Source organism: Bubalus kerabau, chromosome 11, assembly GCF_029407905.1.
Source record: "Bubalus kerabau isolate K-KA32 ecotype Philippines breed swamp buffalo chromosome 11, PCC_UOA_SB_1v2, whole genome shotgun sequence".
NCBI classification, from domain to species: Eukaryota; Metazoa; Chordata; class Mammalia; order Artiodactyla; family Bovidae; genus Bubalus; species Bubalus kerabau.
The window spans coordinates 32,300,475-32,444,125 of record NC_073634.1 but is presented as its reverse complement, the minus strand read 5'-3'; the positions used below and the strand labels follow the sequence as shown (position 1 = coordinate 32,444,125).

General features: G+C 43.4%; 2 protein-coding genes, 3 long non-coding RNA genes and 1 other non-coding gene across 12 annotated transcripts in view; 3 read left to right on the top strand and 3 right to left on the bottom strand.

Annotated features, from left to right (window-relative positions):
* LOC129622394 (uncharacterized) overlaps positions 1-4,286 on the bottom strand; it is a 7,261-nt gene extending 2,975 nt beyond the window's left edge. For 2 of the 3 annotated variants that reach the window (XR_008699956.1, XR_008699954.1), the window contains exons 1-2: positions 3,769-4,286; positions 1,045-1,147 (exon numbers count right to left, since the gene is read on the bottom strand). This is a non-coding gene — a long non-coding RNA (uncharacterized LOC129622394). Of the gene's footprint in view, positions 1-1,044; positions 1,148-3,739 lie in introns of all 3 variants that reach the window. The other variant, XR_008699955.1, reaches the window with a different exon arrangement.
* Positions 4,287-30,609: 26,323 nt separating this feature from the next.
* Positions 30,610-49,627, bottom strand: LOC129622393 (uncharacterized). Its single transcript, XR_008699953.1, has 3 exons — positions 49,536-49,627; positions 32,059-32,191; positions 30,610-30,682 (listed from the first exon to the last, which is right to left on the bottom strand). It is a non-coding gene; the product is annotated as an uncharacterized LOC129622393 (long non-coding RNA).
* An 18,996-nt stretch (positions 49,628-68,623) lies between these two features.
* On the bottom strand, positions 68,624-79,231 carry LOC129623034 (uncharacterized). The gene is made up of 4 exons (XR_008700262.1): positions 79,158-79,231; positions 74,585-74,715; positions 69,958-70,021; positions 68,624-69,128 (listed from the first exon to the last, which is right to left on the bottom strand). It is a non-coding gene; the product is annotated as an uncharacterized LOC129623034 (long non-coding RNA).
* Positions 79,232-79,432: 201 nt separating this feature from the next.
* Positions 79,433-92,403, top strand: CALM2 (calmodulin 2). The gene is made up of 6 exons (XM_055540024.1): positions 79,433-79,559; positions 85,172-85,202; positions 90,361-90,504; positions 90,620-90,726; positions 91,122-91,257; positions 91,740-92,403. Exons 1-6 carry the CDS (start codon positions 79,557-79,559, stop codon positions 91,766-91,768), a joined length of 450 nt encoding a protein of 149 aa, XP_055395999.1. The 5' UTR covers positions 79,433-79,556; the 3' UTR covers positions 91,769-92,403.
* Positions 92,404-92,543: 140 nt separating this feature from the next.
* Positions 92,544-133,156, top strand: STPG4 (sperm-tail PG-rich repeat containing 4). Of its 5 annotated transcripts, none has more exons than XM_055540021.1 (7): positions 92,544-96,436; positions 99,008-99,067; positions 100,166-100,423; positions 112,556-112,620; positions 112,826-112,880; positions 129,480-129,584; positions 132,817-133,156. In XM_055540021.1, exons 1-7 carry the CDS (start codon positions 96,404-96,406, stop codon positions 132,880-132,882), a joined length of 642 nt encoding a protein of 213 aa, XP_055395996.1. In that variant the 5' UTR covers positions 92,544-96,403; the 3' UTR covers positions 132,883-133,156. The 5 variants fall into 5 exon arrangements, 4 of the variants coding, with proteins under 4 accessions (XP_055395996.1, XP_055395995.1, XP_055395998.1 ...); XM_055540020.1 differs by lacking the exon at positions 132,817-133,156 and adding an exon at positions 132,629-132,769; XR_008700261.1 differs by lacking the exons at positions 112,556-112,620; positions 132,817-133,156 and adding an exon at positions 132,629-132,657.
* Positions 133,157-140,408: 7,252 nt separating this feature from the next.
* TRNAE-UUC (transfer RNA glutamic acid (anticodon UUC)) lies at positions 140,409-140,481 on the top strand. Its single transcript has one exon. It is a non-coding gene; the product is annotated as a tRNA-Glu (tRNA).
* Positions 140,482-143,651: the final 3,170 nt, after the last annotated feature.

The following is a 143,651-nucleotide window of genomic DNA, read 5'->3' as shown; positions in this document are numbered from 1 at the left end:
TGCTCTGTTTGCCTCTCAGCTCCAGGTATATGATGGGAAATACTTGCAGACCGAAATACTCACTTCATCTGACTTGACAGGCCTAGTTGGAGTTGTTTTCTTAGAGACTCCCTCCCAATTGTTTCAGTATCAGCCAAACTGGTCTTCTGTACAAACAGGTTAGATTTTGATTCAACCCCTGTCCTCCCAAATGGAGACCCTGGAATTCCACTAAGGAACAATTTTCCTATAAGGGGAATAGATGATTATAATTCATTGGGTTTGAAGTCCTAACATATTAGGATAAATATGTTTTTTTCTGATAAGAGGACCTAAGGGGGTATTAGAAACGGAAGTTTTAGTTGGGGGTAGGTTGAGAGTGAACTCAGGGATAACCCTGGCCCAGCAGGGCCTGAAGACAAATTTCACTTAAGGTGATTTTCTGGAGATTAGAGCATCTTGCTTCTTGGAACTCTGAATCTCTAGATTGACTTTGTGTTTGGGCCCTACAGGTCCCTTGTCCAGCTCCTGCTCCCAGCTAGGGAAGTTAGTTCAGATACTCTTGGAGATGACTTGTGGCCCGACAGCGCCTGCAGATAGGGCCAGTGGAAACGCCACCTTCACACAGCAAGTCTTCACACCTGTTCCCTTTGGGGAGTCCTGGGCCTGATCACAGTCCCCAGGAACAGCCCTGCTGAGCAGCTCATCTCATTAGCCTCTGTAGTGGATAGCAAACTGTGAGAGCCTGAAAGTAATTGGATCCCCTATAGAAATAGGTTTCTTAGATGCCTGGGCCAGATTAAGTTCCTGGCAGCCTGGTTGGGCTTAAAAACTTTCCAAAACCTTTAGTCAATTCAATTAAAATGAGCAAGGATTTACTTAGGAGCTCTGGGTACCAGTATTGATTCTGGAGACTTCATCACCTCCTCCTATTCTAGTCCATTTTCATATCCTGATAGCAACTGAATTTTCTTAAAACCAGCACTGCATAGTGTCCTGAGGCTTCAGGATAAGATAGACTTGGGTTCAAATTCCTCTGCCAGTCAGTAAATGCATGACACTTACCCTAACTGAGCTTCAGTTTCTCCATCTGTAAAACATCAACCTCAGAGGGCTGTATTTGAGAATTAAATGATATTATGCAGGAGCTCAGATCAGGGTCCATCACCTGTAAGGTAGCAATCAGGCCAATAAGCAGATAAAACCATAAAGCCTTCCTGCTCCCATAAAACATATCCTCAGATACCACAGTTCCCCACCACCCCTAGGACAAAGTCCTGCCTTCTTCACCTGGCACTCAAGGGCACACACTTGCGTGTAGGGCCACGTTTCCAATGCTTAACAACCACAGGTGGCTTGTGGCTGCCGTATTGGACAGCACAGATCAGAACATTTCCATCCTTGTAGAAAGTCGGTTGTGCAGCCCTGCTGTAGGTGATACCACAGTTCACTCGCTAACCTGAGCCCCTTTCCTGGGTACAGCTTTCAGTGGACGTATGGGGTAACAATGACCAGCATGAGAGTCTTAGGAGGCAGGGAATAGGTGCCACTAAGCCGGGAAAAGCAGTAAACACAGCTCGAGGAACTGAGGTCAGACCACAGTAGTCATCAATATCCCCACTAGCCATCATTTTTCTTTTTCCCCTCATTTTGGCCTTAGCTTCTCTAGGGGTGCCCTGGGAGGGGAAGGAGATGACCAGCGGGGGTTTGGGGCTTTGTGAGCCTCTGTGATTTACTGTAGGCGACCTTTCTCTTACCACTTTTTCTTTTAGTGTATATGCTGCCGAAGTGAGCACTCTCTCATCACTTAATTATCCCTACTTCTCTAGCTGCTGGGAGGAGTAAATGATTAATACCCTACCCCTGCCCAGGCACACTGGGAGAGTTTACCACATGATAGATCTTTTTCTCACATTTAAATAAGCACTGTACATGAAAATCTGTCTGTCAGAAGGGGCATGCATGCATTTGTTTTTAATAAAAAAAAAAGAAGAAAAATGAACAGATCATTTTTTACAAGACTGCGATACCCTAAAGCGTGTGCTTCTGCCACAGCCCCCACCCCCTGCCTCCCGCCCCCGGCAAAGTTGGGGGAAGGTGGATAAAAGAAAACTAATCGTGAGGTGATCATTTTTGAAGCTGAACTATAATAATATGAAGGTTCATTATTATATTCTCTCTAGTGTGGCTGGAAAACTTTCATAATAAAACAAGTTTAAAAACCAAGAGCCTACTCCCACTAAAACTTAATGTAACCAAGCAGACCACTTGCTCCCAAATGCCTAAGGAGATCTCTCTCTGTAACCAAGGTGCCCCTGTTCCCATGAGCTGGGGCGAGGGGAGCAGGGAGAGTGGTGAGGGGCAGAGAGTGACTGTTCACCCTGGGTGTTTCCATCCCGGTATCTGTTTATTCTACAGGGAACATGAGCCTCTCAGGTGTCTCTAATTCCTGATGAAAGGATCTGTGGGTCCTGGAGTCCTGGCCCTTGGCCAGGTTTTCCAGTTGCTTCTCGGTCTCAACTTCTGGTAGCAGGAGCTGCTTCCTCTTGCTGCAGCCCCCCACCTTTCCCACCCTCCTGCAGCCTGCGGGGACCTCATACCTCACTTTCTTCACCCCTCGGGGCTCCTTTGTTTCCCAAGGCCTTACTTGTCACTTCCTGGGCCACAGAGGATGTTTCACACAGCTGAACAATCAACCCGCTGGGGAATCACTTCCCTGGACCCTTTGCTGAGCCGTATTTTGCCGTTTCAGAAGCTAGTCTGGTATCTCTGGCTACAACCAGTTCCAGGCCTAAGCTCTTTTATCTCCTTTATTTCCCATATCACCTACTATAAGATTGGGTACCCACCGAGGGAAAATGAACTAATGATTGAATGGGTCTAACAGGCAGTGAGCCCTTGCTTTTTCTACCTGCCACCCTCCACCCCCACTAGGGGCTCTGAACCAAAATAAGAACCATGAAGGATGGTCTTCCATTCTCATTCAATGGGGGCCAGTCACGCTGGGTAAGGAGTGAGCCACCATGATGCTGTTATTCTGGCATTGTGTGTGCCCACCCATGCTGGTTGGAGAGGGAATGATTTGAGCCTGGGAAGGGTGGTGGCTACTCTGAGTCTCGCCAGAAGGATACTGAGAGAGAACTAGAAAAGCAGGAGAGAGGAAAGTGGGGGCGAATAGAAATCAGAGAGGAGGGAGTAGGGAGGCTCAGGGAGGAGGTGGGAGAAAGGGAGAAAGGGGCACAAGGAAAGAGAGGGAGAGAACCTAGCCTGGCCCTGCACATCCCCAGCCCTCTGACGTGGCTATGCTGATATCTCCCGCACTAATTGCTTCAATTAATAATACCGCTCTATAAAATTTCAGCAGCTGAGACCGAGGGAAAGGAAGGATGACATAGTGCATTAATAATGCAGGCAGCCGATCGAGTTGGGCTCCTGGGAGCTCCATTAGGGAGCCCGGCTGTCGTCCCCGCAGCAGCTAACACTTGGGCAGGGCGGCCAGCGTCCTTGGGCCACTGCAGACCGCGGGGCTGAGGAGCCGCAGAGGCGGCGCCAGAGGATGGGAGGCTGGGGACGGCTTTAGCTTTCTCCGAAACTCCGGAAAGCACCCCTCCCCCATTCTTTCATCCGAACAACTGATGTTTTCTTTATCTTATGTAAGTGCTGCTCAAGGTTTCAAGATCGCTGCCCTAAATCCTACCCCCCACCCCCTCCCAAACTGCCCCTTCCTAGACCTAGTACTGATTAGCAGCCCCTCCCCCACCTCCACCAGTGAGGGAAGTTCCAAGGCACCTCTCCTGATGGTTTTTGCTTTTGTTTTGCAATCTCTGTCGCATTTTTGATCTTTCATCTCAGTCTTCTCTCTTCTTTGTCCCTGGATTCTTAAGAGCTCTTAGAGCAGTGATCTTCTCTACCAAAACAAAGAACCTGTCATCCAAAACGCATTACAGCTGGTTTCTCTGAAGTCAGCAACAATATCAGCATCACCCAAATCCTCCCTAAGGGTCTGCACGTGCACAGCCCATCCCCCAGACTGTGCCCAGGCCAGTCTGAGCGTGGAGCCAGGAACAAAGGAGCCAGTGGCAGACGTCCCCATCTGAAGCTGCAGGTTCCTATGCGATATTATGCTGGTGCAAAGCCAGTTCTTTTCCCATTTGCTTGCAGAAACCAGGCCTGGACCATCCCAAGCTCACTAATTAGGGCTTCTCATTCTGGGGTCTAAATGTTAGGGGAAACACTGACTGAAACCACCCACCCTGGCCAGGCACTATAGTAACCATTAGGGTGAATTATTTTATGACAGGAGGTGTTGGTAAGGAACATGGGACTAACAAGCTACCACCAACCAGAAGAATTCAAGAAAGGTCAAAAGGAAACACCACGTGTCCTCCCACCTCCCTGAATTCTGCTTGCTGGAATCCATCTTGGCTGAGCAATGCATGCACCACTAGAAAGGACCCTAAGTCTGAATGATTGGCAACAGACAACCCAGAAACTAACCCATCACCATAAAACCTGAGGCTGCGAGCCACATAGCAGAGCAGTCCTCCTGGGTTCCCTTACATTCCTGCTCTCTGGCCAGGTGCCCCTTCCTGGGGCAGTTTCAGCAGAGAGTGACCTTTTTAAAAATGGTGTGAGTAGATATTAGGTATACAAAGGGGTGGGCTGCAGTGGACACTGTTGATTTTTAGCCAGCATTCATCCTCCCATTTATACATGTCTAACAGATCCTAGTTTCTATGGGATATTTTCTCCTCCTTTTAAATTCAGTGAGTGGATTGTGGTTGGTCTATGCCAGTCTCAGAATCCTACTCCTCTCACCAGGAGTCAGCCTGGGATTGGACATGTGGCCCAGTCCTGGCCCGTGAGACAAAGGGAGAAATTGCTAGGAAGCTCCTGGGAAAGAGACATGAGAAGGGACAGTTTGTCCTTTTTCAGTGGGATGTTTCCACATCTGGAATTGCTGTGGGCATCCTGTCAGCCAACCTGAGGATGAAACCCACTCGAAGATGGCAGAGTGGGAGGGAAAGGACTCCTTGAGACACTGTGAGCCTCCCCTTCCTCTGAACATGAGCTAGGAAAGATAATAAATTCCCTGCAGTTGAGGACAGTTTGAGTTGAGGTTTTTTTGTTACTTGCTGACAAAAACATCACAGCTGATACACTCTCCCTACTTTAACATGCAGTATTCACACTGTTTGTCTGACATGTTTCACATATCGCCTTGTCATCTTTATTGTATTGTTGTATTGTTACTTAACTTTTCCTGTGTTTATGTCTCATCTATGAAGTCTACACCAGCTCTTCCAACCCACGTAGATGTTCTCTGAATTCTTATAGAGCTTCCAAATAGCAGTCAAATCTGTCATCCATTCATACCAGAAATATTTACTGAGCCCCTGTTGTATGCCCTGATAGTTCAGTTGGTAAAGAAGCCACCTGCAATGCATCTGGTTCGATTCCTGGGTCAGGAAGTTCCTCTGGAGAAGGAATAGGCTGCTGCTGCTGCTAAGTCACTTCAGTCGTGTCCGACTCTTTGTGACCGCATAAACGGCAGCCCACCAGGCTCCCCCATCCCTGGGATTCTCCAGGCAAGAACACTGGAGTGGGTTGCCATTTCCTTCTCCAATGCATGAAAGTGAAAAGTGAAAGGGAAGTCGCTCAGTCGTGTCTGACTCTTTGCGACCCCATGGACTGCAGCCTACCAGGCTCCTCCATCCATGGGATTTGCCAGGCAAGAGTACTGGAGTGGGGTGCCATCTTCCTACCCACTCCAGTATTCTTTGGCTCCCCTTGTGGCTCATCTGGTAAAGAATCTGCCTGCAATGCAGGAGACCTGGGTTCGATCCCTGGGTTGGGAAGATGCCCTGGAGAAGGGAAAGGCTACCCACTCCAGTATTCTGGCCTGGAGAATTCCATGGATTGTATAGTCCATGGGGTTGCAAAGAGTTGGATACGACTGAGCAACTTTCACTTTCACTGTTATGTGCCACACTCTGGGCAAGGGCTAAGGATACAGCAGCAAGCAAGACAGACGTGGTCCCCATGCCTACAGAGCTTATAGTCTGTTATGAAATGTTTGTGTCTCCCCCAAATTCATATGTTGAAATCCTGACCCCTAATGTGATGGTATTAGAAGGTGGTGACTTTGGGAGGTATTAAGTAGGTCATGAGGGTAGAGCCCTCATGAATGGAATTAGTGCTCTAATAAAGGGACCCCAGAGAGTTCTCTTGCCTTCTTTCTACCATGAGAGTCAACAGTCCTCATAGCACTTAACATAGCTGACCCCTAAATAAGCATTCATATGCATCAAGTAAATGAAGGGACGAATGTGTAAATGGATGGATGGAGTTAAGTAAATGGCTAAACACTTTCATTCTGTCTCTTCAGTTGGGAGATTACAAATGAATCCTTCTGATGCCAGAATCCTCATGGGCAGGTCTTGGGAAGAAAGGCTTCCTTCAAAAATGAATGTCCATGGGGAGTTCCCTGAGTCTCTATCCTCCTGGTGGTACCCTGACTCCTTTATTGCCCAGGTTGGCTTCATCTTCCTGGCTGAAGAGTCTGAAGGAGGCAAGATCCTAGGGTTCCTAGGCACATGTGACCCCAAACTTTCCAGCCTGGATCCCCACCTCTCCAATTGCACTGATTGGTGGCTAAGTAACCCTCGTGGATTATGTCCCAGGAACTCTGGCCTTCTCTTCTCCCACCAAAGTGACTTCCTGGCCAGAGCCCAGGAGACCGGATGTGCTCCTGCTAATTGTCTGAAAGTGCTCTCTGCTGCTGGCCCAGACTCCCGGGAGGTCGTGAGAGAGGCAGAAGTCTGGAGAGATAACACAGACTACTCACTCGCCCCCGGGGTCTAAACTCTGGAAACACTGAGCAGCTCCGTGCTTGAGGCAGTCCAGATGACAGCCAGCAAGGTTCGCTGAGGATAGTCTCAGTGGACTGTTAGAGCCGGACCCTGGGAGGCAGGCAGGGAGGAGGAGCCCAGGAAGGAATCATCAAGTCTGTTGTGAAGTCTCCCTTAAAAATCCATCGTCTGAGCCGATTTGCAGGCAGAAGTGAGGCCTTCCCTGGAGCTGGATACAAAGCCTGCCTGGGGGCCCAGTTTTGCACCTGGACTGGCCAGTACTCAGCCAGTCACCCCCAAGTGCGACCTAAGCTGGTCCTGACAGTTTCTGAGCCTTCAGGTATTGCAGAGGAGCAGGACCAGTTATGTAACTTGCAGGGCCAGGGCAACATGGAAATGTGAGGTCCCTTGTTCAGAATGATTAAGAATTCCAAGAAGATGACAGGGCCTTAAACCAAGCTGAGGGTCCATCAAAGCACCAGGCCCTAGGTGACTACATAGGTCGCCCTTGTGAAGCTGCAGAGGGGTTACTGCAGAGGGGTTACTGGAGAAAAGTGTGAGGTGGGGAGAGTTACCAGCAACGGTTAACCACCAGCCCTGAGTCTTAAAGGAAGGGGCTTTAACTTCCTTAGGTCTCCTTCCGGGACCCAGAGATACCCATCACTGACCGGGTGAAAGTGAGGGGAGTTTTAGTTTTGTTGGCCTTGAAGTAGAGACCAACTTCCTGTGTCCACATGGAGTGGATCCAAAATGAGCGAATCCACGTAGGAGGTCACAGGGCCAAGACATGTTAAGAGGGCCATTTGTCCCAGGGCCTTTTGGTTTAAGTTAAGGCAGCTAGGACGCACCCTTTAGAGTGTAATTCACCTCAGTACCCAGGACGAAATAACACATCACCCCCTGGGTGAGAAAGGGTCTATAGGATCTTTGTCAGTGAGGTTTCAAGGGAGGTAATTCAGAGACAATGTGGCGTTTTAAAAAGTCCTTGGATAGCAAGGCTTTATTTAAATGGAAAAACACACTGTAATTTGAATAGAAAGACTCAGTTTTGTAAAAGTGAAAAAATTTTCCCTAAATGAATCCAATTCCGTCTCATTGCAATCAGTGTTTTAAATTTGGCAAAACTAATATTAAAATTGATTTGGGAAAAATAAACTTGGGAGAACAAGGAAAACAGTTTTTAAATTTTAGTTAGAGGATAGGACTTTAGATATTAAAGTACATTTTCAAGAGCACATAAAGATGCCTCTGGGACCCTCTTCATCTCGAGCAGGTCCAGAGGATGGTCTTCTTTGCCCCTGTAGCCTTGGCTGTTGAGCCCCTGGACCAAGACTTGGAGGTTGTGCTGTTCAAACCCCAGGCTGCTCTGCCCAGGTGCTGCACAGGACATTCTGGGAAGCCAGAGGCATTGCCCACTGCCCTCGGGTTGCTCCCAGAGAAACAGGTGGCTTCAACTCACTGGGGACCTTCTTGCAAAACCTCCTATCCTGCAGGGGAGACTCTTAAGGAAATCTGCACCAGTTCCTGGTGCCTGGCCTCGCCTTCACCCCAGAGGCTAGGAGAGTCATCAGGCCACAGACTCGTCAGGCCAAGGATGGTCTTGAGTAGGAAGGCAGCCTGCTGTGCCAGGCTCCTGTGGGTTACTGAGTGTGGTACACGCATTAGCTATGACCTGGGTCCTCCTGCTTTGTTGTCTTTGAGTGTCTCCACCCAAAATTCAAAGCATTAACATAAAGGATGGGGGAACAGTCACGATTAACATGTGGTTCAGAGGGAAGCTGAGTTGACTGAGATGGATGTGACATTTCTCTGTGTGTTGGGGGCTGATCCTCCCTCAGCCCTCTCCCCCACCCCCAATTTCCGTGGATAACCGAGAGTGAGGACTATTCCAGAAAGTAGTGGGGGTCCAGACACATGGACATCCTTAGTCCCTCCAACAGCGTTCCGGGTAGCCCTGGGCTCCATTCTCACAGAGGTTACTTGCTTCTCTTGCTTCTCTGTGGATTTGCTTTGGGGGAAAATGGTTCGGAGTGAGTATTGGAACCCAAATCTCAACAGCAGCACTTTCTCCCTCTTCCAGAAACCATTCTTTGTTTTTGCCAAATGCTGGGCATTCAAAACAAGTTGCCTTTTATCTCAACGGGGAGTGGGCTTAGGTGGGCCTTGGGTGGATTTCTAATCTTCTTGCCCTGTACCTGCCTCAGGACTGGTGGGCGGAGTCACTGCAGGGGTCTGGGAGAGAAAAAGCAAATTTGTTGGAGAAGTCAGCCCTCCCTCCAGCAGAAGCCTCAGTGGGGTCTGCTGTGCTGACACTCGCTGGCTGAGGCTGAGATCAGCTATCACTGCAGACAGAGTTGTTTCTTATTTTCATCTTGTGGCATAAACGGAGAGGCTCTGAATGCAGCTTCCAACAGGGGCTGCAGCTCAGAGCCCTTAATAGGCCCTTAGAACAGGCCTGCAGAGACTGGCTTCCTGGGAGCCGGAAGAGCCGGGGGCCTCGGGCTCAGCACCACACCCCTCCTCCCAGCCCCCGCCTGCTGCATTGCACCACTGATTCAGTGAAGACAGCATCCTCACCCACTTGAGAGCGGCTCGTTGCTCGGCTCTGACGATTAGACTGAGCTGCTGCAGAGAAGCGCTCACCCTCACCGACATAAGGCTTTTTAAAAGTGATCAATTGCATTAGCAAATTTCTTATTAGCTCTGCTGTCAGGAGGGAGCTCCTGCCATATTAGCTTGCTGAGGCTGATGCAGAATTTCCCAGCCGTTAATTACCATGCCAAGGGCTAAAGGGACTCAGAGGCTGGTAGGTGGATGGGTGGAGGCCCCCATTCTCTTTTCCCTCTCCCGTGGGAGTCAGGGAATCTGGGGCTTGGTGTTGTGCTCCTCAGGTCTGACTCTGCAGTGGGGTAGGGCCCAGGACGCCCACATACCATCTGGGCTGATAGAGGTTGGGTTGTCCAATAGAGCCTCTGGGATTTGGCAGCTTGGAATCTGCCCAGCAGCTCTTTAGGAGCTGCAAGTTCAAGGCAGAGCCTGGACTGCATCCCAGAAAGGTGCTCCGGCCTCTCCTTGGCGGGGTGGAAGGTGGGGGGAGGGTGGGAGGGGGGATTCAAGGCCACTGATCCTCATTTCTCCTCCCCTCCCTCCAGACAGCTTGAGAGTCTCCTCCCTGAAGGTGACATCACATCTCCTGCTTAGATCATCTCTTGGTGACTATCCAAAGAACTGCATATTCAGGATACCCAACCCGATTTCCACCGGCCCAGGCTCAGACAAGGAATTGCTTAAAACTCACATGCATCAGGGAGCAAAATGAGAGAAGGCAGATTTTGATTTCTTGTTGTACCTAGTGCCGCAAACTAAAAAAACCATTCAGAGGGTGTCTGATTCCTTTGAGAATCTGACAGAACAAATAGATCTTCATTCCCAGGAAAAATGAATATAGTCACACGTGTGTCTTCAGTTTGGGAATGCTCTGCAGTCAGTTTATGAATCCCCATTTTATAAGTGCCCTTCCCAAGCCCATGGGAGTAGCTGATCCCTGGGAAGGGCCCAAGCAGCCCCCTGCCACAAGAAGCAAGGTCAGCTCCTAAAACAGCAGCAGAGCCAGCTCCCTGGGGCAACACCAGCCCTGTTTGGGTAAAGGCTGCAAGACACAATTGCATCATTCCTTGGGTTACAGTAGACATGGTAAGACCGAGACATGGGTTCAGGGCAGCACTGACTTTGTGGTCAGGTCTACATTAACTGCTCCTTCTGAGAAACCAGTTCCTGTGGCTAGGAGGCCCCTGGTCCTGGTGTGTTCCTGCTGAGAAAGGAGGTGGGGAGGAGGAGGAGGAGAAAGCAGAGACTGCAGCAGAAAAAAAGAGAAGATTCTGAAATGGATGCGGGGGAGGGTGTGTGTGTGTGTGTGTGTGTGTGAGCGCACGTATGCGCGTGTGGAGAAGAAAAGTGGGTGGGGAAGAGCACCGAATTCCTCATTGTTCGTCTAAAGGATACTTGAGATGAAATCTCAGAAAAATTGTGAGGATGAATTTGCACTCTTTCAGACATACAGCCTCAAATTCTGCCTTATCTTGAGTTTTGATAGGCGGAATGCTCTGCTCTGTGAAATCAAGAAAACACTCTGCTTTCTTGTCGGCTCTCAGAAGGCTGGGCTTTCGAAAATCCCCCAAGGAGAGTGGAAAGGTGGGAAGAGGTCCTCTAGCATGTGAAGTGAAGTGAAGTGAAGTCGCTCAGTCGTGTCTGACTCTTTGCGATCCCATGGACAGTAGCCTACCAGGCTCCGCCGTCCATGGGATTTTCCAGGCAAGAGTACTGGAGTGGGCTGCCATTTCCTTCTCCAGGGGATCTTCCCAACCCAGGGATCGAACCCGGCAGACGCTTTACCATCTGTGAGGGGGCTACTAAATTATTCTCCAGGGCCCCAGTGGTTTCCACAACTCCCTGAGGGGAGCAGGAGGGTAAAACTGCTGCTAAGACCAGACCCAGCGGGATTCTTCTGAGGGATGGAAGACACTGATAACCAACTGGGACTGCCTCCTTCTCTGTATTGAGGAAGAGTATGTTGACTTTAGCCCAGATCCTGATATAGCCTCAGGGCCACAGCCTGTCCAGGGCCCATCCTTACCCCTCCCTCCCTGGTTCCTGCCTCCCTCGGGGTTGAAGAAGTCATGAGCTAAGCTCTTGCTCCAACTCTAGCCTAGTATCTGCCGGGTTTCCCAATCTCCTTCCAGGATGGCCTTACTCGGGATCCAGCCCCACTGGTCAGACCTGCTCGCCATCCCTTTCAGTCATGTAGTCCCGTCCCAGCAGGTCCGCTCCACTTCTGTCACTCATTTCCGTGGGCCACTCCTTGGGCTTTCTAGGTCCACATGGCAGCCCTCCTGGTGTTTTCAGCCCCATGTTCCAGAAACTGTGGCATGACAAACTCCTCTTGCCAGCATCCCACGTGCTCCTCCTTCACTCTCAGGATGAACCGATATCAGTCTTGTTACAGAGCGGGGAGATCAGAGACATTGAAAGGGCTCAGGATTTTGTGAGCTGGGGAAGAGATGACTCAGCCTGATTCAGTTTCTCTGAAGACCATGGGCCTGGGCTTATGTCTGTCTTCTCCCTGCCCGTGGGGAATGGCCAACACTGGGCCCTGAAGCAGAGGGACTGGTTCAGAGGAAGAAGAACCCTGTTGGCCACCAAGAAGATGAAATTCTGCAGCAGCTCATGGGTGACCGGAAAGGAACCCCTCCCTGGAAATGTCCTTCAAACATCTTCCATCTGTCCTGCATGGTCTCTGCATTTTCTTCTTCCCAGCTCTGGGCTTCAGGGACCGCTCCCTCCAGCTGCTTCAGCCTGTGCCTACTCACTGGTTTATAAAGTTAGGAGAGGCAGCATCAGTGTCCCAGGAATGCTGGAAGTATGATTCTCCAAGCACTTAACTTAATTCAGAAAAGAAGTTGAAATGGGGAAAATTGATTTCCCACCCACCCAGTTCCCTGTCCTAATGTTCCTGTTCCCCATATCAACCAGAAGAGGAGGCAACTCCCTGAAGCAGCCTCACCTCCCCGACCCCAACTCTCTCATTTATGTGTTTTGGTTTTGTCACATCACCTATCGTGATCTTTTATTTTTGTGTTTGTTCACTAGGTATTGCCTGTCTCCCTCAACCACCCACTCATCCATTAGGCCCTTGTCTTGTTCATCGCCACATGCCCAGTACCCAGCACAGTGCCTGGTCCCCCGTGGAAGGGTACAGTCAGTATCTGTTAATATGAGGGAAGGTGGTTAGGATTTGGAGAGGAGGCCAGGATCAGGGAGGCCATCAGTGTAGATGGAGTTAGTGGGACATTGGGCACCATCCTTTTCATTACCCTCTTGAGGCTTTCCGCGGCCAAGTGGATAAAGTTCATATTCGTTATCCTGACATGCAAAGCCCCAGTCTGTCTTTCTAGGTTCATTTCTTGTCAATCTCCTTTTAAGACTCCAATGTGTCAGCCTCTCCAAATTGCTAAATGGTCCCCACATTCCCAAGTTCTTCCATGTATGTTCTTATGCATGTTTGCACCTGAAATGCCTTTTGTCTATGCAATTAGGAATTATTGGGTTGGCCAAAAAGTTTGTTTGGGTTTCTCCGTAAGATGGTATGGAAAAACTGGAATGAAGTGTTTGGCGCATCCAATATACTATCTCTTTTTGTGATGACTGAGGATTGAAGGTTGCAGTGTAGAACAAGCTCCTACCTCAGTGCTTTGCCAAAATGAAATCCTCACTAAATGTTGGTTAGCATCCTTTCTCTTCCTCTCTGTCTAGGGCACCTACCAGCACAGGGGGCTGGAACTCTGTGAAGCCTCAGGCCCAGCTGACCACCCCAGGACTCCACAGTGCTTTGTTTTCTTCCCATACTTAGTGACTTGTTTCAGGGTCTGTGTCCCCAAGCTGCCACCTAGGGCAGAGGCATCTGTGTCTCCTTTGTGCTTAACATGGTGCTTGGCACACAGTAGGTGCTGAATAATGCCTGTTGGAAACAAGCATTGGTCTGGAGGGTGTTGGGAAGGAAAGTCAGTATCTGTGCCCTCCTGGGCTGGGGGAAGCTAGAAGGGGAGGAGGAGGGTAGTGCCTCCCTCCTGGGGCCTATCGGTCATCTGGTCATGAAATCAGAATCTGCATCCCAAGCACCACAGCCACATCCAATTTTCCATCAATGAAATATTCAGTGGCTCCACAGCCATGGTCTGCTGCTCTGTATCCAGAAGGGAGGGGCTCCCACCTGCTCAGTGCCTGTCTCCACTCCTCTGCACACACCCGCCCTCAATCTCCAGACCAGCGCCTTTGTTATCTACCTCTGTGCCTTGCTAATGCTCTGTATTCCCAGCATTCCCCCCATGCCCCAAATCAGGACTGCCCTTCTTCTGCTTCCCTGACTATCCAACTCCAACTCAGCCTTCCCTGAGGCCCACCATCTCCACGAAATCTTCATTAGAAGTGATCTTTCCCTTCCCTGGACCCCAAACCTATATTTCACCACCCGAGCCAAGTGGAGTTACTTCTTAACTGGACCCATCCTAGTTCATATGAGATATGAATTTTGGCTCAAAACAATGTTTTACTGCTGCTGTGGCTTTCCCCCTGGAGTTTGGCATTGGGACTGGAGTGCTTAGAAGAAAGTAGGAATGGGAATTTCAGTGAAAAGAACAGGGGATTTTCAGGGACCTCTGCTGGACTTGGAACCCTAAAGCTTCCCCATTTAATCAAGGACAGTTCTCCAGCCTTGCCCCTACTCTAGACAAGTACTCTACACAAGCAGGGCAGGGGGACCCTTGGGGTCAAACTTGTAGCCACAGTGATCTCCAGCCACAATGTGCTGCCTCTGAGCACACAGTGACTGCTGTTCAACATGGTGAGTTTGGGCATGTTGTGAGATTGCCAAGTGACACAGCAATGCGCTGAAGGCTGAACGTGACAGAAGAAAGGGACCCACCAGCGTGGGGCCCCTTGGCCAACTCTGTCCAATCAGAACAGTCAGGCCTGGCTGTATGCATCTTGAAATTAGGTGTGAATTAGGTGTGAAATTAGGTGTGAATCACTATTCATATGATTTTGACCCTATAGTTTCTACATGGCAATGCCAGTGAGCCCATTGCCCAAGGATGGAGTGTGGAGAATGGGTATACAATGTGGATTTGGAGTTGGGGGCTGGGACTTGAGTCTAGACTCTGCCTTTTGCTCAGCTGAGTGACCGCAGGGCAGACCTTGACCTTCCTGAGCATCACTGTGGACATGCATATTGATGTTTAGCTCTATCCACATAACACTTTCATTTTTTTTTTTTTTTGGTGCATTCTTTATGTGCTAAGCCCTGCATCAAACATTTTATTTTTAGTACCATCATTGTCCTCACAACAACTCTGGGAGGAAGATATTATTACTATCCCCATCTTAGAGTTGAGCAAACAGAGAATTAAGAGAGAGGTTAAGTAACTTGCCATAAAAGCCATTAATTAAAGGGCAGGTCTGGGATGCTACGTCAGGGTTCCTGAGCACTGTGAAATTTTGCGTCTCTGTAAGCGGGAGTAAAAATCTCTCCATCAGTGGTGTCTAAAGAGGAAATAGGATAATCTATATCAAGGAATCTTGTAAACTGTAAAGCATTATTTTCCGTAGGAGAAGACTCGGTTCTTGCTCTCAAGCATTTTATAATCTGGCTGAGCTGATCCATAAGATCTGCACAGTGTTTGCTCAGATGAAACCAGGCTGTCAAGTTGTCCAGTGCACACCTTTAAGTGACCCAACTTCTCATCACTAATGGGACAGACAGACATGGTGTGCGTGCCTCCTGACACCTTGGCACGAACGGGAAGGTGTGCCACACCTTTGTAGTATATCCTTGCCCCAAAACATTTAGCTTGGACCAAATTAGAAAAACCCAGATTGCGGGACATTTTAAAGACAGTTTGCTTGGATTCTTCAATGATGCCAGTGTCATGAAACAACAATAACAACAAACAAAGACAGGGAGACTGCTCTAGGTGAAAGGAAACTAAAGAGACGATAATTAAGTATACTGTGTAAATCTCGATTGAATCCTGGGTTTTTTTTTTAAAGGCATAAAGAATATATTGGGTTAATTGAAGAAATTTAAATATGTTCTATAAGCTGATATTACTGTATCAATGTTAAATTTCTTAGGTGTGATGATATTGTGCTTATTTGAGGAATTATTGTTAAGAATGTCCTGGTTCTTAGTGCTTGGGATAAGGTGTCAGGAATATTTGTGATTTTTAAATGCTTTTGCAAGAAGAAAGTGTATATATATGTGCATATATATATATATATATACACACACACAATATATGTATATCTCTTGCACTGCAGGCAAGATTCTTTACCATCTGAGCCACCAGGGATGCCCGCATATATATATTCAGTTTGGTAAATCTGGATGAAAGATTTATAGGTTTTCCTGCACTATCCTTTCATTTTTTCTCTAGGTTTGAAAATTTCCCAGTAAAAATTGAGAAGTTGGGCGAATAGGTTTAATAGTGAGGGCTAGTAACTTGCCATAAAACCTATGAATTAAAGGGCACATCTGGGGCCTAAAGCCTATTACAGTGCCAAGTGGAAATAGCTATTTAAAGAAACCTAGAGCCGAACGCCTTTATCATATAAAGAATATCTCCATCAAGCTTATTTCTTTGTTGGCTCCACATTTTAATCAATGGCGCAGCTTAGGAAGGAGTCCACAGGGCCGCAGGGTCTAAGGCAGCGTCTCCACTCTTCTACAGGGGTAACTCCTCTATTTTGTTGTTCAGCAGGGCTGCTTTTCCTTTGGCCACTATGTAGTCAAAATAGTTTCCTGCCCCAGCCTTCAGGTTCCTAGGAGACAAAGCTCAACACCCTCACAGAACCCGGGAATCCTCTGTAGCCCCGTGGTTTCCAGGGTGCTAACAAAGCCCAGCCTTACCCACAGGAGGGACAAAACAGCCTGAAGAGGACCTTCAGCTACCTCTCCTGGGAGCCGCTATCAGAGTCATCTAGGATATTTGTTTAAAATGCCCCCTACCTGGGACTTCCCTGGCGGTCCAGTGGTTAAGAATCTGTGCTTCTACTGAAGCAGGTACGGGTTTGATCCCTGGTCAGGGAACTAAGATCATGCATTCCACTGTGGCAAAAAACAAACAACCCCCCCAAACAAGCCCCATACCTATAGGACCAGGGCCTGGGAACCCTCAGTTTAACCAGCACCCCAGGTAATACTGTAGCGCACTGAAGTTGGGGATCCAACAGCCTAGACTGAAACCAAAACCTCTAAAGCTAGCATTCAAGACCTAAAAAAGTTTGGCGGCCCTAACTCCCAAGTATTAGCCTCCCTGCCAGCCAGGCTGAAGGGCTGCCTAAACTGCCCTCTAGTCTGGGCCTTGGTGTACCCTCGGTTCCCCGGAATCCTTCTACTCTCCCCTCAATCCAGGTGATGCCGATTCAGAGTCAAGGTCTGCCTATTCCCAGGAGCCTTCCTGATCACCTCAGCCCATGCATGGCCCGAGGGTTGCTTGCTCCCTGTCTCTGATTTCATTCCATGTGAAATTGGTCTAATTTCACATTAATACTGAATCTAATACTTTATGCAACACTCTCTGCTGTGGTTTTGACTTGCTTTGGTTAATGTCATCTCTCTGCCAACCTGTGAAATTCTTGAGGGCAGGGATGTCATCTTCATGTCTTGCATCCTCCTCAGTTCATGGGACAACGTTAAAGTCCCAGGTAGCTCCTTGAACTGGGTTGCTAATAATCAAAGTGAGGGAAATTTGGGAGAAGAATGGTATAAAAGAGAGGCTGTAGGGGAGAGAGAGGAGGGACACGACGGGCTCTGGCCGCAGTAGCTGCTGCGCAGGGCATGGGACACTTCTGTTGAGTCTGGGATTCCAGGCTCTGTGGATAGGTATTGTTAGGGTGACCATCCCTCCCCTCCCCTATAACTATTTGCATTTGGGGCTGGGTTGCTTTGGGGGTCTCTGCCCCCTTGTAACAATTTGCATGCACAAATTTACATAGACGTTAAGTGACAGAGCTTTCTGAGAGGAGGCAAGGCCTGGCCACCTTGCCGTATTCCTCCTTTGTTGTTCAGAGTCACCCGTGGCGGACCCTGGCCTGGAAGTGTAGGCAGTGGAGCCAGGCTGCAGAACAGTATGGCTTGAGTATCTAGCGCCCCTGAGTATCTAGACTTCTCCCCGGGGCCCACAGTAATAGCAGTCCCCTAGCTCCTAGGTGACCTACAGGGGATTCCTCTGCAGACATCTGGCCAGCTCTGCTAGAAGCAATTGAGACGAGCGAGGAGGGCTGTGTGGGCAGGGGTGACCTTGGATACTTTCTGGTAAATGTAAATGGGACTTCCCTTGTTGGCCCAGAAAGGGGAAACCTGCCACATTCGCGCTGTTCCCAGGCCCCCTTACACTGTTCCCTCTGTGTGGACCGCCCTCTCCCCTGGGCCAAGCTTGGTACACTCCCTGGGGAGACCTGGTTGGACTCCCGATGCAGGAGGCCTGGGGGAGACCTACTTGAAGGCCTCTGAGAGCAGCTCTGTCTCCTGAGTAAAATGGTCACCATGACTATCTCCCAGAGTTGTGCAAGAGGAAACCAGAGCATATTCAAGCCAAACAAAGGGCTTGAAATTGCTTCTTTACTTCTGTTTCCCCACATTTCGTTAATAAGGCTGGCAACCCCCAAGCCCCTGTTCTGGGAGCACCTCAACCAGCCATTCCCCTGCTGACGGTGCTGAGCAGATGTAACCCCAGCAGAGGGACGGCTGTATGCCGTTTGGGATGCTCCTCAGCCTCAAGTCCTGGCTCTGACAAAGGATGTACTCAGTCTCGCGGCCAAGGCACCCAAGGCCTGGCGGCCGATGGAAGCAGAGCTGCAAAGATAGCAGTTGTTGGAGGACGGCAAGGTCAGTGACCCTGTGAAATCGAAGTGCGGTTTGGAGGTTTGGATGGAGAGAGCCAGGAAGCGCTGGTAATGGAGGAAAAGTGAAAAGAGAAAAATCAATGGTGCGGGAAGCTTTCCTCACATCTTTCAAAAGGCTGCAGGGGGAAGTGGGGGAGGGCGAGCGGAGCTGGGAATGTATTAGCTGCCAGATCGCATTACCAAGGGAGCTGTGGAGCCCAGGTGCCCTGAGGCCCCTTGGGAGATGGCAGATAATTACGGATGGGTCTCTGGTTTGATACAGCTCCGTCTCCAGGATGGGGATGGAATATATGACCCCCTTCAAGGTCCCCTTATCTGTACCAAAGCAGGTTACTGCAGGACAAAGAGAATTCAGGCGGCTGTCATATAATTAGTCCTGTTGTATGCTTCCTTTGGCTTTTAAGAAAATCTCCCATGAAAGTCCTAAGTGCTCAAAACCACAATGAATTTGGGGATTTCACTACCCTTTCCCCCAGCCATCTTTTATTTAAAATAATAAAAACTCCGAGCTCCTGACATCTTGATGACAGAGGCTTGATGGGCAACAAGAACAGGATCTTTAGTTTTCCTTTGATATGTCTGTTTCTCCTTGGTTAAGGGAGGGTGGGGTATGTTGGAATATTAATGTGGAGCATTTAGATGAGGCTCTTAATTTGAAAGAATGTGAGAATTAATGCTTGAGTTTAATCGGAGCATGAATCATCACAGATAGATTTGTACCCTCTTCTCCTTAATCAGTTTCACCCTAATTAATTCCTTCTGTGGCTCAGTCTTGTTACATTAGATAGTCTGCTGATTATTTCCACAATCAAGAGACTGTGTATTCATGCATTTTTAATAAGGGATGACTGCATCCTTTTTCATAAGTGATCCTGCTGGTTGGCGGTTGCAGCAGCTAAAATAATTATAGAGCAGATTACTTACTTTTAAAGCATTGTTTGCTGTCATATTCATCCTAGGTGACAATTTGGAAGAGCTCTGTAGGCTGCTGTAATCGGGCAGAGGAGCTGGATATTTAATGTGGCAATTTTCAATGTCAAGTGCTGTTTATTCATAGGTCAATGCCTTTAAAAAATAATAAACACAGGGGTAATTTGGTCCTGCTGGCTGACGAAACCATTCTAATTCTGTGCTTAGTTTAAAACCTTGACTCTTAGAAGGACCTTCTTCTGAAGACTACCAGGCACCTTTCACCTTCAACCATGACTGGTCCAAATATGGTAGCTCATGTCTGGTTATGACTTACGTGAAGGGGTACTCTCATTTCAGACCCTGCAATCTAGAAGGCTTGAAGCAGGGAACACCGTAATTTAAAAGCCTTAGGTGTTTTCTATTTAGCAAGAGGACAAAGGGAAATCCACATGAGGGAAAAGACTGCTTTTTATTTTGGAAAAAACACTGAACTTTTTGATCATGCGGAGGAAAGCTTGGTGCTTTTCTAGAGTGGACAGGTTGAGACAAGAGGAGAGCAATGGCTGTGCATACTGATACAGAAAGCTGTCTTCCCAGTGGGCAGGCAGAGCCACCACTCAGGGCAGAATTTATTCCAGGGGTCACGTGGTAGAGGAGAGGCTTCCCTCTTCTTTGAGGGAGAACAGAGTAGGGGCCTGAACTCCAGGCAGAGGGGATCTGGCCAAGGGCCCTCCTGCCTGTGAGAACTGAGTTAACCCTGCAGGTTGATGGTGGCCTAAGGCAGTCGGGGCCGGGGTGGTGGTGGTAAGAGGTGGTGGTGGCGGGTGGGGACATGCAGGGCTCCCCAGGTCATGGGTCAGTGGACTCCAGGAGAGTCTGTAGACAATCTTCAACTTCATTGTTTTTCTTCTGTAATTTTAACTCTCTTTTGTCAACCTCAAGCCTTCAGCAGTTTTCTTTATTTTACAACCTTAAGAAAAATAAGAGAAGAGCCTGTGTCTACATTTGTCACAAAGGTGGGGCAAGAGAATGTGATTTTCCTTTTGATCCCCTCCTTAAAGGCTGTTCAAGAAGGCCTGGTGGTCCCAGAGCCCACATCAGGGGCCTCAGATTGGCCCTGAGAAAGGTGGAGACTCATAGGATCTAGGGGACGATAGAGGCTCAGGTTGAGGCCTTGCTCAGGTGGCAGGTGCAGAAGTGGGAAGGGACAGACCTCCTCCCCGTATCCTGGAGAGAGAGACCTTCAAAAGGAGAAAGTACAGCTTGCAAATTACCCAGCACGGTTGTTGGCTAGCGGCCATCTGGGCTGCCCTTAATATATACTGCAGTTGGCTAGAGTCTCAGAGGTTGTCCTGCCCTCCCTGCTCTCCACACCAGCTGTCCAGGGAAATTGCCAAACTGTAGCAACCTCCAGCTCATTTCCCAGGAACGCCACTGCCAGCTGCTCTGCAGAGCTCAGAGCCAACAACTAGAGGTGTCACTGAACCTTAGGTCATAACTTGCACCCCTACTGCAGATGAGGAAACTGACCAGTTCTGGGGCCATCACTATCTACAGTGAAATGATCAAAAGGGGTGAGCTGCCCCCGCCCCGCATCTCTCACTTCACTGGTAGGGAACCTGGGCTTTGAGGGGTAACATGACTTGTTCAAGGTTACTCTATTGATCAGGGACAGGTTTGTGGTTTGGGTCCCAGGTCCCCCAACCCCTAATTCAATGCTCTTTCTAGATATCTCATGTGAATTTATTTCTCACTGGAGAAAAGCGGGTGGGCTCCAGACATCCAGCCAGCTGGGTCTTTATTGACCAGATCATCAAACACTTGTGCTGTCCTTCCAATCTCCAACTCTCCTTCACGAGTCTTAAGGACACCTCCTTTGATCATTTCGCTATAGATAGTACCGGCATTTTTCAGTTCTCTTACCTATAATATGGAGATAATAAGAAAGTTGATCATTAATTGAGTTAATTTCATGTAAAGAACTCAGAACAGTGTGGGGTACATAATAAGTGCTCAAAAAGAGGGTGTATGTGAGCTCAACTCACTTCATTATGTATGAAAGGCTGTGCCTGAAGGTGGCTGGAATCCAGTGAGAGTCAAATTTGAGTGGGGACAGTGTTCTGAGCCCAGCACTCATCAATCAATCGGTGGTCCTAGAAGCTATTAATAGAAGAGGAACAGCAAGACCCTAATAGTTCCCAGTCATCTGCTCTGGTCAACCAACCCACAGGGAAGCCCAGCCCCCAGGCTGCGGATGCAGGAGGTGAGAGAGAGAGAGCAGTGGGTGATGCAATTAACACTTCCCTATTAAGCCCCCTTGAACTCTAGGCTCACTCACCAGGTTCAGTTCTGTAACTTCTGTCCTGTGTTTCCTAACTGGGGAGCCTTAGTCAGTGTGCAGGACCCCGGAGAGGTAAAGGTTTAGTGTGGAAATGGAAGAGAGCAGAGGACCTCCATTTCCTCAGAGCAGTGGGAAGCTCCAGGCTACATGCCGGGAAGTCATCTTGTTTATTTTTTCCTGTATTCTCTGTTCCCCTTCCTCTCCTTTCCTTCATTCTCTGCCTTCCTCTGATATTAAGTCCCTCACTCCTCTCATCCCAACCGTAGAGCTCACCACAGAAAATGAGTCAGACTGAAGTGAGGGTGCCAGTTGAGGAGATCCCCTCACACCCCGGGGTGGGGGGTCAAACCTGGTTTGATCCCTTCACCAAGGTGAGTAAATCCTTTGGAATTAGTGTGCAAAGTGGACTTGAAAAGAAGGAGATCTGCCAAGGAAGCCTGAAGCCCAGGGCTGTTGGCTGAGCTCTAGAGCTCCTGTAGACAGACCAGAAAGCTAGCTAGGCTAGCTTTTAGCCCCAGCTCTGGTGGTGCTGGAGCATCTGGGAGGCAGGTCTCAACTCCAACCTTTGCTCTAAGCTCTCTCAGAGAACTTAGAGGGTTGCAGGTGCTTTTCAAGGGAGTCCAAAGATCCAGCTTGGCTGTGTGAACTGAGGTGAGCCTTGGCCACTTTGAACTTCAGTGTCCTCATTTGTAAAATGGGGAAAATACCCACCTCCTGGCTCTGGCGGAGATAATGTATGCCAGTGTTTTGCGAACTGTGAAGTTCAATACTGAGGGTAGTTATGAATACTTTCAATGATTAAAAGAAATCATCATTATCTTTTTCAGCCCCTCTTGAGGCACTTCATACAGTGCATAGGTGCTCAATAAGTAACTGTGATGTTGTGATTTATAATAAAAATATAGATTTTGTATTCTTCCTTTTTGGGCTAAGAACTCCTAAAATTCTTGAAATTTCCTAAGTTATTAGCATGATAGAGGTGTCTTTTGTTATTCATAACAAGCCTCTTTCAACCACTTTTGAGTTTATGCTAGTGTGGTGACTTTCAGAAAACTGGTAGGTGACCTAAGGATGGGGACTAATTGCCAGGGGAACCAGTCATGATTAGAAGTCTTTCAGCGCCCCCTCCACCTCTAGGGAAGATTAAAGTCAATAATCACTTATTTAATCAATTGTGCCTGTATAATGAAGACTCTATGAAACCCCAAAATACAGGTTCCAGAGACCTTTCAGGTTGGCGAACACATGAAGATTCAAGAGAATGGCACAGAGGCTCTATACCCCTTCTCTGTATCTTGCCCTGTGTATCTTTTCCATCTGTCTGTTCCTGAGTTACATCCTTTTATGATAAACCAATGATCTAGTAAGTAAAATGTTTCCCTGAGTTCTGTGAGCATCTCTAGCAAATGAATCAAGCCTGAGGATGGGGTTGTGGGAATCCATGATCTCCATAGCTGGTCATTCAGAATCACAGTGACAACCTGGACTTGCAGCTGGTGTCTGAAGAGGGGATGGGGGACAATCTTGTTGGACTGAGCCCTTAACCTTTGGGATCTGATGCTTTGTCCAGGAAAATAGTTTTAGGACATCCACCTGGTGTCACAGAATTGTTTTTTAATCTTATATGTGTATGTGTGTGTGTATATATATATATATATATGTATATTGAAGCATAGTTAATTTATAAAGTTGTGTTAGTTTCAGGTATATGACACAGTAATTCAGTATTTTTTCTGAATTATTCTTTTTTAGATTCTTATTCCTTATAGGAGTATACTTCCCTATGCTATGCAGTAGGTCCTTATTAGTTCTATTTTATATACAGTAGTGTGTATATGTTAATCCTAAACTCATAATTTATCCTTCTCCCCTCCTCCAGAATTGTTTGATGTGTGAAAAATGCACACATCTGGTGTGAGAAGTGTAACGGTGTTGTAGCAGAGTATTGAGAGTGTAAGAGACATGCAGGAGGAATGCATGTTTTATTTTACACTGATGATGTCAGTTTCTTCTATATGAAGCTTGCATTGGTCAGCTTAGACTAAATCATGCTGCATAACAGGCAATCTCAGTCATACAGGGTTATTTCTCACTCATCTTACTTGTTCATTATTCAACTCTGCTCCATGTCCTCTTCATTCTTGGACTTGGGCTGTGGAGGCAAGACCTCTCTGGGGCGTGTTTACCTTCTGGGAGAGGAAAAAAACAGTGAGGAACTCAATGGGTTTCACAGCTTTTGGATATGATGTACATCACTTCTCATTGGGAAATGAAGTCATATTGAGCTCTAACATTGGTGGAGTAGGAAGGATACTCTTCCTATACGGAAGAGCATCAGGGAAGGGCAGTGTAGGAGTGGCAGCAAATATTCTTAACAAATAACAATCTACCTGTGAAGCAGCTTCATATTTTGAATATACTATAGCTTTAAATGGCTTCCCTGATGGCTCAGATGGTAAAGAATCCCAAAGAAAGGCAATGCCAAAGAATGCTCAAACTACTGCACAATTGCACTCATAATTACACGCTGGTAAAGTAATGCTCAAAATTCTCCAAGCCATGCTTCAGCAATACGTGAACCGTGAACTTTCAGATGTTCAAGCTGGTTTTAGAAAAGGCAGAGGAACCAGAGATCAAATTGCCAACATCCGCTGGATCATGGAAAAAGCAAGAGAGTTCCAGAAAAGCATATATTTCTGCTTTATTGACTATGCCAAAGCCTTTGACTGTGTCAGTTCAGTTCAGTTCAGTCGCTCAGTCATGTCCGACTCTTTGCGACCCCGTGAATCGCAGCACGCCAGGCCTCCCTGTCCATCACCAACTCCTGGAGTTCACCCAGACTCACCTCCATCGAGTCAGTGATGCCATCCAGCCATCTCATCTTCTGTCTTCCCCTTCTCCTCTTGCCCCCAATCCCTCCCAGCATCAGAGTCTTTTCCAATGAGTCAACTCTTCGCATGAGGTGGCCAAAGTACTGGAGCTTCAGCTTTAGCATCATTCCTTCCAAAGTAATCCCAGGGCTGATCTCCTTCAGAATGGACTGGTTGGATCTCTTTGCAGTCCAAGGGACTCTCAAGAGTCTTCTCCAACACCACAGTTCAAAAGCATCAATTCTTCGGCGCTCAGCCTTCTTCACAGTCCAACTCTCACATCCATACATGACCACTGGAAAAACCATAGCCTTGACTAGACAGACCTTTGTTGGCAAAGTAATGTCTCTGCTTTTGAATATGCTATCTAGGTTGGTCATAACTTTCCTTCCAAGGAGTAAGTGTCTTTTAATTTCATGGCTGCAGTCACCATCTGCAGTGATTTTGGAGCTCAGAAAAATCAAGTCTGACACTGTTTCCACTGTTTCCCCATCTATTTCCCATGAAGTGATGGGACCAGATGCCATGATCTTCGTTTTCTGAATGTTGAGCTTTAAGCCAACTGTTTCACTCTCCACTTTCACTTTCATCAAGAGGCTTTTGAGTTCCTCTTCACTTTCTGCCATAAGGGTGGTGTCATCTGTATATCTGAGGTTATTGATATTTCTCCTGGCAATCTTGATTCCAGCTTGTGCTTCTTCCAGTCCAGCATTTCTCATGATGTACTCTGCATAGAAGTTAAATAAGCAGGGTGACAATATACAGCCGTGACGTACTCCTTTTCCTATTTGGAACCAGTCTGTTGTTCCATGTCCAGTTCTAACTGTTGCTTCCTGACCTGCATACAGATTTCTGAAGAGGCAGGTCAGGTGGTCTGGTATTCCCATATTTCAGAATTTTCCACAGTTTGTTGTGACCCACACAATCAAAGGCTTTGGCATAGTCAATAAAGCAGAAATAGATGTTTTTCTGGAACTCTATTGCTTTTTCCATGATCCAGCAGATGTTGGCAATTTGATCTCTGGTTCCTCTGCCTTTTCCAAAACCAGCTTGAACATCAGGAAGTTCACGGTTCATGTATTGCTGAAGCCTGGCTTGGAGAATTTTGAGCATTACTTTACTAGCATGTGAGATGAGTACAATTGTGCAGTAGTTTGAGCATTCTTTGGCATTGCCTTTCTTTGGGATTGGAATGAAAATGGACCTTTTCCAGTCCTGTAGCCACTGCTGAGTTTTCCAAATTTGCTGGCATATTGAGTGCAGCACTTTCACAGCATCATCTTTCAGGATTTGAAATAGCTCCACTGGAATTCCATCACCTCCACTAGCTTTGTTCACAGTGATGCTTTCTAAGGCCCACTTGACTTCACATTCCAGGATGTCTGGCTCTAGGTTAGTGATCACACCATTGTGATTATCTGGATCATGAAGATCTTTTTTGTACAGTTCGTCTGTGTATTCTTGCCACCTCTTTTAATATCTTCTGCTTCTGTTAGGTCCATACCATTTCTGTCCTTCATCGAGCCCATCTTTGCATGAAATGTTCCCTTGATATCTCTAATTTTCTTGAAGAGATCTCTAGTCTTTCCCATTCTGTTGTTTTCCTCTATTTCTTTGCATTGATCGCTGAGGAAGGCTTTCTTATCTCTTCTTGTTATTCTTTGGAACTCTGCATTCAGCTGCTTATATCTTTCCTTTTCTCCTTTGCTTTTCGCTTCTCTTCTTTTCATGGATCACAATAAACTGTGGAAAATTCTGAAAGAGATGGGAATACCAGACCACCTGACCTGCCTCTTGAGAAATCTGTATGCAGGTCAGGAAGCAACAGTTAGAACTGGACATGGAACAACAGACTGGTTCCAAATAGGAAAAGGAGTACGTCAAGGCTGTATATTGTCACCCTGCTTATTTAACTTCTATGCAGAGTACATCATGAGAAATGCTGGACTGGAAGAAGCACAAGCTGGAATCAAGATTGCCGGGACAAATATCAATAACCTCAGATATACAGATGACACCACCCTTATGGCAGAAAGTGAAGAGGAACTCAAAAGCCTCTTGATGAAAGTGAAAGTGGAGAGTGAAACAGTTGGCTTAAAGCTCAACATTCAGAAAACGAAGATCATGGCATCTGGTCCCATCACTTCATGGGAAATAGATGGGGAAACAGTGGAAACAGTGTCAGACTTGATTTTTTCGGGCTCCAAAATCACTGCAGATGGTGATTGCAGCCATGAAATTAAAAGATGCTTACTCCTTGGAAGGAAAGTTATGACCAACCTAGATAGCATATTCAAAAGCAGAGACATTACTTTGCCAACAAAGGTCTGTCTAGTCAAGGCTATGGTTTTTCCAGTGGTCATGTAGGAATGTGAGAGTTGGACTATAAAGAAAGCTGAGCACAGAAGAATTGATGCTTTTGAACTATGGTGTTGGAGAAGACTCTTGAGAGTCCCTTGGACTGTAAGGAGATCCAATCAGTCCATCCTAAAGGAGATCAGTCCTAGGTGTTCATTGGAAGGACTGATGTTGAAGTTGCAACTCCAATATTTTGGCCACCTGATGGGAAGAGCTGACTCATTTGAAAAGACCCTGATGCTGGGAAAGATTGGGGGCAGGAGGAGAAGGGGATGACGTAGGATGAGATGGTTGGATGGCATCACCGACTCAATGGACATGACTTTGAGTAAACTCTGGGAGTTGGTGATGGACAGAGAGACCTGGAGTGCTGTAGTTCATGGGGTTGCAAAGAGTCGGACATGACCGAGCGACTGAACTGAACTGAACTGAACTACCTGAATTGCAGGAGAACCAAGTTCAATCCCTGAGTGGGAAGATCACTGGAGAAGGGAATGGCTACCCACCCCAGTATTCTTGCCTGGGAAAATCCTATGGACTGAGGAGCCTGGCAGGTTACAGTCTATGGGTCGCAGAATTGGACATGACTGAGCGACCATTGCACACATAGCTTTACATATACTAATGTTTATGTAATAATAAGCTATGTATTATAGATTTTGCTATACATTAAATCCATATGACTCTCGTCTGTCTACCCACGTTTTGCCTAACCTTCAGTTCCCACATTGTCTCGCCTTCTCCATGCAGCCTTCTTTACTGATCACAGTGTTTACTGCCTCTGCAGTGCACCCTGCCACTCTCGCCAGCCTTTACGGGCGGCTGTTCTATGTCTTATCTCCCGTAGTAGATAGAGAGTCTTGAAAATAGGGATTCCGTTGCACATTCCACTGAGGATCTCAATCTGTTCATGGAAAATAGTAAATTCTTAAGGAATTCCAGTGGAGCTATTTCACATCCTGAAAGACGATGCTCTGAAAGTGCTACACTCAATATGCCAGCAAATTTGGAAAACTCAGCAGCGGCCACAGGACTGGAAAAGGTCCGTTTTCATTCCAATCCCAAAGAAAGGCAATGCCAAAGAATGCTCAAACTACCACACAATTGCACTCATCTCAGATGCTAGTAAAGTAATGCTCAAAATTCTCTAAGCCAGGCTTCAGCAATATGTGAACTGTGAACTTCCTGATGTTCAAGCTGGTTTTGGAAAAGGCAGAGGAACCAGAGATCAAATTGCCAACATCTGCTGGATCATGGAAAAAGCAATAGAGTTCCAGAAAAACATGTAATTCTGCTTTTGACTGTGTGGATCACAATAAACTGTGGAAAATTCTGAAAGTGAAAGGAATACCAGACCACCTGACCTGCCTCTTGAGAAATCTGTATGCAGGTCAGGAAGCAACAGTTAGAACTGGACATGGAACAACAGACTGGTTCCAAATAGGAAAAGGAGTACGTCAAGGCTGTATATTGTCACCCTGCTTATTTAACTTCTATGCAGAGTACATCATGAGAAATGCTGGACTGGAAGAAGCACAAGCTGGAATCAAGATTGCCGGGAGAAATATCAATAACCTCAGATATACAGATGACACCACCCTTATGGCAGAAAGTGAAGAGGAACTCAAAAGCCTCTTGATGAAAGTGAAAGTGGAGAGTGAAACAGTTGGCTTAAAGCTCAACATTCAGAAAACGAAGATCATGGCATCCGGTCCCACCACTTCATGGGAAATAGATGGGGAAACAGTGGAAACAGTGTCAGACTTGATTTTTTGGGGCTCCACAATCACTGCAGATGGTGACTGCAGCCATGAAATTAAAAGACACTTACTCCTTGGAAGGAAAGTTATGACCAACCTAGATAGCATATTCAAAAGCAGAGACATTACTCTGCCAACCAAGGTCCGTCTAGTCAAGGCTATGGTTTTTCCTGTGGTCATGTATGGATGTGAGAGTTGGACTGTGAAGAAGGCTGAGCGCCGAAGAATTGATGCTTTTGAACTGTGGTGTTGGAGAAGACTCTTGAGAGTCCCTTGGACTGCAAGGAGATCCAACCAGTCCATTCTGAAGGAGATCAGCCCTGGGATTTCTTTGGAAGGAATGATGCTAAAGCTGAAGCTCCAGTACTTTGGCCACCTCATGCGAAGAGTTGACTCATTGGAAAAGACTCTGATGCTGGGAGGGATTGGGGGCAAGAGGAGAAGGGGAAGACAGAAGATGAGATGGCTGGATGGCATCACTGACTTCATGGACGTGAGTCTGGGTGAACTCCAGGAGTTGGTGATGGACAGGGAGGCCTAGCGTGCTGCAATTCATGGGGTCGAAAAGAGTCGGACACGACTGAGCGACTGAACTGAACTGAACTGAAGGAGTCAAGTTGAATACTTTAGTATGGAATTTCACTTTTAGGGAGTAGTCTTCTGTGCTAACATGATATGATTCCCATTTTGACAGATGGGATAATTGAGGCTTCAAGAAGTTTAGTACACAGTCACGATCAGGATGGCCTCCCAGACTCCTGAGACCACCCCAGCACTCTTACCACCCACGCTACCTTTCACTGCTCCATGGTATGCATGACTAAAGCATATTTAATCTTTATGAATCATTTCTGAGACCCATGTTCAGGAAGGTCAGTGATCTGTATTGTTGAGGTAAGATAAATTGTATCCACTGGAAGGTCAGCTGCTGAGTATATTGGGTTAAAGGAGCTAAGGAAGTAAATCATTCAGTGAGTGAACTTCGAAAGGCCAAGGTATTAAACTCCAAGTCAACCAGGATTTAATTTATTTGTTACTGAGGCAAATACCATTTTTACTGCATGCTAATAAAAGCCTGAGCTCTGTTGCCAAGATTCAGAAGAAATCTTAGTGGTCATTTTACCCTCCATTGGTAAGAAAATGGAGACTGTCAAATTCAGGAAGGCTAGAAGAAAGAGAATAAAGGGGAGAATGCAGAGCACTTCTCCCCTCCCTTTGTCTGTCATCTCTTTTTTTCTGGACAGATGGAATCACCTCATCTGGATCTTGGTGCTCTGGGAACAGAGATCTCTTCCTGTGGCCAGCATCCCCTTTGGATAGCCAGTTACTTTGGGCTAGAAGGTGGAAAACTCAGCATTTCTGCAGATGTCAAGCTCAACAGAGGAGCTCCTCTGCTCCTCTAGAGCCCTTGATTCCTTACCTTTGCTCATCCCAGGCTTCTCTTGCTTGTTCTCTTTAACTAGCAAGGCCACTGTCAACTACACATATGTCCAGTTCACTTAGACAAGAAGTCACTCAGAAAGCTTCTTCTCCTCCTGGAATTCCCTCTTCAGCTCTCAGAGCCAGGCCATAGTCCATGCTTGCTCCAACATCTCATGTAAAGGCTACTTGTTTCAGGAAGGATGCCAGGCTTGGATTCATCTGGATGCCCTCATTCCAGGGTGCCTCCCCAGTTCAGGACAGTTACAAAGAGCTATGTACGTGGGATCTACTTAACATCAGCATGGCACAGGGAAAGGGCACCAGTTGGAGGAGTCAGTGGACTAGGGATCTAATCTTACTCTTATAGGTGCTGGAAGTGTAGCTTTAGGCCAATCACTTGCCATCACTAGGCTCAGTCTTTCTTATTTACCTTACTCACCTCTTCCAGTAGTTTGTGAGATTCAAGAGGGTTGACATGTTCATTCATTGAATAAATTCTTATTGAGCAGGTTATCATCTGCTAGATCCTATGGGTACAGCTGTGGATAAGAGGAGCTCAGTTCTCTCTCTCTCTCTTTTTTATGTAATTTATTATTTTTGGCTGAGCTGGATCTTCAATGCTGCCTGCAGGCTTTCTCTAGTTGTGGGAAGTGAGGGCTACTCTTAGTTGTGGTGAATGGGGGCTATACTTTGTTGCAGTGCATGGGTTTCTCATTGCGGTGGCTTCTCTTGCTGTGGAATGAGAAGAATGGTGACATCGTGTCACAAGAAGAGCATGGAGGATGGGATGTATTCTTGCAGCCATTTGTTTTGGTTATTTTTTGTTTTATTTGGTCATACCACGCAGCATGTGAGATCTTAATTCCCTGGCCAGGGATTGAACCTGTACCCCATGCAATGTAAGCACAGAGTATTAACCACTGGACCGCCAGGGAAGTCCCATGACAGCCATTTTTGGAAAGTACAACTTGGTCCGATATGATAACATGTACATGCTCAAGTGAGTGCTGGGCAAATGGGAAGTGGTCAGCCAGCGTTAACTGTTTGCTGTTAGATGCTTTGAAGGAAAATCATGTGATTTCTGATGACTCCGAGAAAGTCCAAAACATTATGCAAATGTGAGGGATTTGTCTTTTTATTCAGTATTCCATGGTACCTTTTTTTTCCCTTTAAGGCCATTTTAGCTTCACGTTTCCCAAGAGCAGAGACCACACCTTCTTAACTTTGCTGGATTATTCCACTCTTTGATTTATTACCAGAAAATACGAGCTCCCTTATTAATTGTATGCTGCTGCTGCTGCTGTGTTGCTTCAGTCGCGTCCGACTCTGTGCGACCCCATAGACGGCAGCCCACCAGGCTCCCCCGTCCCTGGGATTCTCCAGGCAAGAACACTGGAGTGGGTTGCCATTTCCTTCTCCAATGCATGAAAGTGAAAAGTGAAAGTGAAGTCGCTCAGTCGTGTCCGACTCTAGCGACCCCATGAACTGCAGCCTACCAGGCTCCTCCGTCCATGGGATTTTCTAGGCAAAAGTACTGGAGTGGGGTGCCATTGCCTTCTCTGTATTAATTGTATAGATGAGATATAAAGGAGACATAAGATTGGCCTGTGAGAATGAAACTAGAAAATCAACACATGATGGATGCAGTTGTGGGTTTGTTTTATGGATTTAGTTATTATGCTTAGTTGCTCAGTCATGTCCAATTCTTTGTGACCCAATGGACTGTAGCCTGCCAGGCTCCTCTGTCCATGGGATTTTCCCAGGCAAGAATACTGGAGTGGGGTGCCATTTCCTTCTCCAGGGGATCTTCCTGACGTGGGGATCGAAACCCTCATCTTTTACTTGGCAGGTGTCTCCTGCTTGGCAGGTGGATTTTTTAACCACTGAGCTATTTTTAGTTATTTATATATGTATACTATACATATATATTATATATAAATATATACATATTGCAAACCACCCCAAACCCAATGGCATAGAAGAATGATCATTTGATTGTTCAGGATTTTAGGCAGGCAGGAATTTGGGCAGGGCTTGGCTGGGACACTCATCTTTGCTTTATCTGCTGTCAGCCACAGCATCTTAAGAATCAAGACGGCCTCACTCACATGTCTGGGTGCTGGCTGTCCACTGGGGCCCCTTGGTTCTTTCCTATGTGCCTTCTTACCCTCCAGGGTCTCTTTCTCTCCGTATGACCTCCCCAACAGGTTTGCTCACATTTCTTTCCATGGAAACTGTTTCCTAGAAGTCAAAAATGGAAGTAAAAAATATGGCATACGACAGCAGTGGGCATCTGGACCCCCATGTTACCAGGCACTGTTCTAACAGCTTTATGTGGATTAACTCATCCCATCTTCACAGCAACTCCGTTAAGTAGGGTCTATCAGTAGCTCCATTATGCAGGTGGGCAAACTGAGGCAGAGAGTGTAAATATTAATAACTTGCCTGGGGTTGTGCAAATGATTCATGTGCCCAGAGCCATGCCTATGGGTCATTCCAGTGCTCTAATGCTATTTTTTTAATTTTTATTTTTTAAAATTTATTTATTTTTTAATTGAAGGATAATTGCTTTACAGGATTTTGTTGTTTTCTACCAAACATCAACAAATGTTTATTTTTTTAAATTATGAAAGTAATTTAAAAATGCTTCTAACACATTTACAGGAGACCTGGAAAATACAGAACAAGATTACATATAGTTTCACTATATACTACAATTATTTTTTAAGTAGATAAATTAATTTTTAGTTGGACCTTCAATATCAAACTCTCAAAAATTAATAGAATAAATATACAGAGATGTAGAAGGATATAGTAGATTTAAAAAGCACTGTGAACCGATTCAATATAATTAAGATTTATATAATTTTCACACAACAGTAGGATACAAATTCTATTCAAGTTCCCGTAGACTGTAAACTAGGAGACACCGGAACATACTCAGGGACATAAAACAAGGTACAAAAATTTCATCAACTAAAGGCATTGAAATCATACAGAATCTGTTCTCTTATCACTGTGGAATTATGTTAGAAATCAATATCTAAAGATATTTGAAAATAACCCACATATTTTAAAATGCAGTGTGACACTTACCAACAGAGATCTTCAACTTAGCCATCGAAAGGCTCAATAAAGTTAGACTGAAGAAAACACAGAGGGTGTTGGCAAAGAAAGCATTTAAATGAGAAATTAGTACCAAAATGAGAAATTAATATTAAAGATACTTTAAACAAAATTTCATGTACTTGGAAGTTAAATGTCCACTTTTAGATAATGAGTGTATCTAAGAAGCCATAACAAGGAAAATTAGAAAATATTTGTAACAGAATAAAAATGAAAAGAGAATTTACCAGAATTATGTTGCACACAGCTGAAGCCGCTCAATGCAGTGAAATACAATATGGAGTCCTGAATAAGGTATGAAAACAAATAATACACTTGCATAACATTTTGTGAAATTTGAATGAAGTCTGCACTTTATCTACTGTCATTTCTTAAATTGCTGACTAGGCTCACAGACTGGACCAGAATAGTCAAAATAATGTGGATAACAGCAATTAAACTAACCCACTATTGAATGGCTACTTCCAGCACAAGGGGCTTTCCAGAGCTTCTTTACCTCACGGACTCCTCCTTTCCACCCCAGAGCCCCACAAGCTAGCTCTTACTCTCCTTATTTTGTAGACAAAAAAACAGACACAGAGAGGTCAAATTATTTGGATAATTTGCCCAGGCAAGATTTAATGGTAGCGGACTAACTTGCATTAACCAACCTGGAGAAAGGGTGTGTGGAAGGCAAGGGCGAGGGGACAGAGCCCCCAGAACTGCCTGTGGGGAGCAGCCTTCATCTACGGACATCTTGGCCCTGGGCAGGGTGAGGCCGGGGCTGGCGAGAGGCCATTGCTGTCCTCTGCCGGTCACTACCTGGAGCCACTTCCTCCTTTGCTGTGGCTCCTTGCTCACCACACAGCCTTCTTCCTGTAACTCACCTTCCTGCACTGGGTGCCTGCAGGGAAAAGGAGCGCAGGCACACAGAGGCAGGGGTTCCAGTCTGCTGGGCACTTTACTCAGGACTCGCATACTTGCCATTCCCTTTGCGTGAAACGCCTCTGATCTTGGCTCTAAGGAGGTGGCCTTACCTTAGCTAAGTGGCCCTTCTTCCTCATATTCCCCACACCTAACCCTGGTGTTTATCATTCTCTGTTAGCTATTTATAGATTAAAAAAATTAACAGGGACTTTCCTGGTTGTCCAGTGGTTAAGACTGTGCTTCCACTGCACGGGGCATGGGTTCAATCCTTGGTCAGGGAACTAGGATCCCTTGTACACAGAGCAGTCCCCCACCAGAAAAAATTAACAGACTCTTGTTTGCAGCAGTTTTGGGTTCAACGCAAAGTGGAGCTGAAGGCATGGGACGCTCCCACGCAAGCCCTACCCCCTCCACCTCCCATACGCACCAGTGTGACACACTTATTTCCTCAATATCGACCAAAGTCCATAATTTACATAAGCAGACACTCTTTTTTTTGTACATTTTATGGGTTTTGACAAATTTGTAATGGCATATAGCCAACAGTATAGGATCATTCAGAGTAGTTTTATAGCCCTAAAAATTCTCTGTCCTCTGCTTATTTATCCCTGCTTCCCCCAAACTCCTGGCAACCTTTGATATTTTCACTATAGCCATAGTTTTGCCTCTTCCAGAATGTCATGTAGTTGGACTCATACAATATGTAGCCTTTTCAGATGGGCTTCTTTTACTTAGTAATATGCATTTAATTTTCCTCCACATCTTTGCATGACTTATTAACTCATTTCTTTTTATTGCTAAATAATACTCCATTGTCTGGATGGACCACAGTTTATTTATCCATTCCCCTTCAGAAGAACATCTTGGTTGCTTCCAAGTTTGGGCAGTTATGAATAAAGCTGCTGTAAAGTTTGGGTGCAGGCTTTTGTGTGGACCTAAGTTTTCCACTCCTTTGGGTACATGTCAAGGAGCTTGACTGCTGGATCACATGGTAAGAGCATGTTCAGTTTTGTAAGAAACTGGCAAACTGTCTTCCAGAGTGGCTGTTCCATTTTATAATCCCCACCAGCAATGAATGTGAGTTCCTGTTGCTCCAGCTCCTCCCCAGCACCTAGTGTTGTTATTATTTCTGATTTTATCCATTCGTAAGAGCGGTGTAGAGATATCTCATTGCTGTTTTAACTCCCAGTTCCCTAATGACATGTGATGTTGGGCCTATTTTCATATGCTTATTTTCCATCTGCATTTTCTGTGGTGAGGTCTCTATTTGTTCAGATTTTTCCTCCAATTTTTAATCGTGTTCATTTTCTTATTACTGAATTTTAAGAGTCCTTTTTAAACATTTTAGTTAACATTCCTTTTCAGATATATCTTTTGTAAATATTTTCTCCCAGTCTGTGGCTTAGTTTCTGATTCTCTGGATTGATATTTATTTTTTTCTCCCCAACTAGAATACATGTTCTATTAGATTAGAGACTTTTATTTATATATTCATTAAATATTATCAGTAAGGGAAGAAAGAAGAATGAATTAGCATTTTGGTCTGTGTATCAGTGTTTTATTACTCTGGTTGAAGTAAATCTACCCCTAAAAGAGAATCCACCCTCAGTCTGTTGACAACATCAAGTTTTGGAGCCTGATGAGGGAGAGTCTCAGACCTTGGGAAATTCATCAAGGTTTGCTATGGCCTTGGAAACCTTCCTGGGTACCAGCAGGCCTCTTCCCTTGGCACCATCCTCTTTCTTGTTATACAGCTTCTTTCTCTCATCAGCAGATTGTATTTCTTATGGATAATGATGGGTTCTCAAATAGTTGAGACCCTCTCCCAACTATTCTGCCTTCTACAAAGGAGTGCACAGTTATGTCCAGTTTTGCCAGTCCTGTGTCAAAGAGTTCCTAAGGTCCTGCCCCAAAAGGGCGACCAGCACTGTTGTGGGGTTGTTTGTATGTAGCTCACTTGGCACTGGTCACTTTACTCTCCCTAGTTTTCTTTTCTTTTTAAAAGAATTTATTCATTTATTATGGCTTTGCTGGGTCTTCATTGCTGTGTAAACTTTTCTCTAGTTGCAGCTAGTTGGGGCTACTCTCCGTGGTGCACAGGCTTCTCATTGCGGTGGCTTCTCTTGCTGCAGTGCCCAGGCTCTGAGGCGAGCAGGCTTCAGTAGTTGCAGCACATGTGTTGAGTAGTTCAGTAGTTATGGTTCATGGGCTCAGTTGCCCCAAGGCATGTGGGATGTTCCCGGATCAGGGATCAAACCCGTGTCTCCTGCATTGGCTTTACCACTGAGCCACCAAGGAAGGCCTCTCCCCAGTTTTTGCTCTTCTACTCCAGCAGCCTCTGGACCCTGCTGGGCTGTGAGAGTTGATTTGGACCTGGAATTTGTGTTGCTATATCACCTTCCCAGAAATAGATGTTCAAGATATTATGTGCTAATCTCCTAGCAACCTTTGCTGTCTTTGGAGCTAGGAAAAGGTAGATGGAAACAGATGGGTGTGGTGGTAACATTGATAATAGATAATTTTTTGAGCATTTAACATGTGCTAAGTCCCATGCTGAGTACATAGTAAATATTATCTAATGTAATCATCAGAAACTCGATAACACAGGCATGTGTGTGCTTAGTTACTCAGTCGTGTCTGACTCTCTGTGACCCCATGGACTGTAGCCCATCAGGCTCCTCTGTCTATGGGGATTCTCCAAGCATGGAGAAAACCCAGGGAATTCTCCCTGGGTTGATTCCCAATCCAGGGATCACATTCAGGTCTCCTACATTGCAGGCAGATTCTTTGCCATCTGAGCCACCGGGGAAGCTCACTTATTACTATTATCATCCCCATGTTTCAGGTGACCAAACTGAGTCACAGAGAGGGTAAGTACCTTTGCCAAGGTCATTCAACAAACAAATGGCTAAGTCAGGATTTAAGCTCAGACCCTGTGCAATGCTTTTGAACACCACACCATAGCCCTCTTGCCTGCTGCAAAAAGTATCTTCCTCACAACTCTGCAGAGCACACAAAATCGGCCTTTTGCACCTATGATTCTGGCTGCCCTGCCTGAACCGTGGAGACTTCCCCAGGGGCACCCCCCGTTCTGGCATCCTCTTCTCTCCAGACTCTGCTGCTCCCCACAGAGCCTCCGTCCTCCCCCAGAAACTTGCAGCTTTGAGGCAAAGGTGCCCTAATCTCCCCCTCCAGTCCTCCTGGAGTTCTTATTAGCAGTACCTTCTCATAAGCCATTCAAGGAGAACTTGCGGGTTCCAAAATACAGCATTTAAATAGTTTACTGCCTCATAAACAGCACTCTGCAAGGACGCTGCAGGCCTGTGTTGGTTGAAACACTCAGTTCCTGTGTTTTCAGGTTTGGCTTTACCTTTCTCGGCTGCGGTTACTTTCTTATTCCGGGCAGGCTGACTTTTGTCAGGGCAAGGTTGATGTGGGGGCTGGCAGAGTGCCCCTCCTGTATTCCCATGTGTCATGAGGCACCAGAGGGATGTTCTTCTTCTCTCCTTCGTTCTGAGTGAGCAGGGTTTATCCAAGGGGGCAGTGGGGGCAGGAGAAAGGACTAGGAGACCTACAGAATACAAGAGTCACATCCTGAGGGTCCTCCACTAGAGTGTTTCCCAGGAGATCAGGAGTGGCTAACCATGTACATTAACCTCAAGTCCTCACATCCTCTGGTGTCCCCACCACAAATGAGAAAGTGGAGCCTGGGGAGTGACTGTCTCCAGTTATTATACAGCTAACAAGTGGATCTACTGAAGATGGTTCAAACAGATTTCACTTCACAAGGCGAGGGCGAGGTTAAGACTGATAAGGCACCTAGACAGGAGCAACCACAAGAAGTTCTGAACACCTACAAACCTAAAAGATCAAGGAGTGGAAAGACTGGGAGCAGAGATGGGTGAGAACTGGACCCATGGAGGTCGACCTAGAATCACAGAGGGACCCAGCCACTGCCAGGACCAGGATTCAAAGCAAGGAAGGAACAGGGAAGAAATATCCTGACTCTCATTTCTCCTGATCTCCCATCCACCCAGAGGCTCCCATTGGCCAAACCCATCCAGAACCCAGATGATGCAGCCTAAAGGGGTCAGTCATCCAGGCACAGAGCAGGATGGAGGAGGAGGGGACATGTGTGTGCGTGTGTGCAAATGGAGTGCAACCAGCATAGCAGTGCAGCTGGATTTTGAGCCATGAGCTCTTAAGAGCCCTTGTCCTCTGTTGCGGTTCTTTCAAGCTGAGGTGCCCCTCCATCATGCAGTAGCAGATGGATGCACTGGCCTGACTCGCCTCTTTATTAATTAGAATGATTCTTCTCCCCCTTTTCCCTTCCTCCTTCCCCCTGTAGGAACCTCTCCCAGAGAATGAAATTGCCTAGGCCCAGGCTTCTGGCCAGCTGGATTCCACCACAGCCCTGACTGCTGATTTCATGGGTTTTTTGTTTACTTGTTTTTTTGGATTTATGCTTACATGGCTTGGTGATGGATCTTGGAGAATTGCCTCCAATTTCTAACTGGCCATCTTCCCTTCTCACCCTCCACCTGCATCAGTTCAGTATTTCCACCGAAGTCTTGATTGAGTGGTCAGCCAATGGCATTACCACTGCCCTGTTGCTGTTCTTCTGGGCAGGGACTAAAGCTAGGTGAGTGCTCTGATCGTCCAGACCAGAGAGAAGCTGAAGCAGTGCTAACTGTCTTGGGTGGTACCCCAGGATCTAGTGTAAGACATGAAGGGCGTCAGACACAAGGGGTGGTTGACCGGAAAGCATTAGAACACTGAAAGGTAATCCCTCTGTTATGTAAGAAAGCCACTGTCAGGGCAAGAGGGACGGAGAAAAGTTTGTCTTCTACTGTGTCTAATGTGATACCAACAAGGTGTCTCTGTTTTCCTTGCAGTTTCTAGACCTGCTAAACCTGGCTGGTCAGATGTTTGTCCCAAAACACCATTCCTTGAGGCAGTGGGGCTTCTGGATATCCCTGTCAGACCTGAATTCTTGACTTCTCACAGACTCCCCTCCACACACCCACCTGGATGCTGATCTCCAGTGTCTGTCTGTTTTGCATTTCAATCATCAGCTTTACAAAGGATGATTATGACAGTGACAATCCTGACATTTCCCATGAGCTGCTGTTCAAGTACTTTATAAATTTCACAGCACTGTTATTATCCCCATTCCCAGGTGAGGATAGCAGGCTTTAGCAAGATCACATGATTTGGCCAAGATCATAGCTCAGTTGGTAAAGAATCCGCCTGCAATGCAGGAGACCCTGGTTTGATTTCTGGTCAGAAGATATGCTGGAGAAAGAATAGGCTACCCACTCCAGTATTCTTGGGCTTCCCTTGTGGCTCAGCTGGTAAAGAATCCATCTGCAATGTGGGAGACCTGGGTTCAATCCCTGGGTTGGGAAGATCCCCTGGAGAAGAGAAAGGCTACCCACTCCAGTATCCTGGCTAGAGAATTCCATGGACTGTACAGTCCATGGGGTCACAGAGTTGGACACAACTGAGTGACTTTCACTTCGTTTCACTTCTTACACTAGTAAGTCTTACATAGATCCTGAATCCAAGCCTAGAGAAGCCTCCAGGGCCCACATCTAGCCATGACCCTGTATTGCCTATTGATGACAGAGGGTGGGTTTTTCTTTCTTCCATCTACTTTATAAAGCCTTTATTAAATTATAACTGGTATACAATTAACTATACATATTTAACAATACAAACTGATGAGTCCTGACATATGTATACAGCCATGAAACCATTGCTATAATCAAGATAATGAATATGTCTATCACTTCCCGAAGCATCCTATGCCCCTTTGTAATCCATCCTTCACTCCCCCCCACCTTGTTCCTAGGCAACCAGTTGTCTGCTTTCCATCTCTATAGATTAATTTGCATTTTCTAGAATTTTATATATGGAAACAGACAGCATGTAGTTTTTTTCTTTTTTTTTGGTCTGACTTCTTTCAGCATAATTATCTTGAGGTTCATCCATGTTATTGCACATGTCAATTCCTTCTTATTGCTGAATAGTGTTCCCCTCTACATGTATACTATATTTGTTCATACTATATGAACTATATTTGTTCATATATACTATATTTGTTCGTCCATTTGCCTCTTGATGGACATTTGAATTGCTTCCAATTTTTGATGATTAGAAATAAAACTGCTAAGAAAACTCAGGTACAAGTCTTTTGTGGACATATGCTTTTATTTCCCCAGGGTAAATACCTAGAGGTTGAATGGCTAGATCTCATAGTAGATACATATTTAATATGATAACACACGGCCAGACTGTTTTCCAAAGTGCTTGTGCTGTGCTTTACATCCCTCCCAGCAGTGCATGAGGAGTTCTAGTTGCTCCGCTTTCTTGCCAGCATTTGGTATAGTTGTTTTTTAAATTTTAGCCATTCTAGTAGGTATATTGGAGAAGGCAATGGCAACCCACTCCAGTACTCTTGCCTGGAAAATCCCATGGATGGAGGAGCCTGGTGGGCTGCAGTCCATGGGGTCGCTAAGAGTCGGGCATGACTGAACGACTTCACTTTCACTTTCACTTTCATGCATTGGAGAAGGAAATGGCAACCCACTCCAGTGTTCTTGCCTGGAGAATCCCAGGGACAGAGGAGACTAGGGGCTGCTGTCTATGGGGTCGCACAGAGTCCGACACGACTGAAGTGACTTAGCAGCAGCAGCAGCAGTAGGTATATAGTTTCTCACTGTGGTTTTAATTTACATTTTTCTGATGACTAGTTATGTTAGGCATCTTTTCAGATCTTATTTGCCATCTGTTTATCTATTTTAGTGATATGTCCTTTCAGATGTTTTGCTCATTTTAAAAACAATTGGATTGTTTGTCATCTTACTGAGTTGTAAATGTTCTTTATATATTCTAGAACATGTCCTTTGTCAGATAAGGTTTTGCTCCTTTTCATATGCAACCTTTTCATTTTTATAACAGTCTCTTTTAAAGAATGAAAGTTTTATTTTTTATTTTTCACTGAAGTATAGTTGATTAACTGGAGAAGGGAATGGCAGTCCACTCCAGTATTCTTGCCTGGAGAATTCAGGCTCAGAGAAGCCTGGTGGGCTACAAGTTCGTGGGGTCACAAAGAGTTGGACACGACTGAATGACTAACACATACATAGTCGATGAACAATGTTGTTAATTTCTAGTGTACAGCAAAGTGATTCAGTTATACATATACATATATCCATTCTTTTTTCATATTCTTTTCCATTATAGTTTATTCTGAGATATTGAACATAGTTCCCTGTGTTATACAGTAGGACCTTGTTGTCCATCTATTTTATATATAGTAGATTGTATCTGCTAATCCCAAACTCCTAATTTATCCCTCTCCCACCCTATTTCCCCTTGGTAATCGTAAATTTCTTTTCTATGTCTGTGAGTCTGTTTCTGCTTTGTAAATAAGTTCATTTGTATTATATTTTATATTCCACATGTAAATGATATTATATGATATTTGTCTTTCTCTGTCTTGCTTACTTCACTTAGTGTGATAACCTCTAGATCCATCCATGTTGCTGCAAATAGCATTATTTAATTAATTTTTATGACTAATATTCCATTGTATATATATGCCATATCTTCCTTATCCATTCATCTGCGGATGTACATTTAGGTTGCTTCCATGTCTTGGCTATTATTAATCGTATTGCAATGAATGTTGGGGTGCATATATCTTTTTGAGTTATGATTTTCTCTGGATGTATGTCCAGGAGTGGGATTATTGAATCATACGGTAGTTCTATTTTTAGTTTCTTAAGGAACCTCAATAGTGACTGTACCAATTTACGTTCCCATCAGCATGTAAGAGGGTTCCCTTTCAAAAAACAAAAGTTTTGTATTTTTTTTCACACTTTGTGGGTTTTTTTCCTCTGGCAATTATCTGAAGAGAAGCTATCTCTTTTGTTATTATGATTATTGTGGTAAAATATATACATAACACAAAAGTTCCCATTTTAACTAATTTTAAGTATACAGTTCAGTGGCATCAAGTACATAACACTGTTGTAGTTTGTATTTTTTTCAATCCTTTTAAATAATTTTTGGCAAGCTCAAGGTCACTAAGACTTTCTCCTGTGTTTTCTCTGAAAGATTTCACAGCTTTAGTCCTTACAGATCAGTTCAGTTCAGTTCAGTCGCTCACTCGTGTCCAACTCTTTGCGACCCCACGAATCGCAGCATGCCAGGACTCCTTGTCTATTACCAACTCCCAGAATTCCCCCAAACTCATATGCATTGAGTCAGTGATGCCATCCAGCCATCTCATCCTCTGTCGTCCCCTTCTCCTCCTGCCCCCAATCCCTCCCAGCATCAGGGCCTTTTCCAATGAGTCAACTCTTCACATGAGGTGGCCAAAGTATTGGAGTTTCAGCTTTAGCATCAGTCCTTCCAATGAACACCCAGGACTGGTCTCCTTTAGGATGGACTGGTTGGATCTTGCAGTCCAAATCTGAGGTTAAATTGTATGTATGAAACAGTCAAGGTTCATTTTTGTATAGGGTTAAACACTTGTTCCCACTCCAGTGTTCTTGCTTGGAGAATCCCAGGGATGGGGGAGCCTGGTGGGCTGCCGTCTATGGGGTCACGCAGAGTCGGACACGACTGAAGCAACGTAGCAGCAGCAGCAGCAAACACTTGTTCCTGCACCATTTGTTGAACAAACAATCCTTTTTTCATTGAATTATATTGACACTTTTGTCAAAAATCAATTGGTTGTTTTTGACTATTTTCCTGGGTTTTTTTTCACTTTAATTCTGGACAAGGTGCCTTCTGATTTTTACATACTCTTCCTGTAGAGACTCCCTCACTTGTCAATCCACACTGATCTGGCTCCGACCTTCCTTCCTCACTGCTTGATAGATTTCTAGTGGTATTTTCCAGATATGACCTAATTCTTGCCTATCCCCTAAACTGCAGTCAGCCTTGCTGCAGACTCTGTTGTCTGGGCTTAGTGCCCAGCACCTGGGTCCTGCTGTTGCCCACAGTCCTGGCACCATCAGAGTCCTGGAGGGTGAGGGCTGCAGATGGGCCCAGTTCAGGGCCCAGAGAGCGGTAGCACAGCAGACTTTCCCAGCCAGTTATTCAGGAAACCCTGATATAGGAGCCTAGAGATCCAACCCTCATAGCAATAACATAATTACCAGGTCTTCTCAAGACTTCCCTGGTCATTGCATGCATGCTTGCTAAGTCACTTCAGTTGTGTCCAACTCTTCGCAACCCCATGAACTGTAGGCCACCAGACTCTTCTGTCCATGGGATTCTCCAGGCAAGAGTACTGAAGTGGGTTGCAATGCCCTCCTGCAGGGCATCTTCCAGACCCAGGCATTGAACCTGCATCTCTTACATCTCCCGCAATGGTAGGCAGGTTCTTTACCACTAGCACCTGCTGGAAAGCCCCCACTGGTCATTGAGGGCCCATTAAAACCAAAAACAAGATATTGCAGAAAAAAATATTGATGGATAAAACTGAACAAGGGGAATGCAGAGCCATTCTCCCATAAGGAAAGAAAACCTTATTAAACCTACCTATTCAAGGATAGCACTATGGAGCCCTTCTGACCTTATGTGATTTAGAGGCAGAAGGACCACAGTGGTGATTTTTGTCTAATCAGCCATCATGCCTGATGAACAAAACTGGGGAAAACCTTGAAGATGAATTCCTTATATTGTTTAGGCTTCTTTATTAACCTAGAAGACAGGGAGAGTGGCTCAAGTTTGTGGAGAGACATCACTCTGTATCCCTCAGGGTGGACCCAGGGGATGTTGATCTCAGCAGTGACTGTGCAGCTTGCCTCCCAGACTGTTCATGGAAGAGTCTGCAAGAGGGACTTCTGGAAGGATTTTGTTTTGAATTCAGTTGAAAGGAGACACTGCACAGAACATCCAAATCAAAGGTAAGGCTTTATTATGTGGCAAAAACATTTTCCACAAGGAATAAAGAATCCCTGTCGTCAGCATATGTTCAGGGGAGCATTTGAGGGAGGCTATATCTTAGCACAAATATCCCTCCACTCCTAACAGGCTGGAAAGGCAGACGCCATGAAAGAACATGTCTTGCTTGGGCGCTGGGCTCTGAGTCGTTTCTCCAACCACTAGCCACACTTAGGCTCTTGCCTTTGTGAGCCAACAGTTCTAGTCTGGGAAGTGGTCAGATGTGAAGAAAGAGTTTTATTTTAGTGTTGTCCTACCTGGTTCATTCAGGGATGACCCCATTGACAAAAGTCCCAACCCAGGGGTGGGGACCACCTCTGGCAGGAAATCACATGGTCTACTTTCCTGGAGATGCACACAGCCTGCTTTGCTTGTGGACAGAGAGTAGCTGGATGTGATTGAGGTCATAGAATGAAGGAAGGAAGTAGGCATGAATTAGCATCACCATGTATTCATTTGCCACCTGGCTGTGGGTCTTGTCCTGGAAAAATTAGACCAGTGCTCTTTTCCAACTTGCTTGTGAGCAGAGGCAGATCAAAGAGGCTTATGCTGGAGGTTGACTCTGACATTCTGGGATGTTAGGGACTTTCATCTCTTCTCAGGCTATCACTTCCCCAACAATAAGTGCTATGAGTACAAGCAGGGAGAGGTAACCTTCACTGCTCTGGGAAGTGGTAAGGGTGAGAAAACTGATAGAAAAGTTTTTCACGGTAAGTAAAATCTAATTAAAAATGAAGCATTTTATAAACAATATGATCATTAGGGGGTTAATATCCAAAGCATAAACAGCTCATACAACTCAACATAAAAAAAAAAATCCTGCAAACAATCTAATTTAAAAAATGGGTAGAAGACCTGAACAGACATTTCCCCGAAGAAAATATACAGATGGCCAGCAGACACATGAAAAGATGCTCAGCATCAGTAATCACCAGAAAAATGCAAATCAAAAGCACAATGATATATCACCTCACACCTATCAGAGTGACTATCATCAAAAAGACCACAAGTAACAAATGTTGGGGAAGATATGGATTAAAGGGAACTTGTACACTGTTGGTGGGAATGTCAGTTGGTACGGCTACTGTGGAAAATAGTATGGTGGTTCATCAAAAAACTAAGAATAGAACTACTGTATGATCCAGAAATTCCAATCCTGGGTATATATCCAAAGAAAATGAAAACATGGATTCAAAAGATATATGCATCTCAGTGTTGAAAAGATATATGCTTCCCAATGTTTATTTATAAGTGCCAAGATATGCAAGCAATCTAAGTGTCCATCAATAGATGAACGGATAAGGAGGATGTGGTACACACACACACACACAATGGACTACTACTCAACCATTAAAAAGAATGAAAATTTGCCATTTGCAACAACATGGATAGACTTGGAGGAAAGTATGCTTAGTCAAGCAGAGAAAGACTTCTCCAATGCAGGAAAGTGAAAAGTGAAAGTGAAGTCACTCAGTCGTGTCTGACTCTTCGCGACCCCATGGACTGCAGCCTACCAGGCTCCTCCATCCATGGGATTTTCCAGACAAGAGTACTGGAGTGGGGTGCCATTGCCTTCTCCGATATAATATCATACATGGAATCTAAAAAATAAAACTAGTAACAAAAAGACAAAAGAGAAACATACTCACAGATACAGAGAACAAACTAGTGGTTATCAGTGCAGAGAGGGAAGAGAGGAGGAGCAAGACAAGGGAAGGAGACTAAGAAGTACAAACTACTATGTATAAAATAAATAAGCTACAAGAATATATTGCACAGCACAATGCATATAGCTAATAGTTTATAGTGACTATAAATGGATTATAATCTTTAAAAATGCTGAATCACTATGTTGTACACCTGAAACCTATATAATAATTGTAAATCAACTATACTGCAATAAAATAAAGTATGAAAAAGAAGCATTTTAGGACATACTTCCCTGTGCCCAAGTTTCCGACCAGACTCACTGGTAGGCAGATTAAACTGAGGCTTTTGTGTTTGAAATCCAAATGATGTTATAAGAAAAACACATCTTTGGAGTCAGATACATCTGGATTTAAATCCTCGCCCCACATCTATCACCTGAGTGGGTTTGGGAGGTCATTTACCTTTGTTGTAATGTGTTAAGTGAAATAATACACAACTCATTGGGTTGTCACTGAAGATAAACTTTGCAGGCCCTGCTTAAATCACCCATCTGCAATAGAATTAAGGAGTTTCAAAGGGAGCTTTCATAAGCCAATAGGGAACTTTCTGACTTAAAAAAACAAAAACAAAAACTGCTTGAGTGGACATGAAAGAGGATGTCATAAAGAGCTCTCGAGAATTCTGTGTTTTCATTTTTGTTTTTGAGAAGCACCCTGATTGAGGGAGAAGGCAGTCTCTGAGTCTAGGGGAACCTCTGTGGTGGTTGCTGGGGCAAGAGCAAAACCTATCTCAGAGAAGTTTCTGGCCATTTCATTCCAGACTCACATCCTTCAACGTTGGGGACCCCAGTGTATAAATATATTAATACTGCATGTTATTGTATTATATGCTGTCATATTTAATAGAATCAGTAACTCTTCTTTTCTTTCATAATCACTGTTTTGATTCCACAAGCAAAATATTGTTGGCCATGTAATAAAGTGGTACATTGAAGCCTTGTGGGTTTGATTTGATTCAAATACTGACACCATGCATAGAGACCATTTTAAACTATGTGGGCAAGGCTGGCAAGTACTGGTCAAGGACAGCTACTAACCTGGGGTCAGAGTGGACCACAAGTTGGACAAGCTAAAGATGTATATTGTCCCTTAGGGACCCTGAAAATTGCCAGAATTATTTGGCAGTAGGGACCTGAAGGTCTTCCAATGGGTTTGCAGCTGGGGCAGCTGTCTCTCAGGTGCCTGCCATGGGATAGATAAAAATATCCTGGTTGTCTGTTTTCATAACTTATAAAGTAGTTCCAGGAAGCAACCATCTTCAAGGGCAATTAGAAAGCTTGTAGATTTCTCCAGTGCTAGGCAGTATTGAAGCAAAGTGAAACATTTCCAAGAAAGGGTTCTGGGGAATTTGTGTAAGGCAATCTCTCCCTAACAGCCCTGCTCCCCAAAGAACCCTGATCCCACAAAGGCCACACTTTTGGGCTTTCATCGGTTTAGAAAGATATATTTATACGTTTATGCACTTTTATTTCTGTTTGTTTCTCTTTGATTTTAAAAGTATTGTTTTTTGGTGTATATATTTCAGTAGCCTTTGAGTTTTACTTCTAGAAACAAATATAAAAAGTGATTGTTTACCCATCTATTAAATGGCCAAAATCCAAAACAGTAGCAACATGAAATGTTGGTGAGGCTATGAGACAACAGAAACTCTCACTCATTGCTGATGACAGTGTAAAATGTTACAACCACTTTGGAAGACAGTTTGACAATTTCTTATGAAAGTAAACATACTGTTACCATATGATCTAGCAATTGCACGCCTTGGTATTTACTCAAAGGATTTGAAAGCTTATGTTTATGCAAAAACCTGTGCTTGATGTTTACATCAACTTTATTCATAATTGCCCAAATTTGGAAGCAACTACGATGTCCTCCAGTAGGTGACTAGATAAGCTAGTATATCATACAATGGAATGTTGTTGTTGTTTAGTCACTAAGTTGTGTCCAACAGTTTCTGACTCCACAGACTGTAGCCTGACAGGCTCCTCTGTCCATGAGATTTCCCAGGCAAGAATACTGGAGTGGGTTGCCTTTTCCTCCTCCAAGGGATCTTCCCTACCCAAGATCCAACCCATGTCTCCTGCTCGGCAGGCGGATTCTTTACCTCTGAGCCACCTGGGAAGCCCACAATGAAATATTTTTCAGTACTAAAGAGAAATGCGCTTCCAGGCCATGAAGAGATATAGAGGAGCCTTAAATACATATTACTAAGTGAAAGAAGCCCATCTGAAGTCTATATACTGTATGATTCCAACTATATGGCATTTTGCAAAAAGCACAACTATGAAGAAAATAAAAAAGATCAATAGTTGCCAGGGTCTAAGGAGGGAGGGATGATTAGGTGGAGCACAGAAAATTTTTAGGGCAATGAAGCTATTTCTGTATGATACCATAATAGTAGAGACATGCCATTGTATAATACATTTGTCTCAACCCATAGAATGTACAACACCAAGAATGATCTCTAATGTTAGCTATCCACTTTGGGTGATAATGATGTATCGATATACAATCACCAGTTGTGACTGCTGTTCCATTCTGGTGGTGGATGTTGATGATGGGGAAGGCTGTGCATGTGTGGGGTATATGGGATATTTCCCTCTGTACAACAATAGATGTATCCTCTCAATCTTGCTGTAAGACTAAAACTGCTGTGAAAAATAGTCTATTTTTTTTTTTTCAAGTGATTCTGGTTCTCATGGCTGCAGTCAGGAAAAAAAAAACCCATCCACCCCAAGTCTGACAAACCTCCAGATTGAAAGTGGCAGTGAAGAGAAAGGAGGTCGAAGCACTGGGCTGCCCAGTTCACACCTGTTTTGTGCCCTACACTCTGCCAGGTGTTGATAGAGCAAAGAATAGACAAAAGTCCTTCCCCTCATGGAGCTTACTTTCCAGCTTTCTTACATCTCCATGTGGGAGATGCCACGGGCAGGGGCCCTGAAGTGAGAGTGGTGTGCCTTGGGTATTGGAGCAACAGCAAGGATGTCTGTGTAGTGGGGGCAGAGGAGTCAGAATGGGGAGGAGCAGGGAAGGTGGGGGAGGGATGGGGCCAGATCGTGTGAAGGTCATGGGTAATGCTTTCACTTTACTCTGAGTGGTAGTGAGGAAGCTGTTGGGAGGACATGAGCAGAGGAGTGATGTGGTCCAGCCTACCCTATCACAGCATCCCCCTGGCTGCTGCTTGGAGAACAGACTCTAGGGGCGCAAGTGGAAGTGGTGCCCCCAACAAAGAGGCTGCTGCTATAGCCTGGGCCGAAGACCTTGATGGCTGGACCAGAGTGATGGGAACGATGGTGGTTAGAGGCATTGCTCCGGTTACAGACGTGCTTCGAAGGCAGTGCTGGGAGGATTTGCTGACAGATGGACTCTGTGACACCGCCTGGTCCTAACTTGGTCTAAACTCTGTTTTCATTTAATGGCAGATACTGGACCTGCAGGATCTCAGGACAGCAAGCATCAAATCCCACTCACACAAAGTTACAAATGGGGATTTTTCTGGACGAATATGCAGACCACAAGGAAAAACTTTAGAACTGGGTTCTGAAAGGATGAGTCTGGGATCTTAGAACCAGGAATTAACCTTCAGGTAAGGCCCTGTTCATGATATGAATAGCTGTAGCAGTCTTGATTCAGGTTTCAGATTTCAGTGGAAGAGCAGGTAGGACTACACTGAGCCACGTGGTTAATGCTAGATAGCCACCGGATGGAGGGGTGGGTGGGGAGAGGGTAGGGAAATGTACTTCACAAGAGGCAAATTAGGTGTTGAGATCAAAAGAAAGAAGGGGAAATGGGTACTGGAAAAAAGCCCCACAGATACTTATACTCAATTCCAGCATAGAGTTTAAGAGGAGAAGGAAACAGAGGCTCTGGTTTTGACTGACCAGGGAGTGGGCAGGGAAGGAAGTCAGCTGGCTCCTTCTGGGTTAATCTGAGGAAAGAGTATAGCCGGGTCTGGCCTCTGCTGCTCACTGGCTGTGCTACTTCAGGCCAGGACGTCACCTCTCTGGCTCCAGGCTCCTGTGCACTAGAGTGAATGCTGTAAACCTTGTCTTCATCAAAGACAACCTTGATGATTTTTCCCCTCCCCCTTCCCCCAAACCTTTCACATTACTTCACGGCCTTATCTTGTGGAAGGGTGCAACGTGCATTAGGCTTCTTGAAATTTCCAGACCAGCTGAGGAGGGGGAGTGTGGACATGGTGCTAAAGGAGGCTTGAAGCAGGGAGTGAATCGAACAGGCAAGGTCCGTTTCAGGGCACCACCGCAGCATTTCTTAGGGAGAATTGAGGATATCTTCATAGTCTCTCCTATTGTTCATTTTCCACCTCTGATGAGATGAAAGGAACTGGATCTCTGGTTTGATCTACCCAGTGCCTTCTAGGCTTCAGGATGCTGTTGAATTCCCTACTGGGGGTGCCTTGCAGGCTCTAAATGTTAACACAGCAAATCACACTGGATTTCTCCCCCATCCACACTGAGCCCTGCATTTGAAGTCCCTCCACCCTCCTCCTCAGTGCTTAAGCCCACTTACGTTTCATATCATCCTACTTAGCCCTTGATTACATATTGCCTTGAATTGTTCTCCAGGCCACTCCTATCCGAGCCCGCCACCTTTCAGCCTGCCCACTCCTACCTCCCAGTATGCTGGGTTTACAATCCCCATAAAACCTACAGTCTCTTTCCCTTGCCATGTTCTGTCATTGAATCAGAACCCCACCCCCGACTTCCTCATTTCCTTCTGAATTTAGCATAAGCGTCAGGAGCCCTGTCATCATGCTCCTTTGCCTGAACCCTCCCTCTCCTCTGCGGGTCCTGCTGCCCCTGTCTGGCTGTCCCCTAGCCTGCTCAGGCCAGCTCTTTCTTTGTGACATCTGGGCTCCTGGGCTCCAGAGCTGTGCTGGAGAAAATCCGCAGCCCACGCAGATTGGCACTACTACAGAGTCATCTGCAGTCACCATGGGGCCACCAAGCAGCCTGGAAACCCATTTAAAGTCCCTGCCAGCAAACTTGTCCTTTCCCCATAGTGGTTCTTCTTAACATTTCCCACTCCTTGAGCTCTGCTGGAAAATAGAGGCCATTAGGTAGGAATTCCCTTATCCTTATGTCTGCCCCTCCCCCGTCCTGCTTCACCCTCCCTGCCTCCCTGCATCTGAGAGGCTGTGGGACTCTCTTTTCTGGCTAAAGGTAACCCCTTCTGAGAGCTCCTCAGCCTTGGCACCTCCTTGGCGTCATGGGTTCTCTCTCTCTAGCTTCCGTTTCTCTCGCTCATCTTGTCTTTCTCCTGAGTACATAAATATGTTCCCTCTCCATCCATGTTAGACCTCCTTCCCAAGCCAAACCTCATGGTATGCTCAGTGGGGCCGTACTCACCATGACCAAAAGAGTGTGCAGGGCACACATTGTCAGATCCATGGTCACTTTCAGTCCTATTCTTTGACTGTGCTGAAGTTGAGACACTTCTGACTCCTTTCTCTTCTCTCCCTCGATTGTCACCTCTGTGAACACTTGGTTCTCCTGCTCCCCGCTCCCCGCCCCCCACCCATTCCCACCTTCTTACACTCTGCTTCTCCCTGGTGCTCTCCTGCCACTGGCTTACCCGCTCCTCCGCTGGCCGCTTTCTGTCTGGTCGTGTACCTTAGTGCATTTCTGTCCTCAGTCTGGGATGCCCATTCTCCTTCCTTGCAATCTCACCAGGACAGTTCCTGTTCATCTCTTAGGGATCAACTCAGGTGTGGCCTCATCTGTAAGTCAGTCTTGCATGATCATATCTCATCTAGATTCTCAAAATACTGCGAGGATGTCTTAGTCTTAGCACTTATCACACTTTATTGAAATTATCTATCTCTTTGTATCTGCTCCGGTAACCTGTCAGCTCCCTGATGCTGGGGACTGGGCCTATTAGCTTCCATATGCTTGCTCAATTCATTCATGTTTACTGAATGAGCAAATGAGTTAATGTATTAGTTACTAGTCTCAGCTAGACTATTCTAGGGTAGTAGATGTGATTGGTCTTCTCAGAGCATAGTCAGGTGATTATGTATATATATATATATATGAAGTGAAGTGAAGTGAAGTCGCTCAGTCGTTTCTGACTCTGCGACCCCATGGACTGTAGCCTACTAGGCTCCTCCATCCATGGGATTTTCCAGGCAAGAGTACTGGAGTGGGTTGCCATTTCCTTCTCCAGAGGATCTTCCTGACCCAGGGATCGAACCCAGGTCTCCCGCACTGTAGGCAGACGCTTTACCATCTGAGCCACCAGGGAAGTTTTTTATATATATGTGTGTGTGTGTGTGTGTGTGTATATTTATATAAAAATATTTTAATTGTGGTAAAACACATATAAAATAAAGAATTAAAGTGTACAACTCAATGACATTTAGTGCCTTCACAATGCTGTGCAGCCTTCTCCACTTTCTAGCTTCAGAACATTTTTATCACCTTCAAAAGGAGACCCTATACCCAATGAAGAATGAAGCAGTCATTCTTTATTCCTGTCTCCCCTAGCTTCTGGGCACCACTAATTTGCTTTGTCTCTGTGGATTTGCCTGGTCTGGATATTTCATATAATAGAAATCATACAATATGTGGTCTTTTATATCTGGTTTATTTCACTTAGCATAATGGCTTTCAGGTTCATTCCTGGTATAACATGTACCACTTCATTTCTTTTTTACGGGCAAATAGTATTCCATTGTATGACTAAACAGCTATACTACATTGTCTAGCTACTCATCAACTATGGACATTTGGGTTGTTTTTACCTTTTAGCTCTTGTGAATTGTGCTGCTATGAAAATTTGTGAATGAGTTTTTGTTTGAACACTTGTTCTGAATTCTTTGGGGGTATATAGCTAGAAGTTGAATTGTTGAGTCATATAATAATTCTATGTTTAATCTATTGCTGTTATTGTTGTTATTTAGTCACTCAGTGGTGTCTGACTCTCTTGCAACCCCATGGACTGTAGCCTTCCAGGATCCTCTGTCCATGGGATTTTCCAGGCAAGAATACTAGAGTGGGTTGCCATTTCCTTCTCTATGTTCAATCTAGTGAGGAACCATCAAACTGTTTTCCTTAGCAATTGCATCATTTTACATTTATATTCATATAGCATTTACATTATATGAGGATTCCAATTTCTCTACATTCTTGCTAACATTTTATATTTTCCTTTTTTTTTTTTAGCATAGCCATCCTAGTGGGAATGAGTGTTAGATATATTTCAAAGTACATGCTCAGCTTAAATGATTCCTATCTACAGATGCCTTATTGTCAGCTGTAGAGAGTGACTCCCAACAGCTGTTTATGTCTAATGGGACCTTGACTCCTGGTCACAGTTGATTGGGTCAGGAATTCCTGAGCCAATCTGGCCCCAAAGAGTTCCTTCCATGGGAGCTTTGTTTGAGAAAGAGGGATGGAGGGGAGAGAGACTGGGTTCATATGGCTGAGATACGAACTTTAGGAGCAGTGGGGGCCTGTCTTTGATCCTAAATGTGGACAGAGTAGCAGAGGGAACTCCCTAGGGAAAAAGAATGGACACAAATACTCAGAGAGAAACAGAAATAAAAGCTGGGGAGAACACATATCCCCTGAGTTTCTGACAGTTACAAGTTCCCAGTTCTGAGTTTTCCTCGGGCCTGAGGCATTTTTGCCCCTAGGGTCTGTAAATCACCTTCCATCCTAACAGGGGTGAGCCAACTCTGGTGAATTTCTATTTCTTGCACACAATAGAATCCAGGGCAGCAACCATTCATGGCTACTCTCACCATCTACTTGACTGAAGAGGGGCCTTCCCACTGTAGGTCAGAAGAAAATATCTATAAAACCACTTCCATCTTTTTTTCTCATAAAAATCTGTTCTTGTGTCCTCACTGACATTGGCTTTGCCCACCAACCCAATGTACACTTGGAGGCAAATCGAATATATTAACCTCATCTAATATTCATGAAACATCCTCAAGGGCAGGGTGTCCAGCACTTTGCTACCACTTTGATGTGTCTCTTGGCATCTGTTCTAGATTTTTTCCCCCCAATAGCAGAGCTCTTTCATTCAGCTCTCCAAGTGTCATGTTTTCTTGATTTGGTGATCACTCTAAACTTTCCCACTCTCACAGAGCTTTTCGAGGGCAGCAAGGTAACATGGCGTGGCGAAAAGGACACTCAACAGGGAGTTTTGCGGAACCAAATTCCGGTCCTATTCCTGTACTCACTTCGCTCTGCAATGCTGAGTAAATCATGAGATGCTCTTGATCTGTTTTCCCATCTGTGGAAGTGGGAGAGAAAAATAATACTTTCTCTGCCTACTTCACAGAGACACCAGCTAAAATTAGGTCATGGATGTGAACATTCTATGAGGCAAAAATATAAAAATTGCTGTATCTAAAGTGGCAGTGAACTCTCTTGATTTCTATCCCACTCTCAGACATCAAGTTCAAGGTCCTCACTTAATATTACTTGGATTTAACTCTAGTTTTTTTTTCTCTTTTATTTTAAGATATATTATGACTGTATTAAAAACCTAGAGAGCCCCTGAGAGCTGGGGCCCTCTGCAGACTCCTCTGTGGCTTGGGGTGTCTCAGAGGGTATGCTGGGATAGGACGGATGCCTTGGAAAATTCACCACAGTTCCAGCTCTGTAAGGAGACAGGACAACTAAATGTAAGGTGGAAGCCTGGGTGAACATGCAGGAAAGGGCTAGGCTCTTCTGGGCATGGTGAGTGGTCCTCCCCCACACCACGGCTGCATGACAGTGAAGGCAACCCTGGGGCTCTACCTTGCAGTTTTTTGCTTGTATGTTAGACAGATGGTGTTGGTAAGTGGAGACTGAGGAAAGTCGTTTGGAAAGGGTTATGCCTTTTCTTCTGCTAGGACTTCAGTGTTGGTTTTTTGTTAACGCCTCATGAGTTAGGCTGCCTTGGAGGTTTGTTATTGCTATGGTTACCCTGAGCATACCACAGACTTCAAGACACAGAGAGATGTCTTATGTTTAGGGAGAGGCTGGTTTTCTAAAAGGTTTTAATTCGTGTGTCTTTGAATTTGTTTTAGCTCTTGGCCCCATGCTGTGCTTCAGTTTATTAAGAGTCTCTCTTCCAGCTCTCCTGGCAGCATCCCCCTGCTGCTTATAACTGATGCTCAGTGGCCCGGTGGTGGGGAGCAGGGGAGTAGTTTCTGAGGATCTGGTTAATCTTCAGGCTTGGGAAGGCCCTGTGTTGCTGGGGTCACGGTGTGGCCTGTTCAGTGCTCCAGCCTTGCCTGTCGCTGTAGTTCCTCTTGTACATGTTTCTGCCTCTCCCCTGAGAATAGAAGTGTGTGTGTGTGTGTGTGTGTGTGTGTGTGTGTGTGTGTGCTCCCCTTCCCCAGTACCTCAAGAGTGATACTCTCTATTACCCTTTCTTCCCAGATTAAGACTCTGCTTCCGTCTAGGAGATGGGGAAAATGGCCCAAGTTCTGTGTCCCAACCATAGCAACTGCATTGCTTCTCCTGCATTGGCTCCATGAGGGAAGCTTCCTCAGAATCCACCGCCATCTTCCTTCCCTATGAGCAATGGCAGAAGGCTAGGTAACAAAGCCTGCAGGCTGAACCTCTCCCTTCAGATACTGTCCTGAGTGGCTGAACACCCAGATTTCCACATGTAACATTCACCAATTCTTCAACTACTCTCAACATATCCAGTGTTGACATAAGGGGAAATGCTGTGGTCCTCACAACTGGCTGAGTGCAGGAGCTAAGACTTGCATTCTGAAAAACTTTCCAAGTTGGTTGAAGATCAGCAGCCACTTCTATGTGTTAAGCATACTTTTTTCACTTTTTCTTGAAGAAGAGTAATATGTTGAGGAATGCTATTATATGCAAATAGGAGCCAAGATAAGATGAATCCACACTAAAAACACATCTTTATCTTAGTCTCTTTTACCAGGTAACAGTTTCTGCCTCTGGGTATAACTTTTGGCTGAGATTCATTGCCTCATGGATCATGTGTTATGGGAAAGGCAGTGAAATTAACGCTGTAATCTCCATGCCTTTCTTTGAGTTGATTTACTGTTTTGACCTCTACACATGGTAGAAAATGTGTTTCTCAGAAGCTCCAAGATTATATGGTTTTTACAACTTGAAACTCAGAAAGAGAATTTATCAATTCAAAAATCTTGCCCTGTTTCTTCTGAAGGGATCAATAGACTTAGGTTGATTCTGTGACATATTATTTGTGGTGTGGGGATGCGGAGAGTGTCTGTGATGTGTGGAATGTTCCTTACCTGAGACCACATCCATCAGTCCAGAGTTTGTGCTCTTAACCACAAGATGCCACTGACAGAATTAAAATGGAGCAAACAGGTTCATTTCCCGTTTTTAAGAGCTGGATGATGTTGAACTTGGAAAGATTGTATCTAGGCAAGACAGTGCCTGTGTTGGATCCACACAGCTCCCTTTCTTGGTCCACAGTGCTGTCGTAACCAGGAAATTCCCGCTCATCTTTAGAGGTGAAGCACTCCAGGCATTTTCCTGCCGCAGTGACACCAGCTTCATTCCATGTGCACCTCCTCTCGTTTGCCAGCTGCGTAGGAGTCACTCAGAGGAAGTTCTTCCATATGTAACTGTAGGTTCAGTGTGTTCGTGGGAGGAGGCGTGTTCAGGATTCTCTTCCATCGCCATCTTGGGCCCATTTCTCTGTTTTGAATGTGGCTCTGTCTCTTCACCCATTCCTCTTGGACACTAACACGCATTTTTTAAAATGACAAATAAAGGAAATGAGAGACATGCCTCCTGTTCTGTTTTAAGGCAGGCTATTTTCTTGTCATTTCTTAAGGACTGTATTTATTTTCCTTTAACCCAACAGGCCATTTCCTAACAAATCTCCACCGTGTATGTATATGTCCATCAGACTGGTTTGCAAGCTTGTCTGCGCCTTAGACTCAAGGGGAGCTTCAGAAAATACTAATGCCTGTGTCCCACCCCCTAGAGGTCATGATGAGCTGCGGTATGGTTTGGGCTTTGGAAATTTATAAAGATCCCTAAATGAATCTAACGTGTAGCTAGGTTTGGGAATCAATGTTTTTAACGTGGTTCTTTTTTTAAAAAAATCTAATCAACTTGGGGTTCATCCCAGCTTGGCTCATCAGAAGCATTTCCCTCATAAATTACTGTAGGAAACAACAGGAGATTAATCCTAAATCCATCCTTCTTCCTACTGTGATTGCCTTGGTCTTCATCAGGTTAATTGAAACCCCTTCTGATAAGTGCAGGGAAACCATTAATGGAGGCTTCACTTATCTGCATGCACATTTCCTGTTCTGCTGTGTCCTCCCTCCAGTAATTTAGTTATGATTTGCATATCTTTTTTTTTTTTTTTCAATTCAAATGGTTTCTCACTGTACCTGAGCAGCTGACTGGGTCTGTCTACCTGCTGTCTTCACTTCTGGGTGGACAGAATTCCCCTTTCCACGAATGTCATCTCCATCTTCTGGATCTAGCCAGCCAGCTTGGCAAGCTTGTTTCAAGGGTTGCTTGGGCAACACTTCAGACTGAGACATTTCACAATTTGGAGCCAGACTTGGATGAAGCAATTCTGCACTTCCGCGTTTATCTATTCCTGTCTGACTGGGGACAGATTGAACCTACTGTTGATTCTGTAACATAAGTAAATCCCATTAGGAACCCTCTGGTAGTTATAGCCAATACCATACTGGCTTTCATTAGGAGCTAATGCAGATACAAACCTGAATACAAATTCTTTGGGGTCTTTTGGGCCACCCCTTGACCCCTGGGAGTTTATGAACATCATCTCACTGTGGATCTGAATTCTAAAGTGCAAACTAAGACTACTGTTTCATCAGAGCATCGTCCCCAGTTAGCATGAGTCACTGTGTTTCATCTACCTTAGCCCTCTGGGTTTATAACACCATCTGATTTCCAGGGAGTAGGGGTGATAGAAGATTAAATGCTTTCGGTCAAACAAGCATTACTGAGTCCTGGGTTAATTTAGGCCATGTGGTGCCACAGCCCGTGACAGTCCTTATCCTCTCCCTTCTGTGGTTCACTGCTTCTCTGATTGGCTAAAGCCAGGGCATCAGTCCCAAGCAAGGATGAGAGTTGAAACTCACCCAGGTAATCAACAGAGGGCCAAAATCATTATTTCCCTTTTAGGTTTAAGACCTTCTTAATTTTTTTAGTCGTTTAAATTATTTTGTTCTCTGTCTCTTTGAAGTAAGCTATTGTTACATTAAACTATCATTTTAGATATTTTAAAGAAATTTATCATTACGTTCATCGATTAAACTGTAAAGGCATTTTTTCCCACTTTACCTTTGCTTCAGGGACCCAAGAGAAGTCCAGAAATGTATGTGATGCCCAAGGCCACGTAACTTCTCTAGATTAGGGCAAAAATGGGACATTTCACTTATGTATTATTCATGCAGTATTGCTATTAATAATAATAGAATCTATTGAGCATTTACTATGTGCCAGATACTTTGCTAAGCTCTTTTCACAATTTATTTCAATTACTTCTTGTCCCACCCTATGAAGTAGATATTGTTTATTATCCTCATTTTACATATGAGGATGTAGAAACGTAGGGAATTTAAAGCTCATACAGCTATTCACAGTAAATGGTGGGATCAGAACTTGAACTTATCTTGACTGCTACAGGGTTCATGTTCCTAATCTCTAGAGTCTTCTGAGATGATCTTCTTTTATGGAAATTTTATCCTTAAATCCCAGTAATATATCTTTCTATGACTTTAAAAACGAAGGCCAGAATGATTGTTGGGGTTGTGAATATGAGGGATCAATAGTTTAATGAACATAATAGTCACTGGAAAAATCATTATCAATGGGTTGATTGGCAAAACAGCATTTTATTCACTCAGATTCTGGACTGGGTTCTAGATGTTAGGAGATGATGGAAGGGGGGCAGCTTGGCCTCCTGGGGGTTCTTTACCACTAAAGAATCCTGTGCCCTGTCAGTGCTCCTTCCAGCCCTGCTCTAAGGCTTCCTCATTGCACCGACCTCATAAAAAAGTGATGCAACTGGCTGACGAGGCTGAGGACTGCTGAGGCTTTTGAAGGAAAAGACAGCAATTTCAGAAAACGAATCCTGTGGTTTAGAAAGAAATCAGCGGAATTTATGATCTGAGCTCATTTTGTTCTGTTCTACTTTTTTTAAATAAAGAAGAGAAAAAAAATGCTCTCGTCACAAAGAAAACAATTTTGTTAGGTCTGGAGAATTACAGTCTATGCATGAAGGCTTTAATCCTCTGAGATACCTAGATTTTGGAAGTCAAAAGGGACCATTACAGATAACTTTTTCTTCTGAGTCCTAAATTTTACAGAAAGGGAACTAGGGCCTGGAGAGAGTTTGGGACCATATAGTAATAACTAATTAGTGGAAGCTGACAGCCAGTTTTTCTGCTTTTTCTATCTCTATCCTTTTTATTTCTGCTCTTTAAATGACAGGATATTCATAGGCCACTGGGAGAGAAAAGAAAACAAGATAGCTTCTGCTTCTTCAAGAAAGGTCAGTGAGAGCTCTGAAACTTCTAGAAGGAGAGTCAAATTATTTAATCTAATTTCAGGAATAGTCTTGATTTTATTAGCTGAGGGAACTGAATAAGGAGGTAAAGACCCTACAAAGCAAGATTTATTGCTGCTTTCCATGAAAGCACAGGGAAAATAAATATTGGCTTAATGGGAATTTGGGCCTATAATTTAATTCTCTGTCTCAGCTTAGAGAAACAACCCACAGAGAAAAGCATGGATCCTACTTGCAATGTCCTGAGCCAGTGAGGAAAGGGATCACCGGCCATTTCTCTAGGGACCCCTACAATTAGAGGTCACCTCTATAGTATGGATACCTAGAAAGGAAGAAATCTACTGGACTCTTATTGGCATGGAAAGCATTTTAAAAGGGACAGTGCAAGACTTCCCTGGTGGCTCAGTGGTAAAGAATCCGACTGCCACGGCAGGAGACATGGGTTTGATCCCTGATCTGGGAAGATCCCACATGCTGAGGAGCGACTAAGCCCGTGCACCACAGCAACTGAGTCCCTGTGCCTGGAGCCCATGCTCTGCAACAGGAGAAGCCACCACAATGAGAAACCTCAGCACTACAACTAGAGAGTGACCCCTGCTCTCTGGAACTAGAGAAAGGCCCTTGCAGCAACAAAGACCCAGCACAGACAAAAATAAATAAATTAAAAAAATTAAACAAAAAAAAATTTAAGTGCCAATGCTTCATCACCAGACCTGTGAAGTAAAGGGAAAGATTTTCTTAGAGAGAGAATCTCTAGCAAGGATGCAGCCAGCGGTACTAATGTTAGTTCCCAGGGGAAGAGTTTGGAGGCACAGTGAAGAAAAGGAAAGAGGACTGGGGCTGTGTCAATTCAGTAAGCACTTATTGGATGCTAACTTTGTATTGGGTCGGTCAAAAAATTCGAGTTTTCCCATAAGATCATATGGAAAAAACCCAAATGAATTTTTTGGCCAACTCAATAGTAGGCACCAAGAGATAAATAAAACCTTCTCTGTCCCTGGAAATACTTGCAGATGAGTAGGAACTAGCAACCACAGAGGAACTTGTTCCCCGGATTTCAGACACCAATATGCAAAATTGTCCCGCATCCCAGCAGCTCATTTCCATTCTGAGACCTTGTTCTGTTACAGTTCTTGGGCAGCTTAGTTCATTCCTGTGGGCTACAAAACTCCCCAACCAATCAGCAGCTCACAGATGTCAACCCAGCAGCTGGGTGCTGGGTGAGGTGCACACAGCCAGCCAAAATGTCAGGATGCTTGAAAGGAAAAAGAGAAATTCAGAGTCAGCTGATGCACCCAGTTTCCTTCCCCAGACATCATCAGTGCAAACAGGCGGCAGGCCCTGTCCCAGCCCAGCTCAGAAATTCAGTTCTTGACGGCAGCGTCACTCTATCAAGACTTCAGTTATTGAGGAGAGGGACTGTTTGCTTGTGTTTACAAAAAAAAAAAAGCATTATCTATCATGGGACCCAATCCAGGCCAGTGCCAGTTGGATCAATCAACCTTTTAAAAATCTTTTTAGGATAAAGATTCAGCTACAGTCATGAATTAAAAATGTGAGGGAGAGAAAAATAGTACACAGTTTATAGTGGTTAACACTGGGTTTAAAACCAAAGTGTGACACTATATTAATCTTGTTGAGGCCTAATAGACATTGAATAAAATTTGTTTTCACTATTTCTTTTATGGTTGGTAATCATTAAGGATTACTGAATTTTGAGGAAGGTGAAAAGGAGAATGGGTTCACTGGGGAAAGGGAACATAGGTCATGGCTAAATCAATCTTTTTTAAATTAAAAAGCCCTCAGAATTTTCCACCAAAGCCTTGTATCTGATTGCTAAATATTAAACGAGTGCCTTATTGGCCAGTTTTACTCATCCCTACAGATGTATTTCCAAGTCATGAATCCTATATATACATACAAGATAGTAGATGAGGTAAGTGGTGGTATCCATAGCTGTTAGGGTAAGTCTGTGCATCCCTAAGTGAATCACCCATTGTTCCTTTGTATTTCTGCAGGTAGAGTCATGGCAAAGATTTCAGGAAACTGCAGGCAGGCCTCAGGGTGTGCCTCTAGCGCTGTTACCCAGAGCTTCCGACTCAGAAGCGCCCCACACCTGAGTTTTAATGCTCACCATTCACCATCTGGAAATTGTTGGTACTTTTATCTTTGATTTCGTTTCTAGAAGTGACGTCAATCGGACAATGGAGCACGAGTCCAGGGACTGCAACCTTTGCTTTCCCGCAGTCCTGTCTTCTAGACTTCCTGCCCCCCTGACAGATCTTGACTGTCTCTTCACCACTGTCACCTTCTGTTCTTGGCAGGGACCTGGACACAGGCGTGGGGAGGGTGCAAGTCGGGTGTATGCTCATGGCATCTCATGGTAGGGTGAGGGGCAGGAGTCTCGGCTCTGGGCTCACAGTGCCACAGAGGGCGGTCTCCGATCTGGGTACCAAGTGCAGCCAGCATGGAGGCTGCATTCTCCCAGGGAAGCACTTGTTGACCATGGGTTAGGGCAGCAGGCCTATGGGAAGGGGGTAGTTGATTCCCTCACTCCTGGCCAGGGCCCTACATTTTCATTTTTGCAATGGACCCTGTTGGCAAGGGGTCAGCTTCAAAGACTGTGGAAGTGGGGAGAACTTCTTGATACTTAGAGTTTTTAACATGGCATCTAGCTTGATATAAGGGCTCCCCTGGTGGCTCAGTGGTAAAGAATCCAGCTGCCAAGCAGGAGACTGGGGTTTGATCTCTGGATTGGGAAGATCCCCTGGAGAAGGAAGTAGCAACCCACTCTGGTATTCTTTACTGGGAAATCCCACGGACAGAGGAGCCTGGCGGGCTACAGTCCATGGGGTCACAAAGAGTCAGACAAGACTTAGTGACTAAACAACAACAACAAGCTTGATATAAAACCTGTTCATAAATACATTAGAAGAAGAAGAAAAAAAAGTTCCTGCTCTCAAGGGATTTACAATCTAGTTGGAAATAGATGAAATTGACAAAGATGAAATAATAAGACTTCATCAAGGATGCAGAATTGGAGGACCACTGTCCTGAAAGTATGATTTAGGTATAGAGGAGAGGGAGGAAGTGCTCCAAATTATAGGGAGCCAGTGCGGCCTCAGAACTTAAGCTGATTCGATGACTGTTGTATATTTTTGGTTCAAGGCCATTCACTCACAGCATTCCAAGGGCAGGACTGTCCTGGTAAGAAGGGAAGATGTGGGAGCAGGCATGGCTGATGTGGATCACTGAGTGAGAGGCCTGACAGAACAGAAGGATTGCGGTTAAGGTGGGAGGTTCACTGCATGGAACTGAATTGTATCAGGTAAAGGAGAGAAAATGGGTTAAGAGCCTCCCAGCTGTGTACACTGAGGTGCATATAGCAGGCTGCTACTACTGAACACAGTAAGCCACTCCAAGTTCTTCCTAGACCAGCTAAGAGAGAATAAAGGGAAACGACCTTGTGCTTAAGATGAAAAGAACTCGAATTTCACAGGGAGCTCAACGATGAGGGGAAAAAGCAAATATTCTCTGGTGAAGGTTGACTTAATTAGCTATTTTAATAATTCATGAGTCTTTAAAATGTTTGCCAGAAGATTCAGAGCTCAGATTCTGCTTCTGGTGTTTGGCTCTGGGTTTTCTCCATCACAGATTGTGCTGCCTCATGAATCAACAGGAGCCTGGGAATGTGAGGCCTGGTTGGCCAGACCCTGCACAGTCCTTAGCGCTTTGGGGCTTAAAGCCTCTTTGCGAATCTGATGAAAGGTCTGCACCCCTGCCCTAGGAAAATGTTTGTATATACAAATTTGGGGCTTTACAGATTCCCCTGAGGTCTACCTGGAACTCCAGGTTAAGAATCCTTGATTTAGAAGATCTCTAGGGACTCGAACATTCTCTTTTAACTTACCCACAAGCTGCTGTGTCAGTGTGTTACCTGGAAATGCTGTGACTCCTGGGCTTGCAGGCAAGTAGCCTCCTGTGGCTGTTTTTTGCAAAGTGAGAGATGGGAACTGCAGTTATCTGTTCATCAGGCTGAAGTAACAGCACTAATGCAGAAAAGAACTGAACGAATCAAAAGCTGTGAGTCAGCTCCCTCCCCGCCACCTGCTAGCAGGAAGCCTGCTCCGGCTGAGGGGGTGAGCTCCAGAGTCACCGCCTGGAGCTCCCAAATCCCAGCTCACGCATTTTCTGGCTGTGACTTGGGGGAACCACTTAACCTTTCTTAGCCTCAGTTTCCTCATTTGTAAAATGGGGCCAATCAGATTCACCCTGCTTCCTCATGTTCTGAATAAACCACCCTCCATAAACCTCATCATGTACAGGGCCTGGGCCACCAGCGCTCAGGAAAGGGAGCTCGTACCCCTCATTCCACCCACAATGAAGAACGGTGCTGTGAATTTGGGAACACCTTCTTGATTTAATGCTGGGGGAGGGGACAGACTGAGCAGTGGCCAGGAGCTCTCTCTCTGAACCCTTGCCTATAGGGTGCCTCTCCCCTCCTCCACCCTCCAGAGGACTCCCCTCAGGGAACGTAGAAGGGGTGCAGCTCAGGAGCCAGTGGTCTGAAGTCGCTCCTCCCCTCATCCTCTCCGCCTCTGCTCAGGTGCGTGGAGGCTGCAGGAAACGATGGAGGGAGATACTGGGCTTTTTCTGGCTGCCGGCCTGACTGCTGCAGAAGAGAGAGAGAGAGAGAAGAGGGGGAGAGAGCGATGGCTTCTTTCTCCTCTGTTCTGAGCAGGCAGCTGCGTGTGATTCAGGAGGCCACAGTGACGCTGGGGCTGATCTTGAGGGACCTGCAGAGCTGGGCAGGCCGTAGCTGCTGCTCCCTAGGACCTTGCAACTTTGATGTGGAAATAAGACAAGCCCCAGGAAGGGGGATGACAAAGGGCTGCATTGCTGGATGCAGAACGTCCTGTCCAATAGAGTCCGGGAAGGGTGGGGACGGTGAGGGCAAGATGCTGGAAAACAGGTTTCTGCGGTGCCAGGCGGTCGACGGACACTGACTCTAGCTCTCACAGTCCCCCTCCAACATAGACCCTGTTACCCTTCACGGTGCAGCGAGGAAACGAGAAAGCTCAGTGTCGGTGACTCAATCAAGGCCATCGCTGTTCCATGAAGCCAGAGCATTCAAACCACGTTTTCCTGCCTCTGAAACGCTTTGCCCCGATTCCTTCGCCCTGTTAGCTAGGTGAGGCGGGAGGCGTCCGTAGCCCTAACCCGAGGCCGGCCAGGCCCTTGCCAGCTGCCTAGAGCGCTGCGCACGCCCGGAGTCCGGGTCGGTAAATATTTGCCCTGGGATCGGCAAGGGGAGAATGCCCCTTTCTTGGCTCTGGGCAGCCCTGGGCAGTTCACGTGCGCTGTTTACCTTTCCTTCCACATTCCTCCGCGAGGAATCCGCCTGCCTCCCTTCCCTCCGCCGCAGACCAGGCGGAGTGGACTGGAGGGCGGTGCCTGGGTCCCAGAGAGCAGGTCTCAGACCTGCCTGGGACCGCCCCATGTCTCTTTTGTCTTATTTCAAATCGCAACCTCTACCTGAAAATCCTAGTTAAGAAAAAAATACCTCACCGCATTTAACAAGGCCGACTTAGGAGGAATAAATGTTTTGAGGCCTTTGCAGCCCCAGCGCGGAGGAAGACTGCGTGTGTTTGAGCTCCTAGGAAGGAGGGCAAGTTGCATTTACCAGGGGAAGCCTGCATCCCACAGACTGACAGTGGATCAGTGAGAAGCAGATGTATAGCCGGCAGCCTCAGGCACGCTCCAGCCGGGCTTGGGCTTCTGCTGAACAGGAACACTGTCGTCATTCTAGGGAAATTTCTGAGCCGTCTCCTGATCTGATTTGTAGCTGGTGATGGGAGTGCGTTACCCAATGCTGGGTGCCAAGCAGAAAGCAAAATGAGACCCTCTCCATTCATTTTCAACCATTGATTTGATGACGATGATGGACTATGATTTTTAAATGGAAAGGGCTTTGTCATCACGATTTTTCAATAAAATTCTAGCACAGCTCTTTATTTCCTGACTAAGGCCCTAGGGATCTTTTCTACCATGCTGGGTGTGACATATTTCCCAGGGTCAGCTTTTTATTTCATTGCCATTTTAAGGGTATCAGAGCATGTGGCTAGAATTTACATATAAATAATAGATTTCTGGATGGTAAAACTTGTATTATTACTTACACTTAGTAATGTTCTTCTGGATGGTTAAAAAAAAACCCAGCATAATATTGATTTTTCTTACTGTCACTTGACAATATGAATTGACTTTGTGTAAGGACCAGGAGCTCACTGGATTGAATTTAGGAAATTGGTAAGACAAATTTGACTTCAGTGGATTTGAATGATTACAATGTAATAAACATATAAAGGCTAGGGAGCTAATTTATCACTGCTTTCAGTTTTATTTATTCGAGATTGCTTCATCGTTGGTATAAATAGGCTTTATTAAAGATTATGGATTCAATTTTCAAATGACCTATAAATGGCATTCTATCGAGAGATTACTTGATTTGTTGGTTTCCTGAATAAAACATGTTTTTGCCCAGTGGGTTATATAGCCCATATATTAATATTAGAAGGTTATTCTCTTGAGCTTGGCATCTCTGATGTGCACCGTTTGATTTGTTCTCTGATCTATTTGTCTTCACTCTCTTTAATACACTGAGATGGAATGCATTACCTCTTAGGACCTGCACTTCAATGAATCATAAGAAAATGTCTGTCTGTATGGCAGTTCATCAGCTGAATGATAATTCTGGTTCCCTTTAAAAATGTTAAAGTGCCTGCACTTCAAAATAGACTGCAGTGAAAGGCATGAAAACTGCTGTGGGTCACTGATGGGGAACCATAATTGACCTCAGCTTTGGTTGCATGGTAACAGACTCCCTGGGTATTAGATCACTGCATACCACAGAATTACCAACACACTGCCCACAAAGTCAGGGGAAATTTCTGCATATGCAGTTCAGAAAGCTCCATAGAGCAGACCCTTGTAGAGAAGAGGCAGCCTGTCAGGAGAGCTGGAGCTTCTAGGAAGATGGCAAAAGGGCCCTCTAGAAGCCCACCATGTTGTAAAAACCGGTTCAATTTCAGTCCTTTCACAAAAGGGTTGTAACATTCACAGCCCTACTGACTAATGAAAACACTGATGGGAAAATTAATTAGTGTATATATATGAAGCATCTCTGAATGCTGAGACTGGGGAGGACCTTGGGAGGCCATTTATTTTCATTTTCTGGAGGCCAGTTGGCATATTTTAATGTTTTAAAGCTATTGTCTAAAGGGCTGAGAAAGCGAAATGCCTAAAGAAGGAAGATTCTACTTCTGTCCAGGAAACTCCATTTGTTGCTGTCATTGTTATTTTACTACATCATAAAACTCCAGATTGAAGGATACAAAGTTCCAGTGGAAAGGAAGTCATCACCCAACGTCAGTTTTGGAAGAAATGATTCCACTTGTTGATGACAGTAACATGATCATTTCATGATTCAACAACTTTAAAGTGGTCTCCAGTGAGGAGACTTGGGTGTCTCAGATCAGACCAAACTGGTTTTAAATGTATTGACTTTAAGATTTTAATTTGACTGAATAACTCCAAAGTCTAACAAAGGAATACAAATAGTTAAACTATTCACTCATAAAGGTGTTGAGATCTAGGAGTGAGTCAGTGTACACTAGCGCAATGAAAACAAATCAAATTCCCATCTTAAGGGAGCCTGCCCCTAAATGGAGAGGTTGGTTAGAAGCCTGAGGGCTGCCTGGCTTACCAAGTCCTCACTTCAAACCCCAAACTTCCTCTCCTCTTTTGGAACCCTCCAAATACCAAGTTTGTCATTTTCCACTTCCCATTGGAAGGTAATTCTCTTTCCCCAGGATGCTTTAGATAATCCTAAAGCCTAGCCCCTTCTGACCACATCAGCAATAAGGCACTATGCACACCCCAGTTCAGCTTTACCTCTGACTGGTCTGAGTGTTCCCACTGTCTTCCTTGTCTTTCTATCTTCCAGGTGCCCATCATTGTACCTAGCATATAGTAGATACTCAACTTTTCTTGTTGCTGGTAGTTTGTTGACATAATTTTAATGGGATCTGAAAATTCTGTATGAACAGAGAACTTAAGTTCGACTCTCAGCGGTAAACCTGCTTTTTCAATGCCAACATCTATTTTCTGTCTGACAAAAAAGATTACTTTCATTGTCCATCTAGAGCCCACTGTATTCTAGAAACTGTAGGTTGAAACCCTGCCTTTGGAAAGTTCTTAGTTTATTGACATAAAAAAAGAACTACTTTGAATTCCTATGTCATATATATTGCCTTGAAATGTGTTCTAGTTGTTTTACATTTATAGATTCTGTATTTCCTGTTAGAATAGGGTCTTCCATTTCCTTTTATTTCATATCGTGCCCAGAACAGTGCTGAGCACTAACTAGTAGGTGCTGGTAAGAACCCAGATAATGAATGGATGGATGACTAAGTACTGTATTCACAGACAGAAAAGTGAAGTGGATAGGTTTGGAGGTCAGATAGAGTTGAGTTATAAATCTAATTCTGAGCTCTACCAGCTTGTGTGACTGGGAAAATTATGTAAATCCTTTAAGCTTCAGCTATTCCATCTATAAACTTGGATGGTTGTAGAACTGACCCTACAAGTTTGCTGTGAGGATTAAATGGGATACTAACTGTAAAATGCTTAGCACAGAACCTAGAATATAGTGTTTGAAAAATATTAGCTACTGTTATAATCAGAAGTGATAAAAACAGGGAAAGAAAGATAAGGAGGGTGGGGGACAGGGATTACTGCAGTTATCATGGCTGGATTAGAGGGTTAGCAGAATTTTAAACAGGGTGGAGGTGGGAGCCCGCCGTGTATGGTGTAGAAAGGAGTCGGGGACACTGGCTTCTAGACCTGGCTCTCCCTTCAGCTGGATACAGGACTTGGGTGAATCATCTCATCTTTAGGGCCTTAATTTCTTTGGTAGAAGGTTACATTAAATGACCTCTGGAATCTCTTCCCACCCAAACAATGTATACTTTTAGGGAAAAGATTTCTATGATGTCTCTCTCCCTCTCCTTACTAAAAAAAAAAGAACAAAAAACAGAACAAACCCTTCAAATAAGAGATTACATGACTATTTGCAATCTGAGGTCCAGAGAGGTTATGAAACTTACCCCAAGATCACAGAGCTGATTGCTGGTGACTTGGATACAAATCCCTACCCCCCGAGTCACTGTGTAGTGGTGGCCCTCCATATGATGTCAGATGACTCAAAGGCAGAAGAGGGCGTAGCTCAGGAGGCACTTTCTGGGGCAAGGAAAGCATAATGCAGGGCTTTCTGTGAGATAATGCCACTAGATACAGAAAGGCATAGATGAAGGAGAATTTTGATCCACAGCTAAGAGCTTTAATAAGATGTAGATAGCTAGGAATCAAGGTACCTAATAATATTTCCACTTTATTTACTGTTAAAAATATAGGCAGTCTGGAGAGAAGATATTCAAATGTAGAAACAAACATGAACACAAAAGAAAAATTAGCAAAGGAGTTCTCTGTACAAATAGCCAAAATGATAGTCTTGTGGGTTCAGATGAATATGGGAATGACTTTTGGGGACTTAGAACAGTAGCTACCTCCTTTCTCTCCTGGTCTTAAGGTCACCCTACCCGAAGCACTGAACTCTGAGATTATAGATATGCTCCTGCCAGCCTCCAGTTCTCTCTGGTTTCTAGAAAGCAAACAGGTGTGAGGATGAGAGCAGGGGCTGAAGGAAGATGTGGCTTCTCTGTCAAGGGCAGTTACAGCTGCATCATGCCTGCGGAGGGTCTGTGATTTTCTCTTCCCCAGGCCCTTCTTGTTTAAGCTTTCAACTTCAGCTTCCCAGTGGGCTTTGCGAGGTTATCCATTTTCCAGTTTGACTCAGTGCTCACTTTTTACACCTGCCAATATGACACCTTGGGAAAGGATTGAAGGAGACATTAAGAGCTGTATAGAGATAGCACTGACAGCAAGGATAAAAGCTGCACTGAGAAGAAAAACATCTGAGGACCTAGGGAGAGCCGTTGAAATGTTTATTGATTGGCTGAGTGCAATAAATACAGAATGATGAGTTTTTAAAAGTTTGGAATGAAAAACCAAAAAGAAAAGGGTGCATTTAGTATCTCTGAGGATCCTTGAATTAAACAACTGATTCCAGTTCTGAGCAGAGTAAGTACAAGGTGAGCCTGGAACATTTTGTGCCAGAAAGCAAGAAACTACTCAAAAACTGATGGAGATGTGTCAAAAGTACACTAGAGCTGGCATGAACAGTGTATATTGGCCAGATTTGGAACAACTTGAGCATGAAAAACTAAAATGAATGTAATTGATAGTACACTCAATTTTTAAAAAACATACCAGTTAATAGGAATACTCAGAAAATGAAAGAAGAGGAGAGGAATGTACTTCTTTATAAAAAGAATGCCAGCTAATATATATCAAAGGGATCATAGAATTAAAAAAAAGGTTTTTTTGCAACCTGCAATGTATTTATATTATTAAGCAAGGATCATCAGTGGATGATAAAATCACTAGGTAAGAGTTATTAGGAAACAGGATATTCACACAGTGGCAGAGTATTTTCCCACAGATTACTTATTAATTAAAAATGGAAAATATACCCTTACAATGATGAGGTCTCATAAATGCCATCTTAACTAAGTGATCAAATTAGTCATCACTAAGAGTTGAACAATGGCTGTTATGTGCTCTTAAGATGATGCAGTGTGAAATACACAGTATTACCTGTGAAGTATTTTTGCCAAAAGTCTTCATCCTGAATCTGTGAAGCCTTAAGACCTGAATTCTACTGTATAGGAAACAGAGGGATAGAGGAACAAGTTAAATGACACTAGAAGGAAACAATCAGACAAATCTAGAGCACGGACATTGTGAAAGAAAACTGTACAGGATTCTTCAAAATATCAACATCCCGAGCAAAAAACAGAGGTGGGGAAACTGGTCCAGATTAAAAAAATTAAGAGTCTAAAGAGGCACAGCCTTGCGAAGTGTAATCCTTGTCAGATCTAGTTGGGAAAAATGAAACAGCCATAAAACACATTTCAGGGACAATTACAGAAATTTAAGTATAGATTGGTTCAAAGATAAAATTAAGGAATTTTTAAAAAATGTGGTAATGGTGTTGTGCCTTTTAGGAAAATATCCTTATTCTTAGGAGAAATATGCTGAAATTTAGGGCTGAAGTGTAATGTCTGTAACTTACTGTCAAATGGTTCATCCAAAAAAATTTCACATTTGTATGTGTGTGTGTGTGCACATGCACAGGTGAGCTTAGAGAGATGGAGACTGAGAAAGAGAAAGCAAGCACAGCACATGTTAGCCACTGTTGAATCTAAGTGGACGGTACGTGAATGGTTTATTGTACTCTTCTTTCAACTTTTCTGTCCCAAGTTTTAAAGATAAATTGAGAACTAAATTTCTGAGGAAATTGGCAGTCAGAGACTGGAAAAACAGAAGCTCTTTTATTCCTAATCAATCCTATTATTGTAATAGGGGCACCTCTCTGCCCCCCAGCCCCCACATGAATGGCAGGGGCTCTGACTGCTTCACTTTGAAGCCAGTGAACATGAGAATATGGCAGTAAGAGAAAGGAGATGTTTTCGCTAAGTGACACCCCTTTTCTCGGGCAGAAGGAAGTCACTTAAGGAAAACATCTCACTAAGTTTAGTTTAAGACAATAAAAATGAAGATTTACTCTAAGTTCTCTGAACAGAACCTAGAAATATTGGCTAGATAATCAGATAGGGAATGGAAAACAATGAGAAAGAAAGAGAGGACCCCCAATAATGACAACTTCCCAGTCTTGAGAATGGGAATCCTGATTTTTACCTTATTAAGCTAGTATGAAGAAAATGAAGTTAAAATTTGAGGTACCATTGCAGAGAATTCACACCTTCATGGAGGCCCCCACATTACCAACACAATGTGAACCACAACATCAATTACTTCTTTTCTGTGAAACTATTCAAAGTTGAAAGCACAATTTTTTTAGCTTAATTATGTGATGATTAATTGCTTTAATTCTTAATTTCATCAAACTAATATAGTCTGAATCATAAATTCTCAAAATAAGATGAGAAAAAATTACAACCTAAAAATTGTATAAACAATCATTGTATAATGACATCCAAAAAATTCCAAGGAAGATGAAAATTATATTTGACTAAGTTCATATTTAGCATTTTCAAATTGATTTAAATAAAACTTACATAAGAAGATGAGAATTATCCTCTGGCTACTCTCTCTGATAAAAAAGATTTTGGTGTTCATAAAATAACTCAGGCTTTGTAAAAATCTTCTGCTGCTGTTGCTGCTGCTGCTGCTAAGTCGCTTCAGTCATGTCCGACTCTGTGCGACCCCATAGACGGCAGCCCACCAGGCTCCCCCGTCCCTGGGATTCTCCAGGCAAGAACACTGGAGTGGGTTGCCATTTCCTTCTCCAATGCATGAAAGTGAAAAGTGAAAGGGAAGTCGCTCAGTTGTGTCCTACTCTTAGCGACCCCATGGACTGCCGCCTACCAGGCTCCTCCATCCATGGGATTTTCCAGGCAAGAGTACTGGAGTGGGGTGCCATTGCCTTCTCCGAAAAATCTTCTTAGTGCTCTTAAAGTCACATGGAAAAGGCATGTACAAAACAATAATATCTTTGTTCATCCACTTATTCAGTCAACAAATTTACTGAACATCAGCTATGTCCTAGCACCATGCAAGATAGTGAGGGTACAAAGATAGTTAAAGTCCCTGAAGGAACTCAGTCTCACTGATCTATAAGGATATTTTGAGAGAGAGTGATTCCTTCTCTTTGGACAAAGGAGAGAGGGCTTGTGGGGTTAGGAAGACATCACAGGGAATATGATGCTCGGGGCAAATATGAATGGATATGCAGCAGGTAGTAGGAACACAAAGAAGGATGTTCCAGGCAGAGGAAGCAGCAGGAGCAGACATAGGTATCTGCAAGCAGTGTGGCTTGGATGATGGGGTGGAGGGAAGCACTTTTCAATGAGATCAGAATACAGGAAAGCAGATCCAGGTGAAATAATGCTGGGTTCAGTGTTTGATGTGATGTTTCAGGGCCTGAAGGCCTGTAAGAGGAGTTGTCAATAGACACATTTAGGATTTCAAGAGAGGACTCTGTCTTAGGGCCCCGCTCTGGCTCTCCTCCAGAAGCACACCTCCACACAGGGCCACAGGGACCTTCCTACCCAGAGCCCACACTCTCTCCTACTCAAGACTCCTCTAGGTCTCCAGGATCACAGAATTCCTTGCTCAGATAGCACAGATCCTGCTTCTAGGCTCTGAGGGATGGTTGAGAAGCAGCTATTTGTGGGGCTGATGATGGACGTGGTCACAAGGACCAGAGTGAGTGCACATATTGATGCCAGCCCCCTTATAGTATGTGATGGACTGAGGGTGAGAAGAGAACTGTACGCCGTGGGTTAGAGGATGACTTCCGCACACTTCATGGTCTGGTGTGGAAATCTGAAATTCTACAATTGACCACAGCCTTCCAGGTTATTATGAAAGTTTATACATCAAGGTAGGAGGATAGAATATATTTTATTTGTTCATTAGATTGATTTATGACTTTAACACATTTAACATACACTCTGTAAGCCTCCATTTTTACTCTTGACTGAGCCTACCAATGTTAAGGTGATCCTGAGCAACTGAAAATACTAATTAGGAATTGAGGAGAGACTTTACCTCTGGCCATCTGTATTTGGGGGTGATCAGCACACAGCCACTGCTGTGCAAGTGGAGGAGGGTGCTACAGTGGGTATCCAAAGTCACAAGAAAAGAGAGCCATGGTCTAAACTTGGAGACATGCCATCTTTTAAGCAACAGATGAAGGAACCAGCCAAGGAGCCTGCAGAGACACTGCCAGGAGAAATGCTAGCAGAGCTAAGTTCCAAAAGCCAAGCAAGAAGAGGGTTTCAAGAGGAATAGAATGGTCAATAAAATGGACAGTGTATATAAAATGATCAGCACAGGGCCTGGCCTGAGGTGAGCAACCAATCACCATGGCTGCAAGTGTCACGAGGATGGTAGAAGTGATGATGGTGATGACGATGTCTCTGTTCTTTACTATTTCTCTCTGCTTCAAACACCTTTCCCTCTTTCTCCACCTTAACCCAAATTCCTGTGGATTACATTCTCTAGGAAGTCTTCCTCTTGCCCATTGGGCTGTCTTCCTATGTGCCCCTGGGGTCATTCTTATCATAACTCATTCTTCTCACTGCACATTTATAGCACATACATGCTATAATAGACTGTTGGTGAGGCCTGGCGTGCTGTGATTCATGAGGTCGCAAGGAGTCGGACACGACTGAGCGACTGATCTGATCTGATCTGATCTGATATATTAAATGAGTGTTCATGGTTTCTAGGGTGACCAACCACCCTAATTTAACTGTAACTGCCTGGTTTCAGCAATTTAAGTCCTGTGTCCCAGGAAACCCCTCAATTCTAGGCAACCCTATATGGTTAGTCACCCTAAATTGATATCTTTTTTTTGAATGAATAAATAAGTGAGTGAGTGGCAGAGTGTCAATATCAAAGTTAATGACCCTCAGCTTTTTCCATGTGTATATGAGCATAAGCCTATTCAGTAAGTCTGGAGGATTCAGTGTTTTCCCTATACTCTTCACTCCTCATCAAACTGACGATGCTGTGGGCGAGACAGTCTCATGACCTGGTTGTATTCTAGTTCCAGCTCTGTTTTACCCTGTAGTCCTGGAAGGGGATAGCTTCCTTTTCTCAACCAGGGCTCCTTATCTGAACCACAGAACAAGAAAATCATCTAAGTACTATTTTGTCATCTATCTCCAGGTTGGTGTAAAAACCAGTTCTAGTCTAGATGCATAGGAGAGAAGTTGATGCACACTGTCAGTGCCTTAGGGCATTTAGGGCTTAATTCTTTCACCTGTTGAGAATCACACAGGACCTGCAATCCAGAATGCCACTGGGGGACTTTCCTGGTGGTACAGTGGATACGAATCCACCTGCCAGTGCAGGGGGGCGTGGGTTTGATCCCTGATCCAGGAAGATTTCACATGCTGCAGAGCAACTAAGCCTGAACACCACAATGAAGAATAGCCCCTGCTCTCTCAACTAGAGAAAGCCTGCGCAAAGCAACAAAGACCCTGCACAGTCAAAAAAAAAAAAGAATGCCACTGAGATTGTCCTGTGCCTTCGTTCATAGCAGAGCTGGCTGGAAGAGAGAAGCTACAGAAGTGTCAAAGGATGGGGCTTGTGTTATCTCTATTCTGCAAATTGAGGAACTGAGGCCTGGAGAGGAAGTGAATTATTATTTTCCCAGGATAGACAAAGTTAGAAAGCCGTAAGATCTCACCAGTCAGGAGAGGAAAGTAGACAACCAACCTCCCGGGCCTTGATGCAATGGTTAGTCACCAACTCTGCTTCTCAGCTGGCAGTTGCCAAAGTCAAGCTGCACTGTAAGTCATCTTGTGGAAGACAAATGCTCTATAAATAAATTGATTTGGAACAGTCTCAAATACACAAAAACCACAATGTCTTTAAATGTATGTCTCGACTTTTTTTTCTCTCATTTTCTTTCTCTTATTAGAGAGGTCAGCAAGGAAGATTTTGCAAGAGAGGCCTTAATAAAATTCAACCTAAGAAACCAGGAAGAACTTTTCTGTATTGTCTTTAAACAGACATATTTGATTATCAAATATTTGTTTAAAAGCTCTTTGATTCAATATATCTGTCTGTAAGCATGCATCTGTATATTATACTCAAGCTAGCTTTACATTATACATCAATCCCTTTAAAAACTCGTTTTCTAGAATAACTGATTATTCATTTTTGTCATTCAATTTCTGATCATTAAAAATTTCATGTGTAAAAGCACTGCATACTGGTGGGGTATTGTATAAAGAGAGAATATTCTTAATGACTAGCCTGAAGGAAAAAAAACTGTTGATGGCTCTTCCATCTGAGGAAGAATCAGAGACAAATGTCTGAGGAAAACCTTAGACTTGGGTGATATCAGAATGGAGGGTAATGGGAGAGTGGCCTCAGGGCTCTGATTTCAGCTTAATTCTGACGCAGTTACCCACTTTTAAGTGACATCCTCAGTGGTACACTGTGTTTCATTCATGAGTGAAAGTAGCTCAGCTGTGTCCGACTTTTTGTGACCCCATGGACTATAGCATGCCAGGCTCCTCTGTCTATGGAATTCTCCAGGCAAGAATACTGGAATGGGTTGCCATTTCCTTCTCCAGGGGATCTTCCCAACCCAGGGATGGAACCTGGGTCTCCTGCATTGCAGACAGATTCCTTACTGTCTGAGCCACCAGGGAAGCCCTTGTTTCATTGGTGGGGTAAGTTAATTAAGCCCTCCCCCTGTGGCATCAATGCCTCACCATATTAGCAAGGACAATAGAAGCACACTGGGGGGTCCAGAGTTTTTATTGAGCAGTCATTCATCTGACAGGAAGGTCACAGGGTTGCCAATACTAATTGAAAGAGCTCTTACTTTGTGTCTGATTCACGTGACTGAAAAAAAGCGAATCCACCTCTGGTCTAGTGAAAGAACTACTTTAGATGGCTTGAGAAAATGTCTAAGTTTGAAAATGTTCGTCTCTCAATGTCTGACTCTTGTGACCCCATGGACTGTAGCCCGTCAGGGTCCTCTGTCCATGGAATTCTCTATACAAGAATACTCGAGTGTGTAGCCATTCCCTTCTCCAGGGTATCTTCCTGACCCAAGGATCAAACCTGGGTCTCCTGCATTTCGGGCAGATTCTTTACAATCTGAGCCACCAGGGAAGCCTAAGTTGTTTGCTGCTAAGTTGCTTCAGTCGTGTTCGACTCTGTGTGACCCCATAGATGGCAGCCCACCAGGCTCACCCGTCCCTGAGATTCTCCAGGCAAGAACACTGGAGTGGGTTGCCATTTCCTTCTCCAATGCATGAAAGTGAAGTCGCTCAGTCATGTCTGACTTTTAGCGACCCCATGGACTGCAGCCTATCAGGCTCCTCCATCCATGGGCTTTTCCAGGCAAGAGTACTGGAGTGGGTTGCCATTGCCTTCTCCAGTCTAAGTTGTTTAAAGCAGGTTAAATTCCACTGAGGCTTTCCAAGTTAAGCTGTTTTCAGATAAGCTGTTAAGAAAGTATTTTGGTCTTGTGGGGCATTCTGGAGGTATTCTGGAGGGAACCTTCTTCTCAATAAGCAGATCTTACCTTGGTTTGCTAAAAATGCTATTCATTAGGTTTTACAAGGTTGTGCTTTTTAACCAGAAAATTATGAAGTCTTGTTGTGCCTAAGAGGATTTTTTCTGGGCAGTGATTCTACCAACATTCTTGAGGAACTGCAGTTTGAGCATGAATCCCTAGTTTCTTCCTAACTTCCCAGCACTATCTCCTGAAGTGGGCTCACCCTGGTAATGCCTAACCACTGACACTCCTCCACTGTGCCATGTAATTGCCTGCCTTTGCTCTTTCTTTCATCTAAACTTGCTGCTCTATTCCTCCCTGCCTTTTTGCTTTTTCCTGGCCCATTATCATGTCAGACCCAACGGAGGAGTCATGTTCTCTGGGAACCCTCTTTGGAACCTCTGCGGTGGGCGAAATCCTCTAAGCCCCCTCTAAGGTAACAATTACATTATTTTCAAATGAGTTTATATGGTATATAAATTATTGCTATTCACTTGTTAAATATTCCAGGTTATACACACCCTTGCTTATTTTGGGTGGGACCAAGAAGGTAATTGTTTTTAAATGGGGTATGGGGAATATATGAAACAAGAATGACAGAATGCTGTAAACTGGTAAACCTAAGTGATTGGTACTTTTTTGGTTATACTTTTCTCTCCATTTGTATATCCCTGGAGAAGGGAATGGCTGCCCACTCCAGTATTCTTGCCTGGAGAATTCCACTGACAGAGGAGCCTGGTAGGCTACAGTCCACTTGTATATAGTTTATATCTAAAGTTTTCCAAATTAAAAGTTCAAAAATTAAAAAAAAAAATTTTCATGTGTGACAAAACGCACGTAAAATTTACCGTCATAACCATTTTAAAGTGTAGAGTTCAGTGGTACTAAATACGTAATGTCGTGCTACCATCGCCGTCCATCCCCACCACTATTTTCATCTTGTAGAATCAAAACTCTTATCTATACCCATTAAACAATAACTCCTTGTTCCCCCTTTCCCTGACAACCATCATTCTACTTTCTGTTTCTGTGATTTTTGACTATTCCAAATACCTCAAATAAACGGAATCATACAGTATGTGACTTTTTGTGACTTATTTCACTTAGCATAATGTCCTTGAAGTTCATTCATGCTGTGGCATATTGCAGCATTTTTAAGGCCAAATAGTATGCCATTTATGTACAACAGATGTAAACCACATTTTGCTTATCCATTCATCTGCTGATGAACACTTGGATCCCTTCTACATTTTAGCTGTCTTGAATAGTGCCATGAACATGTGTGTAACAATATCTCTAAGATCCTGCTTTCAGTTCTTTTGAGTATATACCAAGAAGCACAATTGTTGGATCATATGGTAATTCTATTTTTAATTTTTTAAGGAACTGCCATGTTATTTTCCAAAGCGGCTGTACCGTTTTACATTCCCACCAACAGTGCACAAGGATGCCAATTTCAGAGCTAATTTCTATGTGGCTTCAAAAATGTTCATTTAAACCTGAGAGATTAAAGACTCAAAAGGGCAAATTCATTAGGAAACTCAGTATGATCACATATACACAATACTATGGTTTTATTATAGTAACCACTGTGTGCCTACCCTGTACCAGGTACTTCAACACTTTACCTAGATGCTAATCTTTATATGATTCTAATTCTTATAACCTTTCAAGATAGGTATTATAACCTCCATTTTACAAATAAGGCTAAAGATTAAATGACTCATCCAAGGTCATACATCTAACAAAAGTGACCCAACCAGTACTCATACCCAGCTCTCACTCCAAGCCAGAACCCTATTATTCCACAGTATCAAGGAGCTATTGCAATTTTGTATACTGCGTTTTTTTTTTCCCCTCCTGGTAAATTATCCCCATGATGAAGGCAAAGTGAAGTCGCTCAGTCGTGTCCAACTGTTTGTGACCCCGTGGACTGTATGTAGCCCACCAGGCTCCTCCGTCCATGACTGGAGTGGGTTGCCATTTCCTTCTCCAGGGGATCTTCCCAACCAAGGGATCGAACCCAGGTCTCCTGCATTGCGGGCAGACGCTTTAACGTCTGAGCCACCAGGGAAGCCCAAGCATACTGGAGTGGGTTGCCATTCCCTTCTCCAGGAGATCTTCCCGACCCAGGGATTGAACCCGGGTCTCCCGCATTATAGGCAGACGCTTTACTATCTGAGCCACCAAAGGGGAAGTATAAACGGAAGTTTCTTTAGGATTAGTCAGGTAAGCAGCTGCATTCGCCCTTACGAAGATTTTCATGGGCTTTGTGGGCTCAGCTGGTAAAGAATCTGCCTGCAATGCGGGAGACGTCGGTTCGATCCCTGGGCTGGGAAGATCCCCTGGCGAGGGAAAAGGATACCTGTATTCTGGCCTGGAGAATTCCATGGGGTCACAAAGACTCGGACACGACTGAGTGATTTTCACTTTTAGCTTTGTGGGGGAGTTATATGGTAAACGTGTGGCCTCCATAAGGCGGATAAACGAGGCTGAGATGAAGAGCGCGGGGTACGGGTTTCACTGGGTCTTTCAGCTTCATTCTTAACCACTACTTTCATAGACCCCCTACACCGGGGCGGGAAAGCGTTCGTGCAAATGTAGCAAGGCAGGATGGGTGGAGGAGGAAAGCTTTCCAGCCAACCGCAGTTGCCAGGACAGCGCGGCCCGAGCCGCAACGGCAGAAGCTGCACCGCGTCCCGGCAGCGGCTGCGAGCCCCAGTGACGCATTGCAGGTACGAACCAGCCAATCAGAGGAGGGCTCAACGATCATCGTGCTGCGCATCGTTACTACGATGCTCTTCCGCGCCGCAAAGTAGCGCCTCTCAGGCGCCACTCCACCGGCTCTTCAACGGCTCGCTAGGGAGTGAAACACAGTTACGTCATCCGTTCGTCCCCTTCCCTTTATCTTTTGCATCGTCTATCACATAATTGTGGATAAAAGGGTCTAGAGAGGAGTTGGAGGGGAGGGGGTTGGCCGGGACTCGTTTATGATGTTCCGTTATCTGAAGTGTGGCGGAGGGATCTGGCGGAGGGAGGTGTTTATGAGGCGCTGGGGGCGGAGGGGGAGAATTAGTCCGAGTGGAGCGAGCGAGTTGAGTGGTTGTGTGATTGCGTCCCGGAGACCGGTAGCGCTTGCAGCATGGTGAGTGCGTCGCTAAGCTGCGGGCGCTCGGCCTGTAGGGGGTAAGAGGCTGAAGCGAATGGACGAAAGGGAACTAGCCTTTCTCACACTCTCTAGGAGTGGTCTTCGCCAGGGGGATGGCGCGCCAGAGGCTGGGGGCGTCCACGGCGGTTGTGTCGCAGGTGCTCCCCCACCCCCACTCTCCTCAGGGAGGTGTCCCGTGGTGTACTGGGGGCCAGGCGCAGCGCCCCCGGGACCTTGGAGCTCCTCAGAGGCTGAATGAGGATGGAGCCGGGGCGGGGGCAGCCGGGGTAGGCGAGGGTGGAAGGGCGGGAGGAGCGGGAGCGCAGAAGCCTTGGGTCGGGCATCTCAAAAGGTCAGCCAGGGGCCGTATTCAAAAGCCCAACGGACGGTTGGTGCGGGCGCCAGGAAGCGCCTTTGTCCGCGCGCGGCCGCCATGCGCCGAGGGGGCGGGCGGGAGCGCGCGAGGCCCGGGGCGAGCGCCCGCGCTGCCGTTAGCCCGCAGCCCCCGCGTGCTGGGCCGGGAGGGAGCTGGGGGCGCGCGAGCGGGCGGGCGGACCAGCTGAGTGGGCCGAGTCCGCGGGGAGCGGCCGGGGGCGGGGCGGGCTCGGGACCGCGGCCGTCCAGACCCGGCTCGAGCCCCAGCTGCTGCGCTGGTACCTGCAGGACTGCGGAGGTCTGGGCGTCCCGCGGCGCTGCGAGGTCGTCCGGTCGGGCAACGTTTGGGGAGGGCAGCCTCGTCCGATTCCCATCCCCCACCCCCGGCGGCGAGGAGGAAGCTCGGTGAATCCTGATCTTTCTGCTACATATGGGCCTTGAGGCCTAATTCCACTTCCCAGGCTAAATAATTCTAAAAAAAATGTAAGTGGTTTTGTCATTGAAGGAAATGACTATATCTGAAGTCAGGCGCAGCCTCGCACTGCGCATCTCGTTAGAGAAAGCCAGAGACTCCAGCTGGCTTTTGAAAGGCGTTTTTCTATTCACTCACCGAAAGCCCGCTCCGGGGTGACTCCCGTTCTGTTGCCAAAGTCGATCTTACCCTCTAGTAACAATCGGAAGGATGCCTTTGACAGGGGCCACAGTCCTCTTTTGAGTGCTCACGTGCACGTTGAAATGTTTAAGATCCATTAACACTATTGCCCCGCACCAACAGCCTTGAAAATAACTCCCTATTTCCGTAGCGAAAATGCCAGGACATCTTTTAGGTGCGGTTTAATTCATTTGTACATTAATGATTGTCAAAGACTATGGTGACAGAAGAGTATATTGGGGGACGGGATTTTTTTAAAGCATTTTCCTGTCACTTGAGACCGGAACTCTTGTTCTTTCCTGTTAAAAAAAAAAAAAGTCTAATGAGCGCGGTAATTTGCAATACTTATTTTGTGGTTCCTTCTGCCAAGTGGTTACAGGCGATGGGTGTGTCCAGGAGGCAAGGTGACATCTTAAACAGGAGTTGGGAATCCTTGCCAACTGAAACCTCCACCCTGTATGGGTGTGGGGAGAGGAGTTCACATTTGTTTGATGTACTCGTTCCATTTTGATATTTTAATTATTTTATTCTAAATTTGTATATGCTGGTTGAATTTACTCTTTTAGGTGAAAATATAGGCATGTAATTAAGGTTCTGAATTGTGGGGTGAATTTTTTTATATTATGTAAATGAAAAATAAATTTGTTTCTAATCAGTCTGATAATTAAATCAAGATCTCAGATTTTCTTGATGAGGCACAGTTTGTATCTACCCTTTCGTGGTCCTTTGCCAAAAGTAAGCTTTTGTAGTTACTGATCACATCATTACTGTTTTGAGTGTTTTTGACAGTCATTGTTAACAAAATTGGGAATCATCCTTGCTAAGTCACTTCAGTTGTGTCAGACTCTTTGCGACCCTATGGACTGTAGCCCACCAGGCTCCTCTGTCCGTGGGATTCTCTGCGCAAAAATACTGAAGTGGGTTGCCCTTTCCTACTCAGGGGATCTTCCCAACCCAAGGATCGAACCCTCCTGTCCTATGTCTCCTGCGCTGGCAGGCAGGTTCTTTACCGCTGGCATAGGTAATTTAATAATTACAAGACCTGAAGGTTTAAAATTAGGACTCCATAAAGTCAAAGAATGAACATTTATTTGATACGGGATAAGTTTGCTCATGTGGCTGTTGGGTTTACATATAGTTGATTCATGGTCATTGAAAGGGAGATTAAGAAGACTTGAGGCAGGGGTGATGAGATAAGTAAAAGATGTGAAGACGTGGAACTTTTGGTCACTTGAATCCAAATAAATACCCATTGAACAGCAAGAAGATCTGTTTCTGTTAGACTAAAGAAATTAATTATGCCTCTATGAAAGTATTGAAAGTTCTAGGTTCAGGTAGACTGATCAAATTAGGCCTTTAGTAAAGGTCCTAATTTTTAAGTAATTTATTCTAGTTTCCCTTTTGGGCCAAGATACTGTTCTATCTGAAATAACTTAGAGACTGCTTTTGATATAGTTAAAACAAATGCCCTGACTTCTGAAACTAGAAAAATTTTTGCTTAGCATGGAAGCCTTTGTTGTATCTAAGTAATACTTGGAGTAAACAGGAATGAATGCAAAATGAAAGTTTGCTCCATTTCAAGCTTATGGACTCATATATTTATTGAGATAAAAATTTTGGATTATTTTTTATACCACCTTTGACTAGATAAACTCCATGGTATCCATACCTACTACTTTTGAATGCCATTTGGGAAATGTTAAATAGGCACATAATTCCCTTAAGGTCACACATGTAGTCTAGATTAGTGGACTCTGTTTTTCTCAGTGTTTACAAATCACCTGTGGTTCTTCAAAATGCACAGTCTAGTCCAGTAAGTCTCAGCTGGAACCTGAGCATATACTAACGTTTAGGAGCTTTCTCTAGAGTTGACAGTAGCAGTTGAAAGTGATATTTGTAGAAATAAAGGAGTAAGAAGTAGTCATCTCTCTAGTGAATTACCCTTCACTGAGATAAACACATTTTAATGAGCTTGAGTTTTCCCAAAAGTATAATTCTTCTAGTTCTTCTACTAAGAAAATGACACTCTGCATAGACAAAAATAAGAACCAAATTTATTTGCATGTCATTGGAAAAAGCTTACAAATTACAGTGCTAGGGGACTTTGTGTTTTTACTTTCAGTAGTTTTTAGTCTGAAAGTTACTGATGAAGGTTATTTTAAAGCCTTGGACTCTGGGTTAGTAGTAAATACAAAAGAAAGTTTTTTTCTTCCTAAAGCCTTCTCAGCTTTCATATGTGAGTCTTCCCAAAATCTCCTCCCTCATAACTTGTTGGAAAAAAACCCCACTGTCTCAGTTTCTACACATAGCAGTCATTCTTTCAGCTTTCACATATGTTGCTGTGTTTTCCACACTTTCGGGTTAACATTTTTAGTCCTAAACTGATTTCTTCTGCCCCATTTGTTCCTGGGCTTGTGGCTTCAGTTTGTGGAAATAGATTTTCTCATCTTAAATCAAAGTTAAAAAGAAACATGGAGAGTTTGCTGTAAAGGGCTTGATAATGCCCCACCTGTCTACCTTCACTGTGAAAGTTGAACTAGTCAGGTTGGTGTTTAATGTTAACATTGTAGGTTCTTTGGTTAATTAACTTACATAAAATAATCTTCACTGAACTTTTGGGGCTAGCCCTTTATATAGCTTCTAAATGCACAATGACTCTGCAAGGTAGATATTAATATTCTGTGTTACAGATGAAGTTGACAATGAGGGTTTGAGTAACATGTCCAAGGTCACATGGCAGAGCTGGGATACTAAACCAGTGATGCCTCAAAGCACCATGCCATGTTATCCTTCTTTTAGAAATGATAGAAGTCCTGCAGGATGGAATTAGATCAGAGGTAAACCATCTATAACCTCTAACAGAGTAAAAAATATCAGTGGATTTACTGGGTTTTAATTCTTATTCGTAGAGAACACAATCTGATTTTATACCAAATACTTGGGAGAATTGGGATTTGTAAGGATAAAAGTAGATAATTTTTATTTTATAAACTTGTGCATTTGAGCTTGATTATTGGCTTTTCAATTTTAAATTGCTAGACTTGGCTTTTTTTCTAAAGACCTTGCGTTTGCTTCAAGGTCAAATCAAAATTGATTAGGGAAAGAAATTTCTGCTTTTCTGGGTTTTCTTAAATGTTCTCATGCTGTCCCCTAGAGAAAATGTGAATGCCATCCTGTATTAAGGTTATTATCCTTTCCAGGGGTGTGTTCATTTAAAATGAAACCAGGCAGTGTTTATTTTTCTTTCATATCAATAAATGAATGGATTAATGACAGTATGCTTGACTTCTGTAGGTAGGAATGTTAGCTAGGAAGCTATTTCTTGTCAGTGCCTCTGGATATAGGATATATGTTCCAATAAGCAGTGCATGTCCACGGATGAAGGCCACATGAGGAACAGGGAGCCTTATTATTTTGCAAGTATCTTTATAGTGTGCTCTGAATTTAAAACTTGAGGTATTGGATATGTCCAACAAGTGTTTAATCCTGACCCTACATGTTAGTTAGTAATTTTGTACTCCTGCTCCCTAAAATTTAACCTTAGCCTTTTTCCCCCATCTGTAAGATAGAGTATTAAATGGTATTATTAATACCATTTAGGGTTTGAAGATTGAGTAAGAGCAACATATATAATGGGTTTCAGCAAATGCCTGAACATGCTTTTTGTTTTTTTAAAGTAAAAACAAGTAACTGTTCTCCATTTGCTAAAAATATCACAAATCTTTTCACTTTGGAATTTTAAATATCAAAAGAAAATGAATAACTGGATTTAACATCTTGTAAATAATGTACTTCAAATCCTGGATTCTCTGCAGTTGCATGGCAGGTGAGGAGGAGTAAAACTGGTAACTTCATGTTGCCCCAACCAGTACATCTTGGATTTTTATCTTTTTGATAGATAACGAGTTTTGCTTAGTAATCTTTGGGTTTTTTGAGGTTTGGAACATCACATGTCCAAGTGAAGTATTTAATCACTTATAGGGAAAGTTTACGGAGAAGGCAATGGCACCCCACTCCAGTACTCTTGCCTGGAAAATCCTAGGGACGGGGGAGCCTGGTGGTCTGCCTTCTATGGGGTCGCACAGAGTCGGACACGACTGAAGTGACTTAGCAGCAGGGAAAGTTTAAATGTAGTTCTTGTTGATTATTTTTTATTTGGTGGAGATTTCTGGTATTAATGGTTTTTATCTACCTGAGGAGATGAGCTTAAGTTTACATATACAAACTTTGAGAAAGGAAACAATGCTTCTTTGCATCTATCCTTGATTTAGAAGAGTACAATTCCAATTAAACTTTGTAGTGTTAGTGTGCTAGATTTGCTTTTTTAAAATTTATGTAAAATTTAGACTTTCAAATATATTCTGAAATATTTTCACGTCTTAAACTTGGGGGCAAGGTAGCTTAGCTTTGGAGATAAATCAGATGTATTTTCTGCTCCCTGTGTTTGGTACTAAGGAGTGAACTAAATGAAGTTGAGAAGTTGATGAAACCAGATGAACCCTGAATGTTTTTAAACTTGTTTCTGTAACTGTTAAACTACATACTGTCAAGCCACTTACCTATTTCTTTGATTTCTTTTTAGGCTGACCAACTGACTGAAGAGCAGATTGCAGGTGAGAAATAACTTTGCTAGGTTATACCCGTTGAATTTTATTATAAATTGAAAAGCCATTCTCAAAAAAAGATATTTGTATGAAAGAATTGACTTTGATCTGTGTAGTAGATGGAAACGAGTGTAATGTAAGAGAGTAATTGAACCTGCTTTGGTCTGTGTAAGATGTGTGGGGCTAACTGTAATTAAAGACATGTTTTTAGGTTATGTAGATATACTTTTGAGCCTGGTGTTGGGGTGCTCTTTGTTTTTCTTGAAGTTATTTTAGTCTAAAGATTAATTCTGGGCGGTTTTTAACACTGAAACTTCAAATCAGTCTCCACAAGAAAAGAGGCCAAGTAGTAGTTAACTTGAAATGTAAAATTAGAAAATGAATGTTGAATTTAACCGTGATTTAAAGTAGCTAATATCTTAACCTTAGAATTGCATGTACGATCAGTCAATCAGGGAATAACCATTTCTCTAGTGAAAAACTTAGATCCAAAAGTTAGTATTCTGTTTTATAGACGCAGTAAATTTGAGTTTTATCTTAAAAGCGGTGACAGCTATTGAATGAAATGAGTTTGTCTTGTATCCTTTAGTTTGCTGTGAAAATGTGAAATTGTTACATAAAACCTGATGTCATGTAGTCATTATGCTGAACCAGTAGTACTTTTGATTTTATTCTAATATTTTTGAGGTGGCTAGTTAAACAGAATGTTGGGGAAACTTCTAAATGGGTTTTTTTGGTTGTTGTTTTTTTTTTTAATTTCAGTGTTGAAATGCTTTTCAAACTCTATTCCTTGACTTTGATTAAAGAGAGACTTAGTAAGGAAAGCATCAGGCAGTTTTAACTGCAATGGTTTTCCTGATAGGCACGGAGTTTCAAGTGCTCAAAAGCTTTTTTTTTTAAACGCTAGAGAAAACTGAGAAACCCAGTTGGAACTCAGGTATTACTTTACTACCCCACACTTAATACACAGTCTTGGCAGAGCCAGAAATCAGTAATCTCAAATTCTCATCACAGATAATATTTGCATGGACTGTATAAAGTAGAAAGCTATTAGCACTGAGGACCAATTTGACAGGCTTTATTTTTATTTTTTACTATGTGCATTTGACTTAAGCTGGGAATTTGCTCTTTAGGGTTGGTAAATTTGTATGTATAGAGGATGTTGAAGTAGTCAGGCAGAGCTTTGGAAATGATTTCTTTTGTTCATATTATAGTATTTTAGGTGTATTGATGAACTGTAAGTTATTCTGGAATAGTTTTTTATGTATGACTCAGGCTATTATTTCCAATCTTAAGTTCTTACCTTCTCTAATGGACCTGTCTTCTTTGCCTTTGTTTCTCCATAGTCTCAGTCAGGTAGTTCTGCATGGCACAGCTTTGTTCACTTGAGGGTAGATAGTGAATTATTCAAAGTGCCAGTTACATAGCTGGTGCTCATTACTCCTTTCCCAAACACACATACAACTCTTTTAAAAAGTAGTTTGTGTCTGTTAAATTCAAGAGAATCAATCCTCAATACTTGATAGCATTTTTGTAAAAAATACATGCAGTTCATGGAACATTGTCCTTAAAATAAATTCTGTCTTTTCCTTGGTTCCTATCATACAATTAAATTCTAGTGAGAGTAGCAGAAAAATCTATTCCAGGTTCTTTCCCTACCCTGCCTTTTCCTAGGCTTTTAATAAAGCTGTTCTTGGAGCCCAGGTTTTAGTGAACCTTTTAAAGTAGAGGAGCTAAAGCTTTTATGCTACTAAAATAAAAATCCTTATTTCCTCTTGTTTCCCACTACCTCCCACACAGTAAGGACTGAGTAAATATTTCCTGAATATATAAATTTTCAAAGATGTGTGCCACACAGATATGTTCTAAAGCAGTACCTACTCTATCCTAACAGTTACTCTGCCTCCTCCTAGAGTCCCTTACTTTTGAGTTGCAAAGTTGAATATACTAAGGTACTTTTTCAGTTAGCTTTATCTTCATATGCTGACCGATTTAAAATTCCTCTAGCAGGTAACTTGGCCTAGAAAAATGTACGCTTATAGTTTAGGTGAAGTGTCTAGAATTGTTTATGTTACCCTGGTCTTAAAGAGAATCCAGAACAGTCTAGTGTGACATCAATAATAACAAGTTAATTTTGTTGGTGACTTGCCATGATGTCGTTAGTTGTTGGTGTTTAAAGGGAAAATGTAAAATAATTTTTTTCTTTAAAGGAATTTATGCCTAAACTTTTAAATTTCAGTGTAGGGATAAAACTTATGATTTAAAAAAAAGTACTAATCTTACTCAATAATAAAGGCCTTTAAGGATTTAAATACATGGCCTTTAAAGGATCATTAAGTTCAGAATTTTATAAATAAATAGAAATTGGTAAACAGACATTAGATTTGTCTTAATTACAATAATCTGTTTTAATAATAATGTGAATTTATGTAAAACATAATTAGAAAGGTATCCTGTGGTTGCTAATGAAAATCTAAAACGAGTAATAATATGACTTCTGAAAGTTTCAACTTAGGCATAACTAGAATAGATTTTGGGAGATTCCATCAGTTATATTGAAGAGACCTGTTTTCTTACTGTGTATTGGAGTTTTGACTCCTAGGTTTATATTTCAAGTCATTCCTGGGAATTACTTGTCTAAAATGATATGCTTCTATATATGAAGATTAAACAAGTTCTGAAGCACAGGTGGTGAGCTATAAAAGCAGGTGAATTGTATTTTTCAGTTTATTTTTATTTCAGGATTTTACAGGTATTTCTGCCTCTTAAACTTCTTGAAATTTAGAACATACATAGATGTGTAGCATGCATCTTTCAGAAATAGTTTTTGAAATTAAGTCATTTAGTAAAATGATTATGTCTGATAGTTATATCTGGGGATTTTTGTACATAATGGTGTTAAATGATGCCTATATTATAGCAGAGAATGTAATTAAATACAAATTTCTTAAGTAATTTTCTTGGAGGCCAAGTTACTAGGTGATAGATGCTAATGTGTTCAAACTCTTAATAGTTTATGTACTTCCAGACAGTATTTGTACATCCTGTTTTTTAAAAAACTCGGGTAAAGTGGAAATATTTTTATCGAATTCTGCTCTTTGTAGGACTTACTGATTTACTTTTGTCATTGAATTGGTCTAGGTTAGTACTGCATGTTTTCATAAGATCAGTCAGTAGTTTGTTCCAAGTTTCTAATATTGGGTGAGTTTCTCTGAAAACAAGTTAACATTTAAATGGAGTGGACTGTTTAGCACTGAGAGTAAGTAGCACATACTACAGTGATAGTAGTCTAAAGCTAAACAATTAAAAGAATCAAAGCAAAAGAAAATAATGTGATAATCCAAAATGGTAATAGGACTCAGGTACTTGTGGAACCCATTTGGAACCCACTTGTGTGGAACCCATCTGGAGGCTATTGTGATAGTCCAGATAAAAGATGATGGGGCCATGAACCAAAATGTTGGATGTAGAGATGAAAAAAGAATCAGGCAGTATTTCAATAGCAGAATTCAGCAGGCCCGTTTCAGGGGAAAAAGAGTTAAGGTAACTTGCTTGTGTTCCTAGGGTTGCTGTATATGGAATTCATTTTCATTAAGTTTTCCCTGAGGTCAGCTAGGGGAGATGTCCTGTAGGATGTCAGAAATAAAAGTATTACGTTGAGAGAGATGAGTGGACTAACTGAAGTCTTCATCATTAGTGGGCATAGATGTAATGGCCAAAGAGAGAGAGAAGGATAAGAAATTTGGTCAGATCTACATGCAGGAGACAAATAGGAGCGAGACCCTTTGGCAGTATAAGGTAGAAAGTAAAGGACTTGGAAAGTCAAGAGAAGTTTTCCTCCGTAGTTTTGCTACAGGAAAATGACATTATCTCTTTCTTGGTATTTAAGTACTTGCCAGGTATAGTTCAACGTGCTTTACTTACATTAATTATTTAATTTAGAAAGTAGGTACCAAGTGAACAAGTGAAAGTTGCTCAGTCGTGTCCAATTCTTTGTGACCCCATGGCCTATACAGTCCATGGAATTCTCCAGGCCAGAATACTGGAGTGGGTAGCCTTTCTCTTCTCCAGGGGGTCTTCCCAACCCAGGTCTTGCATTGTAGGTGGATTCTTTACTAGCTGAGTCACAAGGGAAGGTACAATTAGCCCTAAGTAACAAAAATGAGGAAGGTGAGGTGGAAAATTTGCCCAAGGTTCAATTACTAGTAAGCAGCAGAGCCCAGGCAGTTGAGTTCCAAATTCTGCTTTTAGTTTCTGTGCTTTATGTTTTTGTATTTACTTGCTGATTGAGCCTAATATCTCTACTCCTACTTGCTTTGTTATTAGCTTATTAATATGCTCTCTTGCACTGTTAAAGTAAATCTCTAGTTTCTCTGTATTCGGGTATCCTAGACTGTTCTAGTAGCTTTCCATGTAAACTAGTGGTGAACTATTGATAAAAACAACATCATTTCACAATAGTATCTTAAAGATTTTAGGCAATAATATATTTCATTCTGTTGCAAGCTCGGGATTTATATTCTGAAGAGAGGTCTAAATTATTTTTGTTTTCAGTGATGATAACAGTTAAAACTGGCCATATATACCTTATCATCCCATTGTTAACATCATTACAGATTATTTGGTGATAGCCTCTTCTGTCCTCCAGAAAAGGAAACTAGCTTAATGCATGTTGTTCTAAAGTTTAAAGTTTTTTGTTTTTGATTTAGTAAGTGATTAAATGGACTTAATTTTGACTTTAAGGATTACTGTAAGTAGTACAGTTGCTGTACAGAAATAAACGTATTTGGTCCTTTTCTATTGTGAGTGTAGGTTAGATCTGTAATTTAGAATTGTGTTCCACAGAGCAGCTTAAACAGAAAATACAGAAGCCAGACATTTGGGGTTTTTTGGTTCTGCTTTTTCAACAATAATTTGACTTTTATTTAGTCTAGATTTTGGAGTTCCCTGTGAGATTTTAGATGGAAAAAACTCCCAGGTAGATCAGTATGAGCGTATGATTAACTTAAAAAGTTTGAAATACCACAAGGTTTTCCACCTTCAGGAATAAAAATCCTATTTCAGGTCCTATCTCCATATAATATCTTTGAGAGTTGATTAATACATTTCGCTTAGGTTACTTTATTTTTAACCTGTACATTTGGATTGTGTTTTCTTTTTCAAACAGAATTCAAAGAAGCTTTTTCACTATTTGACAAGGATGGTGATGGAACTATAACAACAAAGGAATTGGGAACTGTAATGAGGTCTCTTGGGCAGAATCCCACAGAAGCAGAGCTACAGGACATGATTAATGAAGTAGATGCTGATGGTACATCTTTTTAATTCTGGGTTTGAGAAGAGGGAGTTGAAGAAGTGGCATTTAAATTCTATTGTAATATTTCAATATTTCAAATATTGTAATACTTCAACCAATACCATTGCAGGTAATGGCACAATTGACTTCCCGGAATTTCTGACAATGATGGCAAGAAAAATGAAAGATACAGACAGTGAAGAAGAAATTAGAGAAGCATTCCGTGTGTTTGATAAGGTAAGTATTTGAAACTGGATTTGTTCCGTTTGAGGATTTTTAAATATATTAGGATCTTTTAATCTCTGAAGATTTGTTTTTGTGATTATTTGCCAACATACTTTAATATCAAGCAGAAGCTTTCTAAGAATTTAGTGTAGAAGGAGATTTCCTAATAACATTCTTTACTGACTGAGCTATGAGGGAAGCCCAGTAGTTTTTATATATATACATACATATATATATATATAAGTTTTGTGGCAGAAGAGGTATTGACTTTGGAACTAAGAAATAGTTAAATAAAGGTTTGTGTGGATTTCTAAAGTATATTTTGCTCCTGAATGTGAAGTTTAATAAACTTATCTAGCTCATTACATCGATAATACTGCTCAGACATTTTACTAAATTTTTTGCAGGATGGTAATGGCTATATTAGTGCAGCAGAGCTCCGCCATGTGATGACAAACCTTGGAGAGAAGTTAACAGATGAAGAGGTTGATGAAATGATCAGGGAAGCAGATATTGATGGTGATGGTCAAGTAAACTATGAAGGTAAGTCTTCCCTGTCACAGCCGTATCCTGTGCTTTACTATCAGATCCTAGCCTTTTAAAAGAAGCACTGCACTCCAAACTAGGATAAAACCATTTTTGGTTACCATTTTTGGTACCATTGTGGAACAGTTTGACAAACTTCTTTAAACTTATTTCAGGATCCTCAAAATTAAGGTGACTTTAATGTCTTTCATTGGATTATCCTTCCCTTCAATTAGCTTTAAGTCTGAAATTATTTATGCTTCTGTTCAGAAGTATTATATATGAAAAACTAAAGCAATAATTTGGTTTATTTGTTAATAATCATAAATAATTTTTGATTTGTGAAGAATCCAGCCTTAGCAGTAAATTAGCTTTCCTCTGTACTTTATAGTTTCGACGAAAGACGGGAGTGGGAACTGCTCAGTAGTTGAGTAAATGTGATTGGTTTTGTCAGACTTTTGCCATTGACTCAACATCTTTGTATACTTCTTCTTTTTCAGAGTTTGTACAAATGATGACAGCAAAGTGAAGACATTGTACAGAATGTGTTAAATTTCTTGTACAAAATTGTTTATTTGCCTTTTCTTTGTTTGTAACTTATCTGTAAAAGGTTCCCCCTACTGTCAAAAAAAAAATATGCATGTATAGTAATTAGGACTTCATTCCTCCATGTTTTCTTCCCTTATCTTACTGTCATTGTCCTAAAACCTTATTTTAGAAAATTGATCAAGTAACATGTTGCATGTGGCTTACTCTGGATATATCTAAGCCCTTCTGCACATCTAAACTTAGATGGAGTTGGTCAAATGAGGGAACATCTGGGTTATGCCTTTTTTTTTTTTTTTTTTTTTTGGAGTAGTTTTCTTTAGGAACTGTCAGCATGTTGTTGTTGAGGTGTGGAGTTGTAACTCTGCGTGGACTACAGACAGTCAACAATATGTACTTAAAAGTTGCACTATTGCAAAACGGGTGTTTTATCCAGGTACTCGTACACTATTTTTTTGTACTGCTGGTCCTATACCAGAAACATTTTCTTTTATTGTTAACTTGCTTTTTAAACTTTGTTTTAGCCACTTAAAGAAAATCTGCTTATGGCACAATTTGCCTCAAATCCATTCCAAGTTGTATATTTGTTTTCCAATAAAAAAATTACAATTTACCCAACTGTTGCTCTGAATCTGAGTCATTTAATTAATTTGATGTTGAACAATTTTGACAGTCAAATTGGGGATGTAATTTCTTCTACTTGGTATAATTTAGATATTTAATTTTTTTTTTTTTTTTTTTACTATTTAAGACTGTTTAGTTTTTAGATTGTGATACTTCAAAAGGTTTAACTGAAAGATTAAAAACTCTTGTGTAAGTGTACTTAGCATGGGGACTGACATATGGTAGGTATCCAGTGTTGCCTACTTTTGTAATTTTCAGCTTTGGCTTTGTTTATCCATATTGACTTCAGCCATGCAATGATTTTTTTAAATATTTGGGCTTTAAAACCCTAAAATCCAAATTGGGGCAGGGGGTAGTTTTACCTGTTTTCTAATTTTCTACTCAGTGCTTTTTAATTCTCCTACCATAAAACAAAGAATTTTCTGTTGTGCCTAACTATCTTCAACATGTTTTACAAATAAGTATCTTTGGTAGTGGCTTGACAGTAACTAAACTTTGTTTTATTTAGAAGTTTTCCTTGCTTCTTGTTGCTTTCTTTGTACAAAAGGTGGCTATAAAGGTTTCTGTTTTTCTAATTACTTTTAAATCCGTAGCAAACCAGAGCCAGGATGAAAACACTGAAGTATGTTCCTTGATTATTAACAGCCACAAGGCTTTTAATTTCTTAGAGGGGCAATTTGTTTGACCGGTTACTGTGCTTTGTTGACTACTTTAATACCAATGTTACTCTGCCAGAAAATGGAAAACTGGATGGTTGTGAAGGAAAAGAGACATAATTTAGATAGGACAAGGGAAGTTACAGGAATTGATCATCCTAATAGGGTATTATTACATATTAGGCAGGTGATTAAATAGGAAGACCTTCATTAGATACGTGTTTCATGTGCTACTGAGGCACAATAATCTCCAGAATATTAAACATGGGCTTTGGAGTTTTATTGAAGCAGTAGTCAGATCACTGCTCTGTATAACCTTGAAGAGGTCAATACTACCTGAGCCTCTGTTATCTTACATGTAAAATGGGTGTAATTTACCCAGGTGGTTTCTAACTTGGCTTTTGTAATAATTTTAGGTAAAGCACTTAGCATAGACTGAGCACACACACACAGCACTTAGCATAGTTCTTAGTATTTGCATTGTATTATATCTATGCTGTTAATCAGTTATGATCCTTATAAAATGAGGGGATTAGGCAAAGTTAATATCGGTGCTTTTCTCGTTCCAATAGTTTGAAGTAAGTTGGTAAGGTGGAAGGGGAAAACATGTTTTGTGGTTACTTGCGCGCATCACACTGCTGATTTTATATTCTTGTAGTCTTCACAAAAGTCACACAGTTAAGCATTACATAATCTTACTCAAATCAGAACTATAAAAAACGTTATCTGTTAAGTCTTAACCGTATTACGTGTTTTATATTAGAAGCATCATAGTAATTGTTAATTTTTTCTCAATATAATCTGTAGCATGTTTGCTTTCAGATAGTTAACCAAAACTATTACTGTGCAGTTAAAAATGATTCTACACTATGAGGTATTTTATCTAGAATTTTTATTAAAAATCTGATGCATAGCATAGGCACTGTTGATCTCTACATAGTGTAATCTTGTATTCACAAAGAGAACGGCCTCCTCCCTTTAAAACTGCTGTTATGGTAACCTGAAAATCAAACAGTATACTGTACAAGACAGTGTTTTCTTAAGGGGACATTGTGTTTATTCTACATGCTTAGTCTGTTTTATTGGCAAAGTCCTTGAAATCATTGACCCGTGCTGTTTCTATTTTTGCAGTACCCAAAACTATTTTCTCATCTAGGTGTTCCCTTATATTTCATACCTTCTATGGGTTTCTGGACTTCTCTGTACCTTTCATTGTATTCAGTCTCTAGGGTACCAGTCCCTCGTCTGCTGAGCCAGTTTTACAGGCTCAGCCAAAATAAGAAAGTAAAATGAGGCACAGTGATGGACTAGCTTAATCACTTTTGGTGAAAGTTCTGTATTTTACTTGTCTCTTGGTCTTATAACTTCAGCTGTTTATTTCAAACCTGGTGCCTGGCTCCTCCTGCTCTTTTTCCTATTTTTAAGGCTATGTTAAATGAATTTATTGAAAAGCCCCAGTATTTTAGAAGTTTAATGGTGTCCTCTCTTGCTACCCAGAAAAGTCGCCCACACGATTACCTGTGAGAACTTGTTAGAGAATCTCAGTCTGTATTTTAACAATATTTCCAGATACATGTGCACATTTGAAAAGTGCTGCTATAGTCCATTTTCTGGTTTTAACTTATAAAAAAAACTTACTGTGTTGAAAGGGCTGAGAATTAGGACAAAAACCTGTTTTGGATATGTTTCAAATTAGGGGAGATATGATTTGTCACAATGAGTCCTCAATAAAGAAGGCACAGGGTCGGTCCTTCAGAAGACTTGGAGGAGCTGACTCTTGAGGGTTGCCAGGCCATGAAGAAGGGAATAGCATTTCAAGCAGAAGGGTCAGTGTTTGGGGAGACGTGGTGGGTGGCATGTTTGGGATTTGTGAGTATACATCAGATCAGGAGGTTCTAATGGGAAGATGAGACTAGATGGTAAATCTTGCTTTTGTTCTAAAGGCAATGATTATTGAATGCATTGTGCTAGACTGTTCCAGGTGTCAGTGAAGTTAATCATAATTACTCCATGTGGGTACCAATATATTTCACCTCTTTATAGACAAACACAAAAAATCAGCAAATACAAATCCTGTTAAGGGAGAAGAGGGATTCAAGAAGGATGGAAAAGAGGAATCAATGCAGTGATGAACTGAAAAGTCAAGCTTGCTAAGAACTTGAAAAATCCCCATTGGTTTTGGCAACTGAATAACTGGCTAGTTTAGTTACTAAGTGCAGTTTTTAACTTAAAGGTGTGTGACGTCAAAGTAAGATGCTTTCAGGGAAGTATGGGGCAGGTGAGAGTTGATTCATTGGAAAAGACTGATGCTGGGAGGGATTGCGGGCAAGAGGAGAAGGGGACGACAGAGGATGAGATGGCTGGATGGCATCACTGACTCGATGGATGTGAGTCTGAGTGAACTCCGGGAGTTGGTGATGGACTGGGAGGCCTGGCGTGCTGCGATTCATGGGGTCGCAAAGAGTCGGACACGACTGAGCGACTGATCTGATCTGATCTGATGGGGCAGGTGAGGAAAGAAATGAATCTACACTACTCTTGAAAGTTTGTGACAGGAAGCAGAAACTCCATGGTATAGTGGGCCGTTGGGGGCACTGGAGTCAGGCCTGGATTTGAACTCGGTTCTGCCGCTGTTCTGTGATGCAGTCTGCTGTGCTAAACTGTCCAAGGAGCCTGTTACCCTCCTGCGTAAAATGGGATTAATACCTATTTCACAGGGTTATTTTGAGGATTAAATACATGTGAAGTATTTGGAACACAGCAGGTATTCCATAAAATCGATTAAGGTTGAGGGGACGTTTGTTTTTAAAGATGGAACTGTGTATAGGTTGAGGAGCTACAGCCAAGTTAGGCTGACAATGAAAAGGGTCTATACAGAGGGTAAACGGTGGTCCGTGGTTCCACAGAATGCTGTATCCAGAGCTCACTGCACTTCTCAAAGCAGTGACACCCAGAAATTTCCTTCTGGAGGAGTTGAGAAACAATCTTCGTGGATGCTAAGGTTGATTTTTCCTTAAGCATGCTATCTCCTAGCATGGAGGTGATTTGGGAAAGGGCTGATGGAGATCATGGGATGCTCTAGCTCCTTTACAAGCCTCCTTGGCGCAGGCTCTTGGTGACTCCTGAGCCCTCGAGATTTTCTTACCATACACGTGCGTGACGATCTCGACCGATTTCGCTAGGCTTGGCGCGGGCCCTCCAAGTGTGTGCCTGCCGCCCTTCCCCCACCAGCAGAGCAAAACCTACCGGCGGGTCTCCTGCGCATGCTCGGGAGCCGGCTGACCGAGGCGCCTCCTGGCAACCGGACGCCAGCCTCGGCTTAGAGTGAAGAGGAAGCAATGGATCAGTCTATCGCCATCACCTCCACCGCAGTAAGGAAGACCTGAGGCATGGGGCTTCTGCCTTGGCCTCGGTACCGCCTACCTTCCCTGCCTTCAATTCTCAAAACACTGTTCCCCTTGCTGGGCTCCGCCAAAAACACCAGCTGTCTCTAATCCTGGGTCCTTGCGCCCCTCCGCTTCCTACCTCCACGCCTACGCCTGCAGTCCTTTCTTCCTGATCATTGAGTGCCCTTCGTTTGCTTTTCTCCTGCCTAGCTCTCACTTATCCTTCCCCTTCGTCCTTTGTTTCCTGTCCTGTTTCCCACCCTCCACCCCCGATCTTAACCTACTGCTACTTGCGCTGGACAACTGCTTTAACAGGGTTGTTAGATTCCTTCGTTTCCCTCCCTCCACCTCCTCCCCCCCTCCTGCACCGTCTGCCAAGAGAATGGGTTTTTCCTTCCTTGGTCTATTGGACACGTTTTTGCCTTGCTTCCTACTGTAGTATTTATAAAATATTTGAAACTGTCTTGTTTAGTTTTTAAATAAATTTGGGCAAGGGATGTTTAGCCTAACTTGTGTAAAGTAATCCCCCCCTGAAGTGAATATGAAGTGAGAGATAGGGGAAGTTGAGGTCACCTGTCTTGGGCTAAACAAAACAGCAGCTGCCAGGTACCTTCCTTCAGACGTGTCATGTTTACTTCTCCCTTCCTCCCACTTCATTTCCCTGGTCCTAGGTAGTGGTGCAAGGAGGTCCAACCAGTCCATCCTAAAGGAGATCAGTCCTGGGTGTTCACTGGAAGGACTGATGCTGAGGCTGAAACTCGAATACTTTGGCCACCTCATGCGAAGCGTTGACTCATTGGAAAAGACCCTGATGCTGGGAGGGATTGGGGGCAGGAGGAGAAGGGGACGACAGAGGATGAGATGGCTGGATGGCATCACTGACTCGATGGACGTGAGTCTGAGTGAACTCCGGGAGTCGGTGATGGACAGGGAGGCCTGGTGTGCTGCGATTCATGGGGTCGCAAAGAGTCCGGCACGACTGAGCGACTGAACTGAACTGAGGTAGTGGTGGAGACCTGTCTTAACTTGCCTGAAAAAGTTCAATTTCTGTGACTATAAATGTGCAACAGAGAAGATTCAACATAAATCTAATAAAGGGAATGTATAGGAAGAAATTCAGACTTAGCAGTGCATATGAAGCAATGCTTTTTCAGAGAAATGCCTGTATTTCATAGTAAAACTGAAGCCCAGGGTTCCTTATACGTGGATATATGTTAGGAAGAATGAATTATATCAGTTTACTGGTTAGATTATTTTTAATGCCTTGTTGCTTGAGATGACCTGTATTTCATAGCAATAAAAAAGCATTCTAAATGAAAGTAAAACTCGGTATTTTAATGATTTTGCCTAGTGGAAATAACAAAAGGAAAAAACTAAGCAACTGCATTCTGTTGTCCTCACTGTTGACAGTGAAGCATCAAAATAATTTTCTTAACGTGGCAGATAAGGTATTAAAAATAAAAGCCACCACTTACTGAGTCCTGATTGTGGGTACACGTCTTTATGATGCCTTATTTTCGTGCCAGCTCTGGTGCCTTTTGTTGTTCTCCTAAGAGGAAGCTGAGGTTCATGAGGGTTAACTTGCCTAGTGCACCTAGGTAGTTGCTGAGCTGGAGTTCAAGCCCAAGTCTAGCGTATGGAAATCTAGAAAATGGCACTTTCAACATTTGCTATATGGCCAGGAGTTTGAATTCCAATATTACGTTAATTGGATGTCTATGCATTTTTACCTTGAGCTCCTTGAGCCATAAATCGTAATAACAATTATACAATTTTGGGTTTGCATAACTCTTTGCTTCCTGCTGCTGCTGCTAAGTTGCTTCAGTCGTGTCCGACTCTGTGCGACCCCATAGGCGGCAGCCCACCAGGCTCCTCTGTCTCTGGGATTCTCCAGGCAAGAACACTGGAGTGGGTTGCCATTTCTTCCTCCAATGCATGAAAGTGAAAAGTGAAAGTGAAGTCGCTCAGTCGTTTCCCACTCTTAGTGACCACATGGACTGCAGCCTACCAGGCTCCTCCGTCCATGGGATTTTCCAGGCAAGAGTACTGGAGTGGGTTGCCATTGCCTTCTCCGCTTTGCTTCCTAAGGGCACCAAATTTTGTCACCTAATTATTCTTATGACATCTTGGTGAGATGGGGATGTTTCATTTCAGTTCGGTTCAGTCACTCAGTCATGTTTGACTCTTTGCAACCTCATGGACTGCAGCACGCCAGGCTTCCCTGTCCATCACCAACTCCTGAAGCTTCTTCAGACTCCATCAAGTTTGTGATGCCATTGAGTTGGTGATGCCATCTAACCATCTCATCCTCTGATGGGGATGTTTATTACTCTAATTTACCCAAAGGAAATTTAGATACTTAAAAAGCACTTAAGATCTTAAAATAGCAATTTAAGGAAATATTATAAGCAAGATTGATTATGGAGCTCTTGTTTTCCTTCAGGGTGACCAATTTCATACAGTATCAATTTCTTCAAGTACATGTTTTATAAGTGATATTTAACTTCTAGTGATCACTTCTCAAATGAATAAGCACATTTTTATGTTTATTAATAGAAACCAACCCAGAAGTCATCATCTTTTGAAAGAGAAGGATGGTGGAGAATAGCATTAACGGTATGTATATTTTCATCCTTTCCTATTTGAATCAGTATTCAAGTCTGACCTTTTAAATCACTAATACTTAATTTTAAGGAAACAATGGTTGTTCAGATCTACCTGGGCTCATTTTATATTTATAATTTTAGTATCAGCACATGACTGAGAAACTAAACTTTGAATGCAGTAAAAGCTTGGACGTAAAACAACTGTAGGAGCCTAGGTGTTTTACACTACAGGTTATCTTGATAAAGTCAACTAAGCTTACACATTCTGGAAAGGTGTTTGACTTCAGTTTTTATCTTACTTCTTCAAAAAGTAAGAGCCTATGATAGCTTGTGTTAACATGGTCAGTGTGTGAAAGCAAGATGGTGATATATGAAAGAAAGATGACCAGAAGATCCTTCTCTCAAGATACATTATTTCTGTATGGCAGAAATATTTTCTATTCACACCTTTCCATAACAGAGGGGCCCTAGGGACCAAAGCCTCTTTGGAATTGTACTAATTTTAATGGTATAACTGAGTCGAGTGCTCAGTGGGAAGATGGCCACAAAAGCAGCGTGACTGAACTGTCAGGCCTGGCCATTCAGCCGTACTGTGGTTGTGATTTGAAAGTCCCAAACCTCTTATTGGACTAATTAGACCATATGTTCTGCCAGTTCATCCTCAATCTCATGTTATTATCCTGTAGCTTCCCAGTTGAGGGTTAGAAAGAAACACGTGGTATCTAACTACTAAACTGAAGTAGGATAACTTCTATTTAGTCACGAAACTTATCCAGAGGGTTCTCATAAGAGACCTGACATTGAAAGTCAAATAGAACCTCAAATTTAAGTATCTTTGGGGCTACTTTTTATAAAGTTAAAGCTTTACCTATGGCCATAACTCATTTGCTTAACCCACAGTTAAGCAATTGTCGCAGAAAGGAAATCATCATGATTGTCTTGAAATGTTGTTCTGTGGGGAGTGTGTACTTGATGGAATTTTATTAAAACATTTCTCTAAGTAAAACAAAGAGAAATGCTAGTTAGGAGTGACCTTTGAAAGAATGATGCTTTAGGAGATGTTACCAGTTTACATACTAACTTGAAAAATGATATCAATTCTCCACAGAACACTCCTAATCCTGGCACTTACCACTTGAAAACTTTTATTGAAGAATCCCTGTTAAATCCAGTGATAACAACCTACAATTTTAAAAATGAAGGAAGGAAAAAACCACCTCTTTTGCAAAGGAATGATCTGGTGCTGAACGACCTTCCCCAGTACATGCCTCCTGACTTCTTGGACTTGTTAAAGAAGCAAGTGGCCACTTACTCATTTAAGGACAAACCGCGGTCAAGCCCCAGCATGCTGGTTTACAGAGATCAGGTAAAGTGCTAGTAGCAGTTGGCTTTGTGTGGGAAAGCTGTCAAGAGGCCCAGAGGAAAATATTCTCTATACTTAGATTGTATCTTCTGCAGGAGAAATTGAAAATCTATAGGATGCCTTATTTCTTCCAGAAATCAAACAAAGCATGCTTCACTTACAAATATGTCCAGCAAGATGTTTCCCTTCTCAGCCTAACGTGGACATGGGAAATTTTTTTTCCCTTGCTGGGGACTCTTGGTAGGATTCCCCTGACTTGGGATCTTATCTATGATAGGGCCATGCTTCTGGTCTCTTCAAGCAGTTGATATGGTATGTCCTCTTTTTTTAAAGAGAAAACTGCCTTTCAGTGAGTAGTCCTCATATTAGAGTGTGAATATAACTATACACCATAGGAAAGCTTTTGCAAGAATTTCTTGCAGAAATGAGCATTGTGATATCAGAAGAGTCAGGTTGTACTCTAAGCCCTACCAGTTCATGCATCACATTAGGGATACTGAGCACTGCTTCTTACAGCCCTAGGCTAGGTTCTGTAAAGGGAAGATGTTCCTGACTTAGAAATATTTAAGTAACAATACAAGAGCAAATAGATCAAGTGCTGAGATAAATAGTGTAGCAGGAAAGGCCTAGAGAGAGCTCAGTGAAGGTGGGATTGAAAGGCTAGAACGCTCCCTGGATTGAGTAGGACTGAAGTTGGACCTTGGATAATGTATAACATTCCTGTGGCTCTTAATAATTTACTGTGAACTTCCACGTATATTCTGTTAGTAGTTATTCCCAGGCATTCCGAAATAGGCAAGATGGATGTCACCCCCATTTTACAGATGAGAAAACTGAGGTGAATAGGGATGCAGAAACTGGTTACGAGGTGCATAGCTTATAAAGAAGGCAGTGCTTTTTTATGGTTGACCCAATTTTATTTTGTTATTATTTTTTATTAAAGTATCGTTAGATAGCATCACCGACTCAAGGAAATGGATTTGAGCAAACTCCAGGAGACAGTGAAGGACAAGGAAGCCTGGTGTGCTTCAGTCTGTGGGGATGCGAGGTCTCAGACATGACTCCGTGACTGAACGACATAGTTGAGTTACAGTGTTGTGTTAGTTTCAGATGGGCAGCAGAATGACTCAGTTATACACATATATATCAGTTCAGTTCAATCACTCAGTCGGGTCTGACTCTTTGTAATCCCATGGCCTGCAGCATGCCAGGCTTCCCTACCCATCACCAACACCCGGAACTTGCTCAAACTAATGTCCATCGAGTCGGTGATGCCATCCAGCCATCTCATCCTCTGTCGTCCCCGTCTCCTGCCTTCAATCTTTCCCAGCATCAGGGTCTTTTCCAATGAGTCAGTTCTTTGCATCAGGTGGCCAAAGTATTGGAGTTTCAGCTTATATATATATAAATATACAGATATATATATTCAGCTTATATATATCTATATATATACAGGTATATATATTCAGCTTATATATATAAATATATATATTTATAGATATATCTATTCTTCTTCAGATTCTTTTCTCTTATAGATTATTACAAAATATTGAGTATAGTTCCCTGTACTATAGGTCCTTGTTTGGTTATCTATTTTATATATAATATTGTGTATATGTTAATCCCAAACCCCTAATTTACCCCTCCCTTCCTAGCTGTCCCCTTTGGTAACCATAAGTTTGTTTTCCATGTTTGTGGGTCTATTTCTGTTTTATAAATAAGTTTATTTGTATAGGCAAGCTGTACTTTTAACTAAGGGCTTCTGAGCCCCAATTTGGTGCTGTTTCCAGTCTACTTTGTGCCTCTGGCCTTGAATGAGGGGCAGAGTTTCAGGGGGTGGAACCCAAAGGAGGCATTTCACAAGAAGGGTAGAGTTGAGACATGGACGTTGTCATTTGGGACTTTGGGCCTTAATATCTTCTATTTATAAAGGAGCTAATAATATGTATCAGTCTTTACAACCTTATTGGGATAATATGATCATAATCTGAGACGATGCATTGCCACTTGGAGGTTGAATTGAGTGGAAGGGGTTGTGGTTATTAGAATGGACAAGAAATCTTCAGCAAAATGAACCCATGTTGTGTCCAAGCAATGAACCCTTCCTAGGGCTTTGCAAATTATGGCTTTGAAACAGGACAGAATGATAAATGTTCACAGGGTAAATCTTATCCTGTTCGGTTCAGTGGATGAATACAAGCACTGAATTATACATAGACTTTTATGGCTTGGTATCAGGTAACCAGGCGACATGTGAAATTGTCTTGGCCACCTCCTATGCAAAAATCATTCTTCCTCAGCCTCCTCCACCATTTACTTCCTTTCTGCTTCCTCTCTTCTGACTTTTTTGGGTTTCTGAGGGTAGACACAGGCCCACTGCTGAGAGAAGAAAAAATAGATGGTTGGTATTAGGCAAAATTTAACGCATTAAAAGACCAAAAGAATTTGGCTTATCCAGAGGGATGGATAAAATGTTCTAAAAATACTTGCCTTCTTTCTTTCTTTTCTTTCTCCTCTCTCTTCCACCTCCCAGAAAGGCTTGAGCTCCAGAAACTAGAAGAATTAAATGTTTTCCTAATTTTCTATTTCAAAGGTATATGATAATATATTCACAAGAAGAGAGAGATTCAGATGTAACCCTGTTTACTCGCCAGTAAAATTCATAATTCTGATTTTTTAATGGCAGAACTCAGTAAAACAGTCATTTGAATTCAAGGTAGATACAGTATACATTATTGTTGTTTACTAAGATCAGCATTCTCAAGCTTCATAATTCTTAATAGAATAGTCCTGTTATACCTCATTAATGCTGTTCTTTATTTGTTAGAAAGTTTTTACTATTTTTAACACCTTTATTCTGAAGCATATGATTCAACTGGAGAATCTGTATCGAAGAATCATATGTGTGTTTATATTTATATTTTAACGTGTGTGTGTCTGTGCATGGTGGTTGTTTAATCGCTCAGTCGTGTCCGACTCTTGGAACACCATGGACTGTAGCCTGCCAGGCTCCTCTGTCCATGGGATTTCCCAGGCAAGAATACTGGAGTGGCTCCCCATTTCCTTTTCCAAGGAATCTTCCCAACCCAGAAATTGAACCCACGTCTCCTGCATTTCAGGCAGTCTTCTGCATTGCAAGTGGGTTCTTTACTGCTGAGTCACTAGGGAAGCCCATGTCTGGGTATATATACTTATCTATAGCTGGCTCTTTCCAAAGAGTATTTGATATGGATCTAAATTTTTTACAATCATTTTTTTTTCTTATCAGAGAAATAGTATGTTTTTATTTTAGAATGTATATTCAAATATTCAAAAGTGGGACCATTTCTCTACAGTATGTGGTTTTATGACCTGATTTTCCCCAGTGTTGCTAACCCCTGGGTTACTTACTCTACCTTATTTGTGGATAATTTTAGCTCCTTTGCTCCCTGGCACTCTTTCGACTACTCCTGTCATAATTTCAGTACATTCAGAGATGATGATGATTTTCCAACAATCTGGCTTCTCAGTGTTTTGAACTCTTCTTCACTTCAGCCACTCACGCCTTAGATTTTTTTCAACACCAATCATTTCAGCCATCCATAATTTCAGTTGCATGCATTATACTGTGATCACTGTCCCCAGATCTTCTGCCTTGCTCACTCTGGCATCCCCACCTCAATAATTTTTCTGTTCCCCCCAGTCTACAATCCATTGATCCTGCTGTTTCTGGAAAAAATGGGTTTGCCTCTTGGTGTATGTTGAACCAAAAGATACAGCCAAGCCAAAGAGCAGAGAAGGAAGGATTAACTTTCTGCTGCTCTCAAGGCCTCAAATCATTGTCATCCCTTGGGTGTCCCCACCATCCACAGGCTCTGGACCAGCTTGTGCAAGTGTGTGCATGTGCGTGCAGCATGTGTCTGTTCAAGACCCTATCTGCTTACACTACCACCTTTCATTGCCTCTCAACTTGCTGATATTTTCCTTCCTTTCAAAGCTTAAGTTCCATAGTTAATCATTAGAGTTACTCCCTGCACACAACCTCGATTCCTTGGCCTCTTGATGGCTCATCTTTCTTGTTTGGCAAAGTCACAACCCTGGTCAGATCGCTCTGTGAACTTGGAACCTGCATTTGTGTAGCTGAATGACTAGTCTCATTTTCAGTTCTTTACCACCCATGGGTACAGAATTGTTGTTGTTCAGTCCCTAATCTGTTTACTCTCCCATTCTCCTGAGGTAGGTTTCTCTCACATCTTTCTTCTTTCCAAATCCTAAACACCTCCTCCTCAATTCTCATTCTTTTTTTCTCTTCTCAGCCTCTTGGCTTGTTCAGCCCCTCCTTCCTGCCTTCTTCCATTTGGAGGCCCAGGCATGCATACCTCTTCCCCATCTGCTCTCACTCCCTGCTGATCTGATTTAGTCTCAAGGCTTTGAACACCAGCTGTTTGTTTGTGATTTCCAAATGTATATGTCCTATCCAGACTTCTCTGTTGAACTCCAGGCTTGTATATCCAGTTGTTGTTTTGACTTCTCTGTTTTATGTCAAATTCAGGGTTTCTCACCCTTGGCTCTGTTGACTTTTTGGAAAGGATAATTCTTTGTGGTAGGGGGCAGTCCTATGCTTTGTAGGATGTTTAACAGCATTTCAGGATAATTAGATGCCAATTAGCAGCCCCCACTCCCAGTTGTTCTTCTCTGGTGGCTTAGACAGTAAAGAATCTGCCCTATAATGCAGAAGACCTAGGTTCAATCCCTGGGTTGGGAAGATCCCCTGGAGGAGGGCATGGCAACCCACTCCAGTGTTCTTGCCTGGAGAATGCCCATGGATAGAGAAGCCTGGTGGGCTACAGTCCATGGGGTCGTAAAGAGTTGGACACGACTGAGCGACTAAGCATAGCTCCCAGTTGCAACAACCAAAACTGTCTTCAGACATTGTTCCCCTGTCCCCTGGGGAAGGAGGGAACTAAAAAAAAAAAAAAAAAAAAAAATACTTTTGATTGAGACCCTCTAGATTTACTCTTTGTAACAGTGGGTGTGATCTCTGAGTGGCTCTTTTCAGGGCCAGCAGGTTGACGGTGAACTGGCTTCATCTGTGACCTTAACTCTTGTGTCTCCCCTCATTCTGGTCCTCACCAATGGTCTGTTCCGGGCTGCTTCTTGAATTTGCTACTCCCGATCCAACCTCATGTCTTTGCGATGGATCTTCCTTCATCTGGAATGCTCTTATCACAGATATCCATGTGACTTATTCCCTCTTCATCTTCAAATCTTTGTTCAAGGGTCACTTTCTCAATGAGCCTCATTTAAATTGAGAATTGACACCCCTGACCTTTCCTGCCCTCCTCTTTTGTTTCCTTAGAACCTAGAGCCATCAGTATACTATATAATTTATTTACAGTTTGCATTTATTATTTGTTGTCTGCCTCCTCCCATGAGAGTAAAGCTTTATGATGGCCTGAATACTTATCGGTTTTGTTCACTGTTAGGTTTTTGCCTCTAGAATAGTGTCTGATTGGTTAATATTTGTTGAATGCATGAAATGAATTGATTGCTCGTATTTCTGAAATCTGACTGGGCCTTCATCATTTTGTTTCCCTGGATGTGTGATTATCTTTGGCTCTGCATTGTTCATTGCCCCTGAAAGGTTGTTTCCATGGATTCCCTAAGATGAAAGTGTTTTTCCTCCAGAGAACGTTTGTTTTTGGTTTCTGCTAGTATTTAGGGTGGTGCCACTTGAAATACACTGCTTATATATTCTTGGGTCACTCTAGTGATGGGAATTTGGACCAGAATCCATGAAAGGAACCAGCCCACGGTTACACTCCTTCAAGGCTGGGTTTCTCCCTGTTGTCTCAATTCTGCTTAGCACCAAGACATCTCTTTCTGTACTCCCCTTAGCATTGGGGTGAGGTGGGAGGGTGGCTTTCAGGAAACTCCCTTTTAGGGCCTCCAGTTTCTGTGGGTAGGACTCCCACTAGATCACCATCATTGATGATCCAGGCTTTGGCCTCTGGATTCTTCTAGGGCTCTAAAGTTCACTCAAATCCAGGTCTATTCCTTTGCTGAGTTTAGTATGGACCAACTTAAATCCTCTGAGCAAAACTAGGCCATTTGTATCTCTGGTTTCTTGCTATATCTTGGTTTTGTTGTTGTTTGGTTGCTCAGTTGTGTCTGACTCTTTTGCGACCCCATGGACTATAGCCCTCCAGGCTTGTCAGTCCCTGGGACTCTCCAGGCAAGAAAGCTGGAGTGGGTTGCCATGCCTTTCTCCAGGGGATCTTCCTGACCCAGGGATAAAACCTGAGTCTCTGATGTCTCCTGTCTTGGCAGGTGGATTCTCTACCACTAGAGCCACCTGGGAAGCCCATCTCTTGGTGTAGGGATCTTATATTCCTTATGACTTTATTATCAGTTTCATATCTTGTCAAAAGCTCTTGTTTATTTTGTATATTTTGTCCCTCATTTCTAGTAGTTGTCTACAGCGGGAAGGTTCATCATCCAAATAGCCTAGCCTGCCAATAGCAGAAACCAGAACTTTGCTTTTTTCTTCGAAATATATTTTGAATCTTTTCCATGCATCATGATGCAAAGAAATGGAAAGATAGCCCAGGTTCATTGTTCAGAAGAGTAAATATAGTTAAAATGTCTGTACTACCCAGATCAATCTATAAATTTAATATAATACCTGTCAAAACACCCTTTATTATTTTTTTTTTTTTACATAACTAGAACATAATCCTAATATTTATATGGAACCACAAAAGACCCTGAATAGGGAAAGCAATCTTGAGGCAAAACAACGAAGCCAGAGTTATCACCCTCTCTGATTTCAGACTATACTACAGAGTTACAGTGATCAAAACAGCATAGTAATGACATAGATAAATGGGACAGAATAGAGAGCCCAGAAATAAAACTGTGCCTTTATGGTTAATTAAGTTACAACAAAGGATGCAAGAATGTACAGTGGGAAAAAGACTGTCTCTTTAGTATTGCTGCTGGGAAAACTGGACAACAACATGTGAAGGAATGAAATTAGAGCATTTTCCTACATCATTCTAATGAGTAGGGTTGGATTTTTTAATTTATCCCAATTTTCTGACCTTGTTGGAATTGGTATAACACAACTGAATTACATATCCACACTAATAGCTTCTTGTCTTTTTCTATGACTCCAAGCTACTGCAGGATTTCTGAGTGCCTAATCAGCATGGATTGAAACATTAATTAACTAGGATCAGCTATTTTTATGGGCATATTGTCTAGATTCTCTGAGCCTTACATTACAAGTGAGGAATGAAGAAGCATATGTAGGAATTAGAGTAAAATGTACTTACTGGATATAAATGCATGCATGCAAACATGCATTACATATACGCACAAGGGAGCCATCCAGATAGTTCGCAACATGTTCAGCGATGCACAGAGAAGCAATCTCTTGTGTAAGGCAGCTGAGTATTTAAGAGTTCCTGGAAAAGTCAGTCCTCTCTCAGCCATATTAAAAAGCAAAGAATGGCCAACGCCAAGTAAAGCAGGACAAATAAAGAAGCTATGGATAACCAGTATTCCTTCTAGAGTAAGGCTAAGAGTTTTTCCATGATTGCTTCATTGAAAAAAATCTTATGCAATTGCTGAGTATAGATGAATAAACAGTGGCTTTAAAGTTTTTTTTTTTCCCCTTCACTTTTCAGTTCTCTTTCTTCCTTCTCCTGTGTATGTGTATATAATGTGCCTGAGTGGGAGAGAGAGGGAGCAGAGAGCGAGGAGCATGAAGCATACATTCACAGTGTAAAGTAAATAGAAAGCAAACACCTGTGTCATCGTCATCAAAATCAAGAAGTAGAATGCTGTGCCCCCCAAGAAAGCCCCCTGCTTAAAATGCATTTCTATGCTTCCAGCATATAATAATAATAATAATAATAATAAATACCTGTGTTCCCTAGGTGTTTATTCTGTCAAGTGAGCAACGAACAACGCACAGGAGCATTAGGACATCCTGTCTGTTTCATCATAAAATTTGTATTTATTGTTATTATCACTGAATCCACAGAAAATGCCTCTGCAGTCAAAATTCTGTATTAGTATGTGAAAGATAGCTGTAGGATCAGATACAACAGGTGAACTTACATGAGGCAGATAACACCAGGATATGAACGTCTTGTTTCCAACAAGAGCTGTATTGTATTTTTAAATCTGATTTTAAATTAATAGGGGTGGAAGAAGAGTGTCCATTTTGAGAAGGATTCAACTCCTCCCTGCCAACTCCTGGAACACAGGAAGTTCCCATCTGTCTTCCCCTGGCTTCTCATTCTCTTTCTTTTTCTCCATCCCTCCCTTCACAGAGCCCACTAGCTATGCTTGCCAGTTCCTGACTCTCCCTTACTTCTCTTACTCTGGGCTGACATCCACAGACCCAGGGATAATGGAGCTATCCAGGCAGTCTGTAACAAGTTTCACAGTGGGCAGAGAGACAGTCTGTTCTACAACGTTCTTCTTAGAATCTCCCCCTTTCCCCCCTCAAGGAGTCTTACCTTTCTTAAAAGCACACTCAAATCTCGCTGTCTTTACCATCTTTATATCATCCAGTTAGATTTATTTATTGATTTCTGCCCCCCCCCCCAGCTTTACTGACGTATAACTGACAAACAAAATTGAACATATTCAAGGTGTACAACATGATTTGACATATGTATAAATTGTGAAATGATTACCATAGTCAAGTTAATTGACACATCAATCACCTCACACAGTTACCATTGTGTGTGTGTGTGTGTGTGTGTGTGTGTGATAAGAACACATAAGATCTACTCTCCTGGCAATTCTCAAGTGTACAATACAGTATTATTAACTATAGTCACTATGCTGTGCATTATATCTCCAGAACTTATTTATCTTATAATAAAGTTTGTACTTTTGACCAGCGTTTCTGCATTTCCCCCATCTGTCAGCTCCTGGAACCACCATTTTACCCTCTGTTTCTGAGTACAGCCCTTTCGTAGTCCACATGTAAGTGTTGCCAAGTGGTATTTGTCTTCCTCTGTTTGGCTTATTTGACTTAGAATAATGCTCTCCAGGTTCATCCATGTTGTTGCAAATACTAGGATTTCTGTTTTTTTAATGGCTGAACAATATAATATATACATTAAGGGACTATATATCACATTGTCATTATCCATTCATCCATGGATGGACACCTAGTTTATTTCCATAGCTCGGTTGTTGTAAATAATGCTGCAGTGAATGTGCAACTGAAGATATCTCTTCCAAATATTGATTTTGTTTCCTCTGGATATATACCCAGAAGTGGGACTGCTGGATGATATGGTAGTTTTGTTTTTGGTTTTTGAAGTATCTCCATACTGTTTTCCATAATGGCCATACCATTTTATGTTTCCACCAAAGTGCACAGTTCAGTTCAGTCACTCAGTTATGTCCAACTCTTTGTGACCCCATGAACTGCAGCACACCAGGCCTCCCTGTCCCATCACCAGCTCCTGGAATTTACCCAAACTAATGTCCATTGAGTTGATGATGCCATCAACCATCTCATCCTCTGTCATCCCCTTCTCCTCTTGCTCTCAATCTTTCCCAGCATCAGGGTCTTTTCAAATGAGTCAGCTCTTCACATCAGGTGGCCAAAGTATTGGAGTTTCAGCTTCAACATCAGTCCATCCAGTGAACACCCAGGACTGGTCTCCTTTAGGATGGACTAGTTGGATCTCCTTGCAGTCCAAGGGACTCTCTAGAGTCTTTTCCAACACCACAGTTCAAAAGCATCAATTCTTCAGCACTCAGCTTTCTTTATAGTCCAACTCTCACATCTATACATGGCTACTTGGAAAAACCATAGCCTTGACTAGACAGACGTTTGTTGGCAAAGTAATGTCTCTGCTTTTGAATATGCTATCTAGGTTGGTCATAACTTTCCTTCCAAGTAGTAAGCGTCTTTTAATTTCATGGCTGCAATCACCATCTGCAGTGATTTTGGAGCCCCCCAAAATAAATTCAGCCACTGTTTCCACTGTTTCCCCATCTATTTACCAAAGTGCACAGATTTCCCTTTTCTTCACATCTTCACCAATGCTTGTTATCTCTTGCTTTTTTGATAATAGCCATTCTGACTGGTATGAGGTAATAGCTCATTGTGGTTTTGATTTTCATTTTCCTGATGATTAGTGATTTTGAGCACCTTTTCATGTACTTGGTCATTTGTATGTCTTCTATGGAAAAATGCCTATTCAGGTCATTTGCCCATTTAAAAACTGGATTATTTGTCTTTCTTCTGTTGAGTTGTATGAGCTCCTTATGTATTTTGGATATTAACACTTAATGAGATAAAGGATTTGCAAATGTTTTCTCCCATTACTTAGGTCACCTTTGCATCTTGTTGTTTCCTTGGCTATACTTTGTTGCCCCACTTGTTTATTTTTGCTTTTTTTTGCCTGTGCTTTTGGTGTCATGTCTAAAAAAATCTTTGCTGAGACCAATGACAAGGAGCTTTTCCCATATGTTTTCTTCTAGAGGTTTTATGGTTTCATATGTTACATTTAAGCATTCAGTAATTTTGAAGGGTCTAATTTTGTTTTTTGCACGTGGATTTCCAGTCTCCCAGATACCATTTATTGAAGAGACTATAGCTTCCTTATTGTGTATTCTTAGTGCCCTTGTCAAAGATTAGTTGACCATTTCTGTCTGGATTTATTTCTGGGCTCTGTATTTTGTTCCATTTGTCTATGTGTCTGTTTTTATGATAGTATCATACTGTTTTGATTATTGTAGCTCTGCAGTATAGTTTGAAATCAGAACGTGTGATGCCTTCAGCTCTTTGTTCTTCTTTCTCAAGATTGGTTTGATTATCTGGGGCCTTTTGTGCTTCTGTATTGATTTTAGAGTTGTTTCTTCTATATCTTTGAAAAAATGCTGTTTTATGCTAGGGATTGCACTGAATCTGTAGATGGCTTTGGATAATTTGGATATTTTAACAATATTAATTCTTTGAATCCATAACCATGGTATATCTTTCCATTTATTTGTATCTTCTTCAACTTCTTTCATCAGTGTCTTATACTTTTCAGTGTACAGATCTTCCATCTCCTTAGTCAGATTTATTCCTAACTACATTATATTTTTGATGCTATTGTAAATGAGCTTGTTTTCTTAATTTTTTTTAGCTTGTTCATTATTAGTATATAAACTCAACTGATTTTTGTGTTGTTTTGTATGCTGCTGCTTTACTGATTTTGTCATTAGTTCAAACAGTTTTTTGGTGGATTCTTTGTTGTTTAGTTGCTAAGTTGTACCCCACTCTTTTGTGAACCCATGAACTGTGGCTCACCAGTCTCCTCTGTCCACGTGATTTCCCAAGCAAGAATACTGGAGTGGGTTGCCATTTCCTTCTCCGAGGGATCTTCCCAACCCAGGGATCAAACCTGCATGTCCTATATTGGCAGGCAGATTCTTTACCACTAAGTCACCTGGGAAGCCCGGAGTTCTTTAGAGTATTTTATATGTAAGATCATGTCATCTGCAAACAGGGACAATTTTACTACTTCCTTTACAATTGGATACCTTTTATTTCTTTTTCTTGCAGAATTACTCGCTAGGACTTCCAGTACTATGTTGAATAGGAATGGAGAAATAGGCACCCCTATTCTGTTCCTAGACTTAGAGGAACAGGTTTTTATCTTTTCACCACTGAGTATGTGATGTTAGCTATGCATCACCCGGTTGGGTTAATCTCTCCCTATCCCCCAGATGTCCAGTCTTTAACTTTTAGTATTGGTTATAGTGTTTTATGTTTATGTATTATGAGAACATGGCCTGTATTTCCCACCACTCCTAGTAGTTCTTTACCAGCAGAGCATGCTCACTATTTTGTGGTCAATTGGATTTGTTGAATCAAGTATACTTAAAATGTGATTAATTGTACAACATACCACTGCAGGTGTACTGTCATAAAATTCACCATGAAAAGTGAGTATCTGTTGAGTGTTTTGAAGCTCTACCTTTGAAAATATACCTTTTCCATTCTTAAAATAGAAAATAAATGATATAATGTTGGTATGATCATAAAATAAATTATATGAATGTTAGATAACAAAGTGAGTTTGAGACCTATGTTAATCTTTTATTGGTATCCTTGTCTGTTCTGTGTAGTCAGTTAAGCTTTCACCAGGGCAATACGAACTACTTCCTCCTCCAGTTCCCAAGCAAGCTTCCAGGTAATTAAGTACTTATTAAGTTGCTTTTACTAATTTCACTCATGCCTTTCTATTTACATACTTAACAGCCAACACTAATGACTTTTAAACCTCATTTATGCCCATTATATTCAGATTAGCATTTTAAAATATTTAATAAGAATATGTTAAAGATCCTTACATTTAAAAATATGTTTGGAAAATCGTATCTTTTTTTTTAATATAGGAGCTTCGTATTTCGTTCTACGGTTCAAAGGTTTCCAACAGGCTGCTTCACTCCTGTAAGTATATTGATAGACCATAAACTCATGATGAATTTGATATTTAAAATAGGCAGTGATTCCTTTTGAGATGTCAAGATTAACATTTCACTCATCATAGTAGAAAGGCAATGAATGATTAATGTGTTGATTCAAGATATACTTAAAATATATCTGAAGATACAGCGGGGGTGGCAATGTAAGTAACACATTTGTAATGTTATAGAAGAAAAGTAAAGGCTCTTTTACTTTCTTTAGCTCTTGATTCTCATGACCTTCTCATTGAGGTCATCCCTAGTCACTTGTTCAGAATTCCCTATCCCCCTTTCTTGGTTTATTTTTCTTCATAGTGCTCATCACCATCTGATACACTTCATCTAAAAATTTACTTACTGTGTTTTCATCTGTCTCCCCACAGAACGTAAACTTCACAAAGGTGGGGATTTTTGTCTGTTCTTGTCTTGTTTACTGAGCATCTAGGAAAATGGTTCACACAGAGTGCAGAGTATTTGTTGAATTAATTAATTATTAAAACCATCAGAGATATTCAATAGATCACTGTATTATTAACAAGAAAGAAAAGTGTACCTAGTTTCTTTCTTTTCAAAAATGTAAAACTGCTTTCCTGTTTCTAAAAATTTTCAAATACGCGTACATGTGTTTGATAAAAATTAACTATTTTAGATAATCAGTAGGATGCCAAAAAATAAAAAGGGAAGAATGAGAAACTATGAAGCTATTTCAGGGTGTTTTGATGGACTATAGTTATTTATTTGTAATTAGAAACAGCAGTGCAAGTGGGGAGACATACAGTGAACATCTGAAAGAGGAGCTGAGATAACCAAACTGAGCTCAAAAACAGACTCCAGAATACATAAGATCTCTGTATTTGATTAAGAAGGCATGACAAATCAGTAGGAAAGAGAGATATTTTATGCTAGATGATTAATTAACTTGTAAATATTAGACTCTTCCTACCACATATAGTAAATTCCATACTAACTAAAGAATTAAATACTTTTGAACTATAAAACTAGAAGAAAATATATTAGCATGTATTTAATTTGGGGCTTCCAGGTGGTGCTAGTGGTAAAGAACCTGCTTGCCAATACAGAAGGCATAAGAGATGTGGGTTTGATCCCTGGGTCAGGAAGATCCTCCGGAGGAGGGCATGGCTACCCAGTCCAGTATTCTTGCCTGGAGAATCCCGTGAACAGAAGAGCCTGGTGGGCTCCAGTCCACAGGGTCGCAAAGAGTTGGACACAACTAAAATGACTTAACATACACACACACACACATTTAATTTTAGGATAAGGCAGGTTTTCCGAGACAACAGAAATGGGTGGATTGCAAAGGAAAAGAAGCCTTAGGTTTGATTACATAACATTTTGAATTTTTTGTACACCAGGAAACAAACTATAAACAAAGTTCGTAGGCAAACGCAAATTAGGAAAAATATTTTCAACATACATGGCAGATAAATAGTTAATGGCTTATCTTAAATTCTGTTAATAATTTATAGGAAATAGAAAAGTAAAACAGATAAAGACAGTGAATAGACCATTTGTAAATAAGAAATTCAGATATCCAGTAAAGGTGAAAAAATTTTGGTCTCACCAATACTTAAGTGTGGGAAACTGAAAAGCTGACTGAGGGACTTCCCTGGTGGTCTAGTGGTTAAAAAATCTTTTTAAATTGAAGTATAGCTGATTTACAGGCTTCCCTGGTAGCTCAGCTGGTAGAGAATCTGCCTGCAATGCAGGAGACCCCAGTTTGATCCCTGGGTTGGGAAGATCCCCTGGAGAAGGGAATGGGTACCCACTCCAGTATTCTGGCCTGGAGAATTCCATGGACAAGGAACCTGGCAGGCTATAGTCCATGGAGTTCCTAAGAGTCAGATGCAACTTCCACTTCATTTGATTTAATATTTAACACATTTAATATTGTGTTAGTTTCAGGTGTACAGCAAAGTGATTCCATTTTATATATGTATTTTGTCAGATTATTTTCCATTATGGGTTATTATAAGATATTGAATATAGTCTCTGGCTATACAGTAAATCCTGTTGCTTATATGTTTTATGTGTAGTATTAGTAGTTTATATCTATTAATCCTGTATGTCTTAATTTACCCTCCCTCTCTCCCCTTTTGATAACTGTCCATTTGTTTTCTGTGTTTTTGTTTTGTATATAGATTCACTTGTATTATTTTTTTGATTCTACATGTAAGAATCTAAATACATATCATATGTATTTGTCTTTCTCTTTCTAACTTACTTCAATTAGTGTGATAATCTCTAGGTCCATCCTTGTTGCTGCAAATGGCAGTATTTCATTTTTTTATGACTAAATAACACTCTATTGTATATCTACCACATCTGCTTTATCTAGTTTCTGTTGATGGGCACTTGAGTTGTGTCCATGTTTGGCTGTTGTCAATACTGCTGCTATGAAAATTGGGGGGTGTGTATCCTTTCAAATTAGAGTTTTCATCTTTTCCAGGTAAATGCCAAGGAATAGGGTTGCTAGATCATATGGTAACACTATTTTAGGTTTTTTTTCTTTAAGTAAGATGTGACTTTATTGCTAAATAGTTGCTCAGTGATTATCTAGAGAGTACTAAAGAATGAGATATAATGAATTTGCAAATTGTTATCAAAGTATACATTAGAATCATTGTCCCATGTTTTCCCATGAGTCTATTTAAATATTGAAAATGCCTTTTTCAAAATATATATCCTAAAAATTTGCTGATTTACTATTTGCCAAGCATTCTGCTAGGCATTTTTTAAAAAATTTATCTATTTTTAGTTGGAGGATAGTTGCTCTGCCATATTGTGTGGGTTTCTGCCATACATCAGCATGAATCAGCCATAGGTCTTGTGTATGTCCCCTCCCTCTTGAGCCTCCCTTGCATCTCCCACACTGTTCTGCCCCTCTAGGTGATCACAGAGCACTGGGTTGGGCTCCCTGCCTCGGGCGGTGACTCCCCACTGGCCATCTGTTTGCATGCGGTGATGTGTGCATCTCAGTGCTGCTTTCTCCATCGTCCCCCCTCTCCTTCCCCTGCTGTGCCCACGAGTCTGTTCTCTGTGTCTGCGTCTCCATTGCTGCCCTGCAGATGCGTTCAGCAGTACCATCTTTCTGGATTCCATATGTATGTGTTGATATACGATGTTTGTTTTTCTCTTTCTGACTGACTTCACTCTGTATAATAGCCTCTAGGTTCATCTCCCTTGTTAGAACTGACTCAAATGTGTTCCTTTTTATGGCTGAGTAATTGTGTATATATACCACAGCTTCTTTATCCATTCATCTGTCAATGGACATCTAGGTTGCTTCCATGTCCTGGTTATTGTAAATAGTGCTGCGATGAGCATTGGCACACATATGTCTTTTTCAATTATGTTTTCTTGAGGGTATATGCCCCGTAGTGGGCTTGTTGGGTCATACGGTAGCTGTATTCCTAGTTTTTTAAGGACTCTCCATACTGTGTTCCATAGTGGCTGTATCAATTTATTTTCCCACCAACAATGCAAGAGTGTTTCCTTTTCTCCATATCCTCTCCAGTATTAATTTATAAATTTAATTTATAGATTCTTAATTTTTTTTAATTTATAGATTTATAAATTTTTTAATTTATAGATTTTATTTATAGATTTTCTGATGATGGCCATTCTGACTGGTGTGAGGTGATACCTCATTATAGTTTCGATTTACATTTCTCTAATAATGAGGTGGTTGGATGGCCTCACCACGTCATCCATGTGATGTTCGATGACATCATCATGTCAATGGACTTGAGTTTGAGCAAGCTTCAGGAGTTGGTGATGGACAGGGAAGCCTAGCGTGCTGCAGTCTATGGGGTCGCAAAGAGTCAGACACGACTGAGCGACTGAACTGAACTGAGTAATGAGTGATGTTGAACATCTTTTCATGTGTTTATTAGACATCTGTGTGTCTTCTGTGGAGTATTTTTCGTTTTTGAAGGAACCTCCATACTGTTCTCCATAGAGCCTGTACCAGTTTACATTCCCCCCAGCACTGTAGGAGGCTTCTCTTCTCCACACCCTCTCTAGCATTTATTATTTGTAGACTTTGTAATGATGGTCTTTCTGACCAGTGTGAGGTGATACCTTGTGCTTTTGATTTGGATTTCTCTAATAGGGATGCTGAGCATCTTTTCATGTGCCTCTTGGCTGTCTGTATGTCTGGAAGTTCTCTCAATTTCTGTTTTCAGTAAAGGTCCCTGTCTTCCCATCACCTGGGATCCTGGATCCAGGTCTATGGCTCAATCTCTTTAGAAATGAAACCTTTCATCTCCTACAGGGATGAAGAAAGGGCAGCTACCTGACTGCTAAAAGTAGGTAGGTAGGGACCTAGAGAAAAGAGCTCACTCAATCCTCCTGCACTTCACTGATGCCTAAGGCCTGAAATTCCTGAGCTTTTCTTGGATTCCGTGGGCCTCACCCTCACCTCCACCTCACTGATGCCTAAGGCCTGAAATTCCTGAGCTTTTCTTGGATTCTGTGGAGGAAAACAGCCCACTTCTTATCAGCAGGCCCTCTCCATGCACCAGGCTTCAACTTTCTCCACCCTGCCACGTCAAGGACCATTCCTCCAAACTGCTTCACATTCTCTCAAAATACATGATCTCTGTTGGCTGTTATCTCTTCTCTTGATTGTATGTGTGTGTATATATGTGTGTATAGAGGTGTGTGTGTCTGGGTGGAAGAGATAGTTATGCCTTTTTATTTGACAAGGGAGGAGTGATAATAAATGCATGTGTAAATAAATGCATTGGCTTTGGTAGTAAGCGGTCAAGACAGTTCCCCTACCCTCACACACTGGGTGCTATTATATTTCCTTTGAAATGCATGCTTTCAATGAATGCCATGAGTTGAATAATGATTTGTTTACTATTCAGTTCAGTTCAGTCACTCAGTCGTGTCCAGCTCTTTGCGACCCCATTAATTGCAGCACGCCAGGCCTCCCTGTCCATCACCATCTCCCAGAGTTCACTCAAACTCACGTCCATCGAGTTGGTGATCGACATCGAGTCCTCCTGCCCCCAGTCCCTCCCAGCATCAGAGTCTTTTCCAATGAGTCAACTCTTCGCATGAGGTGGCCAAAGTACTGGAGTTTCAGCTTTAGCATCATTCCTTCCAAAGAACACCCAGGGCTGATCTCCTTTAGAATGGACTGGTTGGATCTCCTTGCAGTCCAAGGGACTCTCAGGAGTCTTCTCCAACACCACAGTTCAAAAGCATCAATTCTTCGGCGCTCAGCTTTCTTCACAGTCCAACTCTCACATCCATACATGACCACAGGAAAAACCATAGCCTTGACTAGACGGACCTTTGTTGGCAAAGTAATGTCTCTGCTTTTCAATATGCTATCTAGGTTGGTCATAACTTTTCTTCCAAAATTAAATGGGTTTTAGTCCAAGTTAGGCATCCTGAAGGGTAAGCAGCCTGGTACGTGAAATAGCACAAAGCTGTTGATTCTGACAGCTTTTGCCTTTGTTCTCATTGCTTTTTATGGAAGAGAAGGTTTTTGGAGATCCTTATTCTGCCATTTTCATTGATGTCATCTCATCCATACCATTTTATAAATAAAAGTGATTCACAGCTTGGAACATCCTGTCTTTCACCAAAGTGAAAAGAATACTTTCATGGAAAAGGTTCCAAGATATAGAATTAGCCCAGGGCCGTGATTCATGTCTGTCCTAAACATGCATTCCCAGAGCAGACTTGTGGGTTTAGTTTAGATCCACAAACTTGTAAACGGCGGAGAGCAAACTGCTTTGATCCCAATGGTGGGAGATAGTGGCACTCGGTGTGAGAAAATGATGCTTGCTAGGAGAATATCATCCCAGACGTTCTGGAAATCAATGCCTTGATCCTTAGTATTACATTAATTTACATCTCTACCAGCAGTTAAAAGAGTGTCCATTTCAGGAAATCTGTATATATCTTGTTTAGCATTGTTAATTTGATAGTAAAAGAATGACAGCTCATTATTTTAATTTAATCCATAGGATCTGAGGCTACACATTCTAATTATTTGTTAGCTAGTTCCTTGTGGCTTTTCTTGCACACTTTCTGGTCACATTCTTCACCTAGTTATCTACTGGGTGGAGTCATAACATTTTTTTTTTAAGGTTTTTTTGGTGTGGACCATTTTTGAAGTCTTTATTGAATTTGTTACAATATTGCTTCTGTTTTACGTCTCCTTTTTTGGCATGTGGGATCCATGACCCGGGATCGCACACCTTGCACCGGAAGGCAGAATCTTTTTAAAAAAATTTCTTTCTTTTTGGCTGTGCTGGATCTTCATTGCTGTGGGTGGGCTTTCTCTAGTTGCGGGGAAGGAGCTACTCTGTAGTTGTGGTATGTGAGCTTCTCATCGCTGTGGCTCCTCTTGCTGGAGTGTGTAGGCTCTCGAGTGCGGGCTCAGTAGTTGTTTGAAAGGGATTAGTGCCTTGTGGCACTTGGAATCTTCCTGGACCAGGGATCGAACCTGTGTCTCCTGAATTGGCAGGCAGATTCCTAATCACTGGACCATCAGGGAAGTTCCTAACATTCTTTTTTTTGTTGCCTTGTATATACTCTATAGTGAAGAAATAGTAATTGCTTGCATTTGCTGAAGTTTTTCAGGAATTTTGGCTTTTACTTTTGTGTTTTCATATTTACACAAGTTTAAAATGTAAAATGTTTATATTGTCAGATCAGAGAGTTTGTAATTACCTTCTGGAATGTAAGTTCCATGAAAGAAGGGGCTGTCTTATTCACTGATGCCCCCAGCCCCTAGTACAGTGCTTCAAAAATGTGCTGAATGAACGAATGAAATCTTTGTATCCTTTCCTTTTCCATTTCTCCCTTAAATATTTAAAAAATTCCCTCCAGAAATATAATGTCACTTGTAATGCTCTTCAGTTTTGGGGGGCATTTAAAAAAACAAACAAACAAATGTATCACTCTTTTAAAATGTGTTATGTGTAAGATCACAGTGTCTGTCACTTGAGCCCTCTTGACTTGGGACAGGTTGCCTCACCATTGGTGTACATGAAACCTACAGTCACCAGAAATCTGACCTGCAGATCAGGTGCAAGACAGTATGACGACATTCAGACATTCACTGAGTCACTTTAAACCCTTTAGAGAATAAGGCAAATTATAAAAGATGGATACTTACAAGTTTATCTCCTCCTTTCCTTCCATTATCTGTGAAAACTAGCTCATTGAAATGTGTTAATCATTTATACCTAGAATCCCCAGGGGCAGCCTATCAAAAGAATGAGGAAACATGTGAAAATGTGGCAGATCACTACTCCATTTTTTAGTTGTAAAAAGTACAGTTACTTTGAATTTTAAAACACTCTGGGATCTTATGTGCCTGAAAGTTCCTCCATGTGGACAAGCCATTATCACTTGTTAAAACACACAGCCTTTTTGTTTATGTCAGGAATTCCGTAGATGAATTTACATGTTGTTCCTAAGGTGTAAGCGCCTCTCAGGAGAGGCGGTTGCCAAGGGATTTGTCTTGTTGGAAGATGGTTTCTAATCTTTAGATTACCAATATAAGGTTGTATATTTATTGGATACTTCAGTTATTGATGAAATAATAATAGTAATTGATTATGGCTGGGGTGGATGCATGCATGCTCAGTCATGTCTGACTCTTTGCCACCTGGATCAGTAGAATTGTTTTGTGTGTAGGAAAGACTGAGGGGAGTGTTTGTGTGAGCATTTTGCAATAGACACCAGAAGATATGTTCTACCAAAAGTAAAAAGGGCCCTTTTGTACTCACAGAAAAAAATTGTATTTGGAAACTTGTACCAGTCACCATTTCCTTTTAGCACCGTGATAATAATGACCAAGTCCTGCAGATCCCGAGATCCAGTGCAAACACACAGTTCCCTCATAGCAAGTTTTTTTTTTTTCTTTTTTTTGCTGTATGGCAGGCACGTGAGATCTTTATTTCCCCAACCAGTGATTGAATCTGCACCCCTTGCAGTGGAAGCATGAAGTCTTAACCATTGGCCTACCAGGGAATTCCCCAGGATTTTTTCCAAGAGTAGAAAACAAACTGCAACAAATCATAGTCATTCTTATCCAAGCAAAGCAGACAAAGTAAAACTTGCCATTTGCAGTTTCTCCTCCTCTCATCCTTCCTTTAATTCTTGACCTGCAGAAAAATTGCATGAATTTTGTTCCCTCCTGAATGCATTTCACAATTTGGGCATTTAGGATAGCAGATATCCTGCACAACTTCTTTGAACATATAGGGAATACTGATGACTTTATTTAATACTCCCATTAAGGTAAGGAGGAGTAAGGAAGATTTTGTTTTTCTAAGTCTGTTTTCCCCAGTATCTATGAACCATAGCATCAGTGCTTTTCTAGTCTCTCGCTGGTGGAAGTATACAGAATACAACCCTTTGCAAAGCCACCAAAGTATTGAGCCACCAAAACTGTTTATATATTTCAGCCAATTAATTTCATTGTTTGAAAACTCTCCTAAAGTAATAATTTATTTATAATAATATTCATCTATGCAAAGAATATCATCAAGGAATTGTTTATAATAGCAAGATGATGAGATAGCAACAATTTCATATCTAGGAGAAGGAAATAATTTTAAAAGAATATTACCATATCTACACAGAGGAATATTTTACAGCCATTAAAATAATTACTGTTAACATTATGAAATAACACCAGAAATGTTTATGAACTAACTTAGCAATCCCCAGCCTTTTTGGCACCAGGGACCAGTTTCATGGAAGGTGATTTTTCCAAGGAACGGGTGGAGAGCAGGGGAGATTCCTGATCTAATGCATAATGAAAAAACACAGGTTGCAGTTTGGTACATCTATCATGATGAAAGTCATGTAAGAAAAATTATGTTATTAAAAACATGAAATGCAGCAAAATGCTTTTAGTGGCTATGCTGAGATGTTGTGATTAAGGGTGGGTGTTTGCTTCCTTTCTCTCTTTTGCATTGCTATTATAATCTTTCAAAATACAATTTTTAAAAGTCAGAAGAATAGTTTGAAGAAAGGAGCCATGGAAATGGTCAACATAATATATTTTGTTACTTTAATAAAGATAATGCCATTACTACTACTTAATCAGGACTCAGTCATTCATATGATTTGGGACTTCCAACAGTGATTTGCTGAGCAGATCCTTTTCAATTATTTCTCACAGTTGCATATAAAATGAAAAATGAGAGGGATATGCATCTTTCCTGGCACTCTAGAAATAAAATCTTACAATGTCAAATGAAAAAAATGGGTTTCTTTTATTTGATGTCAGAAGTATTTCAAGATGTTTCTGTATTTCTTAAAACCTGACAAGCCTATAAAGAATAGGAAAAGATCAGATAAACAGGAAAGAGTCTGTCCATACACAAATGAGCATTATGTGATTTATCTGTTTTAGTCACATTTGACAGAAGTTTGAAAAGGGGAGAGCAGATTCATGGCATACTCTCTGCATTAAAACTAACATTATGGGGACTTCCCTGGTGGCCCAGTGGTTAACACTTCGCCTTCCAATACAGGGGGTGGGGGTTTGATCCCTTGTTGGGGAGCTAAAGTCCCACATGCTTCACAGCCAAAAAACTAAAACATAAAACAGAAACAATACTCTAACAGACTCAATAAAGACTTTAAAAATGGTCCACATCAAGAAATCTTTTTTTAAAAAAATACTAGCATTATGAAAGAATGCTGAACCATTTCAGTTATTTCTGCAATTAAGGAATTAGTTTGATTAAAAACTCAGCTTAAAATCCCGTGAGGAGCAGAAAAATAATTAGTAAACATGGTCACATTGAAAAAAAGCCAAATAGATGTCTGTTTGAATGGAATCTGAAAGTTAAGATGATTAAAACAGTTCCCATTGTCAGTCTTCTCAAAGAGTTCACTTGTAGATAACATTTTTGGAAAAATCAGTTCAGTTCAGTTCAGTCGCTCAGTCGTATCCGACTCTTTGCGACCTCATGGACTGCAGCACGCCAAGCCACCCTGTCCATCATCAACTCCCAGAGTTTACTCAAACTTACGTCCATTGAGTTGGTGATGCCATCCAGCCATCTCATCCTCTGTCGTCCCCTTCTTCTCCTGGCTTCAATCTTTCCCAGCATCAGAGTCTTTTCAAATGAATCAGCTCTTCACATCAGGTGGCCAAAGTATTGGAGTTTCAACTTCAACATCAGTCCTTCCAATGAACACTCAGGATTGATCTCCTTTAGGATGGAGATCTCCTTTAGGTTGGATCTCCTTGCAGTCCAAGGGACTCTCAAGAGTCTTCTCCAGTACCACAGTTCAAAAGCATCGATTCTTCAGTGCTCAGATTTCTTTATGGTCCAACTCTCACATCCATACACAACTACTGGAAAAACCATAACTTTGACTACACAGACCTTTGTTGGCAGAGTAATGTCTCTGCTTTTTAATATGCTGTCTAGATTGGTCATAACTTTCCTTCCAAGGAGTAAGCATCTTTTAATTTCATGGCTGCAGTCACCATCTGCAGTGATTTTGGAGCCCCAAAAAATAAAGTCAGCCACTGTTTCCACTGTTTCCCTTTACTTGCCATGAAGTGATGGGACCAGATGCCATGATCGTAGTTTTCTGAATGTTGAGTTTTAATCCAACTTTTTCACTCTCCTCTTGCACTTCCCTCAAGAGGTTCTTTAGTTCCTCTTCACTTTCTGCCATAAGGGTGGTGTCATCTGCATATCTGAGATTATTGATATTTCTCCTGGCAGTCTTGATTCCAGCTTGTGCTTCATCCAGCCCAGCGTTTCTCATGATCTACTCTGCATATAAGTTAAATAAAGTGAAAATGAAGTTGCTCAGTTGTGTCTGACTCTTTGCAACTCCATGGACTGTAGCTCACCAGGCTCCTCCATCCATGGAGTTTTCTAGGCAAGAGTACTGGAGTGGGTTGATATTTCCTTCTCCAGGGGATCAGCAGGGTGATGATATACAGCATTGACGTACTCCTTTACCTATTTGGAACCAGTCTGTGTTCCATGTCCAGTTCTAACTGTTGCTTTCTGACCTGCATACAGAAAAATATAACCTTTCAAATATAACTACAGGTGTACTAGGGTTTTTTAAGAAGTATGGAGCTTCAGAGATACCATCAATTCTTCAAACTTACTTTTATTTGTTTATTTGACTGTGCTGGGTCTTAGTTGCAGCCCATGAGATCAGGGTTTGAACCTGGGCCCCCTACATTGGGAGTACAGAGTCCCAGCCACTGGACCACCAGGGAAGTCCCAGTACTGTCAATTTTTAATTTCACAAATGTAGATAACTTTTGGCCCCTGCTGAGTTTACTTCTACCCTATCCACCAGCATACTTGTCTCCTTTCTCCTCTGAACCTTTAGACGTATTCTTATAGAATTCTAGAGTTTCCTGGGAGAAGGCATTGGCACCCCACTCCAGTACTCTTGCCTGGAGAATCCCATGGATGGAGGAGCCTGGTAGGCTGCAGTCCATGGGGTCGCTAGGAGTTGGACACGACTGAGCGACTTCACTTTCACTTCTCACTTTCATGCATCGGAGAAGGAAATGGCAACCAACTCCAGTGTTCTTGCCTGGAGAATCCCAGGGACGGGGGAGCCTGGCAGGCTGCCGTCTATGGGGTCGCACAGAGTCGACACGACTGAAGCGACTTAGCAGCAGAGTTTCCTGAGTTGGATACACCCTGCCACATGCCTCCTCCTGAATTCCCACGGAGGCACGTCCAGCTCCTCTGTGTGCCCTCCTCCACCCAGGGCTCTCCCCTCCTTTCTGGGGCACCTCTTTTCTTCTGGGCAGTGTGGTCCAGTTATCACACCATCCACCCCACCAAATTTGGGTGAGATCCTTTTTACCACCATGTCGAGTAATTTCAGTTTATGTTGTGTATTTCTTAGGTTTTGCATGTGTATATATATAGACATTGGGGGCTATACATTTTATTTTATCTCTGACTTTTTCTCTTTTCAAGTATGATTCATTGAAAATTGTTTGTGCCTAGGATCAATAGAGACAGACTATGTGCTCTTTCTAGGTTCCCTTTAGCTGTATGATTTTAAAAGGAAGATAGCTTAAAACCAAATACTGACACCTCCCAACACCAAGAAGCATTGGATTAGGGTCCATTGTAATGACCGTATCTTAACTTATTATTTCTGGTTGTTGTTGTTCAGTTACTAAATTGTGTCCGACTCTGCGTCCCCATGGACTACAGCACACCAGGCTTCCCTGTCCTTCACTACCTCCCTGAGTTTGTTCAAACTCATGTCCATTGCGTCAGTGACGCGTCCCACCATCTCATCCTCTGTCGCCCCCTTCTCCTCCTGCCTTCACTCTGTCCCAGCATCAGGGTCTTTTCCAGTGAGTCGGCTCTTTGAATCAGGTGGCCCAAGTATTGGAGCTTCAGCTTCAGCATCAGTCCCTTCCAATGAATATTCAGGATTGATTTCCTTTAGGATTGACTGGTTTGATCTCCTTGCTGCCCAAGGGACTCTCAAGAGTCTTCAGCACCCCAGTTCAAAAGCATCAATTCTTCTGCACTCACCTTATTTATGGTCCACCTCTCACATCTGTACATGACTACTGGAAAAACTATAGCTTTGACTATATGGACCTTTGTCAGCAAGGTGATGTCTCTGCTTTTTAATAAGCTGAATAGGTTTGTCATCGCTTTCCTTCTAAGGAGCAAGTGTCTTGTGATTTTGTGGCTACAGTCAGGAGTGACCCTATTTCCAGACGAGGTCACACTATGAGATACTGTGAACTCCAAATCCGCAGGTCTTAAGAATTTTGAGGGAATGTCATTCAGCATAATGAAACACACCTAAAACTCAGAGGATTTAAAGATTTTTGGAGAACTTAATTCAGTGCACATCTTGGGATAACTTCATCTACCCTCACACATCTACCTTTCAGAGGTACCTGGCACCTTTCAGTTCCTGAGCAGTGTTGTATACATAAGCCAGTCCCATCCTGTCAGCCCTGGAGGGTTGGAGGTAGTGGTGGCAAGGCTTTAGCAGATGCCTACGGTGGTACTGAGCATTATGGTGCATGGAATGGGAACCAAATAAGTCAAGTTCAAGATCAAGGCCATAGTATGTCTTCATACCATATTTCTTCTCCCTGTCCTCTTTGTTTTGAACCCACCCCACCCACCCACACCCACCCCGCTGTTGAACTGAGTCCATTTCTCCTCACATTCAGAGCCATCCTGGACCAAGCCCTCTTCTCTCCTTTCAGCTCTTCCCACTCTGCCCACCATCCTCGGATGGGGCAGAAACAGGAACTCTGTTGAAGCTGCTTCCCACCCATTGCAGGACCCTAGCCTGATCATTACTTCTCACTTAGAACAGGACTCCTGTGGCTTCTGGAATTAGAACTTGGGCCTGCATCAACTTCCTTAATGTTCCCCACTTAATGCTGAATAGCAGATAGCATTCAGTAATTTCTTTCTGTCCCGAGTCTTAGGCCTTTGATTCAGATGACCACGCACATGCAGGAAGACCTCTGGATGGCATGGGCACATATCAGGGCTTCACCAGGCCTGGCACCTGGACTCTCAAGCAGCTCACGACTTAGAAGCTTAGAAGTGAAAGCCACATGAGGCTTCTGGGGAAAGGGTAATATTCATAGCGTTTCTTAGCCATCCCACAGATGGATGGCTGGACTGTCAAAGGCATGGAGTCAGTGGTGACACCCTCAGCAGCATCTTTTGCCCCAGCTGCCACTCCAGCTTGAGAACTTGCATTTATTATGGCCAAACCAAGGGGACTCTGGGCAAACCATTCCTGTCCAGACTCCCCTGACTTTATATCCTGTGTGCTTATGGTGGCTTAGACTTCTGTAGTGAAGAAGCCTTGCCCTGACAGCGGTCTCTGTCCCACAGATGCATCAGGTTGAAGACATTGCTGTTTCATCTCTCTGCCATGAGTTGTAAAATGATGAGACACATCCTTTGATTATCAGACTTGTGCTTGGCTGATAATAACACTTCATCCGTGGTGGATAATTGAGAATGGCACCCCTAATTGTGCTGCTGTGCCACAGAAGGAAAACAGGGTTTTGAAAGCCTTGCTCTTAAATCCTGCGGAGGGGCCACATTTGGGTGCTTATTCAGCCAAATCCATTGGGCTAACCTGCGGCTCAGTCTCGTGTGTTACAGGATCTTACGGGATACATTTCTGTTCTAATCTTTCCGCTCATTTTATCTTTTTTCCCTACCCCCTTTTTCACTTACCCAATTCCCATATTCATTTATCTATGCATTAAGTATAACTTTTTTTATTTCGAGAACACTCAAGTCCATCATAGAAAAATTAGAAGCAGCCAATAAGCAAAAAAAAAAAAGAAAATTCTTTTTACTCAACATGTCACCACCTGGAGAAAACTGCTGTCGGTGAACATTCCATTCCCAGTTTTTTAATGCACATTTTTTAAAGCTTGTATTGTTCACTTAATGATATTTGGGAGTAGACTTTATGTCCATAGAAATTCATCAGCTTGTATGGCTGGATGGAAGAATCACAATTTATTTAACCAGGCACACGTCATTGGTCATTTCTTTCATTTCTGATTTTTCAACTCTTAGAAACAGTGTTGTAGGGAATGTCTTTGTAACCAAATATTTGTACACATTCTCAATTGTTTTCTTAGGAAGAATTCCTAAAAATGGAATCGCTGGGTCAAAATAACAAATATATATTGTCTTTAACTTTGTATTGTGAAAACTTTAAATATATATACCATATAGACAGAACTCGGAGAAGGCAATGGCACCCCACTCCAGTACTCTTGCCTGGAAAATCCCATGGACGGAGGAGCCTGGTGGGCTGCAGTCCATGGGGTCGCTGAGAGTCAGACATGACTGAGCGACTTCACTTTCACTTTTCACTTTCATGCATTGGAGAAGGAAATGGCAACCCACTCCAGTGTTCTTGCCTGGAGAATCCCAGGGACAGGGCAGCCTGGTAGGCTGTCGTCCATGGGGTCACACAGAGTCGGACACGACTGAAGTGACTTAGCAGCAGCAGCAGCAGCATAGACAGAACTCGCATGTACTCACCCATTCAAAAATGACCAGCTCTTGGCCAGTCTACACCCCCGCCTACTTCCCCTAGTTCCTGCGTTATTCAGAGACAGATCTAAAACATCATGCCAGAAAGATTTTTTTTTTCTCTCAAATAGCACTGGTATTTGAAAATGGGAGAGGAAAAGAAATGAATTGCTAGAAAGGAAGAAAAGGTTAACAGTTTGTCTACATTATCTACTGTGGTGTTTGGGCTGTATTCATTTTCCTGCCGTATCTGGGCTCAGAACTCATTATTTGTCTTCTGGATTCCTGAAACAATCAGGAGTAACCAGAATCCTTTTTTCTTTCTCTCCCTTTGGATAGGTATATGTGTTTTTAAGCTGTTTCAAGCTTGCCAAATTATGCTTGAGAAAGGCTAATCAAATTAACAGTTCTGCCAAAGTCATGTAGGAGTATCCACACTGTGGATAAAGTTTTAGTTTCTTGGGAATCAACTGGAGGTTAGGACTTGGGGCTTTCACTGTGGTGGCGCAGGTTCAATCCCTAATCTGGGGACCAAGATCCTGCAAGCCAAGCTGTGAGTGCCCTGGGCTCCACCCACCCCCATACTCCTACCCCCACAAAAGGTTTTGGCTTCCCCGTCCCTTCTTCCTTTTTTCCTTCCTTTATCTCTTTCTTTCTTTCCTGACCCCAACAAAAGTATATCTCATTGTTCTTTTAATTAGAACTTCAGTTCAGTTCAGTTGCTCAGTCGTGTCCGACTCTGCAACCCCATGAACCGCAGCACGCCAGGCCTCCCTGTCCATCACCAACTCCCGGAGTCCACCCAAACGCATGTCCATCGAGTCAGTGATGCCATCAATCATCTCATCCTCTGTCGTCCCCTTCTCCTCCTGCCCTCAGTCTTTCCCAGCATCAGGGTCTTTTCCAGTGAGTTTGTTATTAATGACCTTAGAGCTCCGCCCGCCTAACTCGCAGTTTCCTCACTGCATTTCCTCTCTGTGAGTTGCCTTTTGCTAACTTTTCTATTGAGCTGTTTGTCTTTTTAAAACTGTGTTCATCTACTTATGTTAATCGCATGGCATTGTATGTAGGACAGTGAATTGCTATGAATACTTTTTTGGGGGACTACGAGAACATATGCTGCATTTGTGTGAAGGAATAAGTGTGTTTTATAAAACTAACAGCCCAGAGCAGTAAGTCACCATCAGCAGAGGGACAAGAATGGAGTGAGACCTGCTGGTGTGGGCAGGGGGCCTGGGAGAGGTAAGGGTATCCAGGCAGGGACAGGGGAGACTTTGACATGTCATTTCCTTTGCAGTCTTCACAGTCATCCATAAGGCAGGTAAAGCAAGAAGAGCAGGTATTATTCCCATTTTACAGTGCCTGGTGCCAGGGCACACCTTAACAAGATCTTCCATGTCCCAGTCCGGGGATTTTTCTACCATATCACACTGATTCATACGTTTATTCATAAAAGACAAGTAAAGCATCAAAATATATCAGCTATCACTATTTATGAAACAAAAACATTTTTTTTTCTACAGCGTGAAGGCCCAGGACCAGGTCATTATGACTTGAAAATACCTTCAGCAGGTTCTGTAACTTCTTGTTTTCAATCCAGAGTGCCTCGATTCTTGCCTGCCTGTTCAGTAAGTGTCCTAAAAGACAGATACGGTTGTAGGTGTTGTGGCTGACGCGGGGCAACCCCCCGCGTAGGGTAGGGGGTGGAGTGGGCATTGGGAATGGGATGGGGGCAGTAGAGTTATATACAATTCTAGTGTGCATGTGTGTGTGCTAAGTCGCTTTAGTTGTGTCCTACTCGTTGTGACCCTATGGACTATAGTCCACCAGGCTCGTCTGTCCATGGGATTCTCCAGGCATGAATACTAGAGTGGGTTGCCATGCCCTCCTCCGGGGGATCTTCCCAAACCAGGGATCGAACCTGCGTCTCTTATGTCTCCTGCAATGGCAGGCAGGTTCTTTACCACTGGCACCGCCTGGGAAGCCCCACAATTCTAGTGTATATACATTAAGATTGCTTGATAAGGCAGCAGAGTATCGAGTTCACTAGATAAGTCCTCAGCCAGCTTCAGGCTCAAAGTGACTCCAGGCCCAAAGACCATGGCTGCATTATGAGTCCAGTTGAGAACAGCCAGCACAGTGATTAGCCATCAACGTTATGTCCTGGCTGCTTTGTGGGGAAACCCCTCTAACAAATAGAGGCAAGCAGTGGGCCCGTACAGAACTGCCGTGCTGTGTGTGTGTGCCTTCTGGGAACGGAAAGTCACAGCAGAAACATTATCTTTGAGCCAAAGGAGACCATTGAGTCCTGGCCCATCATCCTGCCCCCAAGGACTCAGGACAGACAGGGAAGAGGCTCGAGTCCATGGAGATATGCAAGGAGGTAGATTCTGGGAGGGTGTGAGAGCCTCGGAGGCCTAGAGGAGACCAAGAAAGATGGCAGAAGCATAACATGGAGCTTATGAAAGTGGCTTGGGTTGTTTGTTTAATTATTTAAAGTTTTCATTCCTGTGGCCCTGTTGTTCCTCAGTCTGAAAATCCCCCCGACTCACTGGTTTGTAGCCTGATTTGAGATGGTTAATTCGATCTTTCTCCAGAGGAAGATTGGGGAGGCCCTACCGGAAAGACTAAAGACAGACAGACAGACAGACAGCTGGAGGCTAGTGGTTCTGTTCAGCAGATCCTCATACCCTAGTGGCATGATCATGATCCAAACAGATTTTCATTCGAGCTCACAGGGCTGAGCTTTTTCAGGAAGTTGGAGTCATGCTAACCAAAATCCCAAGAGACTGATGGAGAAGCCGGAAGGTGGTGGTATTCCTTTACAAGTGTCCAGCGAGGGGGCTGGTGTCTGGAGCCGGTGCTCCGTGGGGCGTCTCCCCTTGTAGGAAACTAGGAAGGAAGCCAAAAAACAGCGGAGTTTGCTTGGTAGCAGTGACATCAGGGCTGGGGGACAGAGCCGGATGTTCTCAAGGTCTGAGGACTGCGGCCGGCAGCTTCCCGAAGGATGGCCTGTTGGGGTGCAGGCCCCTGAACCTCCTGTTTAGGCACTGGCCTTCCTGGACTCCCACACACAGGCAGCTTCCTCATTAAGAGCACTAACAAGGGCTTCAGCTTCCTTTGACGTCTGGCCAGGACTTGATTAGATTCCCAAGCTGCTCCTTTGCATTTGGCCAGGGAAACATCCTGTCATTTAAAGCAGCTTCTGCAGGCAGCTGACATCGTGCACCCTGGGCTGACCGCTCTGGTAATCTTGTTTGTACTCTCCCTGCTTCCTGCAGAGATAGCAAACTGCAGGGAAGGATGGCAGTGACAAGCTGGTGATAATAGGGACTCATAATAGTGGCGGTGACTGGTGTGTGGAGTGGTACTTGCTGCCAGCCTGGCAGGTGCTGTCTGTCCCTAGGGGCCCCCCGTGAACCTCAAAACCTCATTTTGAGGAGTAGGAAGCATGTGTCATATTGAGCCATTCATGGTAGGACTAGGTAGGACTAGGACTTGAATCCAGGCCTGTCTGACATTAAGACCCTTTCCTTAACCATACATAGAGGTACCGTTGTCTCTCTTAAGATAAAATTTTGGGGTATTCAAGAATATTGCGTGCACCTCAGCATAGATAACACTGACCTAAGAAATCAACGAGAATGACATTCATTGGCATCTTACAATGACATAAGAGGAGCTTTGTTTAAATAATTGGTTGAATAATTTTTCAAGAGTCATGCATGGGTGTGAGAGTTGGACTGTAAAGAGAGCTGAGTGCTGAAGAGTTGATGCTTTTGAACAGTCGTGTTGGAGAAGACTCTTGTGAGTCCCTTGGACAGCAAGGAGATCAAACCAGTCAATCCTAAAGGAAATCAGTCTTGACTATTCATTGGAAGGACTGATGCTGAAGCTGAAATTCCAATAGAACTGACTCCTTGGAAAAGACCCTGATGCTGGGAAAGATTGAAGGCAGGAGGAGAAGGGGATGACAGAGGATGAGATGGTTGATGGCATCACTGACTCGATGGATGTGAGTTTGAGTAAACTCTGGGAGTTGGTGATGGAGAGGGAAGCCTGGCGTGCTGCAGTCCATGGGGTTGCAAAGAATCAGACATGACTGAACTGAACTGAATTTTTCAAGCATTTCATCAAAGTGAAAACAGGGCTTTTCAAAATTAGAACTCATCCATCCCTTGAACCTGAGGTCCATGGGCCTTGGTAGTGCTGCATCTCACTCTATTTGTACTGGGGAAGATGATGGAAATGCAGGAGTTTGGGCTTCTGAGGTCGACTGTTCAGGTTCAGAATCCATCCTCTCCAACCCATGACCACTAGAGTGAAGTCACTGGGGGCACTGGCATTCACAGGGACGGGGTGCCCCAAAGAAAGTGTGTCCTGAGGTGTAGGGGAAGAGTGAGCCTGCCTCCCCTGGGCTGTCACTTGCTTGTCTGCCCTTCTCTCAGCATCTCTGCAGCCTTGGGGAGAGCCGGGGACCGGAGCAGGCCTCCTGGGACAGGAGCCAAGGACAGGCTCCAGTTCTCAGGTGCACAGGCCTCAGCCCGGACCAGCGCAGCCCTCGTCTCCCTCTGGGGGGGTTTGCCAGCCACGCCTGAGTCCACAGCCAAGCTCAGGAGGCTCTAGGTTCTGGTGTCACTATATCATCACTTGTTCTCTGCTGTGTTTTCAGAAAACCCCTGGCCCGGGAGCATATACAGCTTCAGCACAATTCCCCAAGCAGCCCCGCACCATAGCCAAAATGGGCCGAGAACACAGCTTTTTCTTCAATAACACAATTGGCTTTTAAAATAAATAAACCCTACCTTGGCCCTAAGCAGCTCTTGAGTTTTAGTAAGTTCTCTTTTGTCTCCTCTTTAGGAGAGTTTGACCACAGACCATATTCGATTGCCTGGCCTGACCGCCCAGCCCACTTATCTGGAATAGTTCCAGCAAAATGTCCAGTTCCCTCTCAGAAGTCTCCCGGTTTGAACAGTAAATTATATGCTCTCTCTGTGTGTTGTCAGAGGGTGTGTCCCTGGACTGCTCTCACAGCATCCGGACGGGCCCTGAGGAGTCAGCTGGGCTCTGCCGCCTTGGGCTCTCTAGCTGAGTCTCCACTGCACTGAGGTGGTCATTCCTCATGGACTCCTGGAGGCTTCAACAAGGGCCATCCTGAACTTGACGGGAACCCAATAGTTTTTTCTCTATCTCATCTCCCTGAAAAGAACAATATTGCTTCAGCCTGATGAGCATTTGTGGTTTCAAGTTAACAAAAATATTTTGACAGTATGCTCCGGGCCAGGCGCTGTGCTGGGGGTGGGGAGTGGAGGTTAAGACAAAGATGAACGACGCATGTGACTGAATTTAGGGTGGGTTAAAGGGGAGACAAGGCCAGAAAGGTAGTTTGGAATAGTTTCCAGCTCAAGGAAGGCTTTGAGAACCATGCCAGGAACCTCTTCCTGGTTACCTTGTGTGTGCGGCTCAGGGGTGGCTGTCATGTGGGCAGCAGTCCCACCGGGAAGACACACCCTGGGCTCAGGAAACTGCGAGATCACTGTGCCCAGTGCATGGAGGAGCGATCCTGACATCGAGGGCCCCAGGCGCTCAGCAGAGACAGGGCAGCACTCCCCCAGTGGGGAAGGGTGGCTGAGTGCGGCCGGCAGCTTGGCTGGCACCCCTGGGACCAGGAGACTGAGACCGGCAGAGAGGAGAGGGAAGAAGGTGGAGGGCAAGGAACCCTTTTTGAGCAAAACGCAGGAAGGGACATTTGCTGGAGGGGAACAGAGGGAGACAGGCCCAGCTAGAGTGGAGGGTGCAGGCGGAGCAGGAGGGGGTTGGGCGAGGCGCAGATCATAGGCCCAGCAGTAAGCACTGCTCATGGACTCCAGCCAGGGCATGGGCTCAGGAAATGACGTCAGGAGAAAGGAAGGATGGGGAGACTATAGAGTCATTCATCAGTAATAGGAAGGAATCTTTTTAACTAAAAGAAAGAAAATCTAATATAAATCCTTATATTTTATTATATTGAGAAAAACCCAGTTCTCTAGTCTTATAAATACCATTGTAAAGTAGGCATTGGGGACAAGGAAGGGTAGGCCTGCATCTCCCATCTGGGTTTATCCACGTTTTGCTTTTATGGAGGAAACTCCCTGCATTGCGTTCCTTAGAGCAGAAAATGGCCCCTTGGAGGATGAGGTGGCTGCCTCGGGTGGCTGCTCTTGCCCCACTTTGATCAGCAGATGGCCACAGGGCAGCTTTATTCTCCAAGTGGGTCAGAAGCCCCTGCAGGATCAGAAGGTAACGCTGGCGGTTCTGACGGAGGGCGTTTTCTCCAGGAGCAGTGGGCCAGGTTGTGCCTGGTGCTCAGGGCAGTGGGGGCAGGGCTCTAGAAGGAGCGAGGTGAGTGGTGATCACATCTGTTTTGGGGCTTGTGGGTGGAAGGTCAGGGGAACCCTCACGCTGGCAGGGGCAGGAGGGAGACTGTGCTGCACGTCTGTGGGGGTATCTCCAGACAGCAGAGCGACCCAGGGGTGTGAGCAGGAGCAGTTCCTCCCCCCTCCCTCAGCCTCCCGCTGTTTCTCCCTCAGGCCGGCTGTGTTGGGTCTAACACTGCTTTCATGTCACGCCCTAAAGAATGTCACCAGCCCCTCCTGATTCCACTGCCGGGTTCCCAGGAGAGAGAATCTAGTTGGCCAGCTTGGGTCAGGGGTCCACCCTGGTCCCTCCAGATCTGGCCAGGAGGGCCTCGGCCCCTGGGCCAGACAGACACAGCTGCAGGGGCCCAGCTGTGTCTTGTGTGTAGTTGGGGTGGAGGGCAGCTCTCCCATGTTCTAGAAGAGAATGAAGACCCTTTCAGCATAAGACGCAGGGGATGGCTCTTGCCTGGTCTGCAAGAAGGGGGTTTAGGAGGCCTGCCAGGACGTCTGCTGGAGGTGGAACGGCGAGAGAACATTCTGCAGGGCCACCCGGACACCCTGGAGTCTTGAGTCTGCACTAAAGTCGCCCTTGGCTCCTGTGGCTTCCGTAGTCTGTCTGGAGCCGGGGGGCACCTCAGTACTGTCCTCCCTAGCAGCCTTGCCCCTGTCCGTAACACAGCCCTCTGCCTCCTCTGTGACTCGGGTGATATGACAGAAGCTGTGCCCTAGGTACTAGCAGCAGGGCTGGCTGCGCCTGGCAGTGAGGAGAGCAGTGTTTGCTTCCACTCTTTGACATCTTCCGGCATTTTAAATAGTACTTCATACAGGTAGTGGGAGGCGTTCCCAAATAGCCCGGAGGGATTCTGGGTGGCTTTTTCCTGCCACGAGCCTAAAACTGGGACAGCATTTGAAGAGCAGGGCCTCCTCCTGTCTTTTCCAACATGGAGAGACTGGACAGACCTGGGTTGACTTTGAGCTTGAGCTCCGAGAGGGGATATTAACAGCCACTGTGCGCATCCGGTGACAGGTCCAGACTGAGTTAGAAAAGCCCAGAGATGGAAGGGAATGTGGTGTTTATCCCATATCCCTGAGGGGCCTTCTCTCCAGGGTCCCTCTGGCCTCCTGCATGGACCACTGTGATGCTTGCTTCTCGAGGTCCCTGCCCTGGCTTCCCTGAGCATCCCTTGGTCCTCTCCCCTCCCACTCACTTGCCCCAGTTGCCCTTGGAATTTGGCTTCAACCAAAGGGAATGGCTCGTCTTCGCTGCAAATATCATCTGCTGTTGCCCTGTGAAATTCCCTCTGCATTGAGTCAGAGCATGTCAGAAGTCACCACACTGATGGGGACAGCTTGTCTCCTCCCTTCTCTTCTCCTCTTTCCCTCCTCCTCATCCGCACTGTGAACGCCCCCTCACTGCTTTCTGGGCCCACAGAGGACACCTTCCAGACCCAGAGACCAAGGGCCACAGGTTGCTCAGGCAACCGGCCCTGCCTCCAGCACCACCTCTCACTTGCCCGGTGCCACCCGCCTCAAAACAGCACGAGCTGCCTGGACTCCAGTCCTCAAGCCTAGAATCACTTTGGAAGCCCTGTTATCTTGAAAACACATTCCACAAGTTCCAAATCAGTTGTTCTAAGCTGCATTTTAGAATCCCCTAGGGAGACTTTAAAACTCTCACAGCCTGGCAACTGCCCGCCATCATCAACTCGTTGGTAGGATTCAGTCCCAGTAGTTTTTGTTCCCCCGTCCCATCCCCACACCCAGGTGATTGCAATGATTGGCCAAGATTGAGAATATCTGCTGGGACAGTGTGAAAACACCAATCACCAGTAACTAGGTGGGGCCACAGGTAGTCCTCCAACCTGTAAAGGTTTAAGACAGGGCCCCCGTTGCCCTGAGAAGTCACACTTTCCGGCTCAGAAGAAGAGATTGGCCCGTGTTGGTGTCTGGCTGAGTCCTGAGGGAAGAGGGCGGGGCTGGACCGGACTGAGTGAAGCAGGTTGCTGGTGCATTCTAGTGGAGGCTGTTTTGCATAGAGAGGTGAGCAGGGCCTGAACCCAGTCACTCTTGCCAGCCTGATTCTAGGCTAGGCACCTTACAGATCTTTGGTTTTGGCCCAAGGGCAGGGCTGCAGGCATGCAGACTCTGCTGTGCACAAACGGAGGGGTTTGAGTTCTGGATTGATGACCACAGGGGCTGGGTGGGCTTGTGGGGGCCACTGCCAGAGACCCAGATCCTGGCCTGGCTCGTCTGCCATCTCCCTGGTGAAGACGTGACTGTGGATGGTAGGATGAGCCAAAGCTGACAGAGGCCTGGATGTTGAGGGTGGCAAGTAAGCGACAGGGGTCAGGGACAGAAGGAGGAGGAGCCAGAGGAAGGGGAGGCCCATGGGCTGGACACGTGAAGACTGTCTCTTAGCAGGTCTTTGCATTGCCTTAATGACGACACCCTTGGCCGTATCAGAGCCCAAAACAGGATGTCACCCTTCTGAGGAGACATAGGGGCTCAGAGAGGCTCTTCCAGCAGCAGAGGGAGGTGGCAATGTGGCTGCTTTGGGTCAGAGTGTAGCTTAGTCCCTGAGAACTGTAGGCAGCAAGCAGGGCTCAGGCCCAGTGACACTACATCTCTGGTCACCAGGGTGGGCTTGGCAGGAGGCAAGGAGGCAGGAACCTGTTCCCCCCACTTAACTGAGCAGCCTGGGAGGGGGCAGGGATGCTCGGAAACATGCCCGGCATGGTCACAGCTATTGAGGCTTCTGATCACCAGCCCCTCCTGGGCTGGGCATGGGAGCTGGACTGCAGAGTACCCCCATGCCCAGGGAGCTCACTAACGAAATTATGTGTGTTCGTTTCCAGTGGCTGCTGTTACAATTGCCATAGACTTTGGTGCTTAAATCAACACAGATTTATTCTCTTACTGTTCAGGAGGTCAGGGGTCCCCAAATCAGTCTCACTGGGCTAAAGTCAAGGTGGTATTGTTGTTCAGTCACTCAGTCGTCTCCCGACTCTTTGCAACCCCATGGACTGCAACATGCCAGGCTTCCCTGTCCATCACCATCTCCTGGAGCTTACTCAAGCTCACGTCCATTGAGTCAGTGATGCCATCTAACCATCTCATTCTCTGTCCTCCCCTTCTCCTGCCTTTAGTCTTTCCCAGCATCAGGGTCTTTTCTAATGAGTCAGCTCTTCGCATCAGGTGGCCAAAGTATTGGAGCTTCAGCATCAGTCCTTCCAACAACTATTTAGGATTGATTTCTTCAGGATTGACTGGTTTGATTTCTTTGCAGTCCAAGGGACTCCCAAGAGTCTTCAACACCATAGTTCAAAAACATCAATTCTTCAGTGCTCAGCTTTCTTTATGGTCCAGCTCTCACATCCATACATGACTACTGGAAAAACCATAGCCTTGACTAGACAGACCTTTGTTGGCAAAGTAATGTCTCTGCTTTTTAATACACTGTCTAGGTTTGTCATAACTTTTCTTCCAAGGAGCAAGCATCTTTTAATTTTGTGGCTGCAGTCACCATCTGCAGTGATTTTTGGAGCCCAAGAAAATAAAGTCTGTCACTGTTTCCATTGTTTCCCCATATATTTGCCATCAAGTGATGGGACCGGACGCCATGATCTTCGTTTTTTGAATGCTGAGGTGTAGGCCAGGTTTTTCACTCCCCTTTGCCCTTCATCAAGAGGCTCTTTAGTTCCTCTTCACTTTCTGCCATAAGGGTGGTGTCATCTGCGTATCCTTGCCTGAGGCCAGTGTTGGATTGTGGGCTCTGGGATCATAAGTTGGGATCTACTGAGGAATGGGTGGATGTCCCAGTGCCTGCTCTAGTGTTAGCAGACAGAGCTTACTGAATACTGTACTTTATTGAGGTATAGTTGATACAATATGATGTTTCCAGTGTACAGCATAATGATTTACCATTTTTAAAGGTTATGCTCCATTTATAATTATCATGAATATTGGCTATAATTCCTGTCATATTATATATCCTTACAGCTTATTTATTTTATACATCATTGTTTGTGCCTCTTAACCCTCTACCCCTTCCCTCTCTTCACTGGTAACCACCAGTTTCCTCTCCATATCTTAAGCCTGTTTCTTTTTTGCTATAGTCACGAGTTTGTGTTAGTTTTTGGACTCCACATATAAGTGATATCATACAGTATTTGTCTTTCTCTGTCTGACATATTTCACCGAGCATAATACCTTCCAGGTCCATCTGTGTTGTTGTAAATGCCAAATTTTCACTCTTTTTTATGGCTGAATAGTATTCTATTGTGTATACGTACCACATCTTCTTTTGTTTATGGACATTTAGGTTGCTTCCATATCTTAGCAATTAAAAAAAAATTTATTTATTTGTTTTATTTATTTGGTTGCAGCATGTGGGATCTAGTTCCCTGACCAGGGACTGAACCGGAGCCCTCTGCAATGGGAGCTCAGAATCTTAGTCACTAGACCACCAGGGAAGTCCCATATCTTAGCAATTGTAAATAATGCTATTTACAATTGGCTGTTGGAGTGCATGTATCTTTTTGAATTCGTGTTTTTATTTTTTTCAGTTTGGATATATGTGCAGAGGAGAATTGCTGGATCATGTGGTAGTTCTATTTTTAGCTTTTTGAGAGGTCTCCATACTGTTTCCACAGTGGCTCCACCGATTTACATTGCCACCAACCGTGTAGGAGGGCTCTCTTTTGTCCACATCCTTGCCAACATTTCTTATTTGTGTTCTTCTTGATGGCAGTCATTCTAAGAGGTGTGAGGTGGTATCTCATTGTGGTTTTAATTTGCCTTTCTCTGATTAACGATATTGAGAATCTTTTCATGTGCATATTGGCCATCTGTGTATCTTCTTTGGAGAAATGTCTATTCAGGTTTGTGCCCATTTTTTAATCAGGTTATTTTTTTATGTTGTGTTATATGAGCTGTTTATATATTTTGTATATTAACCCCTTATTGGTCATGTCATTTGCAAATATTTTCTCTCATTCAGTAGGTTATCTTTTCATTTTGTCAATGGTTTCCTTTGCTGTACGAAAGCTTTTACTTAAGGTCCTATTTTTATTTTTTTTAATTTTGACTTTTTTAACACCAAAAGCATTTTGCATTGGGGTGTAGTTGATTAACGATGTTGTGGTAGCTTCAGGTGAATGCTTTTATTTCTTTTGTCTTAGGGGACAGACCCAAAATCTATTGGTACAATTTATGTCAGAAAGTGGTCTGCCTACATCTTCTTCTGGGAGCTTTATGGTTTCTGGTATTACATTTAGGTCTTTAATTCACTTTGAATTTATTTTTGTAAATAATATGGGGGAAATGTTCTGATTTCTTTATTTTACATGTAGCTGTCTAGTTTTCCCAGCACCACTTACTGAAGAGATGGTCTTTTCCTCATTGTATATTCTTCTTTGTCATAGATTAATTGCCCATAAGTTTGTGGATTTATTTCTGGGCTATTTTTAAAAATATTAATTTTTATTTACTTATTTGGTTGTGCCAGATCTTAGTTGCATGGCATGTGAACTCTTAGCTGTGGCACGTGGAGTCTAATTCCCTGACTGGGGATTGGACCCCAGCCCTCTGTATTGGGAGTTTTAGCCACTGGAGAACCAGGGAAGTCCCTGGGCTCTCTTTTTGTTCCACTGATCTGTGTGTCTGATTTTTGTGCTAGCATACTATCTTGATTATTGAAACTTTGTAGCATAGTCTGAAGTCAGGGAGTATGATACCTCCAGTTTTATCCTTCTTTTCTCAAGATTGTTTGGCTTTCCTGTTTCATAACGTCTTTTATATTATGGAAGTTCCTTTTATTTTGAACTGCAAAGAATTGTCTGGGGAAGGACTTTTAGTCTAAATAACCTCAGCCATTTTTGGTGTTTGGTACTGACAAAAGTCATCTGAAATGAATTAAGTTTTTTGAAAGAGAAGATAAAAAAATTTATTACTGATTTTAGAAATCATTCCTGGAAGGTTGACCTTAAGACTGCAGATGTTAGATGTTATAAACAAGCTCTGTAAGATCACTTAAAAAGCAGTCATGTTGGAAGTTCCCTGGCAGTCCAGTGGTTAGGACTTGGCACTTTCACTGCCATGGGCCCAGGTTCAATCCCTGGTTGGGGAACTAAGATCCCACAAGCTGTGAGACCTGGCCAAAAATTTTTAAAAAGTAAAAAAAAGTCACCTTAAAAGTTATGGGGAATGGGGTTGGGTGGGTGGACAATGCTCCTAATATTTTACTTATATTAGAAGTAAATAATGGCTTCTAATATGTGGCTCCAGGGGCCACATTATTCCAAAAATTTAAATATGCCCTATCTTATATGGAAATGAAAATGAAGCTTCTGGAAAGTTGTGTTTAATGATGCATGTATCGATAGTGTAGATGAAGATCCTAATGGTGAAGATATATGAGTATTTTTTTTGGCTGTGCTGGGTCTTCATCATGGCGCATGAGCTTTTCATTGCTGCGCATGGACTTTCTCTAGTTGCAGCGAATGGGGTCTGCTTTCTCGTTGTGGTGTGTGGGCTTCTTCTTGTGATGGCGTCTCTCATTGTGGAGCATGGGCTCTAGGCGTGTAGGCTTCAGTAGTTGTGTTGCAAGGGCTCAACAGTTGCAACATGTGGGCTTAGTTGCCCCACGGCATGTGGGATCCTAATTCCCCAACCAGGCACTGAACCCCAGTCACCTGCATTGGCAGGCGGATTCTTAACCACTGGCCACCAGGGAAGTCCCTCTAAAATAATTTATAAAATGAGATTAAGCATACATACAGTTTTATTAAGAGAATATAATAAATTAAGAACTGTAGGCCCTTGAACAGCCATGATATACAAGGAGGGCTGTTGGGACCTGGGGACAGGGAGCTGGGGAATACACCTATGCTGTGACCTGTACACAGCAAAGGGATCCATCTCAGGCATCAGAGCTGACACCTGAGGCCAGCTGGTCTTTGCCGTGGTGTCCCCACGCCTGCTCTGGTCCCCGTTTCAGCATACGTGTGCTCCTCCTCTGGTTGGCAGGTGTCCCAGGAAGAATGCAGTAGACGAGGTTCTCGCATGCAGACTGCCTGCATGTCGACCACTGCCCTGGAGTATGGGGGTCTTTGGGCAAGTCACCTCACCTTCTTGCACTGACTTCCTGCAAGATGGGCTTTTGCCACACCCACCTGTGCCCCTTTGCCTCTGGTCAGAGCTCCTCCCCCTAAAGGTGGGTACCCTGGCATGTGCCCCCCAAAGGCTGGTCTCCAGGTGCACACTGAGAGGAGAGTGTGCCTCTCTGGGAATGGGCAGAGTCACAGGAAGAGACGCACCCAAGGTCCCTTAAGTCATGAGGGGTCATTGCAAGGACCAGGGAAAGGATTCAGATGGGAATCTTAACCTCAGGCTGCAGGAGTGGGAAAGGTTGTCTGGGACAGAATCGATGAAGCTCTTGGGCTTCCATCATTTTCTGCCCCTTGAAAATGGGCATCCATTTCTGTTTGGAGCTCTCTGTCTTTACAGATTCACCTGCTCTGCATTTTTTAATCTTCCTGACTCTTCCAACCAGCTCATGTGTGTGTGTTTGTGCTAAGTCACTTCAGTTGTTTCCGACTCTTTGTGACCCATGGATTTTAGCCTACTAGGATCCTCCAGGCCAGAATACTGGAGTGGGTTGCCATGCTCTCCTCCAGGGGATCTTCCGACCCAGGGACTGAACCCATGTCTCTTACGTCTCCTGCATTGGCAGGCAGGTTCTTTACCACTAGTGCCGCCTGGGAAGCCTCCAACCAGCTCCTCTCCTTTCTTTCTGACCTGTGGTTTCTACTGCTTTTCAACCTCTGCTCCAACCACGAACTGCCTTTTCTTTTTTAATTAATTTTGTTTTTGCATCATTTAAAAAAAATACAATTTATTATTATTTTGCCACACCATGCAGCCTGTGGGAATCTTAATTCCTTAACCAGGGATCAAACCCATGCCCCTGTAATGGAAGCACAGAATCTTAACCACTGGACTGCCAGGGAAGTCCCCAAACTGCTTCTTTCTCCGACCACATTGACACCTCAGAGGCCAGACCCTCTGCAGCCTTCAGCAGTGCCAGTGTCGTGAAGGGCAAAGAGAGGGGGAGGAGCTGTTGCAGATGAAAGGAAACTGGAGACGTGACAGCTAAGTGGAGTATAGGGTCTTGGGTTGCGGGAAGACAGGGCTGCAAAGAAGAGCGGTGGCAAACTGGCATATGAATGGGAGAGGAGAGAAAACACTGCGTCAGGGAAATTCCTTCATTTGTTAACTGCTGTGGTTACGTAAGACGAGACCCTTTGTTCTTAACCAGCCACTGAATTATTAAGGGGTAAAGGGGCATGATTTATGCAACCTATTCTCAAACGGTTCGGGTTGGGGTAGGGGGAGAAACGTTTTTAAAAGAGGCCCACAATGGCTGACTTCTTGCCAAATTCCAAAGAGCCAGTTAAAAGGGGAAGACAGTGAGTGTGAGGGAGGAGGGGGAGTCACGGCAGGCTGGGGGCCTCTCCGCTCGGGGGCCCTGCCACCCCCTGGGTAGTGGGCTGGTGCACAGAGGAGGAACTTTGGTTCTGGAAACCACCCGTGGCCCAGTCAGCTGGTGCGCAGGCCAGGGGGCTCACATGACCTGGTGCACAGCCCCTGTGGTGACCTTTTCTTGTTTCTGGTTTGCCTGGCGTCTTGAGAACCCTCTTGCTTTTTGGGTGACTTTCCAGCTTCTTGAGTGATCTCTGTTTCAGAAACCTCCTCTCTGGCTGCAGAAAGGGCGAGGGCGGCAGGCAGCATGGGCTGTTCTCCCCTGGAAGTGTGGGTCCCAGGCCATGGGCTGCAGCTGCTGGTGCAGTGGGGTGGGTGGGGGGTGGGGTTCTGGACCCGTGCATCTGCCCCTGTGACACTTGAGCAGAGGATTCCTGGTGATAACATGTTTCCATGGATCCCAAAGGGGTCATTCTGCTGCCTCGGTGACAGGCGCTACCTGCCTCTCTCCCATCCGGTGAGCTGGGGCGGGCTCTGTGGGCAGGGACCTTACTCTCAGCTTGGCTGTGTTCCAAGCAGTGAGCGGAGGCACCATAATTGCATCACCTTTCACGGGGACAAAACTCACTTCCCTAGGTTGTTGACTACCAGAGGAGCAATGTCAGAGAGAGTTCAGGGATAAGCAAAGTGCCTTATACTAACTAGTATATTGCAGGGAGAACGTTAGGATTGTCATCAAGAGCCAGGACAGGAGCCTCACAGTGCACCATAAAGTGGCAGTGATAGGGAGGGGCAAGGGTGGGGGCCAGTTCTGTT

Coding starts and splice junctions, on each gene's coding strand:
- STPG4 (XM_055540020.1), top strand. CDS start 96,404: ATGGATCAGTCTATCGCCATCACCTCCACCGCA. Junction 112,621..112,825: donor GTTCCCAAGCAAGCTTCCAG/GTAATTAAGTAC, acceptor TTTTTAATATAG/GAGCTTCGTATTTCGTTCTA. Junction 112,881..129,479: donor CAACAGGCTGCTTCACTCCT/GTAAGTATATTG, acceptor TTTTTTCTACAG/CGTGAAGGCCCAGGACCAGG.
- CALM2 (XM_055540024.1), top strand. Junction 85,203..90,360: donor GACTGAAGAGCAGATTGCAG/GTGAGAAATAAC, acceptor TTTTTCAAACAG/AATTCAAAGAAGCTTTTTCA. Junction 91,258..91,739: donor TGGTCAAGTAAACTATGAAG/GTAAGTCTTCCC, acceptor CTTCTTTTTCAG/AGTTTGTACAAATGATGACA.